Source organism: Heloderma suspectum, chromosome 6 (assembly GCF_057233095.1).
Source record: "Heloderma suspectum isolate Gila_16-S chromosome 6, 16-S_ref, whole genome shotgun sequence".
Taxonomy (NCBI): Eukaryota; Metazoa; Chordata; class Lepidosauria; order Squamata; family Helodermatidae; genus Heloderma; species Heloderma suspectum.
The window spans coordinates 101376044-101497939 of NC_139463.1; the positions used below are offsets into that span (position 1 = coordinate 101376044).

At 47.7% G+C, this 121896-nt stretch overlaps 5 protein-coding genes across 11 annotated transcripts; 4 read left to right on the forward strand and 1 right to left on the reverse strand.

Annotated features, from left to right (window-relative positions):
* Window positions 1-18384: 18384 nt before the first annotated feature.
* LOC146342108 (uncharacterized) lies at window positions 18385-31724 on the forward strand. 2 transcript variants are annotated; one of them, XM_084805653.1, is made up of 5 exons: window positions 18385-18491; window positions 18624-18653; window positions 22408-22533; window positions 25242-25326; window positions 30452-31718. In XM_084805653.1, the coding sequence occupies exons 1-5, from the start codon at window positions 18440-18442 to the stop codon at window positions 31083-31085; spliced, it is 927 nt and encodes a 308-aa protein (XP_084661779.1). In that variant the 5' UTR covers window positions 18385-18439; the 3' UTR covers window positions 31086-31718. The 2 variants fall into 2 exon arrangements, with proteins under 2 accessions (XP_084661779.1, XP_084661778.1); XM_084805652.1 differs by lacking the exons at window positions 18385-18491; window positions 18624-18653; window positions 22408-22533 and having other exon boundaries at window positions 25008-25326; window positions 30452-31724.
* TMEM238 (transmembrane protein 238) lies at window positions 31144-40549 on the reverse strand. 2 transcript variants are annotated; one of them, XM_084805654.1, is made up of 2 exons: window positions 39622-40549; window positions 31144-31906 (listed from the first exon to the last, which is right to left on the reverse strand). In XM_084805654.1, the coding sequence occupies exon 1, from the start codon at window positions 39978-39980 to the stop codon at window positions 39624-39626; it is 357 nt and encodes a 118-aa protein (XP_084661780.1). In that variant the 5' UTR covers window positions 39981-40549; the 3' UTR covers window positions 31144-31906; window positions 39622-39623. The 2 variants fall into 2 exon arrangements, with proteins under 2 accessions (XP_084661780.1, XP_084661781.1); XM_084805655.1 differs by lacking the exon at window positions 31144-31906 and adding an exon at window positions 37860-39272 and having other exon boundaries at window positions 39622-40173.
* Window positions 40550-46916: 6367 nt separating this feature from the next.
* LOC146342110 (C-Jun-amino-terminal kinase-interacting protein 3-like) lies at window positions 46917-83463 on the forward strand. 2 transcript variants are annotated; one of them, XM_084805656.1, is made up of 28 exons: window positions 46917-47569; window positions 50733-50853; window positions 53557-53627; window positions 53721-53809; window positions 55276-55363; window positions 55540-55648; window positions 56977-57061; window positions 59722-59828; window positions 60488-60539; window positions 60789-60941; window positions 63072-63120; window positions 63630-63760; window positions 66018-66071; window positions 66733-66903; window positions 68247-68364; window positions 69192-69275; window positions 69824-69877; window positions 70609-70771; window positions 73570-73720; window positions 74160-74240; window positions 74377-74444; window positions 74525-74673; window positions 76358-76529; window positions 76963-77073; window positions 77187-77306; window positions 78186-78302; window positions 78435-78523; window positions 83253-83463. In XM_084805656.1, exons 1-28 carry the CDS (start codon window positions 47270-47272, stop codon window positions 83376-83378), a joined length of 3183 nt encoding a protein of 1060 aa, XP_084661782.1. In that variant the 5' UTR covers window positions 46917-47269; the 3' UTR covers window positions 83379-83463. The 2 variants fall into 2 exon arrangements, with proteins under 2 accessions (XP_084661782.1, XP_084661783.1); XM_084805657.1 differs by lacking the exon at window positions 83253-83463 and having other exon boundaries at window positions 78435-79647.
* Window positions 83464-83642: 179 nt separating this feature from the next.
* Window positions 83643-102150, forward strand: LOC146342111 (uncharacterized). The gene is made up of 11 exons (XM_084807771.1): window positions 83643-83669; window positions 85693-85862; window positions 85942-86209; window positions 89784-89881; window positions 91952-91992; window positions 92621-92679; window positions 93676-94778; window positions 95435-95484; window positions 95604-95701; window positions 98120-100326; window positions 101959-102150. The coding sequence occupies exons 1-11, from the start codon at window positions 83643-83645 to the stop codon at window positions 101969-101971; spliced, it is 4134 nt and encodes a 1377-aa protein (XP_084663897.1). The 3' UTR covers window positions 101972-102150.
* COX6B2 (cytochrome c oxidase subunit 6B2) lies at window positions 101313-121011 on the forward strand. Of its 4 annotated transcripts, none has more exons than XM_084805662.1 (4): window positions 101313-101337; window positions 115022-115156; window positions 116998-117098; window positions 120717-121005. In XM_084805662.1, exons 2-4 carry the CDS (start codon window positions 115024-115026, stop codon window positions 120768-120770), a joined length of 288 nt encoding a protein of 95 aa, XP_084661788.1. In that variant the 5' UTR covers window positions 101313-101337; window positions 115022-115023; the 3' UTR covers window positions 120771-121005. The 4 variants fall into 4 exon arrangements, with proteins under 4 accessions (XP_084661788.1, XP_084661784.1, XP_084661787.1 ...); XM_084805658.1 differs by lacking the exon at window positions 101313-101337 and adding an exon at window positions 112358-112471 and having other exon boundaries at window positions 120717-121011; XM_084805661.1 differs by lacking the exon at window positions 101313-101337 and adding an exon at window positions 113078-113206.
* The last annotated feature ends 885 nt before the right edge of the window (window positions 121012-121896 follow it).

Here is a 121896-nt window from a genome sequence, read left to right on the forward strand (position 1 = left end):
AAATAACACTGTCTTCAGGAGGTACCAGAAGCAACAAATGTTGGCACCTGCCTGACCTCCAAAGGCAGGGAGTTCCACAGGAAGGGGGCCACCAGGCTGAAGGCTCTTTTCCTGGTAGATTCCAACTGGGCCATGGGTCCATGTGGAACATGCCCTCTGATGGTTGGTGTGTGCATGTGTATACATATATATTCATAATCATTTTGATTTGCTATTTTATAGAGCTTTTGATGTACTGACACCCACATATGGGATTGGGTGGGCTAAATAAAGTGGGAAGAGAAGGGATGGAGTGGGAAGAGTGGGCTCCTCAGCCCTGTATTCTCCTCCCACCACCCTATACCTAAATGTATTTATTTATTTGTGATCCTTCTATACCGCTTAGTGTGATAAAATCCCTATGTGGTTCACATATAAATTCAATTTGGAAATTACATATAATTTACAATCAGAATGTAGAGTTGTAGAAGGAAGGTCATATGTATTCCACAATCCCACATAAGGATGCAATTTTGTTGTTATTCTTGTTTTCATCCAGGGTTGCAGCTACAGGGTTTTTCCAGACAGAGTGTTCCTAGTGCTACCTATGAGAAGGCATTGTGCAGCTATTCCATCTTTTCTCTCTTACTAGATTTTCTGTGTTAAGGGAAAATATGGAAGAAGCTGTAAGAAAACACAGGAAGGTCATAAGCAGAAGACATTGTTGTCTGGACCCCCAGGAAAATTTCATGGCACCATAAAAGCCTTGTCTGGAAGCAACCTATGTTTGGGAATCCTGATGTAAAGCATGGCAGGGGAGAGATAGGTTATACACTACTGGTGTCAGGGCTGAGCTATATGCAGCACTAAGGCTGGAGCCAGGAGCCAGAACACAGAAGACACGAGGTCAAACCAGAAAAGAAGCCAAGAATAAGTAAACAAAAGCAGATGCCAGCACCAGCCATGGCCAGGAAAGACCGTCATTGCCCAGGCAAAGTCCAAATCTAAGCCTTTATAGCCCTTCCTGCTGAGGAGGGTCAATGGCCAGTCTTGGTGCACAGAGCCACTCTAGTACCTAGGAACCTTTCTGTGCCCAAGGAGATGCTCCAACCCATACCGCTGGTTTAGTGGTCCACTACACGCAGCTGTGCTCAGAGTTGTGGGTTTCTGCTTCTAGCCCCAGCAGCACCAGACACTGGGATAGTAACAGCCTACAACAGAGCCATGCCCTGTAGCTGGGGTCCCCAATGTGGTTCCTGTGAACACATCTCTTGGCACCTGCCAAGCTTCCTGTCTCTCTTGATTTACATTTTATCTTTTAGATTAAAAAAAAAATTAAACTGGGAGGCTGACATACTGCAAAGTGAAGCTACAGCCTCCAGAGCAATCTTTATTTTCAATAATATCTCTGGCCCCCCACATGGCATTCTTGACCATACCTGTCTCTAAGCTTCATCAGTTTGCTTTCTGTGGAATGGGTATTGGAGCAGAAAACTGTGGATTCAAAAGAGGAGTTTTATGTTTTGGAGCTTAGACCCCACCTCTGCCTTCTCCTTAGGTTTTTGGGCAAGTTACTTTTCTTTTAGGCTTTTGAGAGCACCCACAATACTCTCTCCAAATTCCATACGTACCCACTGACCCAAAAGAACCTATTGTAAGGGCCAAGGCAGAGGGAACGGGTGCATTAAAAAAGGAGCTAAAATTGTATTTGAAAATGTGGTAAACAATTTTGAGGACCTGAAGGTTTAAAAAACAGGATATAAACCTTAAGAAATAAATTTTAAAAATATAAATAATGAAGCAAACAGGGGAAGAATTTAGAGGTGGACTCAGACGACAGTATCCCGAGAGCCATTCTACATATGACAGGGGGCTGAGGTGACAGAATTAAGAACTGTGCTACGGCCGTGAGGAGGGAGAGCATCATATTTTTGAATGCTACCCCACATGAAAAACCCCTTCCATCTGTCAACAGACACATCAGAGAAAGGGTTAGCTTAGCCTTCTCCTTAATGTGTTAGCTTTGTGTGTATGTGTGTGGTGGAGCATTAAATAAATACAACCTTACCCCACCTGCAGTATGAAACAGTATATAGCACCTCATCCTGCATAATATGTGGAGCCTGCTCTTGGTTCCAGGGGCAGCCAAGTGCCAGGGGATGGGAGAGTCAGTTGGGCAGAAAGCGGCTGATGCAAAAGCAGGAATGTGCACTATGCCCAGGAATCTGGGCTCTACACAACTCCAGGAAAAAGGCACACATGCGGAAGCAACTACAGGTGCCCTCACGTAAGCCCTGTCTGGGAAGCAGGATGGGTCAGTAAAATTGTTCACTGATGTTCAAGCATGCATGACCTCCACCTGTACTTTCCTGGTAGCCAGACACAGTTGCCTGCCCCCTCCCCTTCCCCACCTCTGTTCGGCTGCTTTTACTTTAACCCCGCCCTGTAGTTCCCTTCTCTATCCCAGCCTGAATTCTGCCCCCTCATCTCCACTAATGTGCTCCATGTACAACACGCACCCACTGTACATCCTGCCTTGCAATCTGGGCTTTCCCCAGTTGTACCAACGTCCTTCCATCCTGACCCCCAAATACACTGCTCGGACACATCAGGATGCCTGTGAATCCCATTCATCTTTCTCTCCCCGCCCCCTGCTCCCCCTTGTCTTGAGCACAGTCCAAACACAAACAACAAAGAAATGCTGTTCCTGGCCAGAGAGAATTCCTGGGTCATGGAAGATCTGCTGAATCAGCAGCCTGGTAGCTGAGGATTAAAGAAATGTGCAGACACACAACTCTCTCTCTCTTTGCAACCCCCCGCACCCCTCAACCTAGCCTATCTATGCTAACAGGCCAGCACTGTCCTCACAAACACCCTCACACACAAGTGTCTCCTCCCCAGCCCACCACAGCAGCTGAGGTCTAGAGTTTGCCCAGCCTTTTTGTGATGCAGGCAAGCAGGGTTGGGGGATGGTGGAGGGCCTGCAGTGTGGTTTGGCTAAGGAGTTGTTTGGGGATTTGGATTGGTTTATCGGGGAGGCTGCGGGGACAGAGAAGAGGGTAGGAAAGTGAGAGCATCTTGTACCCCATGCAGGGAGTGGTACACACGTACAAGCTTACATTACAACATACTCAAGCCCATGCACATCAAGACACATGGAACGGTGCATCTATTTAGGCGCATTTACTCCAACATTTTTTCCTTAAAGTCTCTGGGAGTGTATCAGAGCAAACGAGTTCTGAATGGTGGGCCGGACCACCACTGCATGAGTGGTGGAAAATGTGCTTTGTGTTTGTGTCAAGGGGAGCGACAGCCCTACCATTGGGTAGAGTGAGGTGACCACCTCAGGTGGCAGCCTCCAGGCTGTTCCGCTCTGTTGGAGATCAGAGCTGTATATGCCACACAGCCTGTTCTACGCCCCCTCAGGTAGTCTGCTACCTCAGGTGTGATGGTGGACACTATCCCATTGCCAGTGTTGAAGTAAGATTCAGCTGCCAGTCCAGTCAGATTCTGCACACAGACTGGGGAGGGGGCACCCATCTTGTCCTTCGCCTTAGGGTCTTGGCACCAGCACTTGAGGCTGGATAGGCTGTAGTGTGACAGGTGCAGCTGCAAATGTGTGTGCAGCAAGGTTGAGGAAGAAAAGCCATTTGTAACCAAGGCCCAATTGTGAGGCGAATTGTCCATGTCCTGCCTTCACTTCTTGGCACGGAGGGCATCAGTTATTGCTTGCCTTTGCACCTCCTCCTTGTTATCTGAAATAACAGGATTTTCAAAAGGTCTTAAAGTTCATGTAAGAGACAGAACCAAAACGCAACCATCTGGAATTGCGATGGTCATTTTTGCTGCAAGACTGAAGGCAGAGGCGCAGATATTTATGCCCCCTCCAGGTGCTAAATCCTTTCTAATTTCATACTCTGCATAGTTAAAATCACCCACACCACAAGGGGAGCCACTTCACAGAAACAGTGTGCCATGTCTTGCTGCCTCCTCACGACTCTGCTTCAGTGGGCTCCCTGTGTGGTTGTCTGATCATCTGCGTTGGGCCTACTCTCTAAAACAGGGATGCAGAACCTCTTTCAGCCCAAGGGCTGTATTCCATTTTGGGGAAGCTCCAGTGGCTGGAGGGGTCGAAGGTAAAAGCGACAGGGCCAAAGGCAAATGGGATGGGGCAAAAATGCCAGCATATTGTCACTTAAAGCTCTTACTGTCAGTAACTAAGCCTTAGCAGAGGTATTTCCTCCTTTTAGAATGGAGGAAAAACATGCAAAAGCTGGGAAACCACTAAATGTTTGGTGGTTGGGGGAAAGATGATGGAGCCTTCTGGGGATTCCCGAGGGTGGGATTGGACTCTGGGCCCTGGTGTTCTACCCCCCCTGCTTTAAAATGAGAAGCACTGAACTCCAGGTTTGAGTGAAAGCCTGTTTCCCTAATCCCAGGTGTGGGGGACAAGGTGGAGGCTGTGGTTACACAGTGGTGAAGGTAAAGATACTTTTTACATGCTCTGTTGATATTACTTATTAAGTCACATATTTGGGGCCCCCGACGCACAGTGCTAGAAACAGAAGCTGGTACAGTCCTGGACCTGGCACAATTCCATTATCTCCTTTGGCACAATCCCTTCTTTCCCATGCCCTATTATAACCAAGCCTAAGTATATGCAACTGAAATCATTGCATTTTCCTCCCTTACTTTCCCCTGCCTGTGCTGTTTCCCTTGTGTCGAATTTTAGACTGTAAGCTCCTCTGGCCAGGGACCTGTTCTCTTGTACTCTGTAAAGCACCAGAGTAGTCAATAGTGCTATATTTAACTATTATTCTTAATGACACAATGGCTTCCTCTTGTGTTGTATACTAGAGCCCAGGGAATCTGCAGCGCGGAAGCCCTCCTGCGTGGCCAACCTTTGAGCCATCCCCAAAGGACATGACTTCATTTCTTTCACTCTGTTATAGCCTGCAGGGAATCCCCCAGCACTGAGGCAAAAAAAATATCCAACCACCGAAAACGACATGCTCTTCTGCCATGTTCCAAGTCCCCACTGCCAGCTGCGTTTGGCTCCTGTGTGACAGGGAATCCCGTGCAAAAGGGAAGGCTGGGCTGCTTGTCCGGACTGGCGTCTAGACATTCCAGGAGAATCCGGGATGCATTGCCAGGGGTGGGGTCACTTTTTGGGCATGGTGGTTAGACTCTTGAGGTTGCTGCGCTCATGGGGCAGATGAGTCGTTCCAACGAGTCCATGTCAATTTTGCGCTGAGACGGAAAACGTCTTAGCTAGCAGGTGACGGAACCAAAAGAGCCACGGTGGGAGGTTCCCGTGTGTGTGTGCGTGTGGCGACTCTCCCCATTCTTTTGGCAAGATGAGGTATTCAGCAGCCGATGCTGCCAGATGGCTGCTAAAAGACCCTTCCACGTTTTGACAGATGAAAATAAGCACTGCACTGCATGGAGCCAACAGGCGGGCAAAAAAGTCCAAACAAGAAAAAAGAAAACAGGAGAGGCAGGAGACGCACACACACACAACTGTTTCCTTGTTGTGGAAGCTAAGAATATAGGGACAGGCACTGCCAGTGTACCCCAGGGATAACCGAACTGTTAGCATCAAAAACCAGCCAGCGTTCTGCAATGCTGAAAGCACGTTTTTAACATTTGGATGCCACAAATATTCAGTCAGTTTAGGATTTCAAACAGAAGGCTCCCAAGGAATTAATGTCTGTCTCAAAACAGAGGAGGGAAGGGGGATATCGGTACCCACAAAGCTGGCCCTGAAACAGGCCCAAGCCCATGTATTCATCCCTTTCCAACAGTCACGTATGCACACGTCCCTCTCTCCCTTTAAGCTCCAAGCTTGTGCTGCCTCCCTTTCCACCCTCATAAGAGCATAAGAAGAGCCACAGTGGATCAGACCAAGGGCCCATCTAGTCAGGCATTCTGTTCACACAGTGGCCACAGATGCCTGTGGGAAGGAGGACAGGCGTACAATGGCACCAACCTGCGCATGTTCCCTAGCCACTGGAATATAGAGGCACGCTGAATCTGGACTTAACAATCACAACTAGTGGTAGCCTTCTCCTCCATGAATTTGTCTAATCCCCTTTTAAAGATATCCAAGTTGATGGCCATTGCTACCTCTTGTGGTAGTGAATTCCACGTGCAGTGTGAAGACGTACTTCCTTTTAAATGTCCAGCCTTCTCCATACTTTGAAGATGTTTGGTGGGGGGGGGGGAGGTCAGTCACTCAGGGCTAGTTCTAGGTTTTTGTGGGCCCACAGGCATCATTGGGGCCCATCATCCCCACTGCTGCCCATCTCCACCATCCCATGTTGGAGACTGGGTGCAGAGGCAAAGTGTGAGTGAATCAGTGGCAGCTGATGCTCCTGCTTGCTGCCACTGTCATCCCACAGTGAGGTTCGGGCCTGGGGGCAGGGGAGCAGTTCCTTTGCTTTCCTGGTTGCCCAGACAGTTTTCTAAGGCTCCAATTGGCAGCAGACCCTAGCAGATGCTTGACCAATGCCACCTGGGCCTGCAGTTTCTCATTGTTATTTCCACTCCTCTCTCCCTGTCTCCCTCTCTCTCTCACACGCACACAGCATAGTCACTGCCCCAAAGCGGTTGGGGAGTGGGCCAGATGGTTACTAGGCAACTCACAAATAAGTCTCTTTCCTCCTTATTGTAAGGAATTTGGCCCTGGGAGAAAGAATGATTGCTATGATTGCCTAGCAACTATAGGGCCCCCTCTTCACTTCACGTCAAAGAGGGGATAGTATGGTGTTCCTTTCTCTGGCCATTCAGGGAACCCCAGAGAGGTATCCATGCTGCCCCATGGTAGGCTCAGCCCTGAATGTATATTGTGAAAGGGTTAAGCCAGGACTGGGGGACCTCAGGCCCGGGGGCCAAATCTGGCCCACCTGTGGGCCCAATCCAGCCCTCCAAGTTTCCCAGATGGTCATGCCCTCCTCTGGCCACACCCCCTTTCTCCCAACCAGCTATCACTTCATCTTCTGGCTTTTGTGTAGCTTCTTCCACCCTCTAAAAGGTTGAAGTGCCTCTCCTAAGTCTTCATTACTGGCAGCAAGAGCTTTAATTTGCAATATGCTGGCATTTTTGCTCCACCCCTTTTGTCCCACCCCCTTTTCCTTCAGGCTCCGCCCACCACTGGATCGTGGCCCTCAAGAGCTTCTCTGAAATTGAATTTGGCCCTCGGGCTGAAAGAGGTTTCCCATCCCAGGGTTAAGCCCTCACTATGAAAAGCTGTCCTATAAGCTCCTGGGTCACAGAGAGCCAATGTTGTCCTGCGGACATGGGCTCAAACCACATCACAGGCCACAGAACGAGAGCTCACTTTGGTGCAGAAATGAACATGACATCTCCATGTAGTTCACAACATACCCCAATCCTGCACACAGGTTTGCTCTGTGTCCATGAGCTGGAAAACTACCACTGCTTTCTGTGGCTCCCTGTTGCATCTTCAGAGAGTAAGAAACCTGCTCAAGCTGCAGCTGCAAAATGATGCCAGTTTTCCCATGTATAAAATGGATGTAATAGTGGCCTTGCTCTGGGGGCTAACACAAAGTACAAGCAAGGTAGAAACTGTAAAGCCCTCTGGGCACATGCAGAGTTCTAGATGAGTGACTAAGGGCACAATCCTATGCATGTCTAAACAGAAAAATGCCTACAACTCCCAGTATCCCCCAGCCAGAAAAAGCTATAGGCCTTTTTTCTGTCTAAACATGGATAGGATTGTGCCAACAGATGCAACAAGGATTATATTTTAAAACAGGAAAGCTTGGAACCTGGCTTCCTGTCTGAAATCCATTATTAGCTCCAAATCTAATTCCTGCCAGCCAAATGTTTTGACACAATGCACCCGCCAGCTCTTGCAGAATTCTGAACTATTTCCCCAACTGTCTTGCCAAGCCCTGCCAGGAGCTGCAAGTTATCTAGCAGAAGAACCTGAAAGATGCGAGTGGGTCCTCCCCATTGTCCCCAGGTTTGTCACCTCCACTGCCCCAATGTTTGTGTTGAATTTCTCAGCAGCACTAGTCCAGCTAATCTACAAATCTCACCAGTCCTGGAAGAGCCCTGGCACACAGAATCGGTTGCCGTAACCTGAATCTAGGCCCCACTATTTACCCACAGGATGCTGAGAACCTTTCCTTGCAACCCCTGAAGGAAGGATTGGAGGGGAAGGGGGGGGGCAGGAGGAAGCAGGTCAGGAAAAAAAGGGGCAACTCCTGTCTGGTACAGTTCACACAGCCATGGTGTGCACAGGGGTGTATCCCTCCAGCTCTCTGCCAGTTCGTTTTGGGAGAATTTGGCCCAAGTCAGCACATTCCGACTTTGAACCTGCTTGCCCCCATGGGCTCTTCCAGGCATCCCCCCTACAAAGGGCTCCAGGCTTCCCCCTCCTTTGGAGTTGGCCAGCCAGACCTCCAGCACCATCAGACAAGCTAAGCCTCCACTGTTCCATTCCTCTCTCGCTCTGAACTCTTGCCCAGTCTGAGGTTTGGGAGGCAGCCTACTTGAGAGGAAATGGAGCCAATTCCTGTCCCACTCCCTACCGTCCGTCCCTCCCTCAGACAAAGCTCTGATCCTACTCCCTCTGGTGGCTTTCCAACCACCAGCACCACCACCACCCCAGCTCTCCAAAGAACCAGGAGTGCTGGCTCCCGGCCCTTTCATTCTGACCCACCAGACCAATACTGAACTGGCCCCATTTTTCCTCCCCCTTTTGGCCACCAAGCCATGTGTTCTTTTGTTTTCTTTTGCATTTAGCCTCAATGCTGGACAATGGCGAACTTTAAATCTGCATGCATGCCAGTTTACATACGCCAAAGTGAAGCCACAGGCCTATCTCGCTACCTACAACGACGCACAATTGCTTCACAAGTAGCGCTCTCCCGTTCTGCTCCGCTCCCCTCCGTTGGAGCTGCCTCTGTAAGCCACCCACTCCACAATGGTTTTGTCATTCTTCCCGCCCTGCTGGGCCAGTGCCTGGTATACAGGGAGTTCCCTGCTCGCTGTGGCTCTAGTTAGAGGGCCCCGGTGGGTTTGTGGTCGATTCAGACTACGACCTCCTGTTTTCATCACAGCTGCGTGCTGTCTGTCCCAGCCGGAGGGCGTGAGGCCATGGTGGAGGGGGACAAAAAGACCAGCCCTGCTGCAAGGCATCACAGGCGTTCAGCCCTATGGAAAAGAGAGGCCTAGAGCCCCAGGAAAGATACCCCCCTGTTAAGTCCCTGAGTACAGCTGTCACCAGCAAATGGGCAACTGTCAGCCATCAGTCCCCACTGCCACCAAATGCCTGGGCTATGTCTTCCCATGTATACAAGCGACAAGGATCTGTGATGTGATCAGAGGCCATATACCAGGTCAAACCGCTAGTGCATCCAGCCCAGCCTGATCCTTTTTAACTGGAGTTGTCAAGGATTGAACCTGGGACCTTCTGCCTGTGCCCTACCACTAAGCTAGGGTCCAAGGTATAGATCCACAGGCCTAGATTTCATACATATATGAAATACAGAAAAAGAATACCCATTTGCCTTGGTAGCCCCTTCTCATAGAGTTGACTTAACACCTGCAAAGGAATAAGTTAGTAAAATGGACTGCACCACTCTGGAGGGCAGATTAAAAGCTCCCTGCAAATAGAAAATGGGCACAGCTGGCAAAGGGCTGGGATACAACCTGTCTCCCTGCTGTGCTAGTTTTTGATTGCAGGGAGCTTGGATTGTTGTTGTTGTTTGAATTTAAAGGAGCATTCAGATCTGGAATTTGACACCTGCAATCTGACACACACGTACAGTCTGTAATGGTGGTGTCGCTCTATCCCTGGCACCTCTATGGTGAAAACTCTATGAGCGAACTCACAGCGTAATCTTATATATGTCCACTATATATACCACTTGGAAGTCCCATTGAGTTCAATTCGACTTACTCCCAGGTAAATACATACAGGAGTGCAATTTAAGACTGTTACACACAGCATGACTAATGTGGGTTGCAATGCTATAGGCATTTACATAGCAGTAAGCCCCATTGAACTTAATGGGGGTTACCTCCAAGAAGACATGTATAGGATTACAGCAGCCTCCCCCAACTTGGTGCCCTCCAGATCTGTTGGACTACAATTCCTGGGAATGATGGGACCTGCAGTATAACACATCTGGAGGGCACCAGGTTGGGGAAGACTGGATTACACTGCAAGTCTGGATCCAATCCTATGTGTTTTGCACTGGCAATTAAGAGTGGAAAAAGTTTCGTTTAATGCCAGAAATACCCATACGGGCTGAGTGCGGTGGAACTGGGCCCCTCTTGTTCCTGGTCTCCCTTTCTCGGTTTCTCTTACCTAAACAAATGATTGTGGGGTAGTAGCCTTTTACACATTACTTTTTGGAGGTGAAATACATGAGCAAGAAGATGAATAAGCGTTTGAGGAGATGGATGTACTTACCCTGGAAAACACTGACAAAATGGGTGTATCCAGAAATAGCCAGGAGATGGGTGCTTGAGAATTCCACATTCTTGAACTGAGGTTTGGGAAAGTTCCAAAAATCAGGTTTTCGGGGCAACAACCATCAAGATCCAGGCTTCGATGGCAAGCTATTAGGAATAATTACGAATTGCCTGTTGATCCCTCAGTTTTAAATGTGGGCGTTTTGTTTTTAGCTTTGTTTTTAGGTAACGCAGGTACCATTAAGATATGCAAATGAGCAACTGAATATTTGCTGCTTTACATTCTTTAGATGATGCAGTCTAGTGGACTAGTTCCAAGAAACAAGGCACTTTACCTTTAAAAAAGAGACAAAACAACGAGGAACAACCTTTACTCTGAGTGGCTTCTTTTTGTTTGAGTGTCCTCAGACATCCTTCCCTCTAGACAACAATCAATTAGACACTTTGGTTCCTATCCTAGGCCATTATCACGAATATTATGAGTTCCTCCCAGAAGGTGGTTTCCTTAATAATCTGGATGGGTTTTTAAATTCAGATTTGTAAGGGAAATGAGGACCAGGCCTGGGAGTACATGAGGTGAGAGTAGCAAAGGGAGGGATCCAGAATCTAGGTTGCCAAGGCAACAAAGGGTGGGGGGAGGAAACTTTTTTTAGAAAAGAAGATTTCCTTGGAAACTTCAGAGGTAGGTAACCTGGTGCTCTCCAGATGTTTTGCACTACAACTCCATCATCCCTGAACATTGGCCTTCCTAGCAGGGACTTGTGGGAGTTGTAGTCCTGAGGGCAGGGAGGCTTTCATTATTAATCTTTGGAAGCCTTTTTATGCTCTGTGGTGGCACCAAAGAGTGCCGGATCCATGATTTCTGTGGTTCAGTCTGTGGAGGCAGATGTTCTCTGTGATTTGATTGTGGTTTGGGGGATTTTCCCTGTGAAAATCATAACAATCCATGAGGATACGTGCCTCGGATGGCAGGACTGAGTGCTGGACCCATTATTTTTGTGGTTCAGTCCGTGGAGGGAGATGTGCGCTGTGATTTCATTATGGTCTGTGAGATTTTCTTTGTAAAAATCATATGAAATCAAGAGGATCCGTTTCTGATTTGATGGATCTGGCTTTTACTTTCTTCCCTTTTTTCATCTGAAGAGTGAGGTAAAAATACTGTAAATAAATAATTCTGGAGGACACCACATTGCCTACATCTGAGTGAGTTTACATGGTGTTGTGGAGGTTCCCAGATATAATCAAGGGAAAGTTTCTAGATTTCTAGCAGGGGGCACTCTAAAATCCAGAGTACAGTGGTGCTGGATTCCTGTTCTGTCTTTAATAGGGAGAATTCCTCAGATAACAGTTTCTTCCCCACCAACGGCAAAGCTGCAGTTGTCAAAGTTTACCCTTTCTATGCTTCGAACAAAGACACAGGTGATGGTGACAGCAGCAGTGGTGGAGATAACCATATTTAATTTGGCAACATTTGGTGTAATGGAGGGATTTCAAATTTAGAAATTATGGTAGCCCTGGTTTCCCTCTAAAAAGGGATTGGCGACCTCTACTGCCCCCAAAGTGTAACTGCCGGGGTTAAAAGAGGAGCCGGGTTGCGTGGTCATAAAAGACCTGGCTGGGATAGGCCTACACAGAACCCAGGCGCTCTGTATCCCCCTTTTTCCTTTGTTGTAACCTGGTTCCCTCTAGATGTCTTGGACTACCATCCTTGACTATTGGCTATGCTGCCTGCGGCTGATGGGAATTGTAGTCCAACACATCTCAAGGGCACCAGGCTGGGAAAGGCTGCTTCTCCAGTCCACCCCACCCTGAGCTCCCAGAGAACCCAGGAGTCCTGGCTCATGCCCCATCCACTCTATCTGGCTTAGTTCCTTATCTAGGAAAAAATGGAGTTTTCTTTGCCACCAACTTAAGTCAGCCCTGGAAGCTCTGCTGAAGGACAATTGTACATATCAATCTTTTAAAGAATGAAATAGTTTGTTCTCTGAGCATTCCAAGAGGCTTGGATCCTATCACCTAGAGCCAAGCATGCAATCTTGCAAAGCAGAATTTCCTGGGTACAAATTTGAGCCAAGCTGTGTCTAAACATGTATTTATTTATTTTCAACTTATTGTCAAAAGTTGTGAGAAATGGAGTGATTGGTATTGATTTAATATTGGTATGACTTTTTCAACCAAACCAACATACTTACAGGGCATTAATATATATTCTTTATTTATATCCCTCCCAAAGAGCCCAGAGCAGCCTAGATGGATTCTCCCTTTTATCCTCACAACAACCCTGTCAGGTAGGCTAGGGTGAGAGATAGTGATTAGCCCAGGAAATGTAGTAGTTGAGAGAAGAATTGAACCAAGGTCTCTCTGGTCTAGGTTTGGGGATGCAACACTTCTGACTTGGCCTTCTTCTCCATCCTGGTGCCCTCCAGCTATGTTGGACTGCAACTTCCATCATCCTCAGCTGGCGTGGGAATGATGGGAGTTGCAGCCCAACACAGCTGGAGGGCCCCAGGTTGGGGAAGGTTACTATAGCCACTGCACCGCTCTGGTGCTGACTTTAAGCCTGACTGTCCATGAAGGGGTCAGGGCATGTGGCAAAATGCATTTTCTGACCACAGGTTGAGTATCCAAGGATACATAAGTTGGCATCTCTGGTCCAGCCTGCTTGATGCCCTGACTTCTTAGAGAATGTGATCACCAAGAGCACCCAGCTAGGTTAGGGAGCACTGTTTATAATATGATAGGTTTGGCTACCCAACAGCCTTGTAGCTACTGTAGGGTAGCAGTCAGCAACTGGCTTCCTCAGGGCCATATCTCCCAACCCCGCATTGCCAACCCAGAAGCAAAAGAAACGTGTGGAGTGAGCAGTGCCTGTGACAACAAGGTTTGCCAGTAGGTTCTCAGTTAATGGATCTTGAGTCCTTGTCTTGCCTGAGTCTACTGCTAATCAATTTAATTGGGTAACCCCAAATTCTAGTGGTGTGGGAGAGGGAGAAAAAACAACTATGGCTTGGATCCAGGATCTGCCTCCTGCTAGAGGAAGGGCTCCTCTTGCAGAAAGTCCCTCCACCTGATTTTTGGAGATCCCCCTCTCCTCCACATACCACAGCTCACCTAATTCAGCAGGGTCTTCTGACTCTCTGTGTAGCATTTTTAGGGGGCTGGAGGGGCTGTTGTGGGGAGGACAGAGAACAGAAGCTCACTTCTGTCAGCACAGTTGATCCAACATAAATCTGAATCCATCCCTTAGTCCACTTTCTCCTCACCATGCATAGTTTTATAACCTCTATCATGCCCCCCTTGATCATTTCCCCCTAAACTAAACTTTTTTTCCTAAAACCAAACTCTCCCCCACCCCCCACCTCCATCCTTAAACTGTTGGTGTTATAACGATGTAGTATTTTGAGATACAAAATGCCTTTTGTACCTTAATATTGTTCAAACGCACAACAACCTTTTGTTGCATATCAGCATGCCCATTTTACAGAGGGAAGAACGGAAGTTGAGAGCTAGGGACTAGAACCAGGAGGGAACCCTAATCCCTCTATAAAGCCTGAGCAACCCTAATCCCTCTATAAAGATTGGGAAATCAGGTCTTCTAAATTCACTCTGTTTCCCAGGCCACATTCGCTGTTAAGTCCAGGACTTGGTGCAGGGCTATGGGTTTGGATCGAGAGCCTTTTCAATATATATTGGAGGGAGCAGATCTGGTGGGAGTTAGGGGAGAGCGCTTAGGATCAGTCATGGGAGCAACTGCCGGCACAGCAGGGTAAGAAATGGCCTGTTCCCATCATTTCCCCTAGGGCAGCCAGCCATGACCTCAGTTCCCAATAAACGCGGAGGCTCCAGATTTTACAGCCTGAGCCCGACAGGGAGAGAAAGGGAGGGGGTGGATCTGCATTTAATAACCCTTGATTAGATTGTCCTTCTGTGCCGCTGGGCGCCAGGAATGGCAGAGCCATGGGTGGCTGGGAATTTGTAAAATGGCTTCCCGCTCGGCTGGGGAGCAAGGACAGTGCCCCCTCAATCCCTGCCAATGAACGCAGTTGCCCTGTTTGTTGATGAAAAGCAATGAGGATGAGGGTGGGGCATGTGGGACTGAAGACAGCAGGTCTAAGTAAAGAAAGCATCAAAGGATACATCGGAAAGAAGATCTTTGGGGAAGGGAGGCGGTGTTAAAATGGGCTGGTTTTAGATAAACCAAATTAAAAATGTTTGTTTTCAAGCCACGTATGTCCCCGCACCTCCTGTACTCTGCCAAGTCAAAGCACATTGTACCCAAGGCAAGCAAGTTATTTTAGCATCTGAGGCAGAAAATCCCACAAGCACCCCCCCTCTGGCAGAAAAAGTATAACAACAATACATAAATAACAATTGGCTGCCTTTTTATGCCACCAAAAATCTGCTGCCTGAGGCAGCCACCTTACTCTGCCTAATGGTTGGGCTGGCCCTAATCCAGGTTGCTGTCTACACAAATCCTGAGGGACTGGTAGTTGCTCCACTTGAATTAATCCAGAGTTATAGAGGAGTGTGTTCTTGTGTATATGCCCTTGAATCAATAAAATATGGCAACCAGAATGCAGGTGTATTGTGTCAGGTGAAGTGATGTAGTGGCTCTTGTTTAATGTGATTGCTTGCTAATGACCATTGAGAGTACCTTGATGTTTCTAGGTAGGGAAGATGCCTGCTGAATGGCTTTTGACGGCTGAAAGATGTCTCTTCAATGAGCGCTGATGGCTGGTGGCTACTGAGCTAGGACACACCACATGGCCAGATCAGACAAACAGGCTTGAGTAGTTTCAGCATGTTCAGTGAAGGAGACAGAAGTCTAGATTTTGCAGCTGGCTGGAAAGCAAGACTCTTAAGGATGTGGGTGTCTGCTTACTTGGGGCACTGGTAATCTAATGCTGCTTTACAGACTTCGTGTTGAACATCTCTACATTAAGGGAAAATCCTGCAGCCTTACCACGGCTTTTGCTTCTTTTTTCTTGGAGGATCAGGATGGGCTCATTAGGCAGTGAGCATCTGATTGAGAATTGAAAACTTCCCTTCTCTGCAATGCTCTATAGTGTTTAACAAAACAGTGCCATCTAGTGGCTGCTGATATTTTGGGTTAAATTTTATTTCGCCTTATCTATGGTATTTTAAACATTTTAAAAATGGGATTGAGCTCAAAAAGCCTAGGGGGAGGTTCTTTTGAGGTTGACGATGCCATGTAAAGGACCCGCAAACTTCCCTGAGTGGCCAATCACGAGCATGCAATAAAAGCCACTTTTGTATGAATGCTCATAGTCTCTCTAGGCCAGCCTTCCCCCAACCTAGTGCCCTCCAGATGTGTTGGACTGAAACTCCCACCATTTCTCACCCCTCCCGAATTGAATGCTTCCCACTTCCAAGAAAGGTTTGTCATTTAAAAGGCAGCACTAGTAAGTTGTTTTGTTTGGAAAGGAGAGCACCAGTAGCTTCACAGGGCCTTTATAATATTTGCTTTATTTACAAACATACAAGCAGAGCATGGGGAGAGGCGAACAGGCACTCCTAGATACCCTGTTGGAGCAACTTGGGCAGCCCCCAAAGGCTGTAACCCCAGTTTCACCTAACCCCAGCTAGAAACTCTCACCTTTCTTGGCTCTTGTCCACTTCCATATCCAGCACAACCCCTGTATCTTCAGTTTGGAAGTTCTCCACAGCCTTGGCCCACACTGTCTTCCAGTCCGCCCTTCTTTTTTCTTAGGGCCCCACCTGGGAACGTCCCCACGCCTCCACCTCTGTGGCCCTGAGACCTCCGTTCCCTTAAACGACCCCCTTCTTCTCCCTTGCTGCCCCCTCTGGAGGGAATTTGCTCCCTAAACACATATGTCAGAGTTCTGTGGCACCACCTCTGCCCCTTCCCTCAACTCCCTCCTTAAAAGGTAGTGGTGGCTGGTGGCTCCGATGTCAGTGGGGCAGTACATCCACTCTGGGTTTCAGTCAGAACTCAAAAGGAGCTATCCAAGGTGTGGAAGCACCTTGGATAGCTCTTTTAGAGTTCTGACTGAAACCCGGAGTGGATTCACCACCCCACTGACGTCGGAGCCATTAGCCTCCACTGTCAAAAGTTCTTTCCACATGTCCTCAGCTCATCCTGTTAATCCTCATATCAACATCAACCTGCAGCTGCCTAATCCCCAATCCAGCCATTGGCCTGTCTTGCCCAGTATAGTTTACTCCAGGGGCAGGCAAACTTTTTGGGCTGTGAGTACATTTGGCCATTTGAGGAAACTGTCCTGGGCACCACCACAAAATGGCTGCCATGGGAGGCAGGGCAAAGGACAAGTCACATCCCTAATGACTGAGTACAAGGCAGAGGTGGGGTCTGAGCCACAACACACTAAACAATGCCTTTGGGCCCACAGTTTTCAGCACCAACACAAACCTATTTCACAGTGATCCCAGCTGCCAATAAGAAAATGTGTAAATTCTGTGTGTGTGCGTGTGTGTGTGTGTAGATTGGGAGAGGTAGGGCACTTTGTGGGTGCCAAGAAAGGGGTCTTAAGGCACGCTGGTGCCTACCGGCACTACGTTGTCTACCCCTGGTTTACTCTAATTGGCATTGCTCTCCAGGCACACACAGTGTGCGCAGAACAGAATCTTCCCTTTCTAACCCTTGTCTTTCCCACCCTCTCTTGTCTTCCCACCCTCATTAACTAGTTTAGAATGGATTCTCCTCAGGAGCAGAAACTTGCTTACACTGCCTGTGTAGCTCTGTCAGGTGTCATCCGCCATATATGTCTTTGGTGTGGGATATGTAATAAGTCTCCAGCTCTTTATCTTCCCACAAAAAAACCCAGACCCCTGAGTGTAAGGGTGGGAAACCTGTGACCAGGACCAGCATAAAGAGTAGGCATGGTTGGGCACCTGCCAAGGGCCCACACCCCAGCAGGGGCCCGTTGTCAAGAGCCTCCTGGAGTTGCTCCTCCTCCTCACCATTGCAAACAGCTTGTTCACCTTCCTCACTCTGGTGAGAAGGAGGACGAGTAGATGCCTCTGCCTACTTGCTCATGGGCTCTCGGCCTGTCAAACATGCAAGTGGTAGCACATATGAGAAAAGAGCCTGAAGAGCAATAGCAGCTGGTGACATGGTGGTGAGAAGGTAGACTCCCTGGGGGAAGGGATCCATTGAAGATGTCCTGCCCAAGGACCCTCAAAAACATGGACCTGGCACTGCCTGTGACCCTCCAGATGACATTGGACTCAAGCTCCCATCAGCCCCAGCCAACATGGCCAGTAGTTGGCAATGATGGGAGTTGTAGTCCAGCAACATCTAGGGGCCAACAGTTTCCCATTCCCGCCATAGCAGCAGTTCCTGGAATATCTGAGTAGGAGGACGTAGGGAGCCACGTATGCACAAAATAATATTTTTTTAATCAGAAAATCCCGTGTTTTCCTTTGCTCCCCTCCCCCATGCTATGAATGCAGTTTTCTTTCCCCTCCCTGCCGATATATCGGCCCTGGACCATATTCTTGAACCCCTCTGACCAGTGAAAGCAGGGCTCGCAGGGTTGAAGCGCTGGGACTTTTTGGTTAGCAGGGATGATGATGTTATCTGCCAGCCCCCTCAGACTTCCCTGTTCCTTCTGAGCTTTGCTGCAGTCCTCACAAAAGACACATATAAGATGGAGAGAGAGAGAGAGATGGATTGACACAGCTGCCTGTATTTTTGGCCTTTCCTTGGGAGCATGGCTATGGAGGTGGCCATGATGAGCGCTGGCGCTTCAAAATTTACCACTCCACCGCTGCCCTTGACCCTGGTCTCTTGGTTGCTAGGTGTGTGAATACTCTAGAACTCCCAGGTTCTATGACACTTCTTTGCAATTCTGAGGCCACTCATGTTCCAGGGCAGCCTCACGCCCCAGGCCCTCCCCTTCCCACCCCATTAGAAGAAGGCGTCTCGTCAGTCCCAGAGGTTCCTGTGGGGAGCCCTGCTGTGGGTGCCAGCCCCACATGGAACTGGCATTCCCAAAGGGAGAGAGATATGAGCCAGCCTAGGCCGGCCTTACTTCTTTGCCTAGTGCTGGTCCTAGAAGGTAGGTCAAGGAGCCCCCAAGGCTGGGAGAGCAGCAGATATGTGAGACGTTGTGGGTGGGGTGGATGGGCAGGGCAGGTGTCTCTCATGGCCTTCCCTTCCAGTTCTGATTTTGCTCCTTTCCTTCCACCAGGTACAAGCGGAAGTTTCTTCAGGCCTCTCAGTGAGTAATGCAAGGCTTTGGCTTCCTCCCTTACCCAACTCCCTGTCTACCTTCTCACCTTGCTCCCCTCCACCACTTGATCCCAGTGTCCCACTCTCCAAAAGACAGGTCAAGGTGCTCCCTCTGGAGGCAATGCTAGGAACCACAGTCTTGGGTGTTCCACACTTTTGATTTTGGGAGATGCTTCCAGACGAGGCTTTTAATGCCCGGTTGCCCTGCCTTGTTCATGGAATTTTATCGGGGAGGAGAAAAGGAGTCCAGACGTTGGAGACATCCACTTGTGATCCTCCTGTGTTTTCCTGCTGCTTCTTCCGTCTTTTTTTCTTACCATAGAAAATCCATTAGGATGCAATCCTGTGCATGTTTAAACAATTACAGGACTTTTTTCTGTCTAAACATGTGCAGGATTGCACTATTAAGGAAGAAAAGACACAATGCCTTCTGGTTGTTAGCACAAAGACCACTCCGTCTGGAAGTGCCCTCTTCTTATTTTTGCATTTCAACTGAATATGAAATTTGCACTGTCCAGACTTTTCCATGGCTTTATTCACAACCTTAGACCTGCTGCTGCTGTTTTGTAAAGAAAACTAATACTCTCAGAATACTCCATATTCATTCCTAATTGTTGGTGTGATTGTACTCAGTCCTCACTGTATTCTAATGTAGTTAATATTAATTGTATCTAATAATATTCCAGAACTAATTAGTATTCAGTAATAGTGGTATGGTGAGAGGCCACATCTTTAGGGAAGGGCTGTAGCTCAGTTTCAGAGCATGTGCTTTGCATGCAAAGGGTCCCAGGTTCAGTCCTCAGCATCTCCAACTAGGGCTGGAGTGGGTGGGACACACTCCTGTCTGAAACCCCAGAGAGCCACTTTCAGTCAGAATAGACAATACGGAGCTAAATAGGCTGGTGGTCTGATACAGTATGAGGCAGCTCCTTATATTCTTTGATTTTAGAACAAGGGTGAGACACCTTAAGCCGGGGGGCCCAATCCAGTCCACTTGGGGTCCCAATGTGGCCCTCTAGGGCTCCCCAGACAGCCATGTCCTTTCCCTCATCCCCACCCCCTTTCTCCTGGCCACCTTTTATTTGGTTGTTTCCAGGCATCTGTGCAGGTTTTTCGCCCTTTCTAAAAGGTTGAAAGGCCTTCCCTAAAGCTTACTTACTGGTAATGGGAGCTTTAAACTAAAATAAGGCTGGTGTTTTGGCCCCACTCTGTTTTGCCTTTGGCTCTGCCTGCCCCTGAGAGCTCCTCTAAAATTGAATTTGGCCCTCTGGCTGAAAGAGGTTCAATATTCCTGCCATAGGGGTAGGGACTATCACAAGGCAACTGGCCCCTTCTGTCACACACGCACACACCTCAGCCCCACAACCTGTCTCTCCATCAACTGTTAAAAACAAAACAAAAACAATACAGGTGTTATTAGAAACAATCCAAAAGCCAAAGTAGGCCAATGCCTTTATTAGGACCGACTAAAATATCATAAAGTAACGAGGAAACTTTCACATTCTCTCTACAGTTCTTCTTCAGGCCAGATGTTAACCACTTATAGGGCCGGGGGGTGCGGGGAGGAAAAGTTAGTTATGATGGAAAAGGGCCAAGCAACACTCATCTCTCAGGACTGGCTATGCTGACTAGGGCTGGTGGGAGTTGTAGGCCAAAACATCTGGAGGGCCACTAGTTGCTCACCCCTGGCCTAAAGTCAGCAGTTTCCAACAGTTTTAAGATAAGAGTGCAGGAAATTGTTAGGCAGACTGAAGAATATATGATATTCTTCATATATATGAGAGCCACGCTGGATCAAAGCAAAGGTCTATGTAGCCCAGGGTTCTGTTCACACAGTGGCCAACCAGATGCCTTATAGGCAGGCCAGAAGCAAAACATGAGAGCAACGGCATCCTCCCACCCATGTTCCCCAGCGACTGATATTCAGAAGAGATAGGCTGCCTCTGATCTTGGAGGTGGGCTACAATCCTATACACACTTACCCAGGAGTAACTTCCATTGAAAACAATAAGATTTACTTCTGAGTAGCCATGTATAACGATTGCCCTGTTAATTAGGTTAAAGCCTGGTAGGTGCAAAACTAAGGGAGCCTTTCACAGCCTTGACTCCCAAAATGTGGTTGAACTACGATTCCCATCACCCCTGATGATGGACCATGCTGTCTGGGGATGATGGGAGTTGTGATTCGACAGCCTGCAGGGACCCAAGGTTGGGAAAGGCTGTGCTGAGGATTACTGGGGCAAAGAAGCAACAACAGCTGTTTCCCCCATTTTTATTTTAAATGTAAAAGGCAGCAGTTAGTTAGATCTGTCTCCAGCACATGTGGAACACACAGACCCCTGCTAAAGCAGAGAGCAGAAGTAAAGGGAAATGTGGTAGTCTTTATCTGAGCAAAGCCACGGTAGATTTTAAGAAGAAGCTACATTCTCATCAGGCAGACTAACCTAGGAAATCCCCCTTCCTGCTAACTCACAGGGGCCCTTGTTGCTCATTTAAACATATTCAGCCTTTCCTCTGCCATGATTCACAATAACTCTTAAGAGCCAGTATTTTCTCGCTGTCAGAGCATCTCGTTGGGTCTAGATTGAGGGGATCGGATACCTTCTTTCCAGTGGAGGCTGGTGGCTCTGATGTTAGTGGGGCAATGAATCTGCTCTGGGTTTCAGTCAGAACCAATCAGAACTCTAAAGGAGCCATCCAAGATGTGAAGCTCTGCCTGATCAGCCTGCTGTCCAGGTGATGCTAACTGTGGGTGGGCATCTTCAAGGCCCCTGCTGATCTCCCTTCTTATGGTTTTTTGGCATTAAAATGGATTTGGACTGGATAACCCTTCAAGGAGAGGACTGTCCTCTCTCCAATAGAACATATGGCCACCATAGTGAGACAGGCTGGGGGGGGGGGGAATTGCTAAAAGCAAAGGAGCAGAGCAAGGTAAGGCAGGTAGTGGTGTTTTTTGGCTCCCCTGCCCCGCACACTCCCTTTAATGTAAAAAGCAGACCCCGGTCCCGTTTTATCCGTGATTGTGGCATCGTTGTGGATAAAATACACATGGCTATCCTGTCACATCTAGTTTGGCTCTCAGCAGGGATGTGAACCAAGATCCGCCCACACTCCTAACATTCTAGCCCTACTCCACTCCGCTATGCTGGTTCTTGGTTTGAATACAATTGTAAACATATGTCATGGTGTAGAGGAGCTGGGGCTCACAGGTTGACGCGCCAGGACTTTTTCATTAGCAGGGATCCTGACATCATCTGCCCCCTGCCTCAATCTTCCCTGTTTCCTCAGAGCTTATCTGCAGTCCTGACAGTAGGCAGCAGTGGGGTGGGCGGGCGGAATGGATTGGATTTTCCCAGATAGATAGAGAGAGAGAGATCAACACAGCTGCCTGCATTTTTTTACTTTACTTAGGGTCCTGGCTATGGGAGATGAGCACCAGCACTTCAGAATTCACCACTACCCCACTGAACACACAGATGTTTGTGGCCATTTTGTTTATCAGACTGCCGCCCTCTTGTGGGTAAAAACCACACAAGACACCATGTGTATGTGCAGAGAGGCAATGTGAAACAGTGCTTGGATATTTATTGTTTTTTAAAATGATGCCGAGTGATAACTCTGAGGGAGTCCAGATTTCCTTTTTAATTGTCATCATACATGCCATTTCTTTGCGAGAATGATGGCCAGAAGGCAGGACAGAAGTGGCTCTGAGACTGAGGTGAAAGGTTCTCCATTTCTTCTAGCCTGCCACCAGGACTCCTCTCGGAAGAAAATCTGTGGCGGTGAACCAGAAAGTTTCTACCCTAACCAGTGCCTGCAGAAAAAATGCTGCTATGAGAACCATACCTGTTACCACCATGTTATTGATGGTAAGACCAAGAGCAATTCAAGGCCATTGGGTTGCAATGCAACGGCCATTGCTTATTTCATGCACTGTGTCTAAACCTCTTCCTTCGGAGGAAGCATATCTGTTTCAGAGATATCACATTTTCCCAGTACCCAGATCACAAGACATGTATCTGCATTACAAACCTCTATCACTTTTATAACAGAGGAACTGTCAGTTTCCCCAAAAGGATCCTGGGAATTGTAGTCCGATGTGTGCTGACCATTCTCTTGGATATCCATAGCCCCCCCTCATGGAACTACAGTTCTCTTGGGAGAGACAATGACTGTCAAACCAAATTTGAGTCTGTGGTGTAGATACTAATGATACGTTGTGGTTGGCAAAAACATTATTCTTTCTTTCCCTGAGAGTGGAGTCCTTGTGCTTTGGGAAGGCATTTGGAATGTGATTGTGCAAGTGTCACAGGCATCTATTGGGCAATGCCTGTGTTGTCGTTGATGCTAACACCAAATCACCATATCTGTGGTATATTGTGCCTACAAAGTCTGCCAAGAGGAGACATATAGGAGAGTAAGCCCCCCTGTGTTCAATGGAGTCTACTCCCTAGTATGTGTGTTTAGGATTGCTACGTAAAGCTCTTTTCTGCCATTCTAAGGGCATTTCTATACCAGCCTAAAACCCTGCATTTAAAACAGGGCTTTCTGCTTCAGGTTTAAATGCAGGATCACTTCCGACTCCCTTTTTCACGTGCTTCCTTTCCCCCTCCTTCTCCCCATATCTGAGTCTTCCATTATCTTTCATTGATCTCGCTCCCAAGCGGAACACAATGGGGTAATTTAATAGCTCATTATCTGCGATCTATTTAAAAATGGAACAAAGGCTGGGTCACGGCGTCATGCAACCTTCTGTGAAGGAGCAATCTCAATCACAGGATAAAAGCCAGGTGTGAAGGAGTCCCCTGTCAGGGGTGGGCAGCTTGTGGTCCTCCAGCTGTTTTGGCCTACAACTCGCATCAGTCCTTGCCAACATAGTCAGTGGTGAGAGTTGATGGGAGTTGTAGGCCAAAACATCTGGAGGGCCACAAACTACCCATCCCTGTAAGAGGATACAAGTAATGTGTGTGGAGTGGCAGGTCTCTGTGTGTTCCTGAGAATCTTCCCACATGTCTAGCTGCACATGTAGAGGGATCTGTACAGATGCTCTAATGAATTTACATAAGTTGGGGGCAGAGCCTGCTGCCACAATGGTGCCCCACATACACTTTCACTGAATCTACCTGGAATACTTGAAAAGGACTGAGCTATCAAGGCAACTGCAGAGAACCTCATTGTCATTTTCACTCTCTTCACCCCACCTGCAGTTAGGAAGAAAGTTGTTTTTAATGGGAGGAGGGCACACTACTAAACGAGCTACTGGAGAGCCAAGCTACAAGAGGTGCAGCTACTGCTGGACGGTACCACTTCAGATTGCAGGTGGGGGAATCACATGTTCAAAGGCTCCCCAGATAAAGTACTTCCTGCATATAGGCCACTGGAATATCAGGGCAAAAGCTAGTCTAGGCTAGAACCATCTCCCTAACATACTTGCGCCCTATATGGAAGGAATTATTTTATGTGGTGCACCAGTCAAAAAGGAGATTTTCTCCACTTACAGTCCAAAGAGGTACTGACCAGCAAGAGCTGTATCATGTGATGCTCCCAACTGATATAGCTCAGTTCTGAGTCTTTCAGGCTGTTTAGTGAGACATAGAAAGGCCATTTTATACCCTCAGGAGATTCTGAAGCGATTTATGGATTGTAGCACTTCACACTTAGTAATGCATTGCATGTTCGAATGTTCCTCCATGGGGGCAGGTGGGAAATGCACAATTCCCTGCCCATAGAAAAGTAATGTGTCAGGGAGGCTAGGCTGGAGCTTTCTCTCTGTCACACTGGTTTTCTATATGCAGGAAGCATTTTATTGGTGGAAGGGAAACCTTCAAACAGCACAACCCTATTACCATCACCTGCAGTCTTATTTAGAAAATGATTTTTCCAGTTGATTCTGCTGCATGCATTAACTGAAGTTATTTTCATGCTTATGTATTTTTATGATTATATATTTTAATGATTTATGTATTTTTAAACTGTAAACCACACTGATAATTTCTGCTGAAAGGCATTATATATGCTTATTAAATAACTAATACCAGTCCTAGGACTATTTTGCTAAAGCCAAGATGTGGTAAGAGCCATCACACTTTGAAATGGTCAGACAATCCCTGGGCTGAGAAATAATTCCTAAATCTAAACTCCAGCTTGCAGCTCAGAGGTAACTTTCTTCCAATGTTAAGTGTGGGAGACCGTGTCTAAATAGGGCCTCAGGGACTTGGCAGAGCTCAGCACTGAGATCTGTCCTTAGTCCCCCTTTAGATAATTTTTGTCCAATCAGTGCTGAGCGACCTGGTCTGTGAGCCACTATTTTAATATCCCACAGTGCTCCCGACATAGAGTCACTGCAGTGCACTGTGGGAAATTAAAATGGCAGCTCCCATACGCAGCCCCCTAGTGCTGCTGGTGAGCTGCTGCTACTATCACCAAGTCAGCCAGCCAAGGGGGCTACTGAGGAAGGAGGGGGGCCTCCAGAGGGCACTTTGCGAAGCCCCCTCAAATCCAGCCCTGCTGCCAGCTGTTATTTCTCAGCCTCCAAGCAAGGCATTCACTGAGTCAATAGCTGCCTTTTGCCTGACAGGTGCCAAACAAAGCCGGAACGCAGGGATCCTTGGTGGAATTTCCGTCGCGGTTGTCCTCTGCAGCATTTGTCTCTTTTTCAGCTGGTACGTCATGGGTCTTTGGTCCTTTTGCCCACAGAGTCTGGCCGTCCATTGTGTTTGGTGGCTGGGTATTAGGAGGAGACATTTGTTAATTCTCTTACTAGCTGGACAAAATTCATCATTTTATTCCCTTGGACTTGGGCTGCTAAACATGCAGAATCTTGAGGCGGGGAAATTCAGGGCTCTTCCCACCTTAAAAAGGAACTGTTTTGCCTGGATCTGCAAACCTTTGTGGGGTTTGAGCAACTAGCAAGCCACAACACACAGCTGGCAGCTCACAAATTTTCAGGCCTGATCTAGGGACCTGTCTGTGGTACAGATTTATCTGTTGCAGAATTGTTATGCATCATGAGCAAGGAATGCTGGAAAATTATGCTTTTGTGAAGGAGTTGGGGACCCCAGCTGTGGAATTCTCACTCACTCCCCAAAATGAAAAGTGTTGATCAAGAAAGCTGACTTTCCATTGGTTTTAAATACTAGTGAACAGACCCAGTTTTGCACAGGTTGGAATAAACCTTAGTCTGATACAGCAATGCCTTCAAGCAAACGTACACTGCTGTCAGAGTTGGACACATTGTGTTGCCCTATCTGAATGAAGCCATACTTGCTATTTCCCCTAGGCATGGTCCCTGCCCTGATATACCCCAATAGCCACCCAAGGCAGGGTCTGTCCACTCCATTCCCCTAAGGAGGCTGTTCCATAGCAGCGGGGAGGAGGCAGGCCTATAACTGTCCCTCCAGCTACTGATCTCTCCTGGCTTCAAACTGTATGGATTGCAAAGTATGTGCTGACTAGGGAAGTCTGCCCCTAGTGGCTGAAGATGTTGCTGCAGGCTTCAACGACATGGACACATTTAAATTAATTTCAATTAAAAACAAAATAACCCTGAGATGCACACCCCTAGGGTCCCCTTAGTATGCATGCCAAGGTTCAGGTGTTTCCCAGTCTTGGAACTATAGTGCTGGTGGACAGACAAACATATACATATCCTCATATTATTGTTAGATATAGACTGGGTTCACACAACTTGCTAACCCACACTCAGGGCGCCATCACACAAGGCTTTTATTGTGCGCTCGTGGTGAGTCACTCACAGAAGTTTGTAGGTCCTTTTCACAATGTTGTCAACCTCCAGGGCACATCCAGCAGTATTTCCTGGTTATTCCATGTTAAAAAGATCCAGAGATAATGAGGTAATTCACTATACCCCAGATTTTCCTCACTGTGTACATTTGTCATTGTGCTATTAAATAGCCACTAGATAGCACTGTTTTGTTGCAAACTATGGAACACTGAAAATGGAAAACTTCCCCTCTCAGCAATCATGTGGTTGCTGTCTAGGAGCCCGTGGTAAATGCAGAAAGACTCCGCAGCCCAGAAAGCCTGGTAGGACCATGGATTTTTTCTTTAATGTAGATGCCCTCACTGGTTGAGTGTGGGTTGTTGCTGAACCATAGGTTATCATGTTGTCTGAACGCAACGTGTTTTCCGCAGGGTGGTTTGTTAACCATGCAGTGTGACTTAATTTTCTTGAACAAGCCACCTTGAGAACCCATGGTTTGTTGCTGGATTGTTCAGAGTGGTTAACAAGCCACACTGCAGGGTTCACAAGCCACTCAGTGGAAAATGCACTGTGTTCGAACAGCACAATAACCCACGGTTCAACAACCCACACTCAACCACTGAGTGTGGATTAGCGTGATGTGTGAACCCAGCCACAGTATTGAGAGGGGAGGGGAAACCCTTCCTGATGCTGTAACCCACAATCCTGTCCTAGTTCTCATTCTCTCTCTCTCTCTCTCTCTCTCTCACTCACACCCCTGACCATTCACTAGAATTCCATCATTTCCCAAAGAAAACTTCTGTCCCAGCTACTCCTGTTCTTACAGAAACCAGGAATGCTGGATCTCTCAAACTTAAATTCACTCTCTTCCCAGATAATGCAGGAGTTACCTAGTACCTGTCTAACCCACAGGAGCCCAGACAGCTCCCTTTTAAAAAGAGACAGAAACCAAGATGTATGCAAAGCTCACCTTCCCACTCACTCTTGCTCCACCTTTCTAATTCTTGGGGCCTACCTTTAATGCCAATCTGTAACATGGAACCCAATTTATTTTTTTGTAACATATATGTTACTTGGTCTGCTTTCTAGTTGCTTTCACTCTAGGACTCCTTAGTGTTGTTGAGTTATTGCCTTTTTGCAATTAATTTGGAAGTAGAATTAAACAGAGGTTCCAGTACACAGGCACTTATCATAGCTCATGACCAAGATCCTTCTGTCACGTTTACTATGTCACGACAAAAAAATTAAAAGAAAAATGTAATGAAATAAAGCTTCCACCCACCCTGTGCCCTGTCAGGAACTGACATTGAGACAAGGGGATATTCAACACCCATCCTCAGCCGCAATCCACATGAAGCAATAAAATTGGCAAGCCACCAAACAGGAAACTTAATTAAAGGCAAAGAAGCCCAGAAAAGCTTCAGTAATGCATTGTCTGTTCAACCTGGTCAGGCTGGTTCTGTAATTGCATTTTATTGCCCACATACACAAACAGCTAAAAACTAAGTTTGTTAAAATAACAGAGGACAACACAGAAAACACTGGAACATAACTGATTGGCAACAGCATTGTATGGATGATCCCTAGAAGCTGAGTGAAGAAAGGATGGCAATTTCAGAGAAGAGCAGTGGATCCCAAAAAATCGGGTAGGGACCTTCCACATGCAGAACCCTTCTTCTCATGAAAGGTCCCTTCCTCCTGTGGAAGGCAGATCCTGGATCCAACTCATACTGGTTGGAAGAAAGTTACTCTTCCCAGGGCATCCTGGGGATTGTAGTTCTGGGGGAGGGAGGAGGTGGAGATCTCTAACAGAATTCTGAGCATGTGCACCATACTCCAATTCCAAGTATTTGGAGCAGGGAGATATGCTAGTTAAATTAGTATAGAACCAATGAAGATTTGTAGTGTGGACATTCACTTTCTCCTTCTCTTGCCACCCCACCATCTTTCTACTTCTCCTCAGAAAAGCAAATGTCATCATGCCACTGGTGGGATAACTTTAGGTCAAGCTGCAATCCTCTGACGCGTTATCTGACAATACCCTAGTCCATGTTGGTTCTCAACCTACTTTATTTATGTATGATTATTTTTATACCACCCAATACCTGAAGCTCTCTGGGCGGTTCACAAAAATTAAAACCACAATGTACAACATAAAACAATATAAAATATGAAAGCTTAAAACTACAATATCAAAGTACAACCAGAATAAAACCTAGCAGCAATTAAAATACAGATTTAAAACAGCAGAGCTAAAAGATGAGAGTTCTAGAATGCTGGGAAAAATAAAAGGTCTTCACCTGGCGCCGAAAGGAGTACAACCTAGGTGCCAGGCACACAGACCTCTCTAGGGAGCTCATTCCACAGCTGGGGTGCCACAGCAGAAAAGGCCCACTTCCTGGTATTTAGCAAGCCACCCTTACAGAAGCATAACCACATGATTGTTGTTAGGGTAGTTCCTCTTTTTCTGGCCAGGGTCCTCTTGTCCTTGGCCCAGTGTGACAGTTTGGTTGCCCAAGATGTCAGAAGCAGTAGCCACGCTGTCAATCACTTCATACGTTAGCCAAAGTTCTTAGAGAGGCTTACCATGAAGCTGGGGAGAGAGAGCACTAGAGAATTCCAGATGTATATTATTTCATTGGTGAGGTCACTGCGGAAGTACTCTTGCCATACTTCTGATACGCGAACTGTCCTCTTGCCCCTGTCAGGCTCAGGACGAAAACTGTTCTGGTTTGGAACAGGCGCCGATTTGCACAGCTGTCCCGTCAATTGTGAAGCAACGCCTCTCAGTCCCATCCCCTTGCAGAGTAGAGGTGTGCACAGTGGTGATTGGCTGGCCCTGGTGTCAGGCACAAAGCCACCACCTCCTGCCCCGTTGGACCAGTTTTTAAAGCAGTAAAAAAAAAAAAAAAAAGTGGCAAAAATGAAATAAAGGGCTGTAGAAATGTTTGAGTAGGTAAAAATGGAGGTGCTTGCAGAGGTGGAAGCAGTTAGCCAGGCTGAAATACTGGGTGATGGGTTGGATTCTGCTTCTAATCAGAAGCAAGGTTGAAGTGTCACAGGAGAAGTGAACGTTAGGGGGGGAGCAGAGCTCACCCCACAGCAATTCACCCCCACACACACTCCTGTTTCCATGTATGCCTGCACGTGACTCAACCCTATGCTCTCACTCTGCCAGAGTTGAATGATGTGGAACCTCTGGCCTGGGGGCCAAATCTAGCCTTCCTGGGGTCCCAATCCATCTGGGTTCCTCAGAAGTCCACTCCCCTTCCCTGCTCCTTTCCACCAACCACCGATCGTTGGTGGTTTCCCTGTTTTTTGTGCAGTATTTTCCCCATTCTAAAAGGCTGAAATCATTCTCGAAAGCTTAGTTACTGGAACTAAGATCCTTAAGCTACAATACGCTGGTATTTTTTGTATTGTTATGTGCTTGGGGTCGGTCTAAATTGCCTTCCAGGGTTCCCTTCCAACTCGGTGCCTCTGATTATAAAGAGACTGAAGATTCTTCCAGACTCTGAAATTCTTGAGCTGGGAACATTTGTTCTGCTAGGCCAAGGAGAGTGGCTGAGTGAGGCCTGTGGTATAGCAGGAAGTCAGGCTGGGAGAGAGTGAATCTAAGATGGAGGAGAGAGCTGATTTTGCTCTTTGCAGTAGATCCCTACCAGCTGAGGGGGAGCAGGAAGCTGTTCGACTGCTAATGTTGTGGACCCTCATCTTGAGCACAGGGTAAATAAACCTTTTATGAAAGAAACACTACAAGTCTCCAGTGTCCTCCTTCTCAGGAAACTGAACTCTGAGTAAGTGCTGAAGCCCCCAAAACTTCTCACCTCTTCAGAAGTGGGGTGCAGGAGCGTAACAGTATCTTGGCCCCACCCATTTTGCCTTCAGATCCCACCCACCACTGGAATGCGGCCCCCAAGGGCTTCTCCTAAATTGAATTTGGCCCTCTGGCTGAAAGGGGTCTCTCACCCCTGCCAGAGTTCCTTAGGACAAGTCCTGCATTCCAGAGGGAAAACCCTGACCCCTGGTCTTCCCATATCCTTATATGCTTCTCTCCTATACAGGAAGTTCAGGGAGTTCCAAAGGAAGGAGAAGGGGTCCGAGATGCCGCAGAGCGAGGGCGAAATGGCCGATTATCTGGTCAAACTCCTGGATGAAGAAAGTGAGACTGATGAATACAGAAGGGCTGAGTTACTCGATCAGGGAGAGTCCTGGACACAACGAAGCTTTATACAACCAGCCTGGAGCCCAGAATCGCCGGAGCTAATGGGAGGAATAGAGGAGCTACCATGGAATCCAGAACTGAGTCCAGAACTGAGCCCTGAGCCAATGAAGTCAGTGGAACCAGCAGTGCCGGGACCAACGCTGGCACTGATGCCAGAACCGGCACCACCCCCAGCCCCGCCCGCAGGAGCGCCGCCAGCCCTGCCCGCAGGAGCGCCGCCAGCTCCGCCCGCAGGAGCGCTGCCAGCACCACCGGCTCCGCCCGCAGGAGCGCCGCCAGCTCCGCCCCCAGAAGCGCCGCCAGCACCACCGGCTCCGCCCGCAGGAGCGCCGCCAGCACCACCGGCTCCGCCCCCAGAAGCACCGCCAGCACCACCGGCTCCGCCCCCAGAAGCACCGCCAGCACCACCGGCTCCACCCCCAGGAGCGCCACCAGCACCACCAGCTCCGCCCCCACAACCGCCACCAGCATAACAATCCAGTACTGCAATCCTCATATACATTTAAGTCTGTCAATAAAAGAGTTTAGTTTCTTTGCCCCTATTTATTGATGTGGTCACACTGTCCAGATCCAGCATCCATAAAATCACTGATCCTTTTCCAGGCAGCCCAGGAGTCCTTGTTCCCAGCCAGCTCTGCGGTCACCCATCTTTCTCAGTCGACCTTATGCTCTTTCTTGTGACTTTAAAAGCCTTATGACCAGAAGAAATTCAACACATGCAGCTTTCTCAACCATGGCATCCAGTGCTGGCTCCAGGGAGCAAGCAGGCCGTGGCATCTGCTGCTGCTCCTCACGACCACCACCGTTGTCTGGGCCAGTGAGGGAGGTGAACTAGCAGGTTGCAATAAGGAAGAAGAGGCGCAAGTCCAGGGGGCTCTTGTCAGCGGGCCCCTGCTGGGTTGTGGGACCTCGGTCAGTGCCCAACAATGCCTGGCACTGATGCTGGCACAGATGCTGGTACTGATGGCATCTCCATTGGGTGGAAAGCTGCACCCAGTGAATTTCCAGCTGTTCTGCAGCTGTTAAAGATACAGGAGTCCTGGAAGGGTTGGGTGGGGAAGGGGTAGCCAACCCAGCTTGCAGCAAAAATAAAGGAGTGGAGACTGGTTATGAAAAAAACAACTTTACAATGTATGTAAAGCTAAATTCGCACAAAAGATACTGGAGGAAGATAAGCAACAGCCTCAGGGCAGGCAGTTGGAGGGATGAGTCTTAACATCCTTTTCCTGGTATTCAGTGGGTCCAAGGTCAGGGCCAGTCCCCGGAGCCATCCTGGCAAGTCCATTCATCCATCCTGCAGGAGGAGCAGAAGATCCTCCAGTTAATCGCAAGCTCAAGAACAGACAGTTACAAAAGAGGAGAGAGGTGCAGGTTGGGGCAAGAGAGGAAGCTGTCCCCAGCACTAATGCCCAAGCCCTCCAGTTCAGAGCCAGGTCGGAGGAAGAGGAGAGGGCTTTTTAAGGGCAAAAACAGTGGAGGCTGGTGGCTCCAATTTTAGTGGGGCTGTCCATGCTGGCTTTCAACCAGTGCCAGCCAGAACTCCAAAGGAGCTATGCAAAGTGCTGAACCTTACTGGTTCCCCCAAATGGGTTCAGCACCTTGGCTAGCTCCTTTAGAGTTCTGGCTGGTTTTGACTGGAACCCGGAATGGATTAGAAGCCCCACCAAAATCAGAGCCACCAACCTCCACTGGGCAAAAATGAAGCTCAGGAGATGGTCCAGAGCTCATACGTGTTTTATATAGTTGCCAGTTTGTCAACCAGCCATTGTAGCTGCCCCTTTAACAACAACTGCTTAATCTGCAGTCAGTAAAAGCATCACCTGCCAAAAACAGCAGCTTAATCTGCAGCAAAAAGGCCCAAGAGCAGGTCTCATTTTCTTCCTGGTCATTTTATTGCAAGTAACCCTAGTTCATTGGGCACATGCATGGGGGGATGGTGCTGGCAGAGGAAAGGGATCCCCTAGTGAGGGGCAGGCAGGCCTCTCTTGTAGAAAGGAAGGGGTAGTGCTACGTATAGGAGGTATGGGGGCAGCTAGTAGTTAAGAGCAGGGGTGGGGAACCCCCAGCCTGCAGGCCTGAGCAGGCCACATCTGGCCTGCAAATGTCCAGACTCCCTCTGCCAGCTCCTCCAGCTGGCTTGGAGGCCAATAGCAGCTTGGGGAGGAGGCGGAGAGATTAATCCCCTTGTTATGTCTGATCTGTGATTGGCCCACAGAAGGCTGGCATGGATCACGTGGCCCCACCACCCAAATTGATTTCCCCACGCCTGGTTTAAAGGGTGGAAGAAGAAGCACCGCCTGCCCCATCACATTCCCTAGGACAATTCTTCTCAAATGGAAAGCTGGGCCCCACTGAGCAGAACAGCCGCTCGTTCCTTATTTCAAGGAGCCTGAAATCAGTAAGAAACTTATTTAAAATTGGAAGGACGCATGTCTAGGCAGAAATAAGTCCTACAATGCTGGAAGTTGAAGGACTTTTTTTCTGTCTAAAGATGCATGAGATTGTGCCTGCCCAAAGAATTACATTTTGGCCCCGGAGACCGTTCCCAGATTGAAATTTGGCCCATGGACTGAAAACAATTCTGCACCCCTGCTCTAAACCCTCCCTGCTACACATGCTATAATAATAATAATATTTTTGTTGTTCAGTCATTAAGTCGTATCCGGCTCTTCGTGACCCCATGGACCAATCCCTTAACAATCCCAATTTTCTTTAACAAAATAACCTTCCTGGCCTGTTAGCAGCCCCCACTTTATAGTCTGACGTTTAGACTCTAACCAGTTCTTGTTTGGGGCTGGCTCTAACCAGTTCTTGTTTGGGGCTGGCTGCCTTTTGTTGACGCTTGAATGCAACACTCTTCTGCGTGAGTGCTCTCGCGAGATCTTAAGATTTTCTCCCACTCTATGTAGGCTTTTAAATGTCGTGGAATGTGACTTGAAGCAACAAGGTTATGTGCACACACACACAAGGAAACTGCACGCTGGGCGTGCAAATTAGAATCACGTCCCAGTCCAAAACGTTCCTTAGCGAAAGCCCTGATGGGTGGCAGGACCTGGCTTCGCACAAGTTGGAATAGCGTGACATTGGATAGAGTGAAGCTTTCAAGCGAACATGCGCAGCTGGCAGAGAGCTGGACACATTGTGCCAACCCTGCCTGAGTGAAGCCCTGCCTGCTTGCAGCCCTAGGCACAGCCCCTGCCATGGTGCACCCCTACAGCCTCCTGATGGAGGAGGCATGTAATTGTGTCCCTCAGCCTACTAATCTCCCCTGGTATCAAACTGCATGGACTGCAAAGCTATGTGCTTGTTACGGAAGTCTGGTCCCAGTGGCTGAAGATGTTACTGCAGGCTTCAATCCCATGGACACATTTATATTAATTCAAATTAATGTATTTTGAAAACAGAATTGCCCCAAAGCACACCCCTAAGGTTCCCCTTAATATGCGTGCCAAGTTCCACTTGTCTAGGTTTCACAGCCTTGGTGCTTTGGTGCTGACGGACGGACAGACAGGCACACATCCTCTTTTTTTATTATACGATGTATCATAAATAAGGTTTAAGATCAAGGTGGGTGGGAGGGTGCAATTTTATAAAGTCCAAGAAACATTGCCCTCGGTCAGGGATGTGAGCGAGTGGTGACCCACCAAGCTGAACACATACCACTGAGCATGCATGACATGGCCCATCACAAGCAGGCAGAAGAACCGGTCCTTCCCTGCGCTGCCGTGCGGTGCGTTCCACATGGCGGGCCACAAGCGGTGCAGGTCTGCCCAGGGCATCATGGCAGCTGTGAGAACTGGGAAGGATGGGACAGGTGGGTCTCTTGTTTCATCCAGCTACAAAAACAGCATCTGCTGTCTCTGGTTTCGAGACGTATGGCATTAAAATTTTAATGAAGATGTTGAAAGAGGAACTGAAGTGAGAAGGGAAGCAATAAGGCAGAAGTGAGAGGAGGGCTGTGGTCCTCCAAGCAGCCAGGCTGGCCATTATGGGACTAGACAGGTCAGCCTTCCCTGACCAGGTGTCCCTCAGATGTGTTGGACTACAACTACCAGAATCCCCCAGCCAGCTGGAGGGGCATCAGGTTGGGGAGTGCTGAGATAGGCCTTTGGTCTGATCCAGGAGGGCTTTTCTTACATTCTTAGAGGAGCACTAGTTGACTGTTGCTGGATGAGACCAAAGATCCATCTCGTCAAGCACGCTGTCTCCAAGTAGGGTGGCCATGTTTACTTTACAGAGGGAAGTCTCCTGTTTGAACAGCACGCAGAGAACAGTCCTCTCTTTGAAGGCATCCTCTGGTTGAAGGGTTGTCCAGCCAGTCCAAGTCCAGTTGAAAGATAAAGAACCAGAAGAGGGAGGGAGAGCAGAGCAGGAAGGGCCTTGAAGTTGCCCATCCACATTTAGCATCTGGACAGCAGACTCAGCAGGCACACAGGTCACCTGGTCACAGTCATCTCTGCTAGGGTGAGATGTATGGAAAGTCTATTTAAAGTATAGTGATTACTATAGTCATTAGTAGCCAGTGTGGCGTAGTGGGTTAGGGTGTTAGAGACTGGAACTTGGGAGTCCTGGGTTCTAGCCTTTGCTTGGCCATGAAGCCCACTGGGTGACTTTGGGCCAGTCACTGACTCTCAGCCTAACCTACCTCACAGGGTTGTTAGGAGGATAAAATGGAGAGGAGGAGGATCATGTACATCACCTTGGGCTCCTTGAAGAAAAGGTGGGATATAAATGTAATAAGTAAATAAATACATGTGCACATATATGTAGAAATCAGCATATGTGACCATTATGCAAATCTGTGTTCCCTTTTCTCCTCCTTTTGGTGAGGAATTTCCTGTTTTTGGTGATCTGTGAATGGCCACCCAATTCCCAAGCATGGCTGGCCAGATACCTCTGGGAAGCTCACAGCACAGCCGAATACTTTAGCCTTCCCCCGCTGTGTGTCCTTAATATCTAGTATTTCAAGATATACTGCCTTTGAACATTGGGGTTCCATTTAGCCAACCTGACTAAGAGACTCACCCTCGGTGAATTTGTCTAATCCTTTTTAAAAGCCATCATCACATCTTTGGCACTGAATTCCACAAACCAATTATGCATATAAGATATCAGAAGGGTGTCTGTTATTTTCCTCCTATTTTTAATTCTTATTTTTTCATGCACTACTCATGCTTTGAACACCAGCCAGACATGCTGAACGAAATTCAACAGGTGAAAATCTTTTTTACTGGCACGGAGAGAAAATGATGGGGGAACTTCTCTTGCTAAATGTCTGGGGGAAGGGCCTTAGCTCAATGGCAGAGCACCTGCTTTGCATGCAGGAAGTCCCAGATTCAATCCGCAGCATCTCTAAGTAGGGCTGGAAAAATTCCTGTCTGGATTTTTCAGACAGGGGAGGAGAGCTGCTGCCAATCAGCATCGATAATACTGGGCTAGATGGACCAATCGCCTGACTTAAGTACAAGGCTTCCTATGTTCCCAAGTCTGCATGCTGGACTGTTGTTAAAGGCACAGGAGCAGAGCTAGTAAAAATATATAGAGATCAATCTGGTAACCATACCAGAGGCAGAAGCTTTTACCAGGAGAGACACCAGCTCCTCCTTGGCCTGACCCATTATGAAGCCTGACTGGGCCAGGAGGTAGACTCCATTCAATGCATCTGTGGTCAACCTTCCCTTAAGAATGCCCTTAAATGAGCCACTTGCAGCCTCAAGACCCAGAGGTTCTACTCAAGCAGCACAAAGACACCTATGATGTAAATTTGCGGATTGTTCAGTACTGGTCAAAACTGGTGAAGCATGAACTGGGAAGTCCCCAGTTTCACTCTTACTTCTGCCATGAACTTGCTGTCAGTTTCAGCCCCTGCCCACCCCCACAATCTTCAAAAGGGATATAATAGTACCTGCCTTGTAAGATGATGATAAGGGTTAGGACAAGGTTAGGGGTGTGCAGGAACGTCTCAAGAAGGGTGTGTGTGTGTGTGTGTGTGTGAATCAGGCAGCCGTCTTAGGTGCCATATTCCTGAAGCACAAAACAATTCCCTGAAGGTGGCAGCTGGGTGGCGCTGGGGGTGGCGCTGGTGCCTCCGTAGCTGCAGCTGCATGCCCCTCCACTGCCACCTGAGCCACGCACCCTGGCACGCCAGCTCTCCGGAACAGCAGGCTGATGCCCAGCTCTGAGGGGTCCTCAGAACTAGGCATCGGCCTGGCTGGCACTCCCGAGAGCTGTGCGGGCGAGTGCTGCAGCAGGAGAGCACCTGGGGCAGCTCTTTGGCATGCCTGGGGCTCAACTCCACAAACCCCTCAAAGCTAGGCGCAGGGCGGGAAAGCTCTTTGGAAAGCCCCGCCGACTGCGTCTCTACCGTGCAGAGCTTGCCTGGCCCAAATGCCTCACTGTGAGGGATCCTTCCACACAGCGATGTATTCTGGGTGAGGTGGCCATAGGCACACTCCTGAGGTGTGTGAAGTGCTCTGAACCCTAAAACGCTACAGAAACATGCCAATATTTATTTCCAGAGGGGCCCAGAACTGGAGTCAGCTGAGTGTTCCAGAGGCTGGCCGAACACACCACCTGGCCGGAGTGACAGGCTGCTGTTGCTGCCGCTGCTGTTCATGTCATACATCTCTGGCTCCTTCCTGCCACATGCCTATGTATGATGGGAATGTAGCTAGTACCATCACTGCTTGGAATGCTGCTGTCTTCTTGTTACTATCACTGAATGGACCTGGCTTTGCACAGGTGGGAATAGCCCTGACATTGGTACAGTGAACGCTGCAAGCAAAGTTACACAGCTGTCACAGTCGGACACATTGCGCCCATGCAGCCTGAGGGAAGCCATGCCTGTCGACACCCCGAGGCACAGCCCCTGTCATGGTGCACCCCCATAGTCCCCCGAGTAAGGGGTCTGTCCACTCCATTCCCCTGAGGGGGCAGCTGCCCCACAGAAGGGAATAGTGGAAAGGCATAAAAATGTGTCCCTTGGCCTCCTAATCTCCCCCGGGGTTCAAACTGTATGGACTGCAAAGCTATGTGCTTGTTAGGGAACTCTCCCTCTAGTGGCTGAAGATGTTACTGCCGGTGTCAACCATATGGACATACTTAATTTTTTTTACATTAATTAATTAATGCATTTTAAAAACAAAGCAACCCTGAGGAGCAACCCCCTAGGGTCCCCTTAGTATGCTTGCTGAGTTTCAGTTGTCTAGATTTCACAGTCTTGAAGCTATGAGAGTGACAGATGGACGGACAGACCAACAGACACACATCTTTTATTATTATAGCTTACTGTTAAGCAGTGTTCTTAATAAAGTGACCATGCGTCCTACTTTGCAGAGGATGGTCCTCTACTTGAAGGCATCCTCTCTTTGAAAGGCTGTCCAGTCCACACCCTGTTTAAAGATAAAGAACTAGAGGAAAAAGGGAGAGGCAGGGGAGGCCTTGAAGTTGCCCATCCCCAGTTGGCACCTGGGCAGTAGACTGAGCAGTAGGCACTGAGCTCACCTGGTTACAGTCTAGCATGAGATGTGATGTATTCCTATTCAAATTGTAGCCCTCATTTCTAAATTTGCTTATTTAGATAAATTAGCATATGCACATTTTATGCCAATACATGTCCTCTTTTCTCCTCTTTGATGCATTTCTTCATTTTGGACGATGCAATGCATATGTGGGCACCGTAGTTCCAAGGCGGAAACTGAACCAATGCAGCTTCTGGCATAGAGATACAGTGATGGGGAAAGCTTTTTTGGCGGCGTTTCTGCCCATTGTGTGGCTGTTCAATGCAAAGGACCCCACTACAAAACAAAGGTAGCAGCCTTAATTAAGACTGTTGAACATCCATACACAGCCGCAGTACTTTAGGGCTGGACGGAATTATGAAGTCCCTACATTGCCCCTTAGTTGTATGCTTTAGAATTTTCTCCTTCAAAATAATATGAATAGTCTTCCATCTATGTCAGCGCTGCCTCCCCGTGAAGTGGCAGAGGTCTTTCCCAGCCCCATTACGCAAGACTCTTTAACTGGAGATGGTGGGATTGAACCTGGGGCCTTCTGCCTGCACCGCACTGTTCTGTCCCTGAGCTATGTGCCCTGGCAAGGCAGGAAAAGGCTGGAAAGTTCAGGGATTTCCATTAGGGCAGGGGATGAGGAAGCAGTGGCAGTATGTGATTGCAGGGTGGAAATAACATGGAAAGCTCCAAAATGCATTGGCTGACAACAAGGAACAGAGGAAGCTGCCTTATACAGAGTCAGATCCTTGGTCCCCCTAGCTCAATATTGCCTACACTGACTGGCTGGCTGTCAGCGGCTCTCCAGGGTTTCGGACGTGCATCTTTCCCAACTCTAGCTGGAGATGCCAGGGATCAGACCTGGGACCACTGAGCTACAGTCCTTCCCCAAGACGCTGCAGAGGACTCCGTCCCTCTGCCTTTAAGAGTCGTGCAGGAAAGGGAAATCTGGCAGCAACAGCGTGTCACACAAGGGCAAGATAAATGGTTGCGGGCCACCCTGCTAATCCGATCGCACTCTAGTAGTAGTAGGCACTCTGCTGCCTGGGGATGGCGGGGGTTGTAGTCCAGCAACTCTGGAGGGCCCCGGGGTGGGGAAAGCTGAATTCCTGGGTCCACGCTGGCAATCGCTGGAATCCCCATAAGCGTGCGCTGAGAAAAAGTTGGGAAAATTCACCTCTTTACTGCTGATTGCAAGGACAGGGTAGATAAAAATGACACCGCGCGGGTACGACTCCAGCTTGGGACAGGTGTGTCCCCCCCCCCCCGGTGTCCAGATGGCCTTTAGGGCCGCCAACCGGCCAGAAAGGAACCCGATGCAGCTGCTCTAGTGCGCTTTGCGCCGCAGGTCGTGTGCAGGACGCAGCCGGGCATGAAGCGCGGTGCCCCGCGCACGCCTGCCCGTCACGCGGCTGTCGAAAGCTGAGCCGCGGGGGCCGGCCGGGAAGTCGGCACCTCGAGGGCCCTGCAGGGCCGGCCAAGGAGCGGGGCGTCGCCTTACCTCTAGGCCGCCTCCCGGCCGCCCGGCACCGGCCGCATGGCCAGCGCGCCCCCTTGGCGCCGGGACCAGGTCCGCGAGATCTTCCGGGCGAGCCGGGCCAGCGTGCCGCCCTTGGCGCCGTAGTCCCGCGCCAGCTCTTCGGGGGCGATCTCGATGTTGCCCGTGTACCACATGATCCAGCCCAGCAGGCTCAGGAAGACCAGCACGGCCCCCGAGTAGATCAGCAGGTCCCCGAAATCCCGGCCCCGCAGCCGCAGCCGGGCGAAGATGCCCGTCAGCAGCGCGCCGGTGCCCGCGGCGTCCATGAGCACGGCGAACGCCAGCGCCAGCCGGCAGCGGCCCAGTCCCGAGGCACCCATGGGGCCGCGCTCCGGCGGCCGCGGGGATGGCGCTGCTCCGGCCGGCACTTGGGGTCCCGGAGTGCCGGGAAGCCGAAACAACCGGGCGCGGGGGCAAAGGAGGGGCGCGGCCCGAGGTCAGGATGAGGGGCGCGCTGCGTGGGCTTGCGGGCAAAACCCGCTCCGGGAGCCTTGGGAGGAAGGAGAAAGCGGGGGGAAAGGGCGGCAGGAAAAGGGACTGGCCTACCGGGTCCAGGGAGGACAGGAGGAGCGGCCTGCAGGTGAGGGACCCAGGAAAGCTGCCCGACCAGTTTCAGAAGGGGCGGGGCAACACCCAGGTAGCCGTGGAATTAACTCTGCCCTACCCTCTGGGGCCCGGAATCCTGGCTCCCCGGCACCCCCTGAATCGATACCGAACCCCTTCCAGGAGACCCAGCTCCTCGACTCCCCTAGATTCTCTGCCCCAGTTAAACTGGGAACCCTGGAGTCTCAGTCCCGCTCTCCCCATGCTTGCTCTTTTGCCATTGGAAATAACTCCTCCTGCCCGCACAGAATCCAGGAAGGTGCTGGTTCCATAGACCTCCTTTTCTAGCCTACTAGAAATTCCCCTGCAGGGAGTCCAGGAGTCCTGTCCTGCCCCCTCATTCCCCCTCCCTTCCAATATACAGAACTGGCCATAAAAGGAACCTCACCCTTTAAGAACTTTTCCACATGCACACACACACACACACACACACACACCTGGACTGGTGTGTGTCTGTCCAATCATGTTGGCATAACCATTGTGTAGGTGGCCAACCAGAGAGAAGGAAAAACTTGGAAGGGGTGTGGATACTGCTAAACATGGGTATTTGTGGCAGTTGATGAGCAGGAATTCAGTGTGTGTTTTAAAAGTCTGCTTTTGTCGATGCTGCACCCCTACAGGAAAAATTCCACCAAAGCTAGAATCCTAAGCACACTTACTAGGGCCTAAATCCCATTGAACTTAATGGGAATTACTTCTGAGTAAACGTGCTTGGGATCGCACTGCACATTTCCTCGCCTCTCCCCTCCCCAAAGTATGTATTTCAACTTTCCTGGCATGGATGTAGACATCTTTTGTTGACTGTACACACCAGCAGTGGGCCTGATCCAGTGTTTATGTGCCCTGCTAGCAGCCTAGCAAACAGTCTTTATTTCTCCTAATGTTCCTGGTGGTGGGAAAGCAAAGTCTTTCCCCCCACACCCAGAAATTACACAAAATAGCTTTGTCAAGGTGCCTGCACAGATTAATCAAAGCAAGTAGCCTGATTCTAAGCATGTTTTCTCAGAGTTACATCAATAAAGTAGCCACACCTAAAGTAACTTACAGTCCTAGTGTGAGTAAGATACCCCTTAACTCAGCCTTCCCTAACCTGATGCCCTCCAGATGTCTTGGGAATACAACTCCCATCACCCACCCAACAAGGCTGGGGATGATGAGAGTTGTAGTCCAAGACATCTGGAGCTAACCATCCTGTTAGAATCAGGGAAGTGAAAGTGACCAGGGTAACGGGAAGGAAGGGGGCCTCCATTTCTGCCCGCTGATCAACACAGAGATCTAGGGCCAGAAACTACATAATGCTTCTTAAGTGCTTGCCTCTAAATCAAGGGTGGGCAACCTGTGGCCCTCTAGATCAGTTGGCATACAATTCCCATGATCTCTCACCATTGGCTGTAATGACAAGGGCTGATGGGAGTTGTAGGCCAAAACATCTGTAGGGCCACAAGTCGCCCACCTTTGCAAACATGGCCAAATTGAGCCTCTGTCCATGTGGTGAAACCCACCCTTTTCTCCCCTCTGCAGCTATTCAGATACTTCAAGGAAGTGGGCCTACCATGGGTTTAGTTACATGGCTAAGCCACAAAAGCCCAATTCATGCTATACCCGTGTGGCATGACAGCTGCAGTAGTGTTTGAACAACAGAATCACACGAGACCAATGGATCACGTGCAAACTCCCATATCGGTGGCACTGCTGTGGGAACCCCTCACATGATCTGCCTGTCTCATGGGATCCTGTCATTCCATCCAGCATTCACAGAACTGCCTGACTGGGAATCAGTCAGGGGAAGCAGCAATGATGCCATCCTGGAAACACGTGAATCAGGTTTTTGTATCCTCTGATGACACAGTTAAATCCACCCCCAATCTCCAAGTGGCTGGGATTCCCATGGAATACGAGGGGTTTTCACAGTTTCAAGACTGCAAGATAAAAAACAAAAACAAATCATAAGCAGGCAAGTGTATTCTAAACACATATACTTTGATCTCTGCAGCTTTTTGAAGCAGGAAGAGCTTTGTGGCAAGGTCTCTGGAGGAAGTAAAATTACTTGCATTTTTAACAAGTTTTGTTCTCCACTTCTCCCTCTAGCTAGATTTAGCTCATTAGCTCTGACTGATGAAAGTGTCTGTGTAACTCAAAAGCTTGTACACGCCTCTGCCAGACAAAGATGAGTCAAATCAAAGGCCTAGCTCTTTGAAAATAAGTGCACCAGAGGGGCTGGTGGACTGGGCTGGGCTTGGACATTTGAAATAGGGTTCGAGTCCCACCTCAAGACCCAGATTCACTTGGTCAGCCTTCCCCAAGCTGGTGTCCTCCAGACGTGCTGAAGCGCAACTCCCATCATTCCCAGCCAGCGTGGGAGTTGCAGACCAACATGTTCCAGCCAGCCTGTAATCTCCACCTCCTGAATGCTGAGCCATTTCCTCCCCTACATACCTGTTTCCATTTTTCTTTTCTAAGGGTGCAATCCTATGCATGCAAATGCTGGGAGTTGTAGGACATTTTTTTCTGTCTAAACATGACAGAAAAATGCCCTAAATGACTGAACAATGTTTTGTGCCTATGGAGCATGCTCAGTCCCTTGGTTGGGCTGTCTTTTGCCCCTAGTCTTAATTTGTTGTTGTACTCAAATCCCTCTTTCGTGATACTGAAGCTGAGTGGCGGGAGATTCAGGACAGATAAAAGGAAGTACTTCACAAAGCACATAGTTAAACTATGGAATTCACTACCATAAGATGTGGTGATGGCTACCAACATAAACTGCTCTCAAAGGGGATCAGACAAATTTATAGAGGATAAGGCTATTTATGGCTACTAGTTCTATCTGATGGGGTTGCAGAGATTTTTTTGAATTTTCCATTTCTTGCTAATGCAAGATGTGGATACCATCTCTAAGCCCAAATAGACTTCCTTTTGCTTATGATAGTGCTGATGGTTTCAGTTTTAAACGGTATTTCCTTTTTCCTGTTTTCCCAACTGGCAAAAACTAAGGTACGTTTCGTACCTTAGTGATGAAGCAATATTTGTAATTGCTGCTTGAAGCATTTGTACTTTTAGATTTAATAAGTATAGAAAACAATACAATTTTGGCCTGGGTTATGACAAGCCAGAGTATGGATTGAGTATGGGTTGTTGTTGAATCATGGGTTGTTGTTATGTGCGAATTCTGCTCTATGGTTTAACTATGGGTTTTAACCATGAACCACCCAGGAAGAGAACTCATGGTTGGTTGTTGGGTTGTGAACTCTGGATTGTTTGTGGTTAACAACCCATAGTTAAACCATAGTGCAGAGTTGACATGTAACAACAACCCACAATTCACTGACAACCCACAACGATCCAACCCATACTCATCTCATACTCTGGGTTGTCGTTGTGTGCGAGCCAGGTCTTTAAGTGCTATGTCATACACAAAGCATTTCATCTACTTAGGGAAAGCTTAGAACTAATAAAATTAGTAAGGCATATATTTTAGGGCTTATGTGGTTTGTTTTTAAATAATTCCTATTTATTTCCAGAGGTGGGAGAAATGTTTTTTCACCATGACTTCAAAATTTCCAGATATTTTGCTTTTCTAGTCCCATACTACAAAAAAGAATCAGAAAGGCAGAAAACAGGGGCAATAAAAATTGTACAAAACTTTCTATATTACAGACTTAAGTCATTAGCAATATTAGCTCTGCGGTAGATCACATGCTTTCTCTGCACAAAGTCCCAATTTCAATCCCTGACATTTTCAGTTTTTATTTTTTAATGAGATTTCTCAGATAGCTAGGAAAGCCATTTACAAAGCTGATACCTGTTGGAATAGAGCAGGGGTGAAGAACCTGGGCCCTCCAGATGTTGTTGGACTCCCAACTCCCATTAATCCCAGCCAGCATGACCAAGTCAGGGATGATGGGAGTTGTAGTCCAATATCTGGAAGGCTACAGGTTCTCCATCCCTAGAGCAGAGAGTAGTTTAGGGTGCAATCCTATGGCCACTAGCCAGCAGCTAGAGGGGCATAGGATAGGTCAGTTTTTGGGAACCGACCTCGGAGCCCATGCTCCGAGGTTGGTTCCCGGAGAACCGACCCCCACCCCCTCCTGTGCCTCCTCGTAGGCAGTGCGGATTGGCCCCATGCTCTGCGCTCGTAAGAGCAGCGCGGAGCGGCGATAACGGGGCATTCCTGGGGGCGGGCCATGGAGGGGAAGTCGGAAATCCGGTACAACACTTCCTATGTGTTGTCTGGCTGCTGCTTCCCATGCTCTGAGGTCCTGTGGTAGGCTGTCTAGCCACGAAAGCAGGCTGGGGGGAACCAGGAGGAGATCTGCTCCTCACCGCTCCTCCCACCCTGCACTGGATAGGCAGTCGCCGCTGGGGTCGGAGGCAACCGTTGATCTTGATAGGATTGCTTCCTAAATTACCTAGGGTGCAATACTATGCATGATTAGACAGAAAAAAGTCCTACAGCGCTCAGCATTCCCCAGGCAGCCATGCTGGCTGAGGAATACCGGGAGTTGTAGGACTTTTTTTCTGTCTGAACTAGGGATGTCAGAGAATTCCGCCATGGATCTCAGTGAGGCGGAACGAAGCCCCCCGCCCCACCACCCCGCGAAAGGCGCGCGAAACGGAGCACTTACCTGGTGCCGTTCACGCTGCTTTGCGCGGCCACCATTCGCTTCCCACTTAGGCCGTGATAGGCTACGTAAATACTTATGTAGCCTATCACGGCTAACGGAGGGATGCCATTTCCATCCCTGCGGAGGCTGTGATAGGCTATATAAATATTTACATAGCCTATCACGGCAAAAAAAGGGAATGCAAATGGCGGCCGTGATAGGCTACATAAATATTTACATAGCCTATCATGGCCAGAAACAGGAATGCAAATGGCGGTCGCCGTAGCTGCCGCCATTTGCGTCCACAGGCTCCACATGCCTGCGAATGCACCCGGCCGGCGGCTCTGCGGAGTTGCCGTGGAGTGGAACCGGCTGGGTTAGGATTTCGGGGGGAGGTGCAGAGCGCCTCCCCCCCACCGCGAATCACCTCCGCGAAAAGGTAAGTGACTTTTGTACATCCCTAGTCTGAACATGATAGGATTGTGCCCCAAGTTACTTCCTGCTTTTCTATTTAAAAAAGCTTACAGTTAAAAAGCAACAAGACAAAGCAAAATAAAATTAAAACCATACATCCACTATGACAGAAACAACAGCAAAAAGACAACAGTGTAAAATTATAATAATAGCAGGTAAGACATTAAGATCCAGTTGGAGAGGGAGCATGGTGGATCTCCACCAGGAGGGGGTTTCACAAACTAAGCACCACCATGAAGAAAGCCCTGTCTCTTGTCCATGTATGATGTCAGGTGGGTAGGTACAAGACAGAGCCTTCAAGGCCAGTCAGGCTGATATGGGAGCAGGCAGTATCAGGCAAGAAGTACATAAAAGTACCATACTGAATGAGACACAGTGCAATCCTATAAGGTTTAATGGGGGTTACTCCCAGGTAAGAGTGAATAGGACTGCAGCCTAAAGACTGTAGTCCAGCACTCTTCTTCCCACGTTGGCCAAGCAGGTGCCTTTGAGAAATTCACAAGTAATGTACCAATAGTCTGAATCAGTATAAAGCAGATCAAGACGTTGGGAAGAAAGTAAACGCTGGATCCATAAAATAAAAACGGATCCTCCTGATTTTTTTTTTTTTTTTACAGGGTTGTCCCCCCAAACCGCACTCGTACAACAGACCACGTCTGCCTCCATGGATATTATGTTGTTAAATGTTCAAAATCGTTTGTTTTGCAACTCCCGTTCTCTGAAATCAAAACAGCACCAAGTAGATTTTAAAAACGCAGAAAGCCATTCGTTCCGGGGGTGGGGGTGGGGACTCTTAAGGCACAATCCTATACATGTTGAGACAGAAAAAAGTCCTACAATTCCCAGCCAATGCTGGCTGTGGGTTGCTGGGACTTCTACGACATTTTCTGTCTAAACATACGTAGGATTGCGCTGTTAATGGAGCAATAACTTTAAAGGAAGGTTCGACCTACTTTTAAAGCAACAAGTGGCACATTAAAACCTAGGGGGCAAACAGAATTAAGTGATCCAAAGGGAACCACAAAAGGCGTGAAACTTGTACGTGTTTATACTGATCTACCCACACGCCCAACCAGCTTTTACAAGTCATATGACGTAAATCATGTGATTACAGAAAGTTAATACTAGCTCTACCCCCCCCCTCCCCCCTCCCCAAGCTCCGGCCGGCCCTTTGCAGGAAGCCTCCCTCTCCGTGCGCCATTGGCCACCAGGGCACATCTCGGCGGGCCATTGGCCACCCGGGGCACCTTCCTCGTGCGCCATTGGTCGACTTGTGGGCTTCTCAGTCCGCCTGCCGTTCCTCTTGGAAAGTGACATGAAGTTGGAATCGCAGCTGCCACCGCTGGAGGAGATCGGAGGCTTCGGAAGGGGTCGGGGGAGAGAGACACATACAGAGAACAGGAATCAGAAATCCGGGCATCTTTCTTTTCTTCAGTGATTGGGGTGTGGGGAGGAGAGGGTTCCCAGGGTGCGTAGACCTAGTGGTTAGAGCACAGAGCCTGGAAGCCACAGTTCCGGGGAAGGGAACTGTGTATACGAGACAGGTTGTAAGGAGGAGTGGTGCCTAGTGATCAGAACAAGGGGTTGCGTAAGTGTGAAGGCGCCTAGAACTAGGAAGGGAATGAGGCCCTATGGTTAAAACGGGGAGGGACGGCGGACGAGGTTGGGAACAGATCCGCTGGGTTATCTGGGGTGTGTTCTGGACCAGGAGAAATCAGGATTCCTGACTGCTCAAGAGAGGGGATGAGCAGGTGTAGTTAGGACAGTGCCTGGATTCCTGGGTTCTTGGACGTGGGGGTGGAGGTGGGGCAAGGGGTCCCATGCGTAAGAAGGGGAGTTCCAGTGCGTTAGAGCAGGAGGGTTAAGGAGCCAGGGAACCTGGGGTATCTGGAGTGGGAGGCTGGAGAGTGCAGTGGTTAGGGCAGTTTACAATGGATGACCTCGAGGAGACATTTGGAGGCGATGGGGATCCGAACCCAGCTCCTTATGAGGAGCTGGTGTCTGCGATGGCTGGGGGGTTGTATGGGGAGCTGGAGAGGCTTGTGGGGGCCCACGGGCCCGGAGCAGTATCAGGGCTCCTGCCGCAGCTGGTCTCTGTCCTGGAGTCTCTACAAGGAGCTTGCGGGCAGGTCCGGGAGCGGGACCAGGCTCTGGAGCGGTTGCGGGATGACCGGCTGCGACTGCTGGAACAGTATGAGCGGGAGCGAGCCGGGCGCAAGCGGGCTGAGGAGGTGGGTATCACCTTGGTTCAATCATTATAGCTACCTCTATGCAACTTTTTGGCATTGATTTAGTCTCAGCTGAATACTAGATGGAGCCAGTGTGGTGTAGTGGTTAGAGCGCTGGACTGGGACTGGGGAGAGCCCGGTTCAAATCCCCAGTCAGCCATGAAGCTCCCTGGGTGACTTTGGGCCACTCACTGATTCTCAGTGTAACCTACCTCACAGGGTTGTTCTGAGGATAAAATGGAAGGTCACGTATGCTGCCTTGGGCTCTTTGGAGGAAAAGGCTGGATATAAATTTAATAAATACATAATAGGTGCAGCACAGGAAAGAAGAGGGCAATGGTCCCTGGACCAGAGGGTTTACCACACTGGCTGGCAACAACAAAAATTGTCTAGCAGGCTAATCTGGGACAAAGCACTGGTGGGTGAGGGGGTCAACTCCCTTCCCCTCTCCTCCTTATACCTGGTTTTATTGTTAGTCAAAACTGGTGGCTGCCTAGGCCTGCACTTTGTAGTGGGTAGGACTTTTGCTGAGAAGCTGCAGCAGATGAGAGGGACTTTCTCTCCTCTCAGTGTCACTGCTCTGAATGCACTTTTCTCAGGAAGGCGTAGCCTAGTATTATGGGGAACCATGAAACATCCTGGCAACATAAGCAGAAATTAATATTCCAGGTTAATGTTGCAAGCAGGGGCGGATGGTAGTGTCCCTCCCCGAACTGTTGATTCCCTGCATCTTTTGACAAAGTCTCCTCGCTAAGTCTCCTCGCTAAAGGTTCCTGAGCAAACCTTAGCAGTCATGGGGAGAGGTTCTCTTACCAATCCGTAACTGATCAACACACAGAAAGCAGAGAGTAGGAATCAGTTCTCCCAGTGGAGAGACGTAAACAGTGGGGTCCCTGCAAGGATCTGTATTGGGACTGGTGCTTTTTAACTTGTTTGTAAGTGGTCTGGAGCTAGGGGTGAGCAGTGAGGTGGCCAGGTTTCAGTGAGGCTGGTGGCTCCGATGTCAGTGGGGCAGTGAATCCACTCCGCGTTTCAGTCAGAACTCTAAAGGAGCTATCCAAGGTGCTTCACCTTTAAAGTTCTGATTGCTTCTCATTGAAGCCCAGAGTGGATTCACTGCCCCACTGACATTGCAGCCAAAAGCCTCCATTGCCAGGTTTGCTGATGACACCAAATTATTTAGAGTGATTAAAACAAAAAGGATTCCTCCAAAAGGATCTCTCCAAACAGAAGGAATGGGCATTAAAATGGCAAATGTGGTTCAGTGTAAGCAAGTGATGCTTATTGGGGCAAAAAAATGTACGTTTAAATATACGTGGATAGGGCCTGAGCTGGCAGCAGTTAATCAGGAAGGGGATCTTGGGGTTGTGGCATTAGGTTGATGCAGACATCAACCCATCATACAGCTGCTGTAGGAGGTAAAAGGCAAATTCCATGTTGGGAATTATTAGAAAATAAATCAAACATAAAACTGCCAATTTAATAATGGCTTTATGTAAATCTATGATGTGACCACACTTGGAATAGCGTGTACGGTTCTGGTCACTGCACTTCAAAAAGTATGTTGTACAGCTGGAGAAGGCACAGGAAAGGGCAGCAAGATCAAGGGGGTGGAGAAACTCCCCCATTCTTTGTCTTTTTTCTAAGCTAAAAAGACCCAAACATTGTAAACTTTCCTCATAGGGGACATGGTGAGAAGTGTATAAAATTATGTGTGAGGTGGAGAAAGTGGATAGAGAGATGTTTTTCTCCTTCATAATATTTGAACCTGGGGTCATCCCATGAAGCTGATTCAGGACAGACAAAAGCAAGTACTTCTTCACACAGCACATAGTTAAACTGTGCACTTACTATTACTGGGTGCAGTGATGGCCATCAATTTGGACAGCTTTAAAAAGACAAATTCATGGAGTATAGGGCTATCAATGGCTTCTAGTCACGATGGCTATATTCTACCTCCAGTATCAGAGGCAGTATTTATTGATTGATTTCATTTCTCTACTGCTCAATAGCCAAAGCTCTCTGGGCAGTTCACAAAAATTGAAACCACAACTACAGCATAAAAACAATATAAAACATAAAAGCATTACAACTTCAGTATAAAAGTAGAACCAACATAAAACCTAGCAGCAATGCAGAGATTTGCAACCCAGTAACAAATTTAAAACAGCAAGTCTAAAAGACTAGAATGATAAAATACTAAAATTCCTGGGAAAATAAAAAGGTCTTCACCTGGCATTGGAAAGAGTACAATGGTGCCAGGCAAAACTCTTTAGGGAGCTCATTCCACAACCGGGGTGCCAAAATAGAAAAGGCCCTCTTCCTGGTAGCTACCTGCCTCACTTCCTTTAGCATGCCTCTGTATATCAGTTGCTGGGGAACATGGATGGAACGGTGCTGTTGCACTCATGTCTTCATTGGGGCATCTGGTTGGCCACTATGTGAACAGAATGCTGGACTAGAGAGCCGTTTGGTTTGATCCAGCATGGCTGTTATGATCTGTTAATGGAAGGTATCCAGAAATTGGGATTGTGCTTTGAGATATCACAGGCGATAGGCACGGATGGACCCTATCCTCTGTGTTTTCATCTAAACCAATTTTTTTAAACAGTCATTTATGCTAGTTGAAGTTGCAAGATCCTTTGGTGAGGAGTTATGCAGATTGATTACATTTGGTGTTGAGAAGCAGTTATTTTGGTTCCTCTTAAACCTGGGGCCTGTCAGTTTCAGGGGATGCCCCCGCGGTTTTGTACAGTACAGGAAGAATGAACGGGGGATGTTATTCACTTTCTCCACACCGCTCAAGCGTTTAGATAAACTTCGGTCACGTTTCTCTTCCTCCCTTCCTCTTTAGCCCTTATTTGGCTAAACTAAAAAGCACTAATAACATCCAGGACTTTCTTGACACAAAAAACTATCTTTAGGGAGTGACATAGGTGTTATTGCCCAGCCACAGTGTGCTGGGATCTGGAGTGGCAGCAAGACAGACTGCAAAGCTCGGCTGGAGCCGGGTACGAGCTGAGTTGGGGGCGGCAAAGCCGTGGGGGAGCAATGCAAGAGACCTGTATGGCTTCAGAAGAAAGGACTGCAAGCCCCAGCAGTGCTAGGACTGGGTGGGAGAGGCTGTAAAAGCAGCCACCTGGACTCTTGGGTTCTCTTCCTGCAGCGGTTCATGGAGCTGGAGGACGCAGCGGAGCAGGAACGCAAGGCACACCTGATAGCCATGAGCCGGCTAGAGGGGCAGAGCCGGGCCTTGGATGGGAAAGCACGCAGCTACGCAGATCAGGGTGAGAGGCTGGTTCATTTGCACAGAGTCAGTCTTAAATTGCTGTTGCACAGCCATTTAGTCCGTTGCAAGCTGGGATCTTTAGGGTGCAATCCTATGCATGTTTAGGCAGAAAAAAAGCCCTACAACTCCCAGCATTCCCCAGCCAGCCATGCTGGCTGGGGAATGCTGGGAGTTGTAGGGCTTTTTTCCTGCCTAAACATGCATAGGATTGCACCCTTAACTGCTCTCGCACAACTGTCCCATGCTCCTTTGCAAGTTGTATGGAGAACTGCAGGAGAATGCTAGCTCTGAGGCTGGCGAGAGGCTCGCTTCACACATCACAACAACCCAGGTTTGTTTGTTTTTTAAACCCTGGTATGTTGAGAATGAGTGAGTGCACATCCTGGTGCATGCTGCAGTGGGAGCAGCTAAACAACGTGGTCCCTGGGTTGTTAAGCATGATTGTGCAAACCCAGCACTCTAGCTTTTCAAGCCAGAGCTGGAACCAAGGATTAAACGGAGTTTCCCAGGGTTGTTTAGCCTGCTCCCACTTGCAGCGGGAGTGGTCAGGTAACATCTACCAGCACCCTGCTGTGTTCGTGATAATCCCAGGTTTTATTTTTTAGTCTGAGTTGTGAGCCAGGCCAAAGTCTGGCACTGGATGAATTCAAGTAGCGAACCTCCTGCTAGTGTCTCTTTCCCCATCTTCTGCTGGTAGGATGGCTTGCTACTCACCCATGCCCATCCCACTAGCGGACATGCCCAATCCTGCACCCTCCTTCTCTGCCCCAGCACTGGCTGGGCCAGTCTATCTAGTTTGCCAAGACCAGGGTGTCAGGAGAGGGGAGTGGTACAACCTCTTCCGCATATGTCTTTTGGGTTCTTTGCAAACTTGGATAACCTTTGGTCATGGTTGTGCTTGTGTATTGATGTTTACAGAATTCCAGATACACAGACCTGTTTGGGGCTACTTAGTTTAGGAAAAAGATGACTGGAGAGGGACATCATGGATGTTTATAAAATTATGCAAGGTGTAGAAAAAGTGGATAGGGATATGTTTTCCTTTCCTTTCATTCTTCTCCCTCACCTATGAACTAGAATTTGGAGTCCTCCAATTAAATTGATGGTCAATAGATGAGGGTCTTGTGGCCATGAGGCAGTCTGTCAATATTTTAATTAATAAATAGGATAGACAAAAGAAAGTACTTCTTCACATAATGCATAATTAAATTATGCAGTTTGCTGCCACCAGATGTGGTGATGGCCACTGGGGAATGAAATGGTTTACAAAAGGGATTAAACTAGCCCTCCCTAACCAGGTACCATCCAGATTTGTTGGAGTACAAGTCCCATCATCTCTAGTGAGCCTGGCAAACACATTCTTGATGGAGGATAGCACCCAGTCAATCTCTCTATGACTTGGGGGCTACAGTCCTACACACACACACTGGGGCATAAGTCCCATTGCTTCCAGGTAAACATGGATGGTACTGGGGCTCCTATGCTCACTTCAGCAAAAGTTGCTCACACCTACGTTCAGTCAAAATCAGTGGGAATAGCAGATCAAAGCTGCGATGCCGTGCACACTTTATACAGGACTTAAATGCTACAGAACTGAGCAGGACTTTCTTCCGGGCAAGCACATAGATCAGGTTGCACATCACAGCACATTCCATTCCTTCCAATGGGGCTCGGTTGTAATTAAGTCATGCTGGATTTTGACCTCATTCTAGCAGATAAGACTGTTAGCTTCTGCAGTCCATACCCAATTCTGTGTCCTGTTCTGATCTGGGCTGATTTCCCCGCCCCCCTCCTCCCGCTCCTTTGGTGTGGTTCCCTGACCACTGAGAACTTTGCCTTATCACTAGCCTTAGACAGATGTTTACCATCTATTGCTGTCATCCCAGCCATTGACCCACTCCTCCTCCACTGTCACCTTTTCATTTTATAAACCTTACTATGCTCATGCCCACCTATTCACTTATCCTCATAAAAAAATTCTATTCAACTTTGTTTAAAAAATAATAATTCAGCCCAGGCACATGCCAGCCCATTTTGCAATTGTACAGAGCTAATTTTTGAGATATATTTTTCTCTCCTTGAAAAAAAATTGTACATCCTAGCAAAGGGGATGTCTAACAAAATTCTCTGTACTCTTACACAATGAGAACTCTTGCAGTGCAGTCCTGTACAAGTCTTCTCAGATGTAAGTCCCACTGAGTTCAAAGGGGCTTATTCCCCGGTAACTCAGTAGAGGAGTGCCCTCTTTAACCACAGATAACATAAAGACAGGATTCTCACGATCACCACAGCCCACCGTGGTTTATTTATGTAAGCCACAGTGGGTTGTGGTGCATGCCAGCAGCTAGCTAGCTAGCTAGCTTATTTATTTATTTATTTATTGGGTTATTTGAGGGTTGTTTAACCTTCAAACAGCCCCTGCTGCTTAGGTTTGACATGACAAACTGTGGCAACCCCCTCCTGAAGCCTGAATATTCAAAATGGCTGCTGGCACACATCGCAACCCACCATGGCTTAAATAAGCCACAGTGGGCTATGGTGATTGTGCAAACTGGCCCAAATAGTATACAAGAGGCACGTTTTAGCACCAAGTGTGAGAACACCTTTAAAAACACTTTGAAACTACTTTAAGTTCACGGCATACATATGCACATCAAAATAACACACACACCCTTTCTTTCCCCCCATCACCCATTCACAGTGGCCAGTCTGGAAGAACAAAAATCATCACTGCTGAAGGAGCTCTCGACTCTCAGCCAGAGCCACACCAAGGTACACCAATTAATAGCCTTTCCTGGCCTGCTTGTTCCTTCTCTCCACTACCTTGTCTCTCCACATTCTCACTTCATCCTCTGTTCCCGACAGATGGTGCAAAGCTATAAGGAACTGAAATCGCAAAGGTTGGCGTCAGCTGTTACAGGGCAATCTGGATCTGCGTCTGCAGAGGCAAAAAGGTTTGTAGGAGGAAGGTGGGCATGGAGGGAGAGGAGTTGAGGAGGGGGCACTGTGCTACCACTAAGCCAGATGAGCATCCCACCCCATTTAACAAGACGTGTCCAAGGTGCTGAGGTGGTGGAGTGTGGCTGTCTATCCCAGCTTCCTCTATCTCTACCACAGCTGCCGTTCAACCGCAGACTGTTTTTACCCATTCCACGGGGGTGGGTAGGGGAGAAGGCTGTTGCGGTTTCCTAGCAACTGCAGGGCCTACCACCTTGCCACATCTGAGGTTACTGCAGAAGTGGATGGGACTCTGCCCTGTGGTTGCTAGGCAACTCCCAAGGGCTGCATATTTATTTATTAATATTTATTACTGTAGGGCTGAGCAACACACAGCACGTGGGCCACATGCAAGCCCTGCTGCCCCCCCATCCCCCAAATCCAGTTAAAAAGGTATTTAGGGGAGGGGTGGCGGCATCCATAGTGGCTACAGAGTGCCCAAAGCGTCAAAATTAGCTTGCAAACAAGCTAATGTTAACTTTTTTGGTGGTCCGTAGCCACTACAGACACATTTCTTTTTTCTTTTTCTTATATTTTTTTCCGGCACCTGCAGAGTGTGTGTGTAGGGACAGGGAGGCAGGGAGGGGGATTTGGGGGGGGGGGCAAAGCTGATCCCCGGACTTCCTAAAGTTGCCCAGCCTTGATTTACAGCATTTTTATCCCACTTTTCAGACAATTATTCTCTCCCAAACGGGCTCACATCAATAAAAAAGAGAAACAGGCCCTATCATCAGGCCTATAATGTAAATCAGGCATGTGACAGAGTAGTTAGTTTGGGTGGGGATGGGGTTGAATGCTGAGGAGTGTAGTGAAGAAAAGCTGCTCCACAGCAGACTTGCCAGAGATAAGGTACAATGTGGGGCTGTGGGGGAAGAAAGTAAGGTCCTTTTCAGATTGCCTTCTGAAGTCAGCTGAGTATCAAGCAAAGAGAAGGCCTATTTGGTGGTGGCTTCCTGGTTATGGAATTTCCTCTCTGATTTGCCGAGCTCCTTTATTAGCTTTTTTTGACAGCTGCACTGTTCTCTTAACAACGTCTTTAACAACAATACAGATTGACTAGCTGTCTCTCTGCTTTTTTTTTACCATATGGTAGTACTGCCCTTTCTTGTCATTTCTCTGTGTAATATTGTGAGTTGGTTTTAATTGGATTTGTTAGCCACATTGAGGGCTTTAGTGCGGGGTGGAGCAGGGCACGCAGGAGTGTTTAAATCTCTGAGAGAAAAGAGGCGCGGAATGGGTCAGAGTAACCGCCATGCTGGCTGGGGATGATGGGAGTTGCAGTCTAACACATCTGGAGGGCACCAGGTTTGGGAAGGCTGGAGCAGGAGGCTGCAGACATGGCTGTTCTAGGACAGCTCAACAGCAAGATGTGGTAATGAGACAATCAAAATAAGCTTTCCCTCCCACCCACCCTCGTGGCCAGGCTGAAGCCCCCGCCAATCCAGGAGTCCCTGCAATTTCTGCTGAACACCTCTGACCCTGGGCCACCTGAGTCGCCTCATTCCCCAGAGGTGAGTGGCTTGGGGTTTGGGGGTGGGGCATTGGCCCTGATCCCTGAACTGATTCTTGGCTCTGGCAAGTGGCAGCCGAGGTGGATAGGAGGGCTGGGTGGCAGGAGGAAGCAGAGGTGTTAAGGGAAGCCAGGGATGAATTCTCTTCTATGTTTTTTCACCCCACATCTCCTTAGGAATATGCAAAGATTCGAGGGGTTCCTCATTCGGAGAAGATGCACCAGAGAGACCCAAGAAGGAATGCTTTCCCCTTGGCACAAGAAATGGGGCAGCCAGAGAAGGATGGTATGGGGAGACCCTCTCGCTCTCTTTCTTGTTCTAGCATAAGCTTTAATACCAAGTCTGGCTATTGGTCCACCCAGCCCAGTATTCGCTCCTCCTATTGGCCAAGGTCCCATGCAGAGTTCTTTCCCGGCACTTGCTACCAGAGCTGTCAGGAATTGAACTCAGGGCCTTGTACACCCCAAGGGTGTGCCGAGTTTAACCATGTGCTTGGAACTTACATGTGGTAACTTCCTTAGTTGGGGGTTGGATCTACACATGCAACCGAATGAGATGGTAGAGACCTGAAGTGGGTTGAATCACTGGATGATAGGTGGGGACCACATTTTTGCGTGCTTCTCTGTGAAAAATGACTCCCTGCAGACAGAAAGCTAGTTCAGCAGGGAGAGGGCTAGGCAAGAATATTTCCCTCTGGTGTGTAATTCATGCTTGTTGTTGTTGTTCAGTCGTTAAGTTGTGTCCAAAACAACTAATATATAATAATAATATTTATTTTCATAATCAAACACTACCACCAAAATGCCAGACTGGACCCTGCCCAAAAAGAGCCACATATGTATTGTTTTTTATAGATTACTAGCAAACGGACCTGGCTTCACACGGATTGGGAATAGCCCTTAGTTTGATATAACAAAGCCTTACACACCTGTCAGAGTTGGAGACATTGTGCCTGCCCCATCTGAGTGAAGCCACGCCCACTGGAACCCCTAGGCATGGCCTCTGCCGTGGAGTTACCTGTGTATTGTATTTATATTACTTTTCAGCCAATGTCAGTTGTTGTTCACCAATTGCTATTAATTTTATAGTGCTTTTTGTATGGGTAATATTTGCTCGCTGCAGTGCTGAATCATCATGCCAAGTTTGGTTGAAATTGATCAAATGGTATTGTATTGAAGCTATAAATATTTAAAAATTTCGATTGGCCGCCATTTTGTTTTAAGATGGCAGATTCAATTTGGTATGGTTAAAATCTGCTTGCTGCAGTGCTGAATCATGAATGATGCGAAGTTTGGTTGGAATTGATCGAATAGTATTGAAGCAGTAAATCTGTAAAAAAAAATTGATTGGCCGCCATTTTGTTTCAAGATGGTGGACAAAAGTTTCACCATACCTAAAACCATCCCAGATAGAAGTAGAACAAGTCCTAAAAGTTTCATAACATTTGGATGTACAGTTTTCGAGTCCATCAAGGACATACAAACAGACACTTCAGTAGATAGATAGATAGATAGATAGATAGATATGCAAAGAGTTATAGAGAAATAAATCAGTTACAGGCATCTTAGGAAAACAATATATGCAGTGTTCCTTTCCCCTCCTTCTCCCTTCAGCCTCTCCTGCTCAGCTGCACTTTGACTTGGATGACCTCCTGAGTTCCACTCCAGAATTGGGACCTGACCCACAGCAAGCAAACAGGTAAGAGGAATGTTTTCCCTTATGAAGCCTCTGAGCCACAAACACATATTGGCAAAATGCAATTGGCCCATGCTCAAGCATCGGCACTCTTCTAGTGGACTGAGGGAACAGCCAGGCTAGCCTTCCCCAACCTGGTGCTGGCTGGGGGATTCTGGGAGTTGTAGTTCAATACATCTGGAGGGTACTATGCTGGGGAAGGCTGAGCTAGGCTTTCCCTTCCTGTCTCCCTCAACCTCACCATGACCATACTATTCCTTATCCTCTGGCGTTTCTTCTATCCCTTTCACCCTGCTGGTGCTCTCCTTTCAGTAGAGTTACTTCTTTTAGCCATCCTACTTGCTGCTTTGGAGGACCACACATACATAGAGTTTGGTGGCCAGACAGGCAGATTCTCTTGCCTCCCCTCCTTCTGCAACTGCTATTTTGAAAACACTGCAGTCATAGGATGGAGAATGAGGGTGATATTTTGAAGAAGAGTCCTCTGTGTTCATTTTCTCCTCAGAAGACCTACAAAACCTCATACCTGTTCATTGGTTTATGTCTACTGTGGTGTTTTTTTAATTATTATTATTTTTAAAAGAAAAACAAAACAAAACACAACAACAACAGAAACACAACAATGATACACATACACTAAAATATCTCTTAAGATTGTAAGATATCTACCTTTGGCTCCCCTTACACAACAAATGCTTCTTCTTCTTCTTCTTCTTCTTCTTCTTCTTCTTCTTCTTCTCTAGTTCTTGTCTTCGTTGTATATCATTCATTGGGTTCACAGACATTATCTCCTTTCTCCTAATTTTAACAACAACAGAAAAAAGAGGATCAACCATCTCAAAGTTCAAAATCCATATACCCAGATATCATTTTTCTCTATTTCTTGTACAAATTCTATAAAAGGTTTCCAATCTAACATAAATTTAGTTGTTGACCCTTCTTTAATTATAATAGTAAGTTTTGCCCTCTCTGCCAGCTCCATCATTTTCATGATCCACTCGCTCACAGTTGGTATTGTTTCATTCTTCCACTTTTGTGCATACAATAACCTTGCAGCCGTTGTCATGTAGAGAAAGAGTGTTCCCCCCTTTCTCTTTTACATATTTATCTGTTAGTCCCAATAAAGACGTTTCTGGCTTTAGTTCTATAGTGGTCTTTAATATTCTTTGAGCTAAAGACTGTATTCGTTTCCAAAATGTTTTAGCTTTTTTACAAGTCCACCATAAATGATAAAACGTTCCCTCTTGGTCTTCGCATTTCCAACATTTTCCAGAAACACCTTTATACGTTTTAGACAATTTAAACGGTGACATATACCATCTATACATCATCTTATAAAAGTTCTCTTTAAGACTTGTACGTAAACTAAATTTTAAATCTTTTACCCACATATTTTCCCACTCTTCCATTGATATATTATGACCAACATTTAGTGCCCATTTTATCATACAATCTTTTACTTGTTCACCCTGTCTCATACCTTAACAGTAATTTATACAGTTTAGTAATAACATGTTCATCATTTGTACACAGTGCTGTTTCAAACTCAGATTCTGTTTATTCAAATCCACCATTTTTCTCATCTATCTTAAACCTTTCTTTAAGTTGCAGATATGAAAACCACTGACATACATGACTTTCTTCCAATAAGCTTGCCCTTGATTTTAACATATTCTCCTTGTGACAGTTCCAGTAAATCATTATATCTCATCCATTTATGCGTACTATCAAATTCTCTTCTATGCATTGCTTCTTGTGAAGATATCCAACGTGGTATTTTTTGATAGAACCTTAATTTATATTTATTCCAAATTCTTAATACAGCCCTTCTTATATAGTGATTATTAAAATCTACATTCACTTTTATTTTATTGTACCACAAATAACCATGCCACCTGTATCTTAATTCATGTCCTTCTAGTTCTAAAAGTCTTCTATTTTTCAACATCACCCATTCCTTCATCCACATCAAGCAGCAGGCAGAAAAATAGGTTTTAACATCTGGTAATCCTAAGCCACCTCTTTCCTTTGCATATTGTAAAATTTTTATTTTAACTCTTGGTATTTTTGCTTGCCATATAAACTTTGTTATATCTCTCTGCCACTGCTTAAAAGGTAAATCTGATGTAATAATGGGTATCATCTGAAACAAAAATAACATTCTAGGTAATACATTCATTTTGATCGTTGCAATTCTTCCCAAAAGTGATAGTTGTAATTTTTCCTATTTTAATAGGTCTTGTTTAATTTCATTCCACACTTTAACATAGTTATTTTGAAAAAGCATACAATTCGTATTTATCAAAAGGACTCCCAAATATTTTACTTTCTTTTCAATTTGGAAGCCAGTCTTATCCATCAACTTCTTTTTTCTCAAACATTCATATTCTTTGTTAAAATTTTTGTTTTCTGTTTATTTACTTTGAACCCTGCCACTGCTCCAAATTCTTTTAATTTTTTCATTAAAATTTCAATTCCCTTTAAAGGTTCTTCCAACATAAACACCAAGTCATCTGCAGAAGCCCTCAGCTTATATTTCTCCTTTTTAATCTTTATTCCTGTAATTCGGAATGTCTACTGTGGTGTTGGATGTGGGTGTGTGTTGTTGCCTGGATGGGGGTGGGTGGGTACTCTGTCTATTTGTCTGTCTGTCTGTCTCTCAGCCCCCTGAGTACCACCCTCGAGCGCAACACGGTCTCCCTTTTCGCCGAGGTCTCGGGCCTCAGCCCTGAACTCCTCAGTGATATGGACGATGGTGCTGACTTGCAAGGTAAGTGAAACTTTGCCTTCTCCCTCCTTCTGCATCTTTTTTTCCCCTGCTGGGACCTATTCCCCTTCCACAGAACTCGGGAGTCCGCTCCACTCTCTGCATTTTTATCTGGTGGGTGTCACTCCAAAACAGCCTGGCTCTCTGGTTCACACATAATGCTAACCCACGGTATTGGTAGTTGAATTCTCAGTTGTTGTGATTTGGAAATGCAGCCATGCTAGCTAACTAACTGTAGTTTGTTAGCCACAAATAACTCAGAAAGAGAATCCATGGTTTGTTGTTGGCTTGTGAACTCTGGGTTGTTTAAACAATGGGTTGTCGTTACATGTGAATCAAGAACTATGCGTGGATTGTTTTGCCAGGCAGCAGGCAAGAGCGGTCAAAAAACCAGCTGCTCTACATGCCAGTACTACAGCACCACAAATGCATTTGGGAAACAGAGGGAGTGGGCGAAGGCGGAGGGAAACAAACAATCCAGGGACTGAGATAACAAACCACAGTTTGTTCGATCCTGCCAAACAAGCCCTGGATAGGGCAACAAACCATGGGTTAAATAAACCATGGGTTAGCATTATGTGTAAACACCAACTTGTGGGGAATTTGGTTTCAAACCTGTGCCCTAGCAGTTCAGTGATGTCCATGTTTGACCGTTTTTGCAGGCGATGGCTTAGAAACCCTGATGGCAGAAAACACTCGGCTACAAGAGGAACGGTAAGAATGAACCCCTCTGTTCCTGACCTAAAGTGGCAGGAGGTGGAATTTTCTGGAAGGAAAGGCCCCCATATGCCCTTGTCAGGAAGGCAGCTTGGGAGGCAGCTAACGAAACATGAATCCAGGCCTGCCCTGCTTAATGCTGCTGGCATGCCTGCGTCTCAGTTGGGTCAGATCCCCCACGTCCTCTTGGGCTGTGCAGCCAGTCCTCGTTTCAAGTCTTCGTGTCCCTTGCTGTCCCATCTCTAGGATCACTCTGGATACCGCCCGCCGCCATCTTATTGCCCGCGTGGAGGAGCTCAGTGAAGAGCGTGAGTCACTTCGGATGGAGCGCGAGGGAACGCTGGCAGCCCTGAGCCGCTGCCAAGCCCAGTTGAAGGAGGCTGAGTTGGAACTTATTCGGTAAGACCTGGAAACTGTTCCCCCTGCCCTTATACAGCTGCCCTTATCATGCCTCTTTGTCTCCTAGACAACATTATCTGTGGTAAAGCAAAGGAAGAGTGGCTCCTGAAAGTAGTAGTAGTATAGAACAACAAACCTTCCAAAGGTTTCTGAAGTAATTTGAGTAAATCCTAATGTGCTTTGAGTTAGCTGTGGGAAGGGCAATCATTTCATTTCATTTCATTTTTATCCTACCCTTCCTCTGAATAACTCAAGGCAGTCTATATGTTCCAAATCCCTTTATCCTCACAACAACCCTGTGAGGTAGGTTAGGGAGAGGGTGACTGTGAAGGAGACTGTGAGGGAGAGAGGGACTGGGCCAAGGTCACTCAATAAGCTTTGTGGTTGTGTGGGGATTTGAACTTGGGCCAGCCCAAAGTCCAGTGCTCCGACTACTGCGCCACACTGTCTGTCTCAAACTAAAAGCATAGTTTACGGCGTAATCCTATGGGGATAGGTGGCCGCTTCCGAACTCAGAAGTGACCGCCTACCCAATGCAGGGCAGGAGAAACATGGAGAGGATCGTTCCCTCCATGCTTCTCCTGCCCTGCATTTGCGGCTAGACAACCAATTTCGGCTGTCTACCTGTGGGAAGGCGGAGCGGGAGAGGAGGCTGCCAGACGACACATAGGATATGTCTTACTAGCATTTCTGCCTTTCCAGCCCCAGAACGCCCCCCGGAACACCCCATTTTGGCCACTCTGTGCTCCTCTTCCAAGTGCGGAGTGTGGAGCTGTTCCACACTGCCTGCGTGGAAATGGGGGAAGGTCGGTTCCCAGAAAACCAGATATCCTCTGGCCGTCTAGCCGCTGACTAGAGGCCATAGGATTGCTCCCTCCGATAGCTAAAGTAGAAAGCTGTGGTCTGGTTTTCTTCACACCTGTTGTATTTTATGTTTTAATCATCTATGTTGTTTGTACTTCTAGATTTATGTTGTTCTGTCTTTATTCTTAATACTGTAAGCAAATTAAGAAAAATCCTGGGCATGTTTAGACAGAAAAAAGCCCTACAACTCCCAGTATGCCCCAGGCAGCGCTGGGGACAGACTCTTTGCTGTCTAAATATGCATAGGATTACACCCTAAGCTGCTGTTACAATAGTAGAAGTGTGGATTTTTACAAGCCTATTATTATTAATAATGATTATTAATTATTACTATTAATTAATATAGAGTCTATGGATTTGTGTGTCCCTGCCCAAACATTTCATATGAACCTATAGCTTTCTTCACCAGCCTATTCCTCTTAAGAAGAGTGGCTACCTCAAAAGGTGTTGGGACTTTACCTGAATTACTTAATAAACCTTTGGGGTGTTGGGTGCTGCCCCCTAACTATTGTTTATGTCACTAGTTTAAAAATGCTTGTGTGTGTCTTCCACTGTGTATGTGACAGGAGCGCCCTGGCGGCCTCTTTCAGTAGACTCCAATAGCCAACTCAAGACACAGACAAAAGGATTCTTTTCAAGACTTTAATCCTTTTACAATTTAATGACTCTTTCAGATGCTAATCACCAGTGACTAGGCAAGGAAATCCAGAGTGGCCTATGCTTGAGTAGGCAGTTGATCCCCGTTTGAAAGAGAATCACTTGAAGACCCTGAACTTATGGGCTGGGGAGAGATCCTCCCTCTTTCCCTTGAGTCCATGGGAGGCGGCCGTTGCTTGCGTGCCAAATAGGCGCTATGCCTCCTTTCTGCGCCCTCTATTGCTCGTCGCTCCCTGTATCTGCATCGAGCATCTAACAAGCCTCGTTCCCGCACTTTCTCACTGCTAGGATCACTGTCTATCTCAGGAATGCCAGCAGGAGGAATCTCCGCCAGCTGCTGTGCCTGTGAGGGAGGAGCTGGCTCCTCTCCCACGGATTGCTGATCCTCCTCAGAATCAGAACTGCTCTGGGATTCTTTCGGCTCAGTTTCCACCCTGACAGTATGCACTGAGCTGGTCATGTGATTGATGATCCACATGATGTGGGCATTTACTAGTTCAGAGGGAAGATGGAATCCACCCTCCCTGGGACACCAGCCTATAATTATTATACCTTTATTATTAAAAATATGTGAGCACATAGTTCAACCATTCATCATTCTAATTCCAGGATCCGGCAGGAGTTTGAGGAAACAAGACGTTCGAGTGAAGATGGGGAGGTAACTAGAGCGCCCTCTGCTGGGACTTGTAGTGACTGTCAGGGGTGTTGGGTTCTCTGGAAAGCAGATGGGGGTGAGAAGGGTTTGCTGCAGAGGTGTTTAACTCTTTCAGCCCAAGGGCCGAATTCACTTTCAGAGAAGCTCTTGGGGGCGGAATTCCAGTGGTGAGCAGGGCCAAAGGCAAAAGGGGTGGGGCCAAAAATACCACTATATTTTAGCTTAAAGCTCTTAGTGTCAGTAACTGGTCTGAGGAGAGGCATTTCAGTGTTTTAGAATGGGGGAAAAACATGCAAAGGCTGGGAAACTGTTGGTCATGGCAAAGGGGATGGGGCCATCTGGGGGACCCTGAATATGCAGATGAGACCCTGGGCAGGCCAGATCTGGCCCACGGGCCTGAGGCTCAGCACCCCTGGTTTACAGGCTTCTCTCAAGTCGGGTGGGAGTCTGGGCTCTCTAGAGTGAAGTATGTTTGTGCGCTGTTGAGGCAGGATTGCCCTCTTCCTCGGCAGGCTGAAGGGGGCTCATCCCGGCCCCAACGGTTCACCCGAGCCGAGATGGCGCGTGTGGTGATGGAGCGCAACCTTTTTAAAGAGAGGCTGATGGAGCTGCAGGAAGCTGTTCGGCGCACTGAGCTGCTAAGGTTAGTGGCACTGAGGTTGATTGGCCCCATGCTAGGTTCATGGGGGGCAGGCCAGTGGCTGCTCCCCACCTCCCTCCTTTGTGGCCCATGCCCTCACACATGGCCCCTAGTGATGGGCAAAACTACCAGCACCACCGCCCCTGCTTGATTTCTAATTGGACTTGGCAAACTAAGTCTGAATATAGCTTGGTTATTTCTGAGCCAAAGTATGAACCTTTGCAGACCCTGTCATGCCCCAGGCGACATCCTTGGGCATGTGATGGCTGGATGAACCAAAATAAAAAAGGAACAGCTGGACCAATTGAATTCCCAACATGTTTCAACACAGGTCTTTATCAAGGGAAAAACTCTTAGAGACTTTTTGGAAGAAGTCTTCTTCGGAAGAACTAAGGATGAAGGAATCCTCCAGAAAAGTCTCTAAGAGCTTTTCCCTTGATAAAAACCTGTGTTTACACATGTTGGGAATTCAGTTAGTGCAGCTGTTCCTTTTTTGATTTTGGTTTCCAGCCTTAAAGCTGTTTTTTTCTGATCCCTGTTGGTACTGTTGCATGTGAGGGTTGGCCAAATCCCTCTTCCAAACCTCCTTACTTGGAGGTCTCTGTCTTTCTCCCTTCCTGGTGCCTGCCATCCGGCTGTAACTGCATTCAAGGGCCAGGGAGGGAGGGTGGGGGAGGAAGAGAGGCTTCCCGCCAGTGTAGGCTGGTGGCTCCACTGTCAGTGGGGTGGTGAATCCGCTCCAGGTTTCAGTCAGAACCAGTCAGAACTCTGAAGGAGCTATCCAAGGTGCTTGGATAGTTCTGACTGAAACCCAAAGTGGATTCACCACCCCACTGACAGTGGAGTCACCAACTTCCACTTCTTCCCTCTCTGCTGCCAGTGCAGCAGCTGCAGCTGGGTAAGCAAGCACAGGAGGAAATTAGGCACTCTGTGTGGGTCCTAATGCTCACATCAGGTTGGAGGTGAGAATTAACAGTGACTGAAGTCTGTATTCCGAACCAGGGAATTATGAACTCCAGAGGGGTAGCCGTGTTAATCTGTTGCAGCAAAAAGTCTTGTGGCACCTTCAAAACTCCCACATTAATTATGTTATGAGCTTTTGTGGACTGCAGTCCACTTCATCAGATGCAGGAAGCGTTATCCTGAGTTACAGGTATAACTGAGTTACACGTGGCGTGGGTGGAGGGGGAACGATTAGAAACAGTGAGGCCCAGAGGGCAATACAGTGCAGAAAGTACTGGCAGCGACAATCGTGTTCTTAAGAGTGGCCATTCACAACAAGTGTTGCTGGTAACACAAAACATCCTGGCACTGGGCAAGTCCATTATGCAGTGTGATTTAAAACCCCCAGTCCTTTATCCTGATTCAAGGTTCTGATAATAGTGTTCATCAAGAGGTTCAGTTCTAACTCAGCAGTCTGAAACTCGGCAATGTTACTAATGACACCAAGGGCATCTCTACACCAGTCTGCAATCCTGCATTTCAAACAGGGCTTTCTGCTTCCATTTTAAATGCAGGATCACAATGACTTCCCCCCCTTCCCCCCTCCTTCTCCCCGTGTTATCTTTATCATTATATTTCATTGATCTCGATCCTCTTCTTGCCGCTTTTACTCTTTTCATGGAGGGAACTGAAGCGGAACACAATGGGGTAATTTGATAGCTCATTTATTTAAAAACAGAACAGAGGGCATTTAGTGCAGGAGACACCTTGAATGATCACGGTGTCATGTGAAGAGCCTGCAAACTTCTGTGAAGGAGCAATCTCAACTGCAAGATAAAAGCTCCATGTGAAGGAGCCCCAAGTGTGATCCAAATTTCCTGCTGCTGGCCCCAAGACTGGCTGAGCCATCTTGCTCATGCCATTCCCTAGAGCTACTTTGGAAATCACTCTGTGGTTACCTAGCCAATATTTAGTTTCTCCATATAGTATGCATTTGGGGAGGGGGAAAAGGCTGGGAGAGAATAGCTTTCCTAAGCTTACCCTAGGGAGTTGGTGGGTGAGGTGAGGTTTCAGTTTATGATTACTAGCTCCACACACATGTTTGTAACTGCTGCAAGAGGCAGGACAGTTCTTATGTGCAGTCAGTTAAATGCTGCCCTGTGTTTTAACAGAGGCTAGAATAAATCCATTTGCATACATGTTTTTGGTTGTCTGTTTCCCTTCTTCTAGCCTTGAGGACTAGTAGCCCTTAAGATTAGAAGAGGGAGAAGAGGAGTCACTGTGCAATAGCCTAAACAATTGTTTTATGTCTTCTCAGGGCTTCACGGGAGGAACAGGCTGTTCAGATGAAAAAATCATCTTTCTGGAAAATGTAGGTGCCCTCTTAAGATCTGCCCTTGTAGCTACAGCTGTGTGCACACCATGATTCTGCCATCACAGTGTGCACATGTGGAATTTAGTATTGGGTGCAGAACGTGGCATTCCAAGAATCTCATATTTTGTTTTTTAAAAGAAAGCAATTTTCTAGACCTGTTGAGTGCAAAGATTGGCTTAAAAGTATCTGAGAGGACAATGCCTACTGCTGCCTTCCTCAACCTGGTGCCCTCTTGATGTGTTGGACTACAACTCCCATTGTTCCCAGTCAGCTTGGTCATTTGGCCATGTTGGCTGGGAATGATGGGAGTTGCAGTCCAACACATCTGGAGGGCACCAGGTTGAGGAAGGCTGGCCTAGTGAAATCTCAAGAGCAGTTGGTGGGGCTAAGATCTCTAGTTGTGTGGCAGGGCTGGGGAGTCTTCATGGCCAGTCATAGCTCTTATCCCTGGACCAGAAAGGAGGTAAAATCTCTGCAAACAAGCAATTTCGTTGGCATAATATGTTTTGTTTATACAGATTACAGAGTTATATAGATTACCTGTTGTTTCTTTGCTATCGAATTTTGATTATTGTTTTTTTAGAACGAGGTGCTAAAAATGCTCCCCATCCCTTCTGCCTCGTTTCCCCTTAACCATATTGGTTTTCCTCCCCTGCAGCTTCGATCGCTTATTCAGCCCCTCCGACTCTCCAGAGAGATCCCATGCCTCCTCGCTGCCTCCAGGGAGGGCCCGGCCCAGCCCCAGCAGCCATAGCGAATTGGGACGGAACGGGGGACAGGTGTCTCCAGCGCTGAGATACATCCCACGAGCAACCTCGCCTGGCACTGAGTAAGTTGTGTAGCAACACCTTGCAGGAAGAGATGAACGAACAGGAGGGTGGATCCGCTGAGCTCACGATTCCCAGTCCCAGTGCTTCTTATGAACGTGACGCCGCTGCCTTAGGCCAAGTTGGGTCATGAGTTCGCCTCGCTCAGTACAGCCTGGTCTGGTAGGCAGCAGCCCTCCAGGGTCTTGCCTAGAGGCCTTCCCAGCCCTCTTTTCTGAGATCCTTTCTTCTAATTGGAGATGCCAGGGACTGACCCAATAGGCACTCTCTACCACCAGGCTATGGGTTCTGCCCACATAAAATGACACTGCTTTATACTGAGTCAGAGCGCTGGCCCAGCTAGACCAGGTGTGCAGAATCTCTGGCCTGTGGAGCACCCCAGTCTGGCCCACACTGCCTCTTCGGGTCCCTCAGGGGGTAGGGCTTAGGCTCCAGGCCCCATCCCCAGGAGGAAAACCATTCCGAGGTCACCCTGCTGCTGTCTCTGATCTGAGATTGGAGATAACTGCGAGGATGAGAGGCAGCGTGGTTTGGACTTGGCTGCTGTTTCCCTCACCGCCCCTCAACCCTGCTGCTACTCCTGAGCTACCAACAAAGGAAAAGGGGTTTGTGATGACAAGGGCAGGACCACACCCCCGATGTCATCCGGCACCCCACCTCAAAACAGTTTTGCACCCCTGAGCTAGACCATAGGAGGGTAGCCTCTATCCTTGAGGCTTAATCCAGGCTGCAGAGGTTGCCCATCTGGCCTGCGGAGGCTTGGGCTTCCTCCCATGCCCCACCCACACCCACCCTTTAGCCCCTCCCACTCCCTAGCCCTGCCCTGGAGGTTACTGGGGCTTTGGAAGGAGGCAGGGATAAAAATCCCTTTGGTTGGAGATAATACAGGGATTCTCCTGGGAGACGGGCAGCTATTCATTTGTCCAGCACTTGCAGGAGCTCCTGCAAGCACCGGACGAGTGTGCTTTGCACCTGATTTTTGTTCCCCATGTGGGAATGAAGCCAGCAGCACACTACAGTGCTTACAGGAGCTCCTGCAAGCACTGGACTAGTGCACAGCTGCCTCTCCCCTGGGGGAAGCCCCTTGTTATCTCCAGTCTGTGAATGAAGAAAACAAGGACATTCCCCTTCATGCCGCTCGCTTTTCCATTGACTCCAGACAGGCATTGACTGGTAGCAGCTCCCACAAGGCTTTGGGCAGAAGTCTGCTTTGGGCAACAATTGCTTGCAGTCCCATCTGGGTAAATCCCACAGAAACGTATGCAGTTTACCTGTCCTAAATCTATGCAAGATTTTCATTCAAGGCTGCCTGCTTCCTCCTACTGTCTGTCCTGTATACCTGCAGGGCTGACACCTCCCCGCAGCAGAAGCGTCGAGAACTGTACCGCGAAATTTGCTCACGCATCTGGCAGGAGCACGGCCGGGCACAGATCCATGGATGGAGCCTGCCACCTGCGCTCCAGGTGAGCATTCTTGCATGCATGCCAGGTTCTCGTGCATCTAGCTCTCCTGCCAATATAAATTCCATGCCAAGAGGCTAGTCCTCATGAACTGATTTTTCAACATGGAGATCAGATCCAGATAGGGGGGGAAATGCAGGCACGGTGTCTTGTGGGTGCGTTTTATCACACCTGGCAGCATATGAGCGATTTCCCCTCAATTGATGTTGAACTGGTGATAACCATGTAGGAAATTGGGCAATGTCAGTTTAACTCCATGAGTCAAACTGGGGTGTCTTAGACAAGCTGCATTTGTCTTCCTCCAGCCCAGGCTGTTTGAAAGCCTGCCTCCTCCCATATGAACCTACCCTAGTTTTAAGACCTTCAGGGGAGGCCCTTCTCTTGGTCCCACCACCATGGGAGGCACATTTGGGGGGGACACAAGAGAGGGACTTCCCGGTGGCTGCTCCCAGGCTGTGGAACTCAATGCCAAGGGAAGCTAGGTTGGCCACCTCTCTGTTGTCCTTCTGTCAACAGGCAAATAGGTTTTTATTCAGGCAGGCCTTTGGCACATATGCTGGTTTGTTACTAGATGGGGTTTTATCTGGTTGAGTGCTGTTTTTTATTGCTGTGTTTTGAATTGTGTTCTTGATTTGTTTTTAAGTTTTAATCAAAATTCTCTTTTTATTTGTATTTTATTATTGTTAGCCGCCTTGAGCCCCATTTTTGGCAGAAGGGTGGGCTATAAATGTAATAGTTTAATAAATAATGGGCTCCATTCCTAGTTAGGAACTGGCAGCTGTTCAAGATCAGTCTCCACTTATTAAAATTTGGTTATCATTTAACCGCAGGGCCACGACCCACCTTTCGGGGGCACTGATGTGCCTATGCTTATGCAGCCACGAATGCTGGACCAGAAGGATCCCAGTACCAAGGTAGTAAAGCAGCACGTCTCCAAGCAGATGCTTTTCCTTTTCCCCCCAATTAAATTTAGAGGCACACCAGGTTAAGTCCCAGTGCCATAAATTGCAGGCAAAAGGGTTTTGTTTTAGAAGGTGTAGGAGTAAAACTGGCCGAGCCCAGAAGCAGTAGCTCATGCAGAGAGGTAACGGGCAGCCTCCTGGGAGGCCAGCAGTTCTGCTGTGTGTCTGCATTGGCAGTGATTTGAATGAATAACCAGCCCTAGTGAAGGCTGAGTGGAAGGAGGCAAAGTCAGAGCAGGGAATCGCACAGAGAGACTCTGGGCAGCCTCTGTCTGGGTAGGTATGGTGGGCTTGGCGGAAACATTAATTTTATTGCAGTGGCACCTTTGCAGTTCTCTGTGGCACATTGGTGTGCCCTGGTGCCCCAGTTTGGGAATTACTGTACCAAACGCTTCTGATGACAGACAGGATGGGAAGGGTGTAAATCTTGTATGAAAACTGGCTCCAGATACAAGGGCTTTGCTGATCTCAAGGCTGTACTTGTGTCTCTCCCCTTGCAGCTCTGGTGTGCTGCAGCATCAGTTGGGCCTCAGTCTCAAGAAACACCTGAAACCGTAAGTACTAATTTTCGTGGCCAGATAGTGCTCCCCTCCCCTGGAAGCTCATCTAGCTTTCAGGTTTGGGGAGGTTAGGAAAGACCACCTTCTTTACATTGGTCTTCCTTTGGAGTGGTTTGCACCTCCTAATCATTTAGGAATTTTTATCTGGCTCTTCTCAGTATTTTGTTTTGCTCTGGTGCTATTTTCCCATTTTACTTGATGCGTATCATTGTTGTGTTATATTTTATACCTTGTGGTATGCTGCTTTTGGGGGCTTTGCGAAAAGTGACTTATTTATTTTATTTTATTCTGTGTGTGTGTGTGTGCAATTTGTATCTTGGAAACCCAGCAGTAGTTGCAGCTTGAGGTTCTGCTGGGAAACCCAAATTAGTCTCTCCTCTGGCCTTACAGATTTAAGTCCAGAGAGATTACCAGTCTGCACAAAGGTTTAATGTACTTACCCATGCACGTTGTCGCACATGGGTCAACCTGAATGTGGGGGTGTTGGCGGGGGGAAAGAACAAGCACTTTTTCCATTTGTATAACTTTCTTTGTCAGGTTGCGTAGAAAGTGTAAGTGTGAGTGTTGACAACTGAGGTGACAGTAAAAACAAGCACTAAGGTTGCAATTTAAGGTGTGTGTGTGTGTGCGCGTGCACGCGTGTGCGCCTGTGTGTGAAAAATGGAGGGAAGAGGTTTGATAAAGCTCAGTTCTCTTTCTCCCCCACCCCTTTTTCTCCCCTACAGGGTACCCCTCGTCAGGGCTTCACAGGCAGCTCTCAGCTGTGGGTTGCTGCAGGGACCCACTCTGCCAGCGAAGTGACTCTCTTTGATGCCCAGAATTCAAACCAGCTCCTGGTACACTTTGTGTTACCCGAAGTTCATGTCCTGTCCATTGCATGTGTGCCTGGTCAGTACCAGGGAGCGCAATGGGGCATTTGGGAGGGATGGGACCGGGGCCCAGGGAGGCGGGATTGGGCAGGCTGGCCTAGAGAGCAGAGGGAAAGGGATTGGTGCAGCATTCTGGTGTCACGACACCAATGGGATGCATGAATGGATTGGTCTGTTTACGGTCTGTGTCAGTTTTGCTTGAACTATGGTTTCTCCTCTCCTCAGCTGCTGCTGTTATTGTTTTTTATTGTACTTGGGCCCTACTTTTTTTATTGTGACGTATCTCCTGTTTTGTTCGATTTTTATCCCTCACTGCTTTGAGGACCTTATGATGTTTGCATTCCACCCTTCCTCTAAGGAGCTCAGGGCGCTATGGTTCTTCCCCTTCCCAACCCTGTTTGTCCTCACAATGATCCTGTGAGGTAGGTTGGGTTGAGAGACAGTGACTGGTTCACAGTCACCCAATGAGCTTCATAACTGACTGTGGATTTGAACCCAGCACTCCCCAGTCTAAGGCCTAGCCACTACACCACATTGGCACCCTGTCAACTTTGAAAAACAGTCTGTAAATCAGGGGTAGGGAACCTGTGGTCCTCCAGATGATGTTGGATTACAACTCCTATCAGCCCCTGACAGCACGGCCAATGGTCAGGGGTGGCAGAAGTTGTAGTCCAACAACTTCTGGAGGGCCACAGTTTCCCCACCCCAGCTATGAATGATCAAAGAAATAATACTGGGTGAATCGTTCCATCATACCTTACTGTGTCATTCGACAGATTACTGTGAATGAAAGCAAAGCGCTTTGAGCCATCATATTTTCTATAGCATTTCCCCCTAAGCCCTTGCATTATTTTAGTAATATTTCTGAGAGACTGATAAGAACAGAGCCAGTGTGGTGTAGTGGCAAGAGTGTTGGACTGGGAGCTGGGAGATCCGGGTTCTAGTCCCTACTCAGCCATGGAAGCTCACTGGGTGACTTTGGGCCAGTCACACACTCTCAGCCCAACCTACCTCACAGGGTTGTTGTTGTGAGGATAAAATGGAGAAGAGGAGGATAATGTAAGCCGCCTTGGGTTCCTTGCAAGAGGAAAAAAGGCAGGATATAAATGCAATAATAATAATAAAATGCAATAATAAGAAGCGGCCTTATACCAAATCAGATCATTGGCCTAATTTTTCCACTGTCGACTTCTCTGATTGGTAATTGCTGTCCAAAGTCTCAGGCAAAGGTCTTTTCCAGCATGCTATGTGATATCCGTTGCATGGCGATTGACCCTGGGACTTTCCCTACATGCAAAGCAACTGCTCCGTTCCTGAATTATGGATCCACCTTGGGAACAAAGTCTGCCCAAATGAGGCCAACAAATAAGGTGCTGCAACGTAACTGATGACTGGAGAAGAGTCCAGAGTATTTGAAGAAGAATGGCATCATTGTGGAAATTGCCAACCTATTATTGTGCTGGCCTTATTTTATCCAGACTTTGTTCATTGGGAATAACAGTAACTCAGGAGCAGAATACAGGATTGTTACCTCCCCAACCATGTTTATTTGAAGCATTTTTGCTCCACTTTTCAGCCCCCTCCCCTAGCTGCCAGAGCAGCTTACAAAGATTTGTAATAAGACAACCCCTGACTTCAGGCTTACAGTCTAAATGGCATGTCACAAAAGGAAAAGGGATTGGGAGGGAGAAGGGAAAAGGGAAAAGGCAAACTCAAGCACTAATTCTTAAAGTTGCAAAGTTCTTATGAGGGCCACCTGGAATTAAAAACAGATTCAAGGAGAGGAGGAGCCAGAAGTGTGCCGATCTCTCTGTTGAGCTGATGGAGGGGCCCTGCTTCCCATCTCTTCTGATGGAATGGCCTGATGGAATAGCTGCTGCGAGGTGGCTTCTCAGCAGAGCTGAGGGTGCTGCTGCTTCCCTTTACTCGCTCTGCTGCAGCCTGATGGAATGGTGGCTGCTGCGAGGTGACAGAGACCCATGACTTCTGCCCCTCTGGCAACTGAAGGTCTCCCACTCCTGTAAACAGCTCTTCCCCTTCTCCTTTGCTGCCCCCTCCATCTGGAACCCCTCCTTGAACATGCATGTGGTGCCGCCCCCTTCCTTTCTTCCTTCAAATCCTCCCTCAAAACCCTCTTTCTTAATATGGCCTTTGACTAAACCTTCTTAATCCTCATTCCAAACTGACTAAGCTTTCATACGTGAAACTGCATTTGCCCACCTTCCCTACCGTTTCAGACTGTAAGCTCCTTGGGAACATGGACCTGTATGTCACTCTGTAAGGTAGCTGTTTGATAGTCTAGCTCAGGGGTAGGCAACATGGCACCCATGGGCACAATTGCACTTGTGGACACCTTCTTGGTGCCCACCCAAGTGCCCCTACTTCTCCCACTTTAACACATTTTCTTATCAGCGGCTGGGATTGCTTTGAAATAGGTTTCTGTTGGTGCTGAAAATTGGGTTCAAAGGAATGGTTTAGTGTGTTGGCCCCACCTCAGACCGCACCTCTGCCTTGTGCTCAGTCTCTTGGGCAGGTTACTTGTCTTTTGCCATGCCTGCCATGGCAACCATTTTGTGGTGGTGCCCAGGACAGTTTCAAATAGCCAAATGTGCCCTCAGCCCAGAAAGGCCACCTTGCCCTGGTCTGTCTGTTCTAAAAAGCCAAGAGATGGTTGAGCTGGAGTGGCTGGTGCCAGCTGAGAGACCTTGTGGGATTTCAGGGCAGCGTCTCCATCTGTGGCTGAGTTCCCTGACAAAAGTTGTTTTGCCTTCTCTCTTGCTCCTCCTTCTCCTCGACCACCATCCTCCACCACCATAGGCCTTACCGTGCCTGGTAGTGAGAGCCCAGAGAGGGAGCCAGAGATTCTGGAAGACCCCCTGGCGCCCGGATCAGACAGTGAGGATGACGCCCTGGAGTCCGAGGCGATTGGCACAGAACCCACCGTATGGTTTGGAACCCAGGAGGGCTGGTAATGGCTCGGGGTTTAGTGTGGGTGGGATGGGGTGGGGGAAGGCTTTGATGGATGACCCCCCATTCCTGAACTGATTGCCCACACCCCCTTGGATTTGCTGAGCCTCTCCAGCCACCCTCTCTCTGCCTGCTCCTGCCCTCACCAACTCTGCCCACCTGTACTTCTTTTTTTCTTTCTTTTTTGGGGTGCCTTTCTGTGTTGCTCCTGTTGGCTCTCGTTGCCCCAGCTGCCATCTTGGAGATTCCACGGGGTGCCACCAAGGACACAGGGGCATGCCCACTGTCCTTGGGAAACATGACCAGAGGGACTCCAAGGCAGGTTGCTAATGAGAGCAGCTGGTGTGTGGGGAGGCAGGTCAGGGGCTGGTGCTGAGGCTGGGCAGGAGGGCTCAGGAAGCCGCACAGTTGGAAGCTCCCCTTTGTTTGTGTTTTTGCAGCATTTATATCCACTCTGCCAAAACCGACTGCCGACGCTGCCAGGGCAAAGTGCAGCTGAAGGATGCCATCCACTGCATCGTGTGAGCATGCCACCCTTTGCCACTCTCTTCAAACACTGGGGAGCCCCACTGTGTGAGCCCCATAGACAATGTCTGCTTTCTCTTTATGGTTCCCTTGGGGACTTCCACCTCTCTTACCTTGTCGCTTCTGTCTCAGTCACACCCAGAGCCGTGTGGCAGCCGCACTAGGGGATGGGTCTCTGGCCATATTCCACCGAAACACAGGTAAGTCCTGCTCTTTTGCTTCCTCCCTGCCCAGCCACGGTTCGGGTCCTCTGTCTCATTTAATGTACATCTTCCCTCAGTCCGGAACTGGGACTTGCACTCCCCACGTCTGGTGGACCTGGGAAGGCCGCGGCGCTCCATCCGTTGCGCCATCCCTGTGCTTGACCGACTGTGGTGTGGATACGGAAACCGGGTCTATGTGCTGGATCCTCGCACCGCTCGCATCCAGGTGAGCCTCCCAGGCGGTAGCCAGGAGATCCAGAGGCCCATGGGGCAGATTTAAATGGTACAAATGATGGACTGAGATGGCCCAGGATCTATCGGTATTCAGTCAACGTATTGGTGTTACGACAAGATTTCAGGGGAAACTAGTCAGGTGAATTCATACAGGCTATTCATAATGAAATGGGAGGGATCCCTAGGAACAATTGCTGATGTGTACAAATGTTAATTCCGCAATAATGTGGCTCATGGAGAAGCCCCTGCACACGGCGGAGAAAGGGCCACACCTTTGGAATGGCTTTTTTGTTGCAAACTGCATCACATACTTTGGAAAAGGATGGATTTTAGCATCTAAGTGTGTCCTGATTTGTGTTCAGGTTCAGGAAATGCGAATGTGGTGAGTTCACACTGAAATACGAACTGAAGTAATTTCAGTGGCAGAGCCCCTGCTTTGTATGCAGAAGATCCCAGGTTAAATCCCCGACATCTCCAGGTAGGGCTGGGGAAAAACCCTGGCTGAGACCCTGGAGAGCTGCTGCCAGTCGGTTGGTATGGGAATGCTGAGCCAGATGGACCCATGGTCTGACTCGCCATAAGGCTGCTTCCTGTGTTCTTGCAAGAGTTAAACCAGGGGTTCTCCAAATTCAGTTTTGGAGAAGTTCTCGGGGGCCATATTCCAGGGGTGGTTGGGGTCAGAGTACCAGCATAGTGTAGCTTAAAGCTTTTACGGCCAGCAACAAAACCTTAGGAGAAGCATTTCAACCTTTTAGAGTGGGGAAAACCTGCACAAAAGCCGGGAAACCATCAAACAGTTGGTGGTTGGCGGAAAGGAGGTGGGGCCAAAGGAAGAGTGGGAAACCCTGGCGGGCCAGAGTGGGCCCCCCAGGCAGGGCAGATTTGGCCTGTGGGCCTGAGGCTCAACAGCACTGAGCGAAACCCTAAATTAGGTGTGGGTAGAAGGTAGATTAGGATCTAGTGCTAAATCCTTGCAGCAGATCAGCAAGAGTCTCCAACTCCCAACTGCTTAACACCAGAAATTTTTAGGTCTCACTTGGACTGTTTAGAATCCCTTGTGCTGTAGTAACTCAGGTGCAGATTTGCATTTGTGCATGCAGGTCAGCCCAATGTCTGACTCCTGGGGTTCAGTAGGTCATTGGCTTGATCTGCTGAGCCAGTATTTTGCATCTGGCTCCAGTTGGTGGACCTTGGGATTCTAGTTAGTAAAAAAGCTTGTCAAGGGCCTGCGAAAAGCTCTTGGGGGCCACATTCTAGTGGTGGGTGGGGGCCAGGGGCAAAATTGGGAAGGGCTAAAATACTACAAATACCAGCATGTTTCAGCTTAAAGCTCTTCCTGTCAGAAACTAAGCCTCAGGAGAGGCATTTCAGCCTTTTAGAATGGGGGGAAAATGCCAAAGCTGGGAAATGACCAAACAATTGGTGGTCACAGGAAAGGGGGTGGAGCCAGGGAAAGGCGTGTGGTCATCTCAGGACCCCCAGACTGCTGATTTGACCCACAGGAGGGCCGGATTTGGCCTGTGGGCCTGTGGTTCTGCACCCTGCCCTACAGGACTCAGTTTTTCTCTGGCCAATGTGCAGCAGTGCCGAGAGCCAATACTGAGATGCAGTGGTGGGAGTGTTGGGGGTTGGGAGTTCATTGCTGCCTGTTGGAAGCTGCTTTTCCCTCTTCCCAGCGGTACTTTGAGGTGACCTCACACCCTGAAAGCCAAGTGCGGCACATGGTGTCGGCTGGTGATGGCATCTGGGTCTCGGTTCGGCTGGGTTCCACTCTGCGACTCCTCCACGCAGAGACTGGGCAGCCGCTGCAGGAAGTGGAGCTGGGCCCCTACGTCAGCCGCACACTCGGTAAGTGGCAGGGTGCAGGGGGTGTGGGGCTTTTGCTTAGGCCAGCATTGTGGCCTGGACTGGGACGGAGGAGCGGGATGCAGGGTATGTGCCACCTGCTGTATTATGGGAGAGAGCAGGCAAGGCACAATGACAGCCATGAGCAGGCCTGGGCAGAGAAGGACAAGGAAGCAGGTTACTGGGAGAACATCCAGGTCTGGATGTTTCTCAGAGGACAGGAAGGTTTCTTCGGGAGGCCCTAGCAAGCTGTGGCCTGAGAAAGTGATTTGGCTGCTTCCCAGACTGCCTGTGGTGGGCCAGTGTCCAAGCCCTTAACCTCCTGGCCATAAATAATTTGGCTGTTGGCACCTGACATCAGCTCTGGTTTGGGATGCTTCTAATGTAGAAGCTAATTCTTGCCCTCTCTTTTTCCTCCCACTCCCCTTCTTTCCAGGGCCTGGCAGCCTAAGTCTCGCCTTGAACATCTCAGCACTTGGTGCTTTTGGGAAGAGGCTGTGGGTTGGCACCTCTGGTGGCACCATCATTTCTCTGCCCTTCATCTCTGGTGAGCCCCGTATGGATAATGGTGGCTGTAAGAGAGTATGTAGTGCTACCTCCTGCTATCCAGTTCTCTCTCATTTCCCTTTCTCTACAGAATTCTCTCTTGTTTCTCTACAGAATTTACCAGAAGCTCAGAGTCTTCCTCCCCTACCACCGTCCCTTATTGTGCCATGGAGCAAGCACAGATCAGCTACCATGGGCACCGTGATGCCGTCCGCTTCTTTATCTCAGTCCCAGGTAATCCGCGGATGCCCACGCCTTTGTTCTTTGGAAGAGGAATGGAGCTGAGTAGTTCAAAACATGGAGGAAGGTTGAGGAGCCAAGAATCCTACATCGTTGGTTGTCGTTGCTGGTTATTATTTATATGAGAGCCATCAATGCGCGTGGTACCTTACAGAGTGGAAGAAGTCAGGTCGTTGCCCCATAGTGCTCACAGTCTAAAACGTGACACAGGGGAAACAAGAGAGGAAGGGGAGAGAAGTGGAAGCAGAGTTAAACAGGAAAGAATTATGCAGTTGTTCCAGTTTGCATGTGCTTAGGCTGAGTTACAGTTGGGCATGGAGACTTGCACAAAGGCTTCACAGAAAAAGTGGTTTTGTGGAATGAAGTAAGGAGGTGGCATCACGTAGGTATTCTGGGAGGCAGTTCCAAGCATATGGGGCAGGAATTTTAGTCTAGGCAAGTTGATATGGAAGAAGGCAGTTCTTAATGTAACTTTGAGTCCCAAGCTTTCAAAGGCTATAAAGATTAAAACCAACACCTTTAATTGTGCTCCAAAACGAACTGCTAACCAGTGTAGATCTCTCAAAACTGGTGAGATAGGGTCCCGGTGGGCCATCCTGGTTAAAATTCTAGCTGCTGTATTTTGAATGAATTGCACCTTTCAAACTGTCTTCAAGGGCAGCCCATGCACAACACAGTAATCTAAATGGGATATTACCAGATAATGGATCACTGTTGCCAGCCTTTCTCTGACAAGGAGGACTGGAAAACGTTGTTGTTGTTATATGAACGGTGAGATTCCGTGATGGTGGAATCTTGGAGTAAATAGAGCCCCAACACAAGAATGATTGATATATCTAAAGTTAAGGTCTGACTGCTCTTTGCTTACTTTAGGACGTGTGAATCCATCCTCTTCTGAAAATCCCAAGGAATCGCGCAGCCAAGAGGAGCTGAGCAAACCTTGCAGCTTGGTGCTAAGCGGAGGGGAGGGGTATATTAATCTCCGGATAGGTAAGGAGGTTGCTTTACAGGTTGGAGGAGCATGGGAACAGGACATGAACAGGAATCCCACCTGGTTATACTAGCCCCAGGTTCAATGTCTTCTCTGACCTCATTTGGCTGCTCTTTCTCTTCTGCCCCCAGGAGATGACACGGACGAGCGTTATGGCGACCTACTGCTCCCAAACCCGCGCCTCCGTCGAGCGGAACGAAGCCACCTCATTGTTTGGCAGGTGCAGGCCTGAGGCTGTGGTGGTGGGCATAACCACTACTTTCAGGTGGTGCTGCTCAGCTTCCACCTGGGCAGGAATGGCATGGTTGCCAGACGCTGGTGTTACCTTGCCATCGCTGTCTCCTGCCCTCTTACCCCCACTTGGTTAACCCTCTGGGGTCTGCAGCGCTGGGGTAGTGACGTTTGCAATGTTCTCAGGCTGGAGTTGGGAGCGGAGGAGCCACCTAGACACCGGGATCTGTTTTGTGAACAGGGATCTGTTCACAAAACACAGGGATCTGTTCAGAAAACATCTGTTCACAAAACACTGTTCACAAATCACCATCTAGACACCGGGATCTGTTTTGGTATCAGGCTTAGTGATGTTCCTCTGACACACACACCCCATTTTTAAAACTCCACTTCTTTCCAATTGGAGCTGTGGTCATTGTGCAATAAACTGCCCTGCTCCTTTAACGGGCTGCACCCCCTTCAGGTCGTGCTAGGTTGGCTCCCTCCTCCCTCTGTTGCACCACAGCGACAACTTACCTCTCTCTGGCTGGCTGCTTGGGAGCTAAAGGTCAGGCTGCCCAGGCCTTGTACCAATTGGGAATGAAGGAAGCGGGTCCAGTAAGTCAGAGTACAAGAGGCCAAGAGCCAGGACTCCTGGGGCTCATCTACAAGAGGAGCAGCATCCACGTGCCTTGGAGCTATGACCCTCGCTTGCCCTCCTGGCTCCTGCTCTTGAGTGTGATTCTCCGATGCATTTTTTGATTCTAGAGGTTGGGACATGGGGGCAAAGACCTGGAGAATCTGGAACTGCAGGCACAGCATTGTTGAAGCCAGTTGATGTAAATTGCAGCACTTGCTCAGAGGGCCCTCAAGGGGGAGGTCTCTCCTCCCACCCTGATGCCCTGGCCCTAGAAGCTGAAAAGGAGTGGGTTGATTCCTGCTGGTGCTATTGAGTTAACCAGGTCCTTCTTGGAGCTCTGGAATGATGCTAGGGCCAAGGCACCCTCTGCGCTGTTCGTTTCTCAGGGTTGCTGGCTGTGTCTGTCTGTCTCACCAAGGGTGTGGGTCTCTGGTAGCATCTCAGGATCTATTTCTTTGGGATGGTTTCTCAATAAAGCTATATTATTGTTGTTATTGTTATTATTTTTATTTGGTCATCCTTTTGTTTGCACGTGAATTGTATTTGGGGTCTTTCTCCAAGGAAGGAGATAAATGGCTGCAAAATGGGGGAAAGGCTCCTTAGCTTTTAGGGTACATCTTTCTAAAGCAGTCCTTACAGGCAGTGACAAATCGGGAATTTGCAATGGTTTTTTAGCAGGTGCTGCAGAGTTTTCAGATTGCTCTGATGTTATGCCACAAGCAGTTTGTTCAAATAGTTTAATTTTCCCTGGATGGTGTCCTATTAAAAAGTCCCATCATTAAGTCCCATGGGAGAATTTCTATCGCATTGCAAACAGTGAGATATAAAGGTACTTTCCTTTTGGCTGGATTGTGCCGTATTGAACTTTAAGGCCACTTTGATGCTGAGCAACTGCAGAATTGGAATTGATACTGTTTGTTATTGTTGCTGTTACTAACTTAAGCACCTAAAATTTAGAGCTACCTACACACAGTTAAGGATAAGAGAGTGCCTGCTTGCAGGCTTCCAGTCGAAAAGACAACACAAAAGGAGAAAGGGATAGGGAGGCGAGAGAAAAGCAAGTAAGCCCAGGCACCGGTTCTTAAAGTTACATAGTTCTTATAATGATGACAGGCTTGCATGAAAAGAGGTCCGAGAGGGGAGGGGCCAAATGGAGTCCGTCTCTCGGCAGAGCTGATGGAAAGAGCCCCTCTGCTGTAGACGGGTGGAATGTTGGCTAAAAGATGACCGTGGAGGGAGAGCCAAATAGCCAGAGGTCTCTCAGCTAAGCCAATGGGATAGGGACCCAAACAGGGACCCAAACAGGGACCCAGTGAACCCAGCTTGAAGGGGACATGCCCCCAGGACAACCCCCGCACCACAGTCTGCAAAATGATGCCACAGTGCCCTGCCCCCCTCCAGAAGCCCCAGTGGCAAGGACAGCAATGGTTCTGCTGCTGCTGCTGTTGCTCTTCTTCCTCCTCCTCCTCCTCCCAGGCAACCCTACGGACAGGGATTTGAGTCCCCTTATAGGCTGCACACCATCACCATTTTGAAGCACAACACACAAAGGGAAGGAAGGATTGCCCATGGCACAGCTTGCTTCCTTTCTGGACATCACCGCAGGCATTAGTGCCAGTGGGCAGGGCTATTTTGAAATCATAGAGACTAGCAATAGGGCTCAGTTTGAACTTGCCACTGCTTTAGCCCCAGAATCTTTTGTGAATGCCAGCCTTAGAGCATATGCCAGCCCTGGAACATATGCATCCCAAATAAGTGTGTCTCTGAGTATGCATGGAGTGCATTTCCTTATATCCCTGCAGAGCAACCACCGCCGTCCCTACATATCTGGGATCAATGCATATCACTTCCAGATCATACGGTTGATCTTCTAAGCTAGATATACTTGAGTCTTGGCATCTTTCTCTTTCAGAAATGAATGGCTGGCTAGATTGGGACACTCGTTTTAATGTAAGGTGTTTGCTAGAGGCAGGATCCTCCCACAGAGGACTTGCACCCACCCTATCATGGTTTGACCCTTCTCTGATTCAGGGCGCTTTCAGGCAAGGCTTTCATTACACAATCGCCCTGTCCCTTTCACAGAATTGTGGCTGGTCAGGGGGCTAGCAATAGAGTAGTGGCAGCAGGGCTCACAGGGATGCAGCGCCAGCACTGTTTTTTAATTAACAGGGATGTTGATGTCATCTGGCACACACACCCACACACCAATTTCGCTGTTCTCTGAATTTACCTGCCATTCTCAGGGTGGCTGGGGGTGAAATGAGTTTCCTCAGCAACAATATATTGTTCCCTGCTGTAATGCAAAGCTTGGTCTTGAATGGGCAATTAAGACCCATTCGTGTTACAAAAACCTGCTCCTGGTGTAGATGAAAACTGCTAGAACTGCTTTATTGATATGGATCAACACAGCAGCCAGCACTTTTGGACTCTTCTTGGGAGGGTGGCTCAGGGGATTGTCATGAGTGCCTGCACTTCAGACTTTACCACTGCACCTCTGGGGTCTAGCCAATGTTGTTGTCTCCAGTAGTAAACCTCCCATGTTTTCCCACTGCTTCTTCCATCCTTTTTCTTACCACAGAAAATCCATTAAGGAGGGCAAGAAGGAAGATGTGGAGAATGCCTTTTGACTAGTACTAGGAGCTGTCCATCTGGACGCACCCTCATTCAGCTGCCCTACAACCCAGCAAGCCAAGCTCTTGGTTTCTCAGCTGATGTCACAATGCGTGCAAAGCTTACAGGCAACATTCCACTGGGACAGGCCTGCCTTTCAGCTGGGGGCGGGCACGGGGGCACTTGCAGAGAGGAGATGCCTCCATGGGCAACAGAGTCCAGGAGCCGCAAAGGACATGGGGGGCCCAGCCCCGTCCAGAATAATGAGCCGTGATTTTGTGGCCCTAAGGCGGCCCCTGTTCCTATACCATGATAATTGGCGAGGCGCTATAAGATGCCCCTGAGTCCCACTCAGTCATAGCCATGCCCACATGCCCTTCAGGTAGGTGCTAAGCTGCCCAGGTTCTTGAGTTGGAGAGTGCACTGGAACTGGAGAGTCTAGGCCAGCCTTCCCTGGCCTGGTAGCCTCCAGCTGGCTGTGGGATTATGGGAGTTGTAGTCCAACACATCTGGAGGGCACTAGGTTGGGGAAGGTTGGCCTAGAAGGATGTTGGGATTCATGGAGTTTGGAAGTTGAAGGGGGAGGCTTGACCAATGGGTTCTGCTTGTGCTCAGGAGCTAAATTTGGAAGCAGATCAGATTGGCTCACACATCAGAAAGGAACAAGTGGATATGGTGCCTCCTTTCACTGAAGTATGTGGCTTGGTTCACTTGCCTGGGTTATCCCTTCTTGCTAGCTTGGCAGGCATTTGCTGAGGTCTGGATTGCAGAATCTGTCAAGAAGAGATGGTCAGCAGGTTGAAATCCATGGCCATTTGGCATCTCTTAACTATGATATCAAGGGAGAGGACTCTAGCGGGCTTAGGGGTGTGCGTGTGTGTGTGTGTGTGTGTGTGTGTGTGTGTAAAAAGGGGTATACTGAGATTTATTATTTATTTTAGCGCTATCACTGTGCATGATGCTTTACAGAGTCCAAGAGGACATCCCTGAAGCTGAAGAGCTTGCAAACTATAACTCAGGGTGCTGAACCTCAGGCCTTGGGTCCCAATCGGGCCCTTTGGAGTTCCCGAGAAGACCCCACCCCTTCCCCTGGCCCACCCCCTTTCTCCAGCCACTAATTGTTTGATGGCTTCCCAGCTTTTGTGCAGTTTCCACCCATTCTGATAGGCTGAAATGCCTTTGCTGAGGTTTAGTTACTGGCACTAAGAGCTGTAAGCGAGACCATCCTGGTATTTTTGGCCTCACCCCTTTTGCCTTTGGCTCTGTCCAGCCCTGGAATGTGGCCCCCAAGAGCTTCTCTGAAATGGAATTTGGCCCTCAGGTTGAAAGAAGTTCAACCCCTCTGCTATCATTCAACACAGGAAGACAAGAGCCTTGGAAGGGGAGGGCTCAGCAGCCTCAACAAAAAGGCTGAGAGCCTGGCCTTCTGGGTTTCCCTGGCATTGGCTTCCTATACATCTCTTCATTTATTTTCCTTTTTCTGTCTCAGGGAAAGCGTGGAGGAGGGGCCCACAGAGCTTCCCTGAAGGTATCAGTGACCAGGATTTCAGTGGCTGGGCCCCATCGCCTGGCAAACTGCAGAAGGTGCTGCGAAGGGCCGAGTATAACCTGTTAGGCAAAGGGCCGATCTTCGAGGGCAACTTTGTGCAGGTGACCAAGTGTTGCCCTTGGCTGGGCATTACGCTCTGCAGCAGGGAGAGATGGCTATGATGCTAACCTGTGTGTGGCTGTGCACACCACATTGGCCGGGGCAGAATAAATTGTGGTGGCAGGCAAACCATTTCACCACCACCATCACCAGTAGCAGCCCTGTCCCATGCTTGTACCACTTGAAGTTGCTGCGAACGCCCCCAATGTAGGCCATTGTGTTTCCTTTGGCATGGATGTCTGCATAAAGAAGCAAGGGGTATGTGTGTGCAGGGCTGGCATCAAGGGTAGGCATAGTTGGGCTCCTGCCAAGGGCCCGCACCCCAGCAGGGGCCCACTGACAGCCCCTGGAGTTGCTCCTTCACCATTGCAACCTGCTTGTTCACCTGCCTCTTGCTCTGACCCAGGCAGTGGTCTGGCCCAGTAGGAGGCAGCTTTATGTGTTCATATATTAGGGGGGGATGAAATGGAGGTTTGGATGGCTGGTTGAAGAGACTCTAAGCCCAGAGTCCCAGAGACCAGCCTTTAAGGAACAGCAGGGTTAGGGTGGCAGTTGTCTTACTTTACAGGGGGCGGTCCTCTCTTTGAAGGGCTGTCCAGCCCAAGTCTGGTTTAAAGATAAAGAGCCATAAGAAGGGAGTGCAGGAGCCATTGCCACTGAGCATCAACTGTCTCAGGAGTGACCCTGCACCTCTGGAATGAGCATCCATCGGGGACTTATCAGGCCCCTTCTTTGCAGGTATTCAGCAGCGCTTTGGTGAGGCCCACCTGTTTCTGCTGGCCTTTTCTTAAGTTTTGGGCTCCTGGTTTTATTTGTAACTAGTGAACAGACCCAGCTTTGCACGGGCTGGAATAGCCCTTGATACAAGGAAGGCTTCAAGCAAACATACGCACCTGTCAGAGTTGGACCCTTGTGCCCACCCTGAGTGAAGCCACCATACCTGCTGGCACCCCTACACACCGCCCCTGCCAGTGCATCCTTGTAGCCCCCTGCGGGAGAGGTCTGTCCATTCCATTCCCCTGAGGGAGCGGCTGCCCCACAGCAATGGGGAGAGGGCAGGCAAGGCATATAACCGTGTCCCTTGACCTAGTAATCTCCCCTGGCATCGAGCTCTCTGGACTGCAAAGCTATGTGCTTTTTAGGGAAGTCTGTCCCTAGTGGCTAAAGATGTTACTCCAGGTTTCAACCATGTGGACACATTTAAATTAATTTAAATTAACTAATATGTTTTAAAAACAAAATAACAGGTGCAAACCCCCAGGGTCCCTTTAGTATGCATGCCAAGCTTCAGGTGTCTAGGTTCATGGTCTTGGTGCTTTAATGCTGACAGATGGACAGAAAGACAGACAGACACACCATCTTCTTTTAGAGATCACTGTTTTTATTGAATGTTATTGTTTTGTATTGTTTCTTTTAACTTGTACACCAGCTTGGGTGGGTGGGGTCCACCCTTAAAGGCAGCCTAAAAATAATTTATAATAATAAAAGAGGATGTCTGTCTTTCTCCATTTGTCAGTGCCATAGGTTATTTTCACATTAATTAACTTTAATTTTAATGTGTTCATGTGGTTGAAGCCTGCAGTAACGCCTTCAGTCACTAGGGGCAGACTTCCCTAATCAGTGCTTAGCTTTTCAGTCCATACGAAGATTAGTAGACTGAAGAACATATTTATATGGCCTCTCCCTCCTCCATACTGTGGGGCAGCCCCTCCCTGTCAGGGGAATGGAGTGGGCAGATCCCTTCCTCAGGGGGCTATAGAGGTGCACCATGGTGCGAGCTGAGCCTAGGGGTGCCAGTGGGCATGGTCTCACTCAGATGGGGTGGCCAGAATGTGTCCAACTTTGATAGCTCCGTAAATTTGCTTGAAGGCTTCGTTGTATCAAACACAGGGCTACTCCAACCTGTGCGAAGCCAGGTCTGTTGGCTGGTTAAAAAATTAAAGCACCCAGACAGTGAGCAGGCAGGCACCCAGGCTATAGTCTTCCCCACTAGGGTGAGATGTATGGTTTCTCTATTGAAATAATAGTCATTATTCCTAAGGTTGCAGCTATGCATATAAATTATCATATGGAAAAATTATGAAGATCTGTGCCCTTCTTTGGGCAATGCGTTGCCTTTCTTTTGGTGATGCCTAAGTGGCCACCCCAGTAAGGTTTGGTCTCATTGGCAACGTCTGGTGTTGCACAGCTTGTTGCATCTGCCATGGTTTGGGACTTCTTCCTGTCTCTACCACTTTTGTTCCATTCTTGTCAGACTCTCCACTCTTCTCTCCTCACCCAGGTGACCAAGAGGGGCGAATGCATTGGCATCCACAACCACCCCAATATAGTCGTTGTGGGCATTTTGGCCAGCAGTCCCAGTCTGCTCCTTCCAGACCTGATGGTCATTGCCCAGGAAAAACCAAGCACAGGAGTTAAATACCCAAGGTCAAAAGAACTGGAAATCACTCGGTAAGACTGGTACAGCCCCGCCCTGCAGGAAACCCCCAACGATGCTAGGTTCCTAGGTTGACTCCTTCCTACCCCACAGGTTGATCCCTCTTGGGGCGGTGGAGATTTTTGTTCACGACTTGGAGAAGCGGCGGCTGAAAGTGCAGATGGTGACAGGGCAAAAATACTACCTGCAGCTCTATGCTCCTGGCAGGGATGAGAACTTCCTCTTCGAACGCTGGCTGCGCCTCATTTATCTGTTGCATGTGGCCTCTGGCAAGATTAGCGCTCCACCAAGCTTCACCTCTAAGGAATCTGGGCTTCACACGATATGGAAGACTGCTAGCTTGCGTGCTGTGCCCAAGAAGGTGAGCATCATAATAGCCAAGTGCAGGACAGAACTTCCTGAATGGGGTTGATAAGAAATTTGAATCAAGGAAACAGAGCCACCTAGAAGCTTTCCTTCTTCATCTTTCCCCATATCAGCACACCCATCCATCCATTTTCCATCTATCTGCTCCATCTTCACCTCTTCACCACAATCCCAGATGCTGCCACTCATCCCTTCATTTTGGGCAAGTTTGCACATCACAGTAGGCCACCCTCAGAATAAACCACCGTGGGTTGAGTGTTGGCTTGCTAACCTGACAGATGACTGGGTGCTCTGCAGTTTGCCATGGCTTGTTTCCATCCCTCAGTCCTCCTGCCGGCTTCCAGGAGACTTTGTTGCAGAACTCATTTCCTCGGCCCCTACATCGGCACCCTTTCTGCAATTGGTCTGCTGGGATTAACGGCTCCCGAGGGAAAATACCCCCACCCTCAATCAGATTGGTGATTACAGAATACATTTTCTGAGCCCTTATGAACACAGTACCATGTTTGCAATTTTTGTGTAAAATAAAATTGGGGACTTCCACAAGAGCGCAAGACTGCTTGCCTGCTATTTAGCCAAGCATAGGATATCCCCCTCTTCTCAATGTCCTTGTCAATTTCATCCTTGCCTTGCCCACTTCCCTTGCTAGCAAACACTTTTTTTTTTTTTTAAAGGCTGCTTCACTTACTGGTGAAGTAATCACATGCACCCCAAAAGATCCTTCTCATGCAGCTGCCAGCCACTATTGGCTCTCCCCCACGCGCTCCTTCATCCTTGTCGCTTCCCTCCACTATATTCTCCATTGTAAGTTGTCAGATATACATGTGGATTACAGAGCAATGAGGTGGATCAGTAAACATACACAAATTTCAAGGCAGAGCAGTAAAGGGGATCAGTAAATATATGCAAATTTTAAGGCAGAGCAGTAAAGCTGAGAAGAAAATTATGCAAATTCCATGGTACAGCAGTGAGACAGATCACTAAAAATACACACATTTCATGACTGAGCAGTAAAGCTGAGGGAAAAATTACAGAAATTTCATAGCGGCGGACTTTTGCATCTGTGCACTTGTGCAAGACTGAAAATAAAAATAAAAACTAATTGAGAAGGTTGCAAACGCATTCGGGACACTCTCCAGTGTCCTTTCTTAGTTGATTTTTAGGAGCACTGACAAGGGATGAGGGAGGATGGTGATGGCACTAGCAAAACTGCAAGGAGTGGCAGGGCATTTTGCTGCACTTGCACAACCCACCCTGAAAACAAGCTACCCTGAACAATCCAACAAGCTATGGATTCTCAGCGTGGCTTGTTCATGAAAAATAAGCCACCTGAAACTGCGCCAGGCTTCGATGTCATGACAACCCACCACGGATGACTACCCATGGTGGTTGTCATGTTGTGTGAACCAGGTTTTTGTCATGTACGCATCAGTCCATTCCTATGAACATTCATTCATCCCACCCACTTAACCACCTACTTACCTGCTTCTTCTGCCCCTCTCTATCCTCTTCTTTAAAAAATCTGACCCGTTTTATTGTCACTGATTTATTTTGTCTTGTATTTTCTGTTTTTAATTTGTACACTGTCCAGAGAGATTTGGTTGTTGGGAAGTTTAAAATGTAATAGAAGAGATAAATACATGATCTCTGTCATTCCCTTAAGTCAGGGGTAGGCAACCTGCAGGGCTAGGGCCACATGCGGCCCTCAGCCCAGTTTCAGACGCTTTCTACATGCGATCAGTTCAGACCTCTGGCAAGAGTGATCTGCCCCTTCCTGGAAGCCCACTGGGTGGGAAGGAAGGGGGGTGGTGGCAGAGAGACAGAGAGTGGGAAAAAGAGAAAAGGGGTGACCCAGGCACTTTTGGCCCTTCCCACTGCTGGCTTCAGCCTTGCTCACCGCCAACATGCAGCCCCCAACAGATTACCCATAAGGGAATGCAGCCTTGACAGAAAAAATGTTGCCTGCCCCTGCTGTAAACCATAGATTCTCCCTGGCACACCCATCCCCTGCCTTCTCCATCTGACCTGCTCTTTACTCACTCAAACATCCATCCCTATAACCAACAAAACCAATGCAGGGTATTACACAGAGTGTTGGGTTTGACTGAGGAAAATCAGGTTCATATATCCCCACGTGATCAAGGTCACTGGGTGACCCTGGGCCAGTCATGATCTCCTAGCCTAACCTATCACCTCACTGTGTTGTTGTGAAGATAAAATGGAAGAGATCCCATGTATACCACCCTGAGCTCATTGGAGAAATCTGGGAACACAAATGTAACTAATAAGGAACATGGTCTTCTTATACTTGTCCCATCTGTTGTCATCCATGAATTCATTCTCTGTGATCTCTCTATATATAGATTTGTAAGCCTTTTAAAGTAAACCCTCTCAAGGTGGCATTCGACAAAATGGAAAACCACAAGACATAATAAAACAAGAACAATTATCCTTTTTACACATTTATCCACACTGATGTTAACCACTGCCTTTGCTCATCTATCCCCTAGACCAGGGGTGGCCAAGTTCTCTGTTCCTGAACATCTTGTTGTCTGGGCTCTTGAGGTGTATACACTGGCTGGGTACACAGGATACGGCCATTTTGCTACCCACAGTAGTGAAATGAAGCTTTCTCCTAAGAGAGGCCCGTCTGGAACCACTATTGCTGACTTTGTACAGCACTGTAAAAATACAGTTTTCCACAGGACAATCTTCAGAAATCTGGAAGGATGGTGAATTCTGTACCTAACCCTTCTCATTTTGCTGTCTCATAATTCTGATTGGTTCCTAAGGGTCTTTTTTTAAGAAAAAGATAAAAATAACTTTTGCAGCATCAACATCAGTCTCCATAATAAAATCAGCACAATCTTTCCATTAGGGGCATCCCTGATATTCAGTTCATGAATTCAGGCACAGCATTATATACAAATTATGTACATTTACATGAGCATTACATACAAAAAGAGAGATCTAACATGAAAGTGTGGAAGAATTTGTGTTCTTACAACTGGAGAAACATTCTTCGCTCCACCCCTTTTCATTATGAATTAAACTGTGGGCAAACTTTATACCATACCCTGATTTTAAAAAAAAATGGCTAGGATCACCAGACGCTACATAAAATTGTCAATTGCCAGAGGGGAAGGATCCAGCTCACAAACGGGCCTGCCCCAGACACGTCTGCCCATCGTACTGCAGCCTCTGCCTGACTTGGAGCTCCTTCACATGGGGCTTTTATCCTGCTATGGAGATTGCTTACTCACAGAAGTTTGCTGGTCCTGTACACAATACAGCCCTCCTCCAGGAAACCTCCCGTGCTTTGTGAGCTTGTGAGCTCTATTGTGTTGTTTTCCATGACAATGAAAGTCCGGCATCTTCCCTCTTCCCACTGTAGAGTCAATATAAACGAAGGTGGCTTTGTAGTGAAACACATCAAAGTTTAGTGTTTTTTTTTAAGCCACGTGGAAAGGACCAGATCTAATCCCACAAAGATTCCAGAAGCAGAAGCCCTGGTAAATTGCAGACTTTTTAGCCTTGTGTGATGAAGCCCTTGCTCTGTGTTCCTCCAGCAGCATTGGCTCCCAGCCATCATGGATAAAGGGTCCACTGGACAGCTGAAGAAGCAGGTACAGCTGGCCAGTTCCTCCAGGGAGAAGCCAACACCCATGTATGTACTTGCTCTACTTCTAGGACTGTGGGCTGAATGATCCTAGAGTTGCTTATGGTTGATCATAGGTGCGTCCCAACTTTCCTGCATTTTTTTGCAGGAATACAGTGCAGGGGGAAGTGTGACCATCCTCTCTCAGTGCCACAGCTTTGAATTGCCTTATCCCCAGTTGATTTTCCACCCACGGGTCTCCGGTTGCCTCATCTTTAAAACACACACATTCGCATACATGCTCTGTATTGTTTTTAAAAATGTACATTTGGTTTGTTTGTTTGGTTTTTACAAAATTATAGATATTAAAATAGGAAAAAGACAGAATTAGTTTGTACAAACGTTTGTATATATTTTCATCTATAGTTTTCAAATTATATGCATTTTTTGTACGTATATTTTCCAAATGTATGTATTTTTGTATGCAGCTTTTCAAATGTGTAGATGTTTTGCAAGCACTTTTCCCATTGAATAAAAGCATTTTTGTGTGCATTTTTCCAAGCAGACACATTTTTTGTGTGTGCTGTTCCAAATATATGCAATTTTTTCTATGCATTTTTTCCAAATGTACACTTTTTTGTTGCAAATGGCATCACAAATCTTGGAGAAGTATGGCTTTGAGCATCTAAGTGTGTTCTGATTTCTGTTCAGGTTCATGGAAGGCGAATTTAGTAAGTTTGCATTTAAATATGAATTTCAGTTCATAATTTCTGTGCTAGAGCACATGCTTTGCATGCAGGAAGTCCCAGGTTTAATCCCCAGTAGGGATGTATGATAATTTTGCTTTTGCTTGTGAAATGTGCCCCGTTTTACACTCCGAACGTGAACATGAGCATGTGTCCACCGAAAAGGTTCACAAATTGTCAAACTCATGCTCGCATTCGTCTTGCTCCTAATTCCGAGTTTGATTTGTGCAAATTTCCTCTATAGACTGAATTAGCCCAGCTTTAGCCTATGGAGGAAATCTGTGTAAATTAGGAAATGTGTGCACCTTTGGGGAGAGTTGCGTAAATCTCCCGTTCGATTGCTGTTCAATTTGCGCAATTTTCCCATTTGCGCAAAGCAAGCAGTGATCACAAACACAAATGGGACTCAGGCACAACGATTCCTGCTGACCTCAAACATCGCTCGTTCGCCCATCCCTAATCCCTGCCATCTCCAGGTAGTGCTGGAAAAACTCCTGCGTGAAACCCCTGAGAGCAGCTGCCAGTCAGTACCAGCAGTCCTGGACTAGATGAACCAATGATCTTGACTCAGTGACCAGGTTCGCAAGATCACAGAGGGGGAAATAAGCCACAGTGGCTTATTCCCTCCCCACACACACACACACGCCGGCCGCATACTGGGGGGATTTGCATAAGTACCCTCAGCAGTGCAGCTTGTCATGTTGTGCAAACCTAGCCAGGTTGGCTTGTTGCCATGGGAAACAAGCTACCCAAAAACCTACAACAGCCCATGGTAACAACAAGCCACTCTGGCCCTGTTCGCACAACATGACAGGCTACACTGCCGAGGGTAATTATGCAAATCCCCCTGGCATGTACTGGGGCCTCAGGGTGTGGGGGAATAAGCCACCATGGCTTATTTTCCCTCTGTGATCGTGAGAACCAGGCCAGTATAAGGCAGCTTCCTGTGTTCCTAACCTGGCCTGGCCCCATTTCACACACACTGTGGCTGCTGAGGTGTATTTTGAACTGTTGATAACAGATTGTCAGACCATTATGTTTTTCTCTTTAACCAAGAGCCATTTTAGCTTTTAACCTGGTAAGGGGCAGGCCACCAAATGGATACATGCCTACAACAGGTGGAGACTCTTTGATAATGTGTAAGGGGGTTGGGCCTAGTCTTTGCTCTGAGTATAGCAAAGTGCGTCCTTGTTTTCATTTATGAAATGATCAGAGATGTTTCCCCTCTCACTCCAAAATTAACAAGTCATTCAGCTCTGGCCAGGTGTGCAACTAGGGAGAAAATAAGATATAGCGAGCTAGGAAGAACTCATGCCACCACCTCAAAGTTAACCAGGTATTGTGGGGAGGGAGTTACTTTGGTCAAGTTCTCATCTAAGCTTTTCTGTTGCAGGCAAAGTGACATTGCTTCAAAGCAAAACATCCCAAAATCAGGTAGGGATGGAAGCAATGAAGGCAAGGCTATGCTCAGTTTAACCCTTAGCCCCACTCCCTGGTATAAGTGGGGTGGGCAGGAAGGAACTCCTTCCTGCTCAGCCAAATGGCTCTGTGTGATGCTGCCCTTCGTGACGTGTTGGCATGACTCAGCAGTGAGCCTGAAGATGAAGTAGCTGGGGGAATAGGGGCATCCCCCATCCCCCAGAACCAGTCTCAGCACTGACTCACCATTCCCGACAGCCCCCTCTTCACCAACAGACCCCTTTGCAGCCCCATTGCCTTGACTGTGTTGTAGGAAAGAATCCTTTAACCTCACCCCTAATGTGTTTAGTATGTACCCCAGATTGGCTTGTGTTAGTATGAACCAGAGTTACTCCATGTTCTTGGCATCGTAGTCTGTAAGAAGCAAATTATAGCCTGTAAGCAGTTTCCCTGAGAATTGGAAGGGAGGATGAATTCCTCTCCAGACTATAATTTGCTTCTTACAGACTACGATGCCAACAATATGGAGTAACTCTGGTTCATACTAACACAAGCCAATCTGGGTACATACTAACACACACAGGGGGTGAGGTTAAAGGATTCTTTCCACAACTGCGCTTTCATTTCCTTTGTATTTCAAAAGGGTTCTCTGGATACTCATCTTACGCTTCTCAAGGATTGCTCGAAATCCCAGTAAATGAGGTAAGGACAGAAAAAGAGTCTGATCTTTTTCTTCTCTGGACTGGCTGAATAGATCCCATTACCTCTCAGAGAAACCAATGCCTGGAGTTAGCATACCTTAGGGACAAATGGCTCAGATCTGCCCAAGCTGCTAGTGCTTGCCAGCCATTTTGCTGGCCTGCCCTGGCTATTTCGGTGGGAGATGTAGTGTGGTCAGAAAAGTGTGAAAGGGGAAGAGAGAAAAGTGATACAGCTTGAAGACAGAGAAGGGGGAGAATTCATGGTTCTAGAAGCTAACCTCTAAGGGGAAACAGAATTCTCAGCACCTTCGGTGAACTACAATCCCCAGGGCTCCTTGAGTGTAGCCTTGGCCATTGCATGCATATAAAGCTGATGTAGGTTTGTAATGCAGATAGAGAGTTCCATTGCCTTTCTCCACAGTGGTTTATATAGAAAGCCAAGGCTGAAAGAGGACCTGAGTTTTGGGTCATCACAAGAAATAAAATGCTCTCCATGTTCTGTGTCATAATCATGAGTTTTCTATTCCTGTAGGACAGGGGTGGGGAACCCATGGCCCTCCAGATGTTGTTGAACTACAACTCCCACCATCCTTAACCATTGGCCATGCTGGCTGGGGCTGATGGGAGTTGGAGTCCAACAGCCTCTGGCGTCTAGTACAGCCCTCCCCAACCTGATGTCCTCCAGATGTGTTGGCCATGCTGGTCGGGAAAGATGGGAGTTGCAGTCCAACACATCTGGAGAACGCCAGGTTAGGTAAGGCTGCGTTCTCCCATAAATGGCTGGAAAGCAATGGGCGGGGACTATCTGTTGTCATCATCTTCCTAGCCCTTACCCCTCCTGTATGAGTTCAGAAAGGAGGACTTTTGGATTCCAGAGAAGTGGGCAGGTCAAGCTTTCTTTGGAAGCGATAGCAGGGGAATAGCATTCATTTTCCATTGCCTTCTGGGAATCTATCCCCTACATATGCCATGATATAGAATATTTCTTCCCTTGCAGGGGTACACTTACACAGACCAGTCTCTGTATTCAGTTCCAAAGATTCTAAGTTGGAGTACGTCTCAGAAGCCAGAGCAGTCCCAGGCTAGTCCTTCTAGCCCCCACAGACCTCAGTTGCGGAAGCAGCCCCTATCGAAACAGACTTCTCCCTGCTGCTCCCCACGATCCCGTGTTTCGAGGGTCATAGGGCCTTCTCAGGCACCTATTATGTCTCAGACAGCTGGCTGCTCCATGCCAGGCAGTTGGATCAACACGAGGGAACCTAGTAATACAAGGAGTTTTGGACATCCGTATGTGGCAAAAGGAGTCCCCACTCCTGTAACATCGTCTGAATCTGAACCTGCTCCTGTCAGACTACAAAAGAGCCAAAAATCCAGTGCTTTGGTACAAACCACAGCCAAGACACTCTCAACACAGAACAGCCCCAAGCCCCACAGGGACAGGGAGCCTGCCACCAAATCGCCAAGCCAAAGCCCTGGCCCTTCAGAGCCACTCAGGCCTCTTTCACGAGGAAGAGAAGGACCAGCCTCCCAGAGCCCACCAGCAAAGCAGAGTCAGCCTATATCCAGATCTGCTTCTACAGGAGCACCATCAGCCAGCCCTCCCACAAGATCTCACATCTCAGTGGCTGCTGGTCCTTCCAAGGTGGGTGCCATATCAATGGCAGCAGGCCCATCCAGACCAGCCAGCTGGGAAACTCAAGTGACTTTGGAGAAACATGGGATCTCAGTTGCTCCTTCTGAGCTAGAGAGTCGGGGCCAGAACAGTGCCCCACATTCATGGACAGCAAATATGAAATCCCAGGAGCCAAGCAAGGGACTGAGTAACAGGCTGCAGGCTTCTTCAAGCCCCTCCCCGGAGTGGGTGCGCTCTGCTTCTCGGAGTCCATCACGGAAGGGAAAGGAGCCTGGGGTGCAAGTCCATAGGACAACAGCATCAGTAGCAGTGGGACCTTCTCAATTAGGTTGGAAGACCGTGGCAGTGGGGCCCTCTGGGATGGGTGGCCTGGTTTCAAACCGGTCCAAAAAGCAAACATCGGGAACACAGAAACAAAGTGAAGCAGACACAAAATCCCATGCAGTGAAGAGGAAGGAACCATCCAGGTATGTTGTGAGAACTGGTTCGTTTCCACCTTATTATGGATCTGAATACAAACTAGAGTTGGTATGCATGTTTCACTTATTTCTATCTTTTTTAAAAAAAATGTCCCCAAAGCACTAACATCAGATCCAGATTAAGAAATCTTGAATAATGGAATTTCAAATCTCAGTAGCTGAAAAACATTATGCATTTGGGCTGTTTTACTTGTTTTCTTTTCAAAGGGCTAAATCAGCATGCCCTGGGGTGGGGAACACCATCACAGCAGTAGTCTTTTTCTGTAACTTATTCATGTTCATTAGAATGTGTAAGAGAATCTCTCACACACACTATCAATGTGGAGGGCTCTTTCAACATACAATCAGAAATGATCCTGTGTATGTAGGGGCTGTCTTCATATCCCTGTGATGTGTGTTCATTAAGTCCTGTATAATGTCTGACCTTGTTAGCAATTATGCCATCATGTTTTCCTGACTTCTGCATCTATGTGATCTAGAAACATGCTTTTCCCATTAAAGCTTTGATTCTTGGGATTCTAAGCAGGGCCAGTAGGTGATCTTGGATGCCGTTATGAAACTTGAAATTAAAAATCAGTACCTGTGTCTTCTATTTGTAATTCCTTGAACAAATTAAACTAATTGAACCACTGTTATCTTAGCAGGAGCCAGCTGTCCGAGTCCAGGAACAAATTGAAATTGGCTCTGAGCGCAGGTAGGGGGAAATTTCAGTTAAATTACCATTATGGTTTCCTTGTTCCCCCGGAGTACGCCTGGCTGGTGCGTGCATGGCTGGGAGCTGTGCACCTGATGCTTCCTCGATTTCTTTTGCAGCCAAACAAAAAAGCAGCCTTACTTTCGTAACCATCTTTAGTGTCCTGTCCTCATCCTTGGAGAAAATGAAACACTCAAAAAGCAGGGATGACAATAAGGTACTGTGGCAGGGCAAAAATAGGGCCAAGCTGAAGGATGGGGTTGGGGGGAGGGACAGGCCGGCATGGGACACCTTTTGGGAGCCAGAGGAGATGCTGTTCAGGTGCACCTGATTGCCACGTGGTTCCTATGCACCCATGCTCCAGAAAGAAGCTATAGCAAAGTGGTCTTCTCTACTCATTATGATCAGTCAGCACTTAATGATTGATGGCTGAATTTGTGATTTGAGGTGATATGGAAGTTCTCTCTGTGGGGTTATAAAACTTTGATGACCCATTCACATATCCAAGCCTTAACTTGACGTTGAAGTCATGTATGAACCAGTCCGTAACTTAGGGCTCCTCCAGGGGTTTCTTCCTGTATTTCACCACTGATGTAGCTCCAATGTAGACTTGTCCCAAGCTGATGTTTTTCAAGGACCCTCCCAAAAGCACATTTCATACTCTCACCCCATCTGTCTACCAGTTTGTAGGTACATATCTGTTCGTGCAAAGGCACACCCATTCTCACACATACAGACATGCAGAGAACATCCCCACCCCAGCAAGGGTTGAAAGAGAACAGTGGCAAGCCTTAGCTAGGGCATATGTGAAGAAGTAATAAAGATAAGAAGCATATGCAGAATGCTTTTTTTGCTAGTAACCCCGAACATTATTCACACATCTAGGATTCATTAGACAGCATAGCTTGTGAGTCAGGGCTTGCACATAATTCTAACCCATGGTATGGGTTGTTGAATTCTGGGTTGCTGTGTTGGGCGAACCCAGCCATGCTAACAAACTGTGGTTTGTTAACCATGAACAACCCAGAAAAATAATTCATAGTTTGGTTTTGGATTGTGAACTCTGGGTTGTTTAAACCATGGATTGTCATTATGTGTGAACCCAGAACTGTGGCTAGTGCATGGGTTGTTTCACCAAGCTACAGAGGCAGTGGGTAAGAATAGTTAAAAACAACAACTGCTCTATATGCTAGTACTACAGTGCTGCAAAGTCATTTGGGATACAGGGAGAGAGTGAGCGAAGGAGGATGGAAACAACCTAGGATTTGAGATAACAAACCATGATTTGTTCAATTGTCTGCTAGACAAATCCTGGGTAGGACAACAAGCCATGGGTTAACCGTGGGTTAAGTAAACTGTGGGTTGGCATTATGTACAAACCAGGTCAAAGGGTAGGTTTGGGTTTCATTATCTGTCTCCCCATGTTTTTAAACAAATCCTGCCCAGAGGCAGAGAAAATTGTGATTTACATTATACAAATGAAGGCCATGTGCTCAAATTTTGGTCAGTCTTATAAGAAAGATGAAGCAGGCCTTATACTGCTTCCTGAAATTCTTTTGCAGAGGTTCCCTATGTGTTTTGACCCAAGGTCTTTCTCAAGGGCAAAGGATCTTGTGTGTCTTAGTCTGGTACATTCATTAAAACAACTCCTTCAATAATATTGTTACACATGCACCTCAATTCTCTGAGCAGTGACCCAAATTTGATTTTCTTTAGAACAGCCTTCCCCAACCTGGTGCCCTCCAGATGTGTTGTCCTGTAGCTCCCATTGGTTGAGGATGATGGCAGTTGCAGCGCAACACATCTGGAGGCACCAGGATAGGAAATGCTGCTTTAGAAGGAGGTCTCTGGAGGCTTATTGACATTCTGTAACATTTCCGTTTTATTTACGAATATTCTGGTTGAGCATGGGTGGAGGCATGACTTAAACAATCCAAGAGATACCTGATGTCCAGTACTTCCACACCAGGTCTCTAAGGAGGCAGCTCCCTCCCAATGCTGTTAACTTTTCCCAAGTTCAGAAACTGAGCTTTGTATCTGATCTCAGTCTGACCCCCAAACTGTGGCCTATGCTTTTCACAGTCACCTAGATGACATCATCATTAGGCAAGGGAGGCAATGGGTAGGGAATGGGGTGGGTGGGGAGGTCAGCCTTTTGTCCCTTTCAGGTATTTCCAAAGACTCAGGAGAAATAGTCTAACACTTAAATCCCATGGCAGCATTTTGCCTAAAGTTTACCTAACAATAAGGAGATACTTCCCAGGCCTGGCTGGAGCTATTTATCTAACACAGGAGATACTTGCCAGGGCCACTGTGGTAATCTCTAGTAGTCCTACTGGGTCTATTAATCTTCTCCTTTCCAAACCCAAATAACAGAACCACCAACTTGGAAGAGACTCTGGAAGTCACCCATTCCAGCTCCTCAACCTTACAGCCATATATTTTCAAACATTAGCAAGTGTACTAGAATAAGGCACATGGAAATCCTTTGCCTCTGAGGAAGACCTTTAGTTGAAATGAAGTGGGCAATTGTCACAAAACAGATCATTATTTTTCAGGCATCAGCATGACACTTGCCTCATTGTGTGCTCTTTTGGTTTTTTTCTGGGCATGCTCTCTCTCTGCTCTCCTGCAGCACGTGGCTCCCAAGCCTTCAAAACGTGTAACGATCTCCGGTGTGATTGGCCCATCAGGGAAAAATGTCCTGCAGGAGGAGGAGAATCTTGAGGGCAGCACTCTGAATATGGATGCAGGCACCATTACATCAGCTACAAGGGGAATGGAGACAGAAGACCACCCTCCCTCACAGTCTCACTCATCCATGGACAAAGATGCTCCTGAAGCAAAGACTCCTGCCGCTGAGGGTGGCATTTCAGAAGCAGCTGAATGCTTGAGGCCAGGCAGCCAGATCACTGCCAAGAAGCCTACTGTGGCAAGCATGACTTCCCAGGAGCCCAGCAAGATCAGGCTCACAGGACAGCTGAGTTCCTCACACCTGGGGAATCGAGACGTAGCTAAAGAGCCTTTGACAACATTCAAAGCCTCTGAAAAATCTAAATCCTCTGCTGCCCCTTCTAAGCCAGTCAGCAAAGCACCCCAATCGAAATTGCCTAGTCCCAGACCCTCCAAAAAGCCTTCACCCACCAGGGGAGCCCCTAGTCCCAGACCCTCAAAAAAGCCTTCACCCACCAGGGAAGCCCCTAGTCCCAGACCCTCCCAAAAGCCTTCACCCACCAGCGGAGCCCCTAGTCCCAGTCCCTCAAAAAAGCCTTCACCCACCAGGGGAGCCTCTAGTCCCAGACCCTCCAAAAAACCTTCACCTGCCAGGGAAGCCCCTAGTCCCAGACCCTCCCAAAAGCCTTCAGCCACCAGCGGAGCCCCTAGTCCCAGTCCCTCAAAAAAGCCTTCACCCACCAGGGGAGCCTCTAGTCCCAGACCCTCCAAAAAACCTTCACCTGCCAGGGAAGCCCCTAGTCCCAGACCCTCCCAAAAGCCTTCAGCCACCAGCGGAGCCCCTCTTCCCAGTCCCTCAAAAAAGCCTTCACCCACCAGGGGAGCCTCTAGTCCCAGACCCTTCAAAAAACCTTCACCTGCCAGGGGAGCCCCTAGTCCCAGACCCTCCCAAAATCCTTCACCCACCAGGGGAGCCTCTAGTCCCAGACCCTCCAAAAAACCTTCACCTGCCAGGGGAGCCCCTAGTCCCACACCCTCCCAAAACCCTTCACCCACCAGTGGAGCACCTAGTCCCAGACCTTCAAAAAAGCCTTCACCCACCAGCGGAGCCCCTAGTCCCAGACCCTCAAAAAAGCCTTCACCCACCAGTGGAGCCTCTAGTCCCAGACCCTCCAAAAAACCTTCATCTGCCAGGGGAGCCCCTAGTCCCAGACCCTCCCAAAACCCTTCACCCACCAGTGGAGCCCCTAGTCCCAGACCCTCAAAAAAGCCTTCACCCACCAGCGGAGCCCCTAGTCCCAGACCCTCAAAAAAGCCTTCACCCACCAGGGGAGCCCCTAGTCCCAGACCCTCCCAAAACCCTTCACCCACCAGTGGAGCCCCTAGTCCCAGACCCTCAAAAAAGCCTTCACCCACCAGCGGAGCCTCTAGTCCCAGACCCTCCAAAAAACCTTCAACTGCCAGGGGAGCCCCTAGTCCCAGTCCCTCAAAAAAGCCTTCACCTGCCAGGGGAGCCCCTAGTCCCAGACCCTCCCAAAACCCTTCACCCACCAGTGGAGCCCCTAGAAAAACAGGTGTGGCTAGTCCTCCTCCAAGTCCAAAAATATCTGTGGATGTGGGACGCTCAGCGGTAGACACAGTCACTGTGGCAGCTGGTCCCTCTGTCCCAGACAAGAGCAGGGCCTGGGAGCAAGGGGAGCCCAGTGGGCAGTCCTCACAGCAGAGCAGAACGGCTGATGGCCGGAGGTCAAGTTTCCAGCTTGCTGCAATATCTGGCCCTTCCCTCAAATCCCACGTTTCGGTGGGTGTGGGTCGATCCATAAGGGAAACCAAATCTATGGGGGTGGGGTGCTCAGCAACAGACACATATCCTGAAGTTGCTGGTCCTTCCGTGCCAGCCAGTTCTCCCCCCAAGTCCTGCATTTCATTGGGTGTGGGGGCCTCATTGGTGGACACTGTTTCTGAAGCAGCTGGCCCTTCAAGGCAGGTCAGCAAGGCAAGACCCCGATCCCCGGTGAACAGGGCACCCAAGCCGCAGCAAATTGATGTTATGAAGATGGAAGGCGAGTCTGTAGACAAGATGAGGAAATCTCAGAAGCCCAGAAAAACTGCTGTCCCTCAACCTCCTAGCGGACCTGGCCATCGTGAACGCAGAGCCCCATCTCCCAGGTCTGTCTTATAGGACAGGGCAGTGGGAAAGTAGGAGAGGCGAAAGCATTTGGGCCTTTTTCAGATTAGAAAAAAGACAACCAGGGACAGCACAGGACAGGACATGATGGAAGTTTTTAAAATTAAGCATGGAGTGAAGAGGGTGGGTAAAGAGATGTTTTTCTCCCACTCCCATAATGTTAACACTCGGGATCACCCACTGGAAATTAGCAGTAGATCTGGGATGGACAAAATGAAGTACTTTTTCACACAGCCCATAATTTATGGAATTTGCTGCCACAAGATGTTGTGGTGCCCACAAGCCCAGAGGGCTTTAAAAGGGGTTCAGGTTAGGTAAATCCATGGAGGAAAACAGTGGATATTGATAGTCATGGTTCCATGACATCTATATGGAACCTCCATGTTCAGAGGCAGTATACCACTGCATATCAATTGCTGGGGGGCAAGAACAGGAGAGGGCTGTGGCCATTACACCCTGCTTGTGAGATTCCCAGAAGCATCTGGTTGGCCACTGTGGTAAAGAAGATGCTAGAAGACTAGATGGAGCTTAGGTCTGATCCAGCAGCACTGCTCTTCCTTCGCATGTTCATCAAGGCTGAAATGAACGTTTCCTCAAATTTGAAATTTAACATATTTTCCAAATTTGAAACCTCTTCAAATGTCATTTTTGACATTCAGGTGAGGGATACCTTAAAAAACAACTAAATCTTAAGCTTTGCTGGTGACGTTTTCAACAGTAATGCTGAATGTCAATGTGGCAAGTGCAATAGCTCCATGTTGGAAGGGTTTGCATGTAACACAAATGCCCTTGTGACGCTACCATTTCTTTCAATAGGGCTTGTGCAGAAGATGTTCCCAGTGGATTCTATCTTTAGCGATGTATCTTAGGGGGAACAAAAGGCAAGACTGAGTCCCAGGGCAAAAGGGATGGTAGGGTGGAGCTGCAAACCTGCCTGTAAGAATACAGTAAGGTGAAAACAATCCAGCATTCTCCCTGGAGCTGGTTCTAAGGTATCTCCAGTTAGATTCTCTCCTCTATATTGTGATATGCAGGGTCGCCTTTGAAAAGAGCCTGGAAACTTCAGCTGGTGCAGGACCCAGCAGCCTGATAGTTCACTGTTACTGGCTTCTGTGAACATATTACTCCAAATTTTCTGGCTGGTTTCCAGGCACAATTCAAAGTGCTGGTCTTGACTTTTAAAGCCCTTAATGACCTCAGGCCCCTTGGCAGCTAAAAGACCATCTTCTCCCACATGAAGCTGCCCATCAGTTGCGATCACCTCCTGAGGCCCCCTGAGTGCCCTACCAGGAGAGGGCCTTTCCCATGGTGGCGACCCAATTGTGGAACTCCCACACATGGTCCCTTGGCATCATCACTGCTGCCTTTTAGGTGCCAGACAAACTTTATTCTGTTTCCCAAGCTTTTAATGATATCCGAGATCCTTGTTGTGTCTACTTTTATCGGGATGTGTGTATAACAGAACAACTGCTCTGGGTTTGATTTTTTGTTTTATATAGTTTATATTTGTTTTGTGAGCTGCCTTGAGGGCTTTTCATGTGGAAAGCAGGATAGAAATAGCTTAAACAGAGAATGTGCTCTGATGAGTTGCACTTCCCTGCTCTTGTTTTCAGAAGTCAGAAATGAGCTGGTTTGAAAGGACCCTGTCTTGATGGTACCCACAGTGTGTTTGCTCCCAGCCATAGCCCATTTTGCACGGTGAGCCAGGTTTCGAAGTAACCAGAAGCCGCAATGGGAGAGAGACAGGTGCAACTGGTTGCTATAGATATGCGAAGGATCAAAGAGTATTTTTAATAAACTTTTTTTAAAAAATAATGAGCATCTTTTCTTTCTTTCCCTGGTTAGGGCCAAACCCAGTCAGAATACACTGATGGTTGATCGGAGCCCTTCTGTCTGTGGGTCAAATGTGTACCCTTAAGCGTGGCCTGCAGAAGCCAGAAATGTCATCATCTACAGATACCATCAGGAGAAGAGAAAGAGGGGAAAGCCAGTCTGTGGAGGGGCAGTGAAAGTGGGGTGGGGAATCTTTCAGCCCTATGTGGCTGTATTGCCTGGTGCTTGAAAAGCACCTTGCAGGGACCTCGGAGAGTTCCACTTTTCCTTGCTGCAGTAGGCAAGCTGTACAGGGGGGGATTCCTCCTGGAGACCCAGGAGGGAGACAGAATACCCTAACTCCTAAGGGAGCCAGAGAAGTGGGCTCTTGAAAAATGAACCCATCATTCAGGCAAGATGTTATCACCAATTGACACTGCAACCAGACCAAAACCCCCAAACCCCACCAACTTAGAGACCATCTTCTCCCATATAGACCCCTCCCAGTCTCTACGTTTTAAGGGGGAGGCCTTGTGCACCATACCATGATGACCTATTGATGTTCGTTTGGCTATGGTGTAGAGGAAGGCCTTCTCTGTTGTGGTGCCCAGCAGGTGGAATAACCCCCTCATTGAGATCAGGCGGGCTCCTCATGTGAAGTATTTCCGATGACAGTTTAAGACACATTTGTTTGCCCAGGTCTTTCCTTCACTGCTAGCACTGGCAGCTACCCCTGGTTATTTTAATAAGATGTTATTGTTTTATCACGGTTTTATTGATTGGTTTCTTCAGGTGTCTCTACATTAGCAAAAAACCCACATCCTTACTGGGGCTTTCTGCTTTCGGTTTCTTTGTGGGATTAGGAGAGGCTTCTTTACACAGAACATGTGTGATTTGAATCAAGGGAGCACATCATAGAATCATAGAATAGTAGGGTTGGAAGGGGCATACAAGACCATTGAGTCCAACCCCCTGCTCAATGCAGGAATCCAAGTCAGAGCATCCCCGACAGATGGCTGTCCAGCCTCATCTTGAATGCCTCCAGTGTGGGAGAGCCCACTACCTCCCTAGGGAATTGGTTCCACTGTTGTATTGCTCTTACAGTCAGGAGGTTTTTCCTGATGTTCAGCCGGAATATGGCTTCCTGTAACTTGAGCCCATTATTCCGTGTCCTTCACCCTGGGATGATCAAGAAGAGATCCTGGCCTTCCTCTCTGTGACAACCTTTCAAGGACTTGAAGAGCGCTATCAGATCTCCCCTCAGTCTTCTCTTCTCAAGGCTAAACATGCCCAGTTCTTTCAGTCTCTCTTCATAGGACTTTGTTTACAGTCCCCTGATCATCTTTGTTGCCCTCCTCTGAACCCTCTTCAGCTTGTCTGCATCCTTCTTAAAGTGCAGTGCCCAGAACTGGACACAGTACTCCAGATGAGGCCTAACCAGTGCTGAGTAGAGGGGAACTAGTACTTCCCGGGATTTGGAAGCTATGCTTCTATGAATGCAGCCCAAAGTAGCATTTGCCTTTTTTGCAGCCACATCACATTGTTGGCTCATATTCAGGTTGTGATCGACAACAATGCCAAGATCCTTCTCGCTTGTAGTGTTATTGAGCCACTTATCCCCCATCTTGTAATTGTGCATTTGGTTTCTTTTTCCTAGGGGCAGAACTTGGCATTTATCCCTATTAAATGTCATTCTGTTGTTTTCTGCCCAGCGCTCCAGTCTATCAAGATCACTTTGAATTTTGTTTCTGTCTTCCAAAGTATTAGCTATCCCACCCAATTTTGTGTCATCTGCAAATTTTATCAGCATTCCCTGCACCTCCTCCTCCAAGTCATTAATAAAAATGTTGAAGAGTACTGGGCCCAGGACTGAGCCCTGTGGTACCCCGCTTGTTACCTCTCCCCAGTTTGAGAAGATCCCATTGATAAGCACTCTTTGAGTCCAATTCTATAGCCAACTGTGGATCCACCTGATCGTTGTTTCATCTAGCCCACTTTGAGCTAGTTTGCTAATCAGGATATCATGGGGCACTTTGTTGAAAGCTTTGCTGAAGTCGAGGTATATTATGTCCACAGCATTTTCACAGTCCACAAGGGAGGTTACTTGAGCAAAAAATGAGATCAGATTCGTCTGGGAGGATTGGTTCTTGACAAATCCATGTTGGCTTCGATTAATCGCTGCATTGTTTTCAAGGTGCTTACAGATGGATTGCTTTATAATCTGCTCCAGAATTTTCCCAGGGATTGATGTCAGTCTGACTGGTCTGTAGTTCCCAGGTTCCTCCTTTTTATCCTTTTTGATTATAGGGACAACATTAGCCCTCCTCCAGTATTCTGGCACTTCACCCGTCCTCCATGATTGCTCAAAGAGAATAGACAGTGGTTCTGAGAGTTCTTCTGCCAGTTCCTTTATTACTCTAGGGTGCAGTTCATCTGGCCCTGGAGATCTGAACTCATTCAAAGTAATTAGGTGTTCCTTGACCATATGCCTATCGATCTCAAGTTGCAGTCCTGCTCCTTCAGCCTGTACTTCGCCTTTGCCAGGGGGGTCTTAGACCCTCTTTTGGGAGAAGACTGAGCCAAAGTAGGAATTGAGCACTTCTGCCTTTTCTTTGTCATCTGTTATCATTTTGCCATCCTTATTTAATAGCTGAACAACCATTTCCTTCCTCTGTCTTTTACTATGCACGTAGCTGAAGAAAGCTTTTTTATTTGCCTTTAGGATCCCTCAACTCGTTCTCCGCTTTAGCCTTCTTGATGCCATCCCTGCAATTCTGTGCTACCTGCCTGTACTCTTCCTTTGTTGCTTGGCCTTCCTTCCACTTCCTGTATGTGTACTTTTTTGTTTTCAGGTCATCTCTAAGCTTTTTGTGAAGCCACATGGGTTTCTTCTGTTGTCTTCCACCTTTTTTTCTTGTTGGAATTGTTTGTAATTGTGCCTTGAGAATTTCCTTTTTGAAAAACTCCCACCCATCTTGGACTTCTTTTCTTGTTAAGAGTCACTTGCCATGGAACCTTACATATCATTGTTCTGAGTTTATTAAAATCAACTTTCCTAAAATCCAGGGTACAGGTTTGGCTACGCTCTGCTTTTGATTCCTTTAGAACCGTGAACTCAAGTATAACATGGTCGCTTTCCCCCAGAGTTCCTGTAACTGCTACTTTACCCACTAAGTCATCTCTGTTGGTTAGGATCAAGTCAAGGAGAGCAGATCCTCTAGTTCCTTCCTCAACTTTCTGTAGGAGGAAGTTATCTGCCACACAAGTCAGGAATTTCCTGGAGGGGCCATGTTTTGCAGAATTTGTCTCCCAACAAATATCAGGGAAATTGAAGTCCTCCATTACTACTACATCATGCTTCCTTTAAACATTGGCAATTTGCTTTTCAAAAGTTTCATCCTCGTCTTCTCCTTGATTGGGTGGCCGGTAGTAAACTCTGACCACCAGGTTCCTTTTATTCTTTGCTCCATTTATTTTAACCCAGATACTGTCGATGGGGCTACCAAGCTCATCCTCCTGTATTTCTGTGCAGAGGTATGTATTTTTCACATGTAGTGCAACCCCAACTCCCCTTCTGTTCCTCCTGTTATTTTTGAACAAATTATATCCTTCAATTGCTGTGTTCCAGTCATGAGAGTCATCCCACCAAGTCTCAGTTACCCCTGTCAAGTCATAATTTCCCTCCTGTATTAAGAGTTCAAGTTTGTTCTGTTTGTTTCCCATACTCTGGGCATTAGCATACAGACATCAAAGACCATGTGCTTCATAGTCTGGCTTTCTTCCTACATGTTTCTGAAGACTATTATTGGGCACTATTATTGCTGTTCTCTCTCTTGCGGTGTATGAGCCTTCGTCCATTGTTACCCCCAACTTTATGTCTCCCTTCCCTGTAGGATTCAGTTTAAAGCCCTCCTGATGAAGTTCTTCATGCTGTGGCCAAACACATTCTTCCCAGCCTTTGTGAGGTGCAACCCATCCCTTGCCAACAGTCCATCTTCCAGGAAGTATAGCCCATGGTCCCAGAATCCAAATCTCTCTCGTCGGAACCACCTTCATAGCCAGTCATTCACCTGGAGTATTTTTCTTTCCCTTTCTATCCCTCTTCTAACTACTGGAAGGATGGATAAGAAAACTATCTGGGCCCCAAAGTTCTTGAATTTCCTTCCCAAAGCTTCAAAGTCTGACGTGATTTCTTCATAGCTCTGCTTGGCGGTATAATTTGTTCCCACATGGATGAGAAGAAAGAGATACCTGTCAGTGGGCTTTATGAGTGCAGGCAACCCTTCAGTTATGTCTCTAATCCGTCCTCCCGGGAGAGAGCATACCTGGCGAGTCCACAGGTCTTCGCGACTTACTTGGGTTTCAATCCCACGCATCAAGGAGTCTCCCACTCCTCCTCCTCTTCTTCTTGTTGTAGGCCTTGGTTTCATCGCCCCTGCTTGACTGACCTTCAGCCTCTTGCTTGCTCTCATGCAGGTTCCCCTGTAATTCCTCCTCTGCAGGCTGTCCTCCAGTCTCATCCTCAAGTACCTGGAAACAGTTCTATAGCTCCACTCCTTCCACTGGTGCAGAGTGGCTTCTAGTTCTTCTGCTCCTAACTGTCACCCTTTTCCAAGGAGTATCCTCTACTGCATTTTTCCTCACTTCAGCATTTCCCTCTTCTGCCTCAGCTTGCTGTTGCTCTTCAAGCTTCTGGTCTTCACTTTGCTGCTGTAGTTCCACCATTTTGTCCAAGAACTCTTCATGTTCTCTTATTCCCTGGAGGATCGACACTTGCCGCTCCAGTCCTCTTACTTTTTCTTCCAGCAGTGTGATCAGCCTACACTTGTTGCACGTGCAGGCCATGTTGTTCTCAGGCAAAAAAACAAACATTGCACACACTTTGCAGGTCACCACCACTGGAGAGTCTTCTCCTTCCGTAGTCTCTTTTCCTTTTTGTGTCTAGCTTTCTGATTGTTCTAGAGTAGCCTGTGCCTGGTCCTCTACTCACTGGAGGTTAAAAACAGAGCCCCACTGGTACGGAAGTGTGTGTTAGAAGACAAATAAATTTTTAAAAAAGTTTTTTTTTTTTAATGTTAGAGGCCTCCCCCTTGACCTCCCCTGGCCAACTCCTCTTTGCTCCCCTCTGCTCTGCTGTGCTCAGCTGGGAGGCAGGAAACAGACTGAAACTTCCTGCCCACACAGCTGCTGGGAGTACTCAGGATGTGTGCAAAGGAGCGGTGCGGGGGGAGTCTTGTTTTCGTTGCTTGTGCTGTACTGTTTCCTCGCAGCCCCCAGGAAAGCTACAACTTACTTCTGAATAGATGTAAGATTGTGCTGTAAGTCTCCAACCCTTGGCACACTTACTTGGGAGTAAGGCCCACTGAACTTAATGGGGTGCTGTGAATCAACAGAGGATGTTGATTCTGAGCTTGGTGGGGTAGGGGATCAGATCTATCTCCATTGCAGGGAGGCATTTTACCTCTTCTACTTCTGATCAAGAAATGTACTCAAGCATTTACATGGCAAACATGTGGTCTGAATCGAGGAAAGTCCTTCCTCGGCAAGTTCATAGCGCTACATCAGCATTTCACACTGCCGATATCCTACGTTTTTTAAATATTCCAGCTTATCTCCAATCTTTTTGAAAGCAGGATAAACAGGAAATGGCCCAGGAGATGTCCTGGAGGTTGACGACGTCATGTAAAGGACCTGCAAACTTCTGTGAATGGCCAATCACGACCGTGCAATAAATTGCTCATGTAGTCACCCTGGTATTTTCCCCATGTTTTTATCTTGTGAGATGCTTTGGGATTTTTTTAAAAAGGAAAGTAGCATAGAAATCTTCTGAAATTAATAAACTTACCTGGGAGCAGATAGATGACAACCTGTTCTCTGCCTGTGAATGCTATCCTAAATCATAGGGACTGTGATGCAAGCCCGTTCACCTTTTAGAATAAGTCAATCCTTCAAAGCAGAGCATCTCCATACACTGGAATACTGATTATGGTCTTTCAGTATGTTTCAGGAAGACTGAATTCTATCTGTGGGAACTGCTAAGAAGAGCAAAATAGAGATATGAGCAGAGAATTAAACAAAAATTGGCTTTTAAAATCTTACGGACAAAAAAGAGATGAGGTTTGGAAATAACAGTGCTCTCAACAATGGCCGCAAGACTGGAAAAGGTCAGTTTACATTCCAATTCCAAAGAAGGGCAACGCCAAAGAGTGTTCAAATTATCGCACAATTGCGCTCATTTCACATGCCAGCAAGGTTATGCTCAAAATCCTACAAGCTAGGCTTCAGCAGTATGCGAACCGAGAACTACCGGAAGTACAAGCTGGGTTTCGAAGAGGCAGAGGAACTAGAGATCAAATCATGGAGAAAGCAAGAGAATTCCAGAAAAACATCTATTTAGACGTCTAAAACGTCTAAAGCCTTTGATTGTGTGGATCACAACAAACTGTGGCAAATTCTTAAAGTGATGGGAGTACCAGACCACCTTACCTGTCTCCTGAGAAACCTGTACGAGGGTCAAGAAGCAACAGTAAGAACCAGACATGGAACAACCGAGTGGTTCAAAATTGGGAAAGGAGTACGACAAGGCTGCATATTGTCACCCTGCTTATTTAACTTATATGCAGAGTACATCATGAGAAATGCCGGGTTGGATGAATCAGAGGTCGGAATTAAGATTGCTGGGAGAATTATCAACAACCTCCGATATGCAGACGATACCACCCTAATGGCAGAAAGTGAAGAGGATCTCAAGAGCCTCTTGTTGAGGGTGAAAGAGGAGAGTGCAAAAGCTGGTTTGAAACTCAACATTAAAAAAACAAAGATCATGGCATCTGGCCCCATCACTTCCTGGCATATAGAAGGGGAAGAAATGGAAGCAGTGACAGATTTTACTTTCTTGGGCTCCAAGATCACCGCAGACGGTGACTGTAGCCATGAAATTAAAAGACGCTTGCTCCTTGGGAGGAAAGCTATGGCCAACCTAGACAGCATAGTAAGAAGCAGAGACATCACCTTGCCGACAAAGGTCCGTCTAATCAAAGCTATGGTTTTCCCAGTAGTAATGTATGGCTGTGAGAGCTGGACTATAAGGAAGGCTGAGCGCCGAAGAATTGATGCTTTCGAACTGTGGTGCTGGAGAAGACTCTGACGAGTCCCCTGGACTGCAAGGAGGTCAAATCAGTCCATACTAAAGGAAATCAACCCTGAGTGCTCATTGGAAGGACAGATACTGAAGCTGAAGCTCCAATATTTTGGCCACCTAATGCGAAGAGAAAACTCCCTGGAAAAGACCCTGATGCTGGGAAAGACTGAAGGCAAAAGGAGAAGGGGACGGCAGAGGATGAGATGGCTAGATAGCATCACCGATGCAATGAATATGAACTTGAGCACACTCCAGGAGAGAGCGCAGGACAGGAAGGCCTGGCGTGCTATGGTCCATGGGGTCACGAAGAGTCGGACACGACTGAATGACTGAACAACAACAACAACAACAACAAGTTTGTTGGGGTAGTATAAAGGAGGAAGCCGAGCTATATAACTTAAATAAGGCTGTAGGGACACACTTTAAAATTGGAAATCTGAAGGTTTTTATTATAGCTTCCTGTCAAGTTTTGGAACAATGTCCTTGGAACAGTTGTGTGAGACAGAGCTAGAAAAAGTTATGAAGGCTATCAGGATCTTTCGTTGTGGCTCATTGCGTTCAGCTAGGGCCCCTCAACCATTCTAACTTGCTCCATGTAAGAGATGGGCACACAACAGGGGCTCTTCACTTCTGGCAATCATGTTTGCTACATGTGCAGAAAACATGTAAATTTTCACAGGTAGTCGCATGTCCCTAAACACATAGTGTTCATGGACCACGGAGTCTTGATTCGCCATCCCCAGCATGTGTTCGTGGCGTGTTTGAGGATGAATGCATGTTTGCACATCTCACCTTACATGTTTATAACAGGAAACAACAGGGAAACGATTCCTTAGAAGGGACTCATACCTTGGGGGCCAATCTAATGCCATCTTGTGCCTGTATCTCCAGAGATGGGGGCTCCTAGCAGTGCACGACTCAGTCATTAGAAACATAGATGGGTTTGTGGCAGGTGTGTAGTCTACCTGGTAACTTGCCTGCCTGATGCACACTTCATCTCTAAAGGCTTTTCTACATGAGGCTGTTAATCCGCTGCATCTACTTTTGGTTTTGTCGCAGAATTGAGATTCGAGAACTACGCAAGGAGCATTTCCTTTCCTGCTTTTCTGCTACATAACCTCTAGGTGGCACTCTGGTAAAGCGGAATAGCATAAATACACAGGAGGAAATTGCGCTTTCTTTCACCATCAGAAATAATACCCCATTTTCCCTGCTCTAAAACAACTTGCGGAAAGTGCTGTTTACAAACAGAAACAAAACTAGAGGGTCACGGCTTCATTTAAAGAACACATAAACAACCATGAGCAGGGAATGATGAGTGCACAAAAAATGCCTTGTGTAGAAAAGCTCTAAATAAGCTGGTAGGTAGTGCTAGGGAGAAGTCAGCAGTCATGGCGTACATCAGCACCAATGACATGGGGAAAGGTAGTTTTGCGCTTATGGGAGTAAAATGTAGGTTGCTAAGTAGGAAGTTGAAATCCAAGACTTCCAAAGCTGTTTTCAGCATGGATCTGAGGGGTCTCAATGCATAGATAAAATGGTGGCATTGGGAGGAGGGTTTTGGATTTGTTAGGCGCTGGGGAACATTTTAGGACAAGCTGGGCTTGTACAAAAGGGATGGGCTCCACTTGAACCGAAATGGAAACAGACTGCTGATTTAGTTATTTATTTTCTCTTTAAAAATTGCAGTGCACCTTTTACATTGCCCTCTTGGAGAAAGCGAACAGGAGGTAGGGCCAATCCAGTATGGGATGACCCATCTCTATGTGGTAAAGATGAAAATGTTCTTGATCATTCAGATGGGGACAAGCTAGTAACTACGTAATGAGTGTATAAATCTGAGGTCTCCAATATGGTGCCTGTGTGGCACTCACGTAGCCACCGGCACTTCCATTGGTGCCGACCAGGCCCCCTGCACCTCCTGGTTTTTATTTTATTTCTTAAGATTTTTAAAATTATTATTTTTAACTGGAAAGCTGGCATGCTGCAAAATGAAGTTCTGCCCTTCAGCACCATCTTTATTTCGGTTCAAAAGAGTGGTTTTGTGTTTTAGAGCTCAGCCCCTACCTCTGCCTTGTACTTAGGTTCTTGGGCAGGTTACTATTCTTTTAGTCACACCAGTTAGCCTTCTGAGAAATAAGTGTTTTGTGATGGGCCATGTCCACCATGGTAACCATTTTATGAATAGGCAAGCCCCCCTGCCTCAGCAGCCATTTTGTGAGAGCACCCGCAACACTCAAAATTCCAAATGTGCTATGGACCAAAAATGTTGGGGACCACTGACATAAAGTGTGAAGCTGCTCTAGGGAAATGCATTAAAGATTTGGGATAAAATGGGAAAGGGTTTAGCTCTACTTCCCTCAGGATGTACACCACTGTGGATACCTCAGTAAAAAAATACGCACTTCTCATGTCAGTTTAAGTGTGTGCATTTAAACTGCTGCTTTCCTCAGCAAAATACCTACATGTGGGGGCCAATACTTTCCTGATCGATACTTCTGTGTAATTCACCAGAAGAAGTAATTCCTTAAGTCTGTATGCACTCTTCTTTGAGGAACATTTCAAAACAAACATCAGTCCTACTGATTAATTTTAAAGCAATCATGTTAAGTATTGACTTGTCAAATTCACTACAGTTATAGTGGGTTTCCCCCTTTAAAATGCCTAAATTTGGCAACACCTATAACTGGGAATCTTGAAGAAGGGAAATCCTATATTCTAGCTTTTAAAATTTATTTAAAAATTGAATCGGGAAAATTCCACACACACACTCCAAATTCTTCTTGGCTCTTGTGTGTGTGCGTGCGTGTGTGCAATGTGATGTGAAAATATGGGAGTGCTGCCTGTTTCTCTTTTCCTCTGGGAAATGCGGCAATGTTTTGCCCTGATTGGCTGACGAGTACCGGCTCATTTTCCCCTCTGCACCACTTCCAGAAGATTCTGTGGCAGTTAGTTACTCCCAACCTGCCGCCAGAGCGGTATCTGCTGTCTGATTGGCTCAAGGCCTTTTTGCCCTTCCACATTTCTTCCCTTCAGTTCTGGATGTTTCTATGGCAGTTATTCCAAATGGGCATGCAGAGCTGGGAGAAGACAGAACAGAACGCTAGTTCATTGTCAGGAAAACCTTGCTGGTCTGCAGTTGCCATTTACAACCCCGATTCCATCATCTCAGGGTTGGTTCCAGAAGGTTCTCTCTTCACAAACCTCAGTCAAAGGGCACTTAGTATTCACTGAGTGCTTTGACTGGCGAGTCTTTGCCCTCCCACGATTCCCTTTCCCTTTGGGTTCCAGAAAAAAAATCCTGTTCATCCCAGATCTATATTGCTGGGAAGAGGGAATCTTTTTTTTTCTGTTGAGGGCCACTGGAAGGGTCTTTAAATTGGTGGGCGTGCTGCTTATTTCTGTTATTATTGTGTTTTTAAATGTGTTTTAATTGATTTGTTTTTATGTTATCTTTTCATAAAGATTTGGGGTTGGATCCAGATTGACACTGGATCAGCTGCGCTGGAGGAAGTGGGCTTCCCTGTGCCCTCCTTCCCAAGGCAGCCTGTCCAGCCTCCTGAAAACGCTCACCCCTGTTGTGTGGGTTGAGCTGTGGTGTTGGGGAGAGGGTTTTCCTCAAAAATCGAGCAGAGGGCCCTTCCGTTCAAGGCAGACAGATCCTGGACCCAGCCCTTTGTTTTATTTATTAAATAAACCAATACCTTCAAGAGTAATGTCAGGGGCCGCCCCCTGACCTTTCTCTGTGTTCCCCACCCTTTCTTTCTCTTTCCCTCTTTGTTCCCACCCAGCAGGCTGCTGGGAGAGCGACAGATCACAGTTGCAAGAGTCTGATGGCTTGTGTAGAGTGGTTCGGAAATTAGGCCGAGGGCCACAGGTTGCCCACTCCTGATCCACATTTTGGCCTGGTGACTGTTCAAACCAATCAGAGACCATGGAAGTGCCTCACCCCCCCTTCCCCATTTTCCTCCCCTGTAGTGGCAGTTAGGAACCAGATGCATGCCAAATGTTTGATGCTAGTAATGAGCAATTAGGTTTGGGGGAATTTAATGGCAGAGATATTTTTTTTAATGAGGCTGGATGGGTAATATGATGGGGAGGGGCAGGCCAGGGCAGGATGTGATTGAGGTTGGTGTGTCAGGAATAAAAGTAAGTGCAGGAAAGTGTGTTTGGCTCCAATTGTGGGGAGAACCTGTTATGCTGGATTTTAACAACCTCTGAATCCACTTCCACCTCGTGAATTGTTTTATCTTAAGGGGTGAATCAAAGGTTGAAATCAGTGGAAAGGGGGGCAAAAACGCTAGGCCGTATCTTAGATTCATCTCTCCTTCCATCCCTGTATACATTGATAATCATGTAGACCAACCTGGTGCCCTCCAGATGTGTTGGACTACAGGTCCCATAACCCCACAGCCAGCATAGCTGAAGTGGGCAGTGGAGTGAGCAGAAGGTAGATCTCCAGATGTTTTGGACTTCAACCCCCAGATGTTTTGGACTTCAACCCCCAGAAGCCTTGGCCAATGGTCAGGAATTCTGGATGCTGAAGTTCAAAACATCTGAAGATCTACTTTCCGCCCACCCCTAGGGTAGGTAACGGTAGGCTTATCTATCTCCAGTGGGCGGCGCTCACAGTTCCATAGAAAAATAATACAGACTTTTATGAATGATCCATTATAAAGCTGCAAAGGAGCAGTGGCTGGAAGTGCCTGGAATTCTTTGTTTGAATAGACAGAGTTGTCAGGTATAGACAGGTATCGGTCCCTGATTCTTGGCAACACAGGGGCCCATATGTTTTTCCTTGTGGGCAAATCATGGCTGGGAGGTGGATGGAAGAAATTTAGATCAGGCAAATGGTGTGTGGAGGAAATTGTTAACGTTTCCTCCTCTAGTGCTGTGGCTCCAAGCTGACAACCCCCACCCCTCCAGTTTGCTTTTACCTTTAAAAAAATAACAAGAGTGAGATCCACTTCCAGATCTTCTGGTATCACATTTAGTTTGGCCTAAACCAGCCTGGAGTAAGAGTGGGAGGCAGGCCGAAGGAGTGGTTATACAGAAAAGGGGTAAGAGGGCCATGTAGTCAGAGCTCAGAGGAGGTGAGCAAAAGAATAAGAATGGCAGTGAGTTGGCTGAAGAGGAGTACAAAGAAGGCCGCTTTTGTGGTTAGTAGGGAATGGCTGTCATGGATAGGGGTTAGAGTCAGTGGCTAGGTTGGGTGGAGAACCTGTGGCCCTCCACATGTTGTTAGAGTCGAGCTCCCACCATCCCTGACCATTGGCCTTGCTGGTTGGGGGCTGATGAGATTTGGAGTCCAACGACATCTGGAGGGCTGCAGCTTCCATACCCTTGGGCTAGGTGTTGGAGACTCATGATGATGAGTAGTAGTGTGTGGTCAGTGCAAAGGAGGGTGTAAAGAAGAGCAGAGAGATGTCACAAGGAGGCAAATGAGGGGAATTTAAATGGTAAGGTTTGGGTAAAGTGCTTTGTGTGAGACAAAAAGATAATCACTAGGCTAAAGACACCAGCTGGATTGGGTTCAAAACTAGTAAGGCAAGGACAGGAATATATTAACCTCGCAGTTCCTTTGGGGGCTGTTAGAGTGCAGAAACTGGTAATCGGAAGCTGTTTCTGAGCCAGAAGTCTTAAATTCTCTAGGAAGGAAGTGAGGTGGCTGGGGTGGTGATTTGTTACTTGCATCTCTCATTCCTTATCTATTTCCCTCTCAGAAATGCAGAGTGTTTCAGCTGTTTCGGAAGACTTCAGTAAGCTAAAGAAAAAGCAGGGAGACTATCTCACGGCCCCATTTGACCCCCGCTTTCCAAACACCAACCAGACCCGTAACTGCTACCAGAACTATTTGGGTGGGTAAAAGAGGGGATATGGCTGCATGGGGTGGGCTAATTCATGCATGGCACTGAACTGCTTCTGAGGTATTTGGGAGGGGCAGGCTGATAATATAAGTGTAAATGTCTTTCCTGACCTCTACAGCTTTATATATTATAGACACATAGCTTCTGCAGTGTGTTGTACAGCACAACACAAACAAGGAATAAAGGCCCAGTGCTAAAGGTATTTTGAAGTTCTGTTGCTCACTGAAAGAGGGGGGAAATCCTGCAAACCAAGTGAAAAATAGCCTCCCTTGGACAGGAGGGTAGGGTGGCTAGGTGTCCTCTCTTACAGAGGACAGTCCCCTATTTTAAGGCATTCTCTATTTGAAAAGCAGTCCTGTTCAGTTCCAGTTTAAAAAGCCGTAAGAACTGTTGCCCGTCAGCAGTTAGCACCTGGGCAGCAGCCTGAACAGGAAGACATACAGGTTACCTGGTCATAGTCTTCAGCACTATGCTGAGATGTACTGTATTTCTGTTTAAATCATAATCATTATCTCTAAATTTGGATCTATACATATAAATTAGCATATGCAAATGTTATGCAAACCAGTGTCCTCTTTTTTGGTGATACATGTCCTCTTTGGGGGGGAGGGGTGATTCATAAGTGGTTGCCTTAAGTGACCCAGGGCCCCCATTTTTTTTTTTATGGCATTGCTAAAAGCAGACATGCTTCCAAAGCATTTTGCAATTAAATATTATGTTAACTACCCGTTGCCCTGAGACTGTAAAGGCAAGTGGAAGGAGCCCTCTGACCTTATCCATCAACCAGAGGAACAAGAGCCAGCGATTGCTATTCCATGTAAGAATATCAGGAAGGGAAGATCAGCCTGACCCAAACAAGATATAAATGCCCACTTATAGTTCAAGTCCACCATTTTGTTCTGGCCTTGAAGAATTCATCTCCCTCCTCTGTCTTCTTCCACTCCCCTTTTCTCTTGTGTGTCTTGGCTTTTTAGTTTGTAACCCTGATGGAGGGCCCATCTCTGTCTCTGTCTCTCTCTCTCTCTCTCTCTCTCAATCTTTTTATTGATGCGAGCCACTTTGGAAGACAATCATTGTCTGAAAAGCGGGATAAAAATACGGTAAGTAAACAACATTTTGGAATACAATTTTAACTCCTTATGCATTTCCAGTTCCCAGTATGTTTGACCTTGCCACGATTCTGCTATAGACCATCCCTCCCAAACATTTTATAACCTCTCTCCCCCACTATCATCTGTCTGTCTGTCTGTCTGTCTGTCTACCTATTCATCTAAAATTATTTCTAGACTGCCTCTAAGGGTGGAACCACCATCTGTAATTGATCACGCCATCATAATCTCTGTTCAAAATACCTATTCTCAAACATATCTGCATGTCCCCTATCAATAACCTTAAGTGTTTTACTTGGGTATCGTCCTCTGCCAGCTGCCCAAAGGCTGCTGTCCGTCTGGGATTCAGAGTTCTTTCACACTAGAATCCTATACACACTAACCTGGGAGTAAGTCCCACTGAATTTAATGGGGCTTATTTCTGAGTAGACATGTATAGGTTTGCACTGTTCATGTCCTAGGAGCCAAAACAAGGAGGAGCCGCATGCTGTTCTGCTTCAGCTGTGTCTCATCGGCAGGTTCAGGTTGAAATATTTTATTTGAAAGTGTTCTTGCCTGGCTAGAGGAACATTTAGTCATTGCAGGGAGGGCGATTCCAGGCCATGCACGGTGCAGATGCTATAGCTGAGATGCACATTAAACAAATCTTAAATGTCCACCAGTGAAAAAACAGGGTGGATGGCACCACAGAAGATGATTGTTGCCTCTAATTCTTCTGTGCAGATTATTACCGCTGTGTGAAGACCATGAAAGCCAAAGGCAAGGACATCAAGATGTGCGAATGGTACCACAGGGTTTTCAAATCCCTCTGTCCCATTTCTTGGGTAAGTAGAAGCATTACGTTTTCAGGAGGAAACTCACAAATTTACACCCCTCTTTTCAACAATGCCAATGAAGTTGCACACAATGAGGAGCTGAAAGGGCATTTCTGGTTTCCACCTTGCATTTGCATTTCTTTTTTTTAAATTCTCTCTGTGTGCATGTATTTTATTTGGTACCTTGAACCAAATATCAGGGTTTTTGCACACTCAGAGATGCCCTGCTGGTGTCTACCGACCCTCTGAAGGGTGACTGGCCCCCAGTCTGAGGAACTGTTCAGAAGAGACCTCAACAATCCAATGGTCCATGGTGCCAATGTGCAGAATATAGAGTGCTCCACCCAGCCTAGCCTGACAGCTCTGCAAGCAAATGCCTGGATATTTATCACAGAAGGTCCATTTGTCACAAAGTAGTTTAAACATTGCCGAATAAAGTCTGCAAAATAAGATAAATTATGTTTGTTGTTTATTCGGTCAGTCGCTTCCGACTCTTCGTGACTTCATGGACCAGCCCACGCCAGAGCTTCCTGTCGGCCGTCGCCACCCCCAGCTCCCCCAAGGTCGAGTCCGTCGCCTCCAGAGTATCATCCATTCATCTTGCCCTTGGTCTGCCCCTCTTCCTTTGGCCTTCCACTTTCCCTAGCATCAGCATCTTCTCCAGGGTGTCCTGTCTTCTCATTATGTGGCCAAAGTACTTCAGTTTTGCCTTTAATATCATTCCCTCAAGTGAGCAGTCTGGCTTTATTTCCTGGAGTATGGACTGGTTTGATCTTCTGGCAGTCCAAGGCACTCTCAGAATTTTCCTCCAGCACCACAGTTCAAAAGCATCTATCTTCCTTCACTCAGTCTTCCTTATGGTCCAGCTCTTGCAGCCATAGGTTACTACGGGGAATACCATTGCTTTAACTATGTGGACCTTTGTTGGCAGTGTGATGTCTCTGCTCTTAGCTATTTTATCAAGATTTGTCATTGCTCTCCTCCCAAGAAGTAAACATCTTCTGATTTCCTGGCTGCAGTCAGCGTCTGCAGTAATCTTTGTGCCTAGAAATACAAAGTTTGTCACTGCCTCCACGTTTTCTCCCTCTATTTGCCAGTTATCAATCATGCTGGTTGCCATAATCTTGGTTTTTTTGAGGTTTAACTGCAACCCAGCTTTTGGACTTTCTTCTTTCACCTTCATCATAAGGTTCCTCAGCTCCTCCTCGCTTTCAGCCATCAAAGTGGTATCATCTGCATATCTGGGATTGTTAATGTTTCTTCCAGCGATTTTAACTCCAGCCTTGGCTTCATCAAGCCCAGCACGTTGCATGATGTGTTCTGCGTACAGGTTGAATAGGTAGGGTGAGAGTATACAACCCTGCCGTACTCCTTTCCCAATGCTAAACCAGTCCATTGTTCTGTGGTCTGTTCTTACCGTTGCTACTTGGTCGTTATACAGATTCCTCAGGAGGCAGACAAGATGACTTGGTATCCCCATACCACCAAGAACTTGCCACAATTTGTTATGATCCACACAGTCAAAGGCTTTAGAATAGTCAATAAAACAGAAATAGATGTTTTTCTGAAACTCCCTGGCTTTCTCCATTATCCAGCGGATATTGGCAATTTGGTCTCTAGTTCCTCTGCCTTTTCTAAACCCAGCTTGTACATCTGGCAATTCTCGTTCCATGAATTGCTGGAGTCTACCTTGCAAGATCTTGAGCATTACCTTGCTGGCATGTGAAATAAGTGCCACTGTTCAATAGTTTGAACATTCTTTGGAGCTTCCCTTTTTTGGTATGGGGATATAAGTTGATTTTTTCCAATCTGTTGGCCATTCTTGTGTTTTCCAAATTTGCTGGCATATGGCATGCATCACCTTGACAGCATCATCTTGCAAGATTTTAAACAGTTCAGCTGGGCTACCGTCGTCTCCTGCTGCCTTGTTGTTAGCAATGCTTCTTAAGGCCCATTCAACCTCACTCTTCAGGATGTCTGGCTCTAGCTCACTGACCACACTGTCAAATCTATCCCCGATATTATTATCCTTCCTATACAGATCTTCTGTATATTCTTGCCACCTTTTCTTGTACATTATGCACATTTATGTGCAATTATGTACAATTGTACATTTATGTACAATTATGTACATTTGCTCAATTTGCATAATGCAGAGATGTAGAACGTTTGGTCCATAGGTCTAACCCAGCCCACTGGGCTCCGCAGTCCAGAGGGTATCCCCTCAGATTAGAGATGAAAGTGGGGATCTGGGTGGTGGGGACTTGGCCAGCTCTACCAAGTAGCTTCGTGCAGTGTCCACAGGTAGCTCCATGTGGTGCCCTGCATCCGTAGGGACACCAGAAACCACTCAAAGCCAGAGATCCGACTGGTGCTGGGAGGAGCGCCCGCTCCTCCCGCTTCTTTCTGAGTCCCTCTCTCCCAGCTAGGAGGATCCAGCACAGAGAGAGGGGAAAAAATGGGGGGGGAGGGAAACAGAGGGCGAGGTGATGATGTCAGGGGTGTAGCCACACCCACTGAAGTTGCCTGATGGAGACAATTACTGCTGTGTATGGGAGCCACAAAACGTGGAGGGAGGCTGGATCTCTCTTTAAAGGACTTGCTGGAGAATTGGGGAAGTGTGGAATGGAAGCAGGGCACCAGTCCTGGGGATCGCCTTGCTAAGTCCCTGGGGATCTTGTCCCTTTTTCCTGACCTGTCACTGTAAACGGCTGTCAAATCAACCTATATGTAGTCATTGATGAGGCAAGGCTATATCTATTTGACAGCTGCAAACGTGCACTTGCACAACTGCAAAAGACTGACCTAAATAAATGAATAAATAAATAAATGCAAATTATGAAGACATTTGTGCAAATCTCAGGGGCAAAAAAATAATTTTTAAAAAGGGGTTGGTAAATGAGTGGCAGTGCCTCCAAAGTGCTATTTGGGCATTGGTGGAGGGGCTGTCACTGCGGCATGAGCAAGATGGCTTGGGAAGAGCGGCAGGGGAGTTTGCTGCTCTTGTCGAGCGGCTCTATATCCAATTGCTGCCACCCATGGTGGGTTGGCTGTGCCAGGTTCGGACTACACGCAAACTCAACGTGAGTTAAACAACCCTGAAAACAAGCCATGGGTTGTGAGGGTGGGTTGTTCACGAAGAATAACCATTATTTATTCACAGTGCAGGAAGCGGTGAATTTCACCGTTATTCACCGTGCAGGAAGCAGTCCAAGTTCAGACAATATGACAACCCACCATAGCTTGTTCCAAATGACAACCCATGATGCTTTGTTGTGTTGTGCAAACCCAGTCTAAGTATGACTAAGTCTGGAATCAACCCACATATTTTAATGCAAAATACACAGAGCCCTGATCGTAGTATTTCTTCAAACTGTGCCCGCATGAATCTTTCCATGGCTGGGTCAAGTGTGAGGCAGCATGAAGTGGCCAGTCTCAGGTGGAAGATTTTGGAGTACTGTTAAAAGGACAGAAAATTGTGAATTACATAGATGATGATGATATTTTCACTACCAGCTTGCATGTATGTGTGAGTGTATATCGATTTATTTTCTTCCAGGAACCACAATGTCTTGGGGGCCCTCTCTTAACCTTCCTCAACCTCTTGTCTACTTTCCCCCTCCTCAGATAAAGCGTTGGGATGAGCAGCGTGAACAGGGAACCTTTGCTGGCAAGATATGACCTTCTAGCTCCCCTTTGCCTTATGGAGGAGACACACTGGGAAGCTTCCGCAACAGGAGTTCTTCTAGCACATCCCAAATCAGTCAGTCAAACTGTTAGTTACCTCAGTAGATGTGATATTTAATTATTCAGTTATTTTTGTGGATTTGCAAAAACCACCAGCACAATTATTAATTTGTAACAAACCAAAACTGAAGGGAAAAAACATTCCCAATAAATTTGTTACTGAAAACTGAAATGTACAGGTCATTTTCATTTCTCCTCCTCCCACCTACCCCTGTATATTTGATTTCCCATCCAGTCAAGATTACTTGCATTTCAGTGTAGACCTATCCCATTATCCCTCACTGACTTTTGACGATGTCGCTGTTCCTCCTTGGACTCTGAACACATAAGCCACAGAGAGTTGCATAATTTCCACTGAAATCTATACAAATGAGTTTTTCCTAATAGGTCAAATAGCCGCCTCTGGAGGTGGGGATGGCTTTAATTGGGAAAACAGTGCAGGCGAAAAGGGTTAAATCCTCCTCTGCAATGCCATGGTCCTGATCTGAATCCCCCCTCCCCTCCACCATCTGCCACCTCACACACACAGACCTGTTTTATGCAAAAATTTAGAGAGACAAGAAATTGATCACAGATCCTCTTACCACGTGGGGCACAAGAAGTTTGTGATAATCACAAAACTGGAGAGCAAAAGCTGACCCAAAGATCACCTAGCCCAGCCCTTTGCCCTAGGACAAGATCCTGTATGCTCATCCTGAGCGCACACCCAGCATACCCAGGAAATAATGAACGGGAAAGGTGTAAAACCAGAGCATAAACACCCACTCCCTTGCCCACACCCAAGCATAACTGGCTGAGGAAAAAGGGTGTAGGGGAAATGCACGCTCACGTACTGAGCAAGCACACACCCAACATCCAATTTGGGGTCGGCAAAACGACTACACACACCCTGCAGGGACAAACCTGAAAAGAAAAAAGAAAACTGCTTAGGAAGGGGACTGTGGCAAAGGGAAAACAAGTCTCCGCCCAGAATAATGACTAAGGAAACAGGTGTGGGAAACATATTTATGCACATGCAAAATTCAGAGGGTTGGCAACACCCCATGAGGCTGTTATTCCT

What these genes read in the sequence shown, in the direction of transcription:
- LOC146342108 (XM_084805652.1), top strand. Translation starts at nt 25,031, where the DNA reads ATGGCAGCTCCCATACGCAGCCCCCTAGTGCTGCTGGTGAGCTGCTGC. An exon ending in ATTTGTCTCTTTTTCAGCTG is followed by an intron (nt 25,327 to 30,451) that starts GTACGTCATGGG and finishes TCTCCTATACAG; the next exon opens with GAAGTTCAGGGAGTTCCAAA.
- LOC146342111 (XM_084807771.1), top strand. Translation starts at nt 83,643, where the DNA reads ATGGATGTCTGCATAAAGAAGCAAGGG. An exon ending in TCGAAATCCCAGTAAATGAG is followed by an intron (nt 92,680 to 93,675) that starts GTAAGGACAGAA and finishes CTTCCCTTGCAG; the next exon opens with GGGTACACTTACACAGACCA. An exon ending in AAGAGGAAGGAACCATCCAG is followed by an intron (nt 94,779 to 95,434) that starts GTATGTTGTGAG and finishes TTATCTTAGCAG; the next exon opens with GAGCCAGCTGTCCGAGTCCA.
- TMEM238 (XM_084805654.1), bottom strand. Translation starts at nt 39,980, where the DNA reads ATGGGTGCCTCGGGACTGGGCCGCTGCCGGCTGGCGCTGGCGTTCGCC.
- COX6B2 (XM_084805662.1), top strand. Translation starts at nt 115,024, where the DNA reads ATGCAGAGTGTTTCAGCTGTTTCGGAAGACTTCAGTAAGCTAAAGAAA. An exon ending in CTGCTACCAGAACTATTTGG is followed by an intron (nt 115,157 to 116,997) that starts GTGGGTAAAAGA and finishes TCTTCTGTGCAG; the next exon opens with ATTATTACCGCTGTGTGAAG. An exon ending in CCCTCTGTCCCATTTCTTGG is followed by an intron (nt 117,099 to 120,716) that starts GTAAGTAGAAGC and finishes CCCCCTCCTCAG; the next exon opens with ATAAAGCGTTGGGATGAGCA.
- LOC146342110 (XM_084805656.1), top strand. Translation starts at nt 47,270, where the DNA reads ATGGATGACCTCGAGGAGACATTTGGAGGCGATGGGGATCCGAACCCA. An exon ending in GGGGCAGCCAGAGAAGGATG is followed by an intron (nt 55,649 to 56,976) that starts GTATGGGGAGAC and finishes TTCTCCCTTCAG; the next exon opens with CCTCTCCTGCTCAGCTGCAC. An exon ending in GTTCGAGTGAAGATGGGGAG is followed by an intron (nt 63,121 to 63,629) that starts GTAACTAGAGCG and finishes CTTCCTCGGCAG; the next exon opens with GCTGAAGGGGGCTCATCCCG.